This window comes from Bos taurus, chromosome X (assembly GCF_002263795.3).
Source record: "Bos taurus isolate L1 Dominette 01449 registration number 42190680 breed Hereford chromosome X, ARS-UCD2.0, whole genome shotgun sequence".
Lineage (NCBI taxonomy): Eukaryota > Metazoa > Chordata > Mammalia > Artiodactyla > Bovidae > Bos > Bos taurus.
In genome coordinates, this window is record NC_037357.1 from 9,690,484 (window position 1) to 9,834,662 (window position 144,179).

General features: G+C 39.3%; 1 protein-coding gene across 1 annotated transcript; it reads left to right on the top strand.

Annotated features, from left to right (window-relative positions):
* The first annotated feature begins 20,770 nt into the window (after positions 1 to 20,770).
* On the top strand, positions 20,771 to 25,080 carry TEX13D (TEX13 family member D). The gene is made up of 2 exons (XM_024988575.2): positions 20,771 to 23,241; positions 23,910 to 25,080. Exon 1 carries the CDS (start codon positions 20,970 to 20,972, stop codon positions 23,229 to 23,231), a length of 2,262 nt encoding a protein of 753 aa, XP_024844343.1. The 5' UTR covers positions 20,771 to 20,969; the 3' UTR covers positions 23,232 to 23,241; positions 23,910 to 25,080.
* Positions 25,081 to 144,179: the final 119,099 nt, after the last annotated feature.

The following is a 144,179-nucleotide window of genomic DNA, read 5'->3' on the forward strand; positions in this document are numbered from 1 at the left end:
TGGAAACCTGGAACCTTAAAGGATGAATAAGAAAGTGGTGGAAACAGCTTGGGAGGATATCATATATAGGGAGGACATCTTGAACAGTGGGAAAACACAAGAATAGAGTTTCTGGAGAATAGAACGTAAAAACAGGAAGTAACTAGAGTTTATGTGAAAGAATTTGATAGAAGTTGGATTCTCAGTGTCAATGGGGAGCTGGGCAAGGGTTTAAGGTAGGGAATTAACATGATTCTGTTTACATGTAGTTCAAATCATTGGCGGTGGTAGGGATTAAAAAGGGCAAGATTAGAGGCAGGGAGATAGAATGAAAGATACAGAAAATGGATTTATGGAGATTAGTGAAGTGAATTAGGCATACTTCTGGAGAATGGATGGCTAAGGGATGACTTGGTCACCAGTCTTCCCATATAAGATTTACAATGTGAAAGATTTTTGTCTAGTGTCTGATTACTATGAAGTGGAAAAAGAAAAAAAAAAAATGATAAGAGAGGGGAAGTTTCAGTTGGTTACCGAGCAAACTTTCTTGATCATCTGGCTGATGATTTATATATTTAAATTCTTTATCTCTAGAAATTTTCATGAAGAGGATGGCATTAGTGACTGACATGATAGGCAGATAGCAAATGTCAGAAATGTGTGGATGTGAGACTATTGAAGTTGCTTGTTTAAAAAATTTAGTGACAATTATTAGATGCAGATTAGACTCAACTTGAGGGCTGCCAGTTTGCGTGAGTTATGGTTTAGTCACTCACCCAGTTTTAGGAATTAGACCAGTTAGAGTCTTGCAGCATGTCCATTGGTGCCTTATAATATTCTGAGAAGGTGATCAATGAAATAGCATGCACTTAATGACAATTTACTAGGTTCTGGATTAAAAACAAGCATTTACCATGCAATTTCTGCTCTTAAGGAGCTGGTCATCTAGTTTGAGAAAATAGTACATATGTGTGGGAAAGTAATAATATGCAGGAAGTGCAAAGATAACTTACCAATAGCCCATAAACTTGGTGATGTACCATATATAAAAATCTATGTGTTACTGCTAGTTTCCCTAATTATATTGTTCCTGAGAAACTCAGGTCAACAGAAATGAATGCATTTTAGAATGTTTTTCCCTCTCACAGGTAAACCTGACATATCTAGTTCTGCTATGTAAAAGGGTAAAAAGTTTAGAAATGAATAACAACACTGCTAATTCTATTTGATAATTTAAGAATTAAATTAACATTTACTCTAAATATTATTCAGTTTGAGTACAAATGGTTTATAGATTCAGCACAATAAAGATGTGAGAAGGCAATGGCACCCCACTCCAGTACTCTTGTCTGGAAAATCCCATGGATGGAGGGGCCTGGTGGGCTGCAGTCCATGGGGTCACTAGGAGTCGGACACGACTGAGCGACTTCACTTTCACTTTTCACTTTCCTGCATCGGAGAAGGAAATGGCAACCCACTCCAGTGTTCTTGCCTGGAGAATCCCAGGGATGGGGGAGCCTGGTGGGCTGCGGTCTCTGGGGTAGCACAGAGTCAGACAAGACTGAATCGACTTAGCAGCAGCAGCAGAATAAATAATGGCTAGCAATTTATTTATTGTTCTGAAACAAGCATTTATAATTGTTTACATTAATGTATGCTGAGAGATAGTGTAGTGTGGTGGAAAGAGTATTGGACTGATAATTAACACATTTTATTCCAGCTTTACTTCTGCCCCGATTAGTTCTATGATTGTTTTGATTAAAATATTGTTATAGTAATACCAAGCTATTCTTTCTAAGGGATAACAAATTGGCTAAAATTATCATTACTCTAAGAAAAATATTGAGACTTGAAGGCCACTTAAATGGAAAACATAATAAATATACAATAACACTGTTGAATGGCCTAAACAAAACACTTAAATAGAATTCAGCTAACAGGAATGTTTGTCATGATAGGTAATATGGCACTTGGGTGAGTAAAGTATTAAGATGATATGGCAAAATTCTGGGAGAAGACCACAATAATATGCAAGTACTTGATTCTCCTTTCACATCAGAAGCAGAGCTCCAGAAATGAGATATACAAACATTCTTGAATATCACATTTTTGTAAAGGGGCCATAAAAATAGGAAGAAAGGGAAAGGGATAAAAACATTTATCAAGTACTTATATTTGTGAAAACTTTTTCTGTTTTCATGCAATCTTTATCCTATGAGGAAAGTAATATAGATCAGTGTTTCCCAGTCCTGTCAGATCATTATATTTATCTGGTACGATTGTTAAAAATACAGATTCCTTGCCCTCAACTTACCTCCTGAATGATAATCAGGAGGAGGGGCCTAATATAATGCAACCCAGGTGATTTTGCTGCTGCTGCTGCTGCTAAGTCGCTTCAGTCGTGTCCGACTCTGTGCGACCCCATAGACAGCAGCCCACCAGGCTCTGCCGTCCCTGGGATTCTCCATGCAAGAGCGCTGGAGTGGGTTGCCATTTCCTTCTCCAATGCGTGAAAGTGAAAAATGAAAGTGAAGCCGCTCAGTCAGGTCCGACTCCTAGCGACCCCATGGACTGCAGCCCACCAGGCTCCTCCGTCCATGGGATTTTCCAGGTGATTCTTATGATAAGGCAATTTTAGAAAATACTTCTGCAGACTCAGTGTTAACAAAGGACATATCAAGAGACTTTTGGAAATTCTCAATATTGCAAATACCACTATAATCATTGTAATTTCCCACATAAAAGTTCTACTTTGCTGGCTCAGATCCATCAGTCTTTTAGAGCTTCTCATTTTCTCTTTTTCTTCATTTCTATCACCAACACCAGCCATTGGCTATTTGGGGGTATTTTTCACAAAGAAACAAAAGTTTTATCACTTCAAAGGGAGTTACCGACAACATGAACAGAAGAGAGCTACAAAGACACACTGGTGCTAGGCGTATACTTCTCTAGATAGACAAGTGGAAACTGCGATGTCTCACAGGTATACATGCTATGATTCAATCTTATTTTTCGTGAATTTATAATATGCTGTTTCCAAATGTGTGTTAAATAAAACTCTGTGGAAGAGTGAGTCCATAGTACATCTGTCAAGTTGTCAGTTAACATCATAATCTTTTAGGTTAGTGAAATGCTAAGTTGGAGGTTGTAAAACAAGGAAAAGGCATTCTCTGTGAGATCATGCTAACTTTCTGTAATGTGAAAATTACAGAATTCAATCAGGGACTCTGAAAGACCACTTTTTAACATTTCTCTGACTGAAATGAATTAGATGTGTCATTCATGACTTTTAAAAGAGAGAGGGCAGGAAAGTGGTGTGTGAAAGTTCCGATGGTACACAGCACGAGGGTAATAATCCAAATTATGTCTAGTGCTGTGCTGTCATTTCAGACGTGTCTGACTCTTTGCAAGCCTATAGGCTGTAGCCCACCAGGCTCCTCTGTCCATGGGATTCTCCAGGCATGAAAACTTGAATGGATTGGCATGCCCTCCTCCAGGAGATCTTTTCCAACCCAGGGATCAAACCCGAGTCTCCTGTAGCTCCTGCATTGCAGGCAGACTACCATCTGAGCCATCAAGGAAGCCCAATCCAAATTATACTCATAGCTAATGGATTCCCAGTTTATCAGTTACTTCTATAGAATGGAGCTGAGAATCTGTCTAAGGTAGCCACTCACGCATCCAAGGACACTGTCACATTCACCTGTTTTATTTTCTTTATAGCACTTGCCATTCATATTTCATTTATTGCTTATTTGTTTGTTGTCTATGTCAATTTCTCCCAACCCCAAAACAAGATGCAAGTTCCATGAGAGTACAGACTTTGGTTTTAGTTATTATTGTCTGTTGTGCTGAATCATCAGCTCCTAGCCAAAAAAAAAAAAGACACATTAACTATTTGCTGAATGCATGAATGTCCTGAAGACACCAATTTAGCATGCTACTGTAGCCAAAAGGTCAAGAATATAAAAAGTATAACCGTGGTGGAAGTCAAACATAAAAAATACAACACTTTGTTTAAAAAATTAAAAATTTATCCCCATATCTAGAAGATGTGCTTGAACTGGGGAAATTCTAAATATAATTAATTGGGATGATTGAGGAACAAAGCTTCAAGAGTCGACTATGAGTATTAAATAATGTTGAAAAGTAGCTGCTTTAGTCTGATAAGACAGAAGCTGAAGGTTAGACACTGTAAGGGAAAAGATGAGTTTAGAACTGTTTATTGTATCTCCATATTTAACAACTAGGGCTTGCCCTTTGGAATTCCTTCATTCTATAGTTATGCATTGTGTAAAAAGTCATGTACTAGATGCTGGCGACATGAAAATGAATAAAATAGAATAATTCATAGGATTGGAGAAGGCAATGGCACCCCACTCCAGTACTCTTGCCTGGAAAATCCCATGGACGGAGGAGCCTGGTGGGCTGCAGTCCATGGGGTCGCTAAGAGTTGGACACGACTGAGTGACTTCACTTTGACTTTTCACTTGCATGCATTGGAGGAGGAAATGGCAACCCACTCCAGTGTTCTTGCCTGGAGGATCCCATGGACAGAGGAGCCTGGTGGGCTGCCGTCTATGGGGTCGCACAGAGTTGGACATGACTGAAGCAACTTAGCAGCAGCAGCAGCAGTACATAAAAGCCTGATGTGGGGATTTTAGGAAATGCTTTATGGACAAGGTGATACTTATTTTGAGTATTAAAATATGATTAGAAGTTAGCCAGGTGAAGAGTATTTGGAACTAGGCAGAGAAGACAGCAGAAACAAGGGAAATATAAGAGAAAGAGCCAGGGGGAATTCCCAGTGGTCCAGTGGTTAGGACTCTGCACTTTCACTGCAGGGGGCAGGAGTTTGATCCCTGGCCAGAAACCAGGTTTGCAAATGCCTTTTGGACTTGGTCCAAAAAATAAAAGTAAAAAGAGAAAGAAAGAGAGAGAGAGAAAAACAGGAAGGCCTGTGTAAAAGACTATAAGCAGTTCAACATTGCTTGAATGAAGCATTTGGTAGGGGAATGGATGAAAAATGAGACTGGCAAGGCCAATAGGGATAATCATGAAGAGCTTAAACAACATATAAGGAATTTGGGCATTATTGTATAGGAAATATGAGCATATAATTATGTTTAAACATGGTGTATATATGTATGTTACTCGCTCAGTTGTGTCCGACTCTTTGTAGCCCACCAGTCTCCTCTGTCCATGGAATTCTCCAAGCAAGAATACTGAAGTGAGTTGCCATTCCCTTCTCCAGGGGATCTTCCTGACCCAGAGATCAAACCCAGGTCTCCCACATTGCACGCAGATTCTTTACCTTCTGAGCCACAGGAAAGCCCCTTTTAAACATAGTTCAGTTCAGTTCAGTCACTCAGTCATGTCTGACTCTTTGCGATCCCATGAACCGCAGCATGCTAGGCCTCCCTGTCCATCACCAACTCCAGAGTTTACCCAAACTCATGTCCATTGAGTCGGTGATGCCATCCAACCATCTCATCCTCATTGGCCTGGAAAATTTTTAGAAGATAAATTTAAAGGGGAATGTGTAACAGGTTGGGAGAACAGTTAGGAAGATGTTGTACTAGTCTAGGCAAATGATGACAGTTGCTTTGGGTAATGTCTCAATGGTAAAGAATCTGCCTGCCAAACAAGAGAGGCAAGTTCGATCCCTTGGTCAGGAAGATGCCCTGGAGAAGGAAATGGCAACCCACTCCAGTATTCTTGTCTGGGAAATCTCATGGACAGAGAAGCCTGGTGGGCTATACTCCATGGGGTTGCAAAAGAGTCAGACGTGACTTAGTGACTAAACAACAAAAACAAATGGTAGTATGGATATTAAGGTGATGACAAACTCAAGGAATACTAAGGAGGATATAACCACCAATTGGATAAAGGAGGAAGGAAGGAGAGGGGGGAGTATAGATGGCTTTAAAATGTCTAGTTTTGGTGACTGAGTAGATAATGATAATACATACCAAATAAATACAGAGGGAGGAGAGGATGTGAAATGGGATTTAGAGATGATTTCAGTTGTGGTATTACAGTTTCTATAAAACATTTAGTATACAATTTAGTACAAGTCTTAAGCCTGAATGAACGGTATAGACTAGAAATATAGATGTAGGAGTTCTGTGTATGTAGGTAATATTTAAGAACTTGTGTTGAATTTGATCATCTGAAGAAATGTATAAAGTGAGAAGATGAGAAGAATTATAGGGACTCTGGGAAACATCAGTATTTACTGAGAAAATGCAAGAATAGGAAGCCACAAAAGAAAAAGAATGGTTAAAGATATACTAAATTAACTGAAGGTGTTTGGGGTCCTGGGGATCAAGAGTGAAGGATTTCAGGAAATAGAGAATGATTATTGTTACCAAAATATGGTAGAGAGGCCCAGAAAAGTAAGGGTTAAAAAATCTTTTGTGGAGCTTACAATTAAGAAGTTTTGCAACATCAGCTATGATAGTGAGTATAGAATCCAGAGCACAGGAAATCGAGGATTGAGTCGAAAACTTAGAGGGTAATACTTAGAGTTACCTTCATTTACCAGGTAACTGGATGTTACCTTCATTTCTTTTACATAGATCAGGTAGAAGAACACTGGAGTTTCTAACTTCCAAGGTATGATACAGATTGAAAAAAAACTCTTAATTTTTTCTAGATGATTTCGTGATTTGAAGATCCACGGTATTTATTAATAAAAGAAAGGTTGCTTGCAGTAGCATCGTTAAACTGTGACATGCATAAACATAAGTAATTTCTTATGTTTTTATCATAACACTTACCAAAGGACCATTTGTAGTGTTGTCTGAATTGATACCAAATGGATGATAACTCATGGGTTTATTTAGTCTATTGACACACTGTAAGAGCAGGGATAGGAACACATGACTGCATCCTAATTTTCCTGCCAACTTAGAATGCAGTCTCAGAAGGGTAATGTAATATTTTTAGCTCTCTAACAAAGACTATTGAGAGGAAAACAACAGAAGCAAGACCACAGGGGTAGAGTAGGAAATAACTCACCTGGAAAGTAAAACACACTAAGCTTGCCACTAGAAATATTAACATTGATATCCTAAATTGTTGGATCAAAAGCAATAGTATTCTATTACAGCCATTTAAAGTTAATTGCTAATTCTTATTAGTTATGGAGGGTCAGTACTCAAAGTAGAACATCAGAAAGGAGTATTGCTTTTGTGGAATACTGGTAGTTATTCTAGCATATAACCAAAGTTTGTTTTTAAACAAATGCTATGATTTGTAATTTTAACTATTTGTAGGCCTTTCAGACAATGAAACATTATAAATGGCACTATATATCTGATTCTCTCTAAAATTATAATGATTATCTTGATTAGTCTAAGTCAAGTAGGTGAACCTGTGGCTGCATGAATCATGACATAAAGTTGTTACCTGGGATGGATATATCTTGGTGTGGATACCGTATCCAGGGTATGCTTCTCACCTCTGTAGATCAGATGCTCAATTTGATCAGGTGCCCAAACATTTCCAATTGATCACAGACTAGCTTATATTAGCTTAATTCAAAAGGGATCAGTGTTTAAAATTGAGTGCTGATTTATTTGTTTACAGCTATAAGCATAACTCTCAAGCAAACTGCAACACTTAAGTTGATGATGAGGGTGTTCCTTCCATATCTTTAAGTTAAACTGAAGTCCAAATATTATTAGGAAACAATAGATGAACCTGTACTGAGAACAACTGGAATAGGTTGGAAGATTTTCATAGAATTTTGTCATGGAATTCTATAGCCTGATGCCTCTGTCTCCAGTATAGAGACAGATCTGAGCAGAGGACCAGAATATTACCATCCATTGGTTAGAACACTGTATGGGTTTTAATGGCAATTTCAATTTGCACCCTCTGACTCCTGCTTTCCTATGTTTCAAATTGTCATTCCTCTTCATTTGATTCATTTTTAAAATGTGTTTAGGCTACCTAATAGGTTATAGGCAAGATTTGTTTTTGCTTTTGGATTGAAAGATTTTCTTTTAGTATGAGTTTTGCACATGTATTATCACATCTATCATGTATTGACTTTATTAGTTTGGGTCTCAGCATTCTGGGGAAATGTGTCCTGGCAGGCAGTAAAGTGTAATTTTAGGAACATGGGTTTTGTACTCACACCAATCACCATATTAGTTCTAGCTTTACCATACACTAGCTATGGGTCCTTGTAAAAATTATTTAGCTTTCTTAAGCCCCAATTTCCTTATTTAAAAAATGAAGGTAATACTGTTACTTGATGCACATAGTTGTGATGATTTCATAAAATAAAGCTTACAAACTATGCACAGCACCTAGCACATGGTAAGTACTAAAAAGCTAACTATTATTTATTACTATATAAAAAGCCCAGCAGAGAAAATTTTTATTAGCATCATCATTATTGTTTATAATATAATATGCAAAATACTATTGAAAAGATTATCAGTGAACAACTTTAGTTTTAGTTTAAATGGAATCATTTCTATCTTCACATAATAGCAACAATGATTAGTGCCAATTTGGAAATTAGATCTGGTAATATTGATAATTGCTCATTATGCCTGAATGCTTTTTTATATAGCTAGCAAAACAATGCTCTTACTTATAATATCTATTCAATACTTGGCAATTTGAACAGGTCCAAGCATGAAAATGTTTTCATTTTCAGGGAAAACTGTTATCTGGTTATCTACATAGAAAAGTAGATACACACACTGAATGTAGCTTCTTAATATTTCAGGGTCATACCTGGGTTTTTCATTTTATTTTCATTTGTCTATTACTGACCTGAAAAGATATGATTATTATTGTATATAAAATCATTTACCCTCATAATTATATCCTCTTAATATGTGTTTTCACTTTTTCTTTATATTCCAATTTTCTTATTTCTACCCTCCAAGCACTTTATTTTCTACTTTCATATACAGAATATGTTTTGTTTCTGATCAGAGGCAGATGATGCCTCAGCACCCAGAAGGCTACATAGATCCTGGAAATACCACCAATGCCATTACACACATGGTACCTCCTTGGTGGTCAGGTGTGTAGCTATAGCAAAGAGCATCCATGGAAATAGCTGCAATGTTGAAGGCAGCTAGGTGGGAGACCAGATGTCAGCTTCTAAAAACATAGCGGAACAAAAATACAAGAGGCAGTTGTTGTATGCATTGAGCAAAGTAGTTCAACTGAATATGTGAGAACAGGATGACCCAGTGCAAATCTTGGCCAAGCAGCTGATTGGTAAATAACAAACACACATCTTTTGTCAGTTCCAGTTTCATTTTCTCCCTCACTATTCTCATCTAAAGTCTACCCATTTTTCAAATTCCAGATAAAGTCCTACCTTCTGCATGAAGACTTATTTAATAAGGATATGATGAAAGTGAAAATTAGCTTGTATATGTGTGTGTTCTTATTGCATCTTTGCAACAACTCTTTGAGGAAGTGGATCCTCAAAAATGGTAAGAAATTTGGCAAGCCATTTGTCCAACATAGTGTTGATGAATTGAGAACTTGTAGAAAATAAGGTGCCCATCAAGGATCTAAGAAAAGGTTTCTAGTTAGTTGATTAGATAAATCTCAAGTTTGGGAAACAGAGCAGAACTGGATATAAAGTTTTGGAGCCTTTAGCAATTAATGATGGCAGTTAAGAACAAGAGAATAGATATGATGACACAGAAAGACTGTTTAGAAGAAGGGTGCCTAAAATAAATAAGGGTCTAAGAACCAAACTTGGAGAGACATCAGTATTTAAGGGCTGAATGGAAGCATAGCAGACAGCAAAAGGAAACTAAGAAGGAGTAGCCAGAAAAACAGGAAACAAATCAGTAGAGTTTGATGTCACCAAAAAAAAAGGGAAGATTGAATATCAAAAGGAAGTGGTCAATAGACTTAAAGGCTACAGAAAAGTTATAAGCAACTTGATTAACAGAGGGGAGAGGGCCACATGTGTTCCCCTTAGAATATTTTCTGTAGTTTTATGGGTATAAATTAAAGTACAGGAAATGTATATAAGAACATTTTACAGGATAGAAGAAGCTTGGACATGCTTATACCATGATGGGGAAGAGCTAATAGAGAAGAAGAGGCTGAAATATAGGAGAGTGGAGAGATTATAAGTGGATTTAGCTTCCTGAGGAGATGGAAGAGGCCAAGATCCAAATCACAGGGGAAGGATGTAGGTATAAAACTGAGGACAGAGGCTTCCTTGATGGTCCAGTGGTTGAGAATCCACCTTGTAATGCAAGGGACATGGGTTCAATTCTTGATTCAGGAAGATCCCACATGCTGCGGAGCAACTAAGCCTGTGTGCCATAACTACTGTTCGTGTGCTCTAGAGGCCAGGAGCCACAACTACCAAGCCCACATGCCCACTGAGTCTGTGCTCCGCAACAAGAGAAGCTGCTGCAATGAGAAGCTCGTATACTGCAATGAAGTGTAGCCCTCACTCGCTACAATTAGAGAAAAAAGCCACACAGCAATGAAGACCCAGCACAGCCTTAAATAAATAAATAAATCTTTTAAAAAATAAGATTGAGGAGAGAAAATTCTTCTGTGAGAACAAGTAAGGTGGGAAATAATGCAGGAGACTTGAGGAGAGAATGGCAACTAAGAAGTGTAAGAGAAGGAGCTAAGCAAAGATAACTCCCTTCCACACAATCCAGAATGGAAAACCCCTCTACATAGCTTGTGGTGCCTCCAGAAGCCCTTAGAAATATTTTAGAGGCAACATATTCACTGCTGCTGCTAAGTCGCTTCAATCGTGTCCGACTCTGTGCGACCCCATAGAGAGCAGTCCACCAGGCTTCCCCGTCCCTGGGATTCTCCAGGCAACAGCACTGAAGTGGTTGCCATTTCTGTCTCCAATACATGAAAGTGAAGTCACTCAGTTGTATCTGACTCTTAGCGACCCCATGGACTGCAGCCTACCAGGCTCCTCCGTCCATGGGATTTTCCAGGCAAGAGTACTGGAGTGGGGTGCCATTGCCTTCTCCACATATTCACTATGATTCACTTTTACCGTACTTGCTCACAAACACTGTCTGATCATTCATTAGAGTGCTTAATGCTAAAATTTGAAATGTTCTTCCCTCTTCTTCATTGAATCAGGTTACTTATCTCAGTGTGGCTTCCTATTTCTTTTTAAAAAAAATTAATTTATTTCTCAGTTCAGTTCAGTCGCTCAGTCGTGTCTGACTCTTCCCAACCCCATGAATCTCAGCACGCCAGGCTTCCTTGTCCATCACCAACTCCCGGAGTTCACTCAGACTCACGTCCATCGAGTCAGTGATGCCATCCAGCCATCTCATCCTCTGTTGCCCCCTTCTCCTCCTGCCCCCAATCCCTCCCAGCATCAGAGTCTTTTCCAATGAGTCAACTCTTCGCATGAGGTGGCCAAAGTACTGGAGTTTCAGCTTCAGCATCATTCCCTCCAAAGAAATCCCAGGGCTGATCTCCTTCAGAATGGATTGGTTGGATCTCCTTGCAGTCCAAGGGACTCTCAAGAGTCTTCTCCAACACCACAGTTCAAAAGCATCAATTCTTTGGTGCTCAGCCTTCTTCACAGTCCAACTCTCACATCCATACATGACCACAGGAAAAACCATAGCCTTGACTAGACGGACCTTTGTTGGCAAAGTGATGTCTCCGATTTTCAATATGCTATCTAGGTTGGTCATAACTTTCCTTCCAAGGAGTAAGCGTTTTTTAATTTCATGGCTGCAGTCACCATCATCAGTGATTTTGGAGCCCAAAAAAATAAAGTCTGACACTTTCCACTGTTTCCCCATCTATTTCCCATGAAGTGATGGGACCGGATGCCATGATCTTCATTTTCTGAATGTTGAGCTTTAAGCCAACTTTTTCACTCTCCACTTTTACTTTCATCAAGAGGCTTTTTAGTTCCTCTTCACTTTCTGCCATAAGGGTGGTGTCAGCTGCATATCTGAGGTTATTGATATTTCTCCCAGCAATCTTATTTATTTCTAATTGGAGGATAATTGCTTTACAATATTGTGTTGGTTTCTGCTATACATCAACATGAATCAGCCACAGGCATACATATGTCCCTGCCCTCTTGAAACTTCCTCCCACCTCCATCCTATCCCTCCAGGTTGTCATAGAGGACTGGGCTGAGCTCCCTGCATCATACAGCAAATTCCCACTGGCTATCTATTTTACATATGTTAATGTATACATTTCACTGCTACTCTCTCTATTTATCCCACGCTCTCTGTCCCACACTCTGTCCACAAGTCTGTTCTCTATATCTGGGTCTATTTTCCCAGAGCATCTTGGTCTGGCTTCCCATTACTCTTTAATAATTCCAGTGCCCCTCATGATACTTTTGAACTGTGGTGTTGAAGGAGACTCTTGAGAGTCCTTTGGACTGTAAGGAGATCCAACCAGTCCATCCTAAAGGAAATCAGTCCTGAATATTCATTGGAAGGATTGATGCTGAAGCTGCAACTCCAATACTTTGGCCACCTGATGTGAAGAACTGACTAATTGGAAAAGACCCTGATGTTGGGAAAGATTGAAGGCAGGAGGAGAAGGGAACGACAGAGGATGAGACTGTTAGATAGCATCACGGACTTGGTGGACATGAGTTTGAGCAAGCTGCGGGAGTTGGTGATGAAGAGAGAAGCCTGACGTGCTGCAGTTCATGGTTTGCCATAGCTTGCATGTCCGGAATTACAATTCTGTTGCCACTCTTAAATAAACTTGATTTCACCAGTTAAACCACTTAACTTTTTGTTTTAAAGGTTAGTATTACTTGGTGTCAGAAAAATAGAAGGTGATGACCCTTGAAGAACTGGAACAGTATGCAGTACACCTGGAAAACTATGCTGAACCCACTTGAGCCCCTTGTGCTCTTAACTTCTATGAGTTGTCTTCTTCTTTCTGGTCTGGCAAGTCTCTTAGATTTGATCTCTTTCCTTTTGACTGAACTCTGTAACTTTTTTTGAGATCTGCTGGTGTGTGTGTGTGTGTGTGTGTGTGTGTGTGTGGTGCCATTGCCCTTTTGGTGAGTACTGACTTGTTTTCTTAATCTCTGGTTTTAAAGTATGTGATCCTAAGCCTATAAAAAATCTCTCAGGAGGGTCCTCCTTCTGGGAGTCTGTCTGGTTTTATGTTAAAAACTGTGGTCCTTCCTCATGCACATTTTAAACTAAATGGATCAACTTGAGCAAAGATAATTTAAAACTCCAATGGCCATTATGGGGAATTTTAGACCTCCCCAAACTTGTTTTTCTCAGAACTGTTAGAAGACTATGGCTCTAAAATTAAACAGACTGAATGCAATGTTATTTTAATAGGTACCTGGAAGATTTCAAACACATTCAAGACTCTAAAATTGCCTCTTTATAAAATACCATTTCTAAATAAACTGAGGAGAACAAACAATTGGAAGAAAACAATTAAATTTGCCCATTCCCATCCATTTTAGTTCACTGATTCCTAAAATGTTCACTCTTGCCCTTCCTTTTCCTCTTTGTCTCTGTTGCCATCTTCCTCTTACCCTTCTGTATCATTCTGCCACCTCTATACTCTCTGTTTCCTCATTACAATCCTCCCATTGAACTTCTTTTTTTCTCCCAACCTCTCTCTGATTCCTCTTCCCCTGAACCTCTTAACATCAGACCCTCTGGGGATCTAAATTCTAAACCCCTACTTTCTTATCTCCTCTGGATTAAAGCTGAACTATAAGCCATAGTCAAAGACTTCCCCCAAATAACAGAATCCTCACAGATTTGCTGTAGACTTATATCAGCTAGTTCATATGCTTGCTGATGAAGTTCAGACCCAACACTGGATAAAAACTAATCGGGATAACCCTTGGAAGTCTTTAGAGTTATATCCTGGGGACAAAGTAATCCCTGCTGTTGTGCTATACCATGAGGATTGGGGAATCACCAGCAACTACAGTTGGCAATTTCTAGGGTTTTTCCAAAACCAGTTGATGGGAATAAAATTCAAGCTTGTACCTAGAAGTCCAAAGAACCCATGTATGATTGCTGTAGAGTATTCCAAATTGTCTTTAAAGAAAACTCTTCTTTTGAACATTGAATACACTTGGGTAGGCATTGTGAGACTGATGTGCTGCCTACTGTGCTAAGGAGGCAACAGCACTTGGGTAGCCTTTAACTTTGTGTTCATTAATCAACTGAACTGGAATCTTTCTCTTCTGGTTAAAAAGACTAGAATGGAATGGGAACTATGTCCACCTCAGATTTAGTTAATTTAGCAAACTAGCTGACCTGCACCCTAGATGATCCAATGAAGAAGAAGACTACAAAAGTCTTCAATTTTCAACTCCAAGAAGTGGAAGCTCTTAAGCAAAATAAAAATCCTCCTTATCTCTGCTGTTATTACAAAAATCCAGGAAATTGGAACAAAGACTTATGAGCTTGAGCACTCCAGCTGCCTTTAGCCCTCTAACCAGCCTTTCCAATGCCCTTCTAATCTCTAATGATGGGACTCTGAGGAATTACAGGGTTTTCCCCCAGTCCTTCCCCTTAGCCAACTTTGCAAAACCACTCTCCAGATTGGGAATAAACGTCTCTCTGTACTTATTGACACTGGAGGTACGCTCTTGGTATTCAACCTCACTGTTATTAAATTGTCCTTGCCTTGGAATACTTGGATAAAATAATGTGGGCTACAAATTAAACTCAACAGGTTTCTATTTCTAAACCTATCTCCTTTTGTTTAAGACCTCTAAAAGATACCTGTCCTTTCCTCCTTAGTTCCTCCACCCCATTCATTTATTGGGCTGAGATTTCTTCATAAAATAACATGCTGGAATTTCTCTCTCCCAAAAGGGGGAAATAGTTCTAGAATTTGATAACAGCAACCAAAATAGCCAACTAAATAAATCAAATGACCCTTCAATGTATTTTATTTGTTCTGTCTCTGACAGCATTAGAGCTAAGTGTAAGGATACTAATCATTTGTTCCTATTGGATCAACTATCACTCTCCTTATGGATGAAATCTTCAACAGATATCACCAGAATCCATGGTACACCTCCTATCAAGATTGAAGTAGATCCCTTAAAGCCTCTCCAAGAATTGATCAATACCCTATAAGTAAAGAGGACCTCCAGGGCATTAAGCTGATAATAGAAAACCGTTTGGCCCAGGGCCTCCTTATCTCCTGCACTAGTCCCTGTAACACCCCTATTTTACCTGTAAAGAAACTCAGTGGCTGAGGATGGAGATTTGACCAAGACCTCTGAGCCACAAGTAATATTTTATCCCTCATTACTCTATTGTTCCCAATCCCCATATTTTATTAGCCTCCATCCCCACTTAATGCAAAATTTTAATTGCAATTGACTTATGTAGTGCTTTCTTTAGCATCCCAGTAGATAAAGCTAGTCAATTTCTCTTTGCCTTTATTTGGGAAGTACAATAATATACCTGGACAGTAAAACCCCATGGTTTTACCAAAAGTTCTTCCTATTTCTTAAAAAAATTAAAAGCTGATTTAGATGATATAAAATTTCCTGGAGGCTCTACTTTATTACAATATGTAGATGACTTGCTTCTCTGTTTCACTTCCCAGGTCTCCTCACGGGAAGATATTTAAGAGCATCCACCTGTTAAAGCTTTTATACTCAAAGGGACATAAAGTTTCTATGGAGAAACTGCAGCTTATTCAAACTAAAGTTTACTATTTGGGGCATCTGATCTCAGAACAAAGGGTGTACCTAGATCCAGATGGGTTTCATGGCATTCTGAATTTCCTCCAACCCCAAATCAAACACCAGCTACAAGGTTTTCTCGGGTTGGCTGGCAATAGTCAGAACTTGATTCCAAACTTTTATCTCATGGCCCAAGCTCTATATGCCTTACTGAGGAACATGAAACCTGATCTTGTTACTTGTGAAGATCAGAGTGACCTAGCTTTTAAAATGTTAAAGGAAAAACTGATAAATCCCCCTACTCTTGGATACATGATTATCATTTTTCCTTGTTCTTCTTCATATATGAGGAGGGAAACACTCTTGGAAATGGGGATCATCCTTGTCTTGCTGGGTACTAAAGTCAGCAGCTAGACCCTATGGCATAAGAATACCCTCCTTGCCTCAGAGCCATTCCTGTTCCTGTCTTTTTAGTTAAGGCCACCGAAGAAATAATCATCAAATCTTTTCAAACTATCTGTGTAGTCCATGCAGAAGTCTTCCTAAATTCTTATCACACTCAACACCTTTAGGCCAGTTGTCTCACTTCCTAGAAAATCCTCTTGCTAACTGCTCCTTATATAACTCTTTTTCACCTAATAACTTTAACTGTATTACCCTTCTTCCCTCATCTGTGGGTGATACTCCTCATGATTGTTCGACTCTAACAGATCATCTTTTGACCCTTTGCAAAGATTTATAGAAAAATCCCCTAACCAATGCTGAATTTTCATAGTTTACTGATGGTTCTTATTTAAAGGATGAAAAATGTAAATACTGGGCTAGGTACACAACTGCAACTCCTTTTGAAGTCATTGAGACAGCATCTTTGCCTTTGGTTACCTCAGTCCACCAGGCTGAATTATATGTTCTTACTCAGGTTGTACTCTAGCCAAGGGTAAATTTGCAGACTTTATACTGATAGTTGGCATGCACTTTAACTTGCCCAATGGACTATTCAAGGTTTGGCAAATGGATTATATTCAGCTTTCTCCATCTCATGGATATAAATATGTTTTAGTCATGGTTCGTACGTTTTCCCACTGGGTCAAAGTTTTTCGATGTAGATAAGCTACTGCCTCTTCAGTATCTACAATATTAATAGAAAAGATTATCCCTACCTGGGTAACTTCTTGAGCTCCATCATGACTGGGGAACCCATTTTACTGGCCAAATACTATATTTGTGCTGTTTGCCTAGATCTACAGCATTTTCATTATGCTTATCATGCTCAGTCTTTAGGACTAGTTGAATGAACTAACAGCACTATCAAAACACAATTGGCAGACTTCCCTGGTGGTCCAGTGGTTAAGAACCCACCTGCCAATGCAGGGGATACAGATTTGATCCTTGGTATGGGAAGATTCTACATAGCTTGGGGCAACTAAGTCCATGTGTTACAACTACTGAGACCATGCCTAGAGTCAGTGCTCTACAGTAAGAGAAGCCACTACAATGAGAAGCAGTCAGAAGCCTGTGCATAGCAACGAAGAGTAGCTTACCACAACTAGAGAAAGCCTGCATGCAGCATCAAAGACCCAGCACAGCCAAAAATAAATAATAAAAACTAAAAGAAAAAAACTCATTTGGCAAAATTTGTGGAGACCCTCCAAGTACCTTCGCCAAAAGCTTTGCTTGTTGGTCCTTCTAAATCTCAGATCCATCCCTTTGGAACTCATAATTGCTGGGCACCTCAGGCATGTAGCTCTACAATTAATAAAAGGAGATATACTTCAATATTGAAAAGTTCTGATTACATCCATTGAAAATAGTCATGCTTCAGTACAGCAATATTTTCACAGCATGATCCTGAGAGATGAAGACCTCAAACACCATACTTTGCAGCCTGGAGATTTTGTTTTTTGGAAAAGACATCTCTAGAATGACTCTCTTCAACCCCATGGGAAAGGTCCTAATAAGGTAATATTAACCAACTCTTGTGCTGCCAAACTCCAAATTATAGATAGACTCTTGGATTCATGTGTCGTATAAAGAAAGCACCAAACCCTGACTAGACCTATACACTAACTAGTGACTTGAAAACAAAGGTTTCCAGGAACTGAAGCAGACAACAGGTGAACGAGACAGTTTTCCTGAGATGACTAGACCAGATGGCTGTAATTTCTCACTTTATTTTCCATTTCCTTCTTAGAAAGACAATGCTCTTATCCACATTTCCCACTCTATTGAAAAAGGGGTAAACTTTTCTGATGGATATGTCACCAGAAACTCTATGTTGGATAACCATGTTGGAAACCATGTAGGAGACCTGTTGGTCTTGTCTGTAACCATTTTCTCTGTAATCCCAAATGCCAAGGCTGATTTTATCCACAAGCCTACAGATGTTACCTATCAGGTTAAGTTGTTATGACTGAATGTTCCCATACCTTATCTCAATCTTTCGCCAATCATAACCATACCACTGTAACTAAACACTCTACTTTTGCTGATCATATGTTCTTCACTTTCCATGTTATTTTCCTCATCCAAATATGGTCTCCTGCACTCAAGGGAAATACAAATGAGCTTACTCTTGTTTGCAAGGCTTTTAGAAACGTTATTTTTGGCATGAAATGGTATTTCAAAGAATGTCATCCCAATTAGTCTGATCCCTAGTTTGAAAAGGGATCAGATTTTAAATCAGAAACTTTAAGCTAATGGATTTATCCATTTCCAGACCTCAGCTGGAGTTGCTTGTGCTCCATCTGGCTTCATCTTTGTCTGTGGTGGATGACATTTCCCATGGACATATGAATATTTAGATAGCTGACAAATCGGAGGTTAATACTTATCATTATATTTAACTGTCCCTGTTAATATCAATAACAAGCCAGAAACCTCTCACTAGTACACCCCATTAAGCCTCCATATCTATATTAAATAGGAGCTTCCAGGATACATACATGACTTCAGGTTTGTCTCCATAGGGTGAGACTTTCTACCTTGCATCAGAGTAAGTGCCATTGATTGCATTATCAGAAATATCTCCCTAACATTAGGAAAGCTAGCCAATTCTGCAGCCAAAGTAGTAGCAGCCAAACAACAATCACTTGACTTAGTGGCTAAAGTAGTTCTAGACATTTACATAGCCCTTTATAACCTACTTGTTGAACAATGAGGCATTTGTGAGATGTTGCACATGGATAAGTCTCTCTGAAGAGGTCAAAACTTGATTACACAAAATCAGAGAATAAGCACACTGGTTGCAATAAATTTAATCTGACATGATCCTCTTATTTGTTCAGTTGGCTACCTTCAAGTCTAAGGTCGTGATTTAGAACCATCATACAAACTGAATTTTTCATATTACTTTCAATTCTACTTTGTATAATTATTTGTAAGTTTTGTAGCTATTGCTTGTTAAATTCTTTTAGAAATGATGTACAATAAAGTGATGCTAGATTAATGCTTCAAGATAATCTCTAACACTTATGACTTTGATAAAATAAAGAATTTAGGTGGAAAATGCTTAAGAGTTCTTCCTATCCTTCCTTCTTACTCAAATGTGACCTCAACAGTTTCTAATGTGTATACTTTCCCTCTGACATGGCACATGACAATGATCAGGAAAGGTCCTTCCTGGCTCTGAGGAACAAAATCACCAAATATAGAAAAACTGACTCTTGATCAGCAATACTTTCAAGGAAAGATTTTGATCAAAAGGGGGAAATGTAAAAATCAAAAAAGGAAACGTACCATTCTTACATCTTATTTTACATATTCCAGCAGGAAGAAGTTTACTTTACACACCCCAGCAATTATAAGGAAGATTTTCTCTTTGCACAGCAACACACAGCCAATGGGAAACTGCCATAACTCTGCCAATGAGAAGCTGCCACAACCCTAAACTCTTGCTCCCATTCAAAAACTTTAATTCAGAACAGTCCCTCCAAACTTCCTCCTTTCCTCTTTAAAGATCACTCCTCTTCTTTGTTCATTGGAGTTGCTTACAGTTTGCCACACTTTATATGTACTGAATTTAATTCTTCTGGTTTTCCAAAATAAACTCAATTTTGCTGACTGAATTATTTACCTGTTTGTTTTTGTTTTTGTTTTAGGTTGAAACTGGTAATCAGGATGCCTTACAGCATCTTGTATAGGGAGGGTACCTTTCATATGGGATATTTACTTCCTGATTTTAGGGGGATGAGGGTCAGGGTGTCCTTACACTGGCTGTTTCTTAAGTAAATTTAATTCAAACTAATAAATATGCCAAAGTGGCATATTTACCTGGTTTCCACTGCTTCCCCACCATGCAACCTCATCACTTTCCTCACATCAGTAGTGCAAGCACAACTTTCTCTCTCAAGTCTCTCCCAACACTGTCCAACTCCTTTTTGGGGTTTTGATAGACCCCAAGTTTGCACTCCTAAACTAGGGGTCTTGAAGCCCCAGTCTCCTTAACCTCAACTCCTTACCCCCCAAATCCACCCCCCCCACTCAAGTTCTCTGATCTCCATTGATTCATCCTTCCTTTTACAACAGGATTGAGAGAGTATATGTGTGTGCATGTGTGTATGTGTGTGGTTGCAGCCCCTAGGTGCATGCTGCTGCTGCTGCTGTTGCTGCTAAGTCACTTCAGTCGTGTCCAACTCTGTGCAACCCCATAGACAGCAGCCTACCAGGCTCCCCTGTCCCTAGGATTCTCCAGGCAAGAACACTGGAGTGGGTTGCCATTTCCTTCTCCAATGCATGAAAGTGAAAAGTGAAAGTGAAGTCCCTCAGTTGTGTCCGACTCTTCACGACCCCATGGACTGCAGCCCACCAGGCTCCTCTGTCCATGGGATTTTCCAGGCAAGAGTACTGGAGTGGGGTGCCATTGCCTTCTCTGCCCTAGGTGCATGATTGGCAACTATTAGCATCTGGAAGGGATCCGCAGAGCCCGCTGCCGCAGCGTGCTTGCATCCTGCTGCCTGCACCAGCTCCCCCCTCCCCTCTGCCACGTCTGGTCTCATTGCGGCACCCAGTGCAGCTTCTGGTCCGCTCATCCTGTAGAGGGGGCTCTAGCTGGGTGGCAGGTCTAGCAGCCTTGCGTGCGTGTGACTCAGCACGCCTGTGACGAATCACGTTCTCTGCACTTTGGCGGTTGGCATGGTGGTGAGTGGACGTGTTCTACTCTCGGTGAGGAAAGCGGGACCGTGTGAGGGACAAAAAAGGCGGGTGAGGAGGCCAGGACTGAGCTGGGAAGTGAAGGGCGGACTTGGTAGCAGCTGCAGCTTTTAGCTGCCGCGACTGTCGGAAGGCAGCGTCTTCCTCAGTGAGGTGGTTGGTTGACTAGGCCTCAGCAGCCATGGCTGTGGACTTTGGGGACAATGCCAGTGGCTTTCGCCACGTCGATGTAATCCGGTTCATCAACAACGAGGTCCTCGAGAACGGGGGTGGCCCCGATTTTTACATGGCCTTACGCTCGCGACCCTGGAACGAGGTAGAGGATCAGCTGCAAATCGTGGTTGCTGACCCACGGGTGCCGCACGCCATCAAGAGGGCCTGTGCCTGGAGCGCACTGGCATTGAGCGTGCGTGTGGGCGCAAGGCAGCGGGAGCAGCAGGCGCACCATATCAGGCAGCTCCAGCAGCAGGTCAGGGAGCATAAGGCAGCTTCCTGGGCCCTGGCCAATGAGCTGAAGCGCCTCCATGAGGAGCGTGAGCAGGCGGCAGCACATGGAAACGCATTGTTCGCCCTGAAGCAGGTGATGTACGAGCGAGATATGTTGCGTGGGCGACTGCTCCAGTTTGAGAGAGCGGCCCAGTTAGCACCTGTGGCACATGAAATGCTGCCTGGGCCTGGAGCTGAGCAGCTTGGGGCTACAGCATGGCCCCTGAATGTACCGGAGCACGGCAAGATGGTGGCTCTGGGAGCACAGGGTATGCCACATTCAGAGAGTCAGATGGCAGCCCCAGCAGCTGTGGTTTATGTCCCCGGACCTCAGAGCTCCTTTGCCCAGGCAGTGCAACCCCTTCCACCAATGCTGGTGCCACATCCATTCCCATGCCATGAGTCATTCCCATCGGGATACCCATATGTGACACCTTTACCGCCTGTAGCAGTTATGGAAGAGGGAGCAGTCATGGCAGCAGCAGTGCCAGTAGCAGTTGCACCCCAGGTGCCTCCTCTGGGGATATACCCACTTGGTCAGTGGGCTGCAGTGGGGGCCCAGGAAGAGATGGCCCCACCATATGACCCGAGTTTCTATGCCCAGGAGGAATATTCTGAGAACCTCCAGGGGGAATATGCACAGGAGGCCTGCAGAAGCCACAGCCGAGAGGAAGGTGCTGTGTGTCCCCAGGGGATGTCCTCCCTGCGGGACAGCAGAAGCCACAGCCAAGAGGAAGGTGCTGTGTGTCCCCAGGGGATGTCCTCCCTGCGGGACAGCAGAAGTCAGAGCCAAGAGGAAGGTGCTGTGTGTCCCCAGGAGATGTCCTCTGTGGGGGGCTGCAGAAGCCAGAGCCAAGAGGAAGGTGCTGTGTGTCCCCAGGAGATGTCCTCCCTGCGGGACAGCAGAAGTCAGAGCCAAGAGGAAGGTGCTGTGTGTCCCCAGGGGATGTCCTCTGTGGGGGGCCGCAGAAGCCACAGCCGAGAGGAAGGTGCTGTGTGTCCCCAGGAGATGTCCTCCCTGCAGGACAGCAGAAGCCAGAGCCTAGCGGAAGGTGCTGATTGTCCCCAGATGTCCTCTGTGGGGGGCAGCAGAAGCCAGAGCCAAGAGGAAGGTGCTGTGTGTCCCCAGGGGATGTCCTCTGTGGGGGGCCGCAGAAGCCACAGCCGAGAGGAAGGTGCTGTGTGTCCCCAGGAGATGTCCTCCCTGCAGGACAGCAGAAGCCAGAGCCTAGAGGAAGGTGCTGTGTGTCCCCAGGGGATGTCCTCTGTGGGGGGCAGCAGAAGCCACAGCCAAGAGGAAGGTGCTGTGTGTCCCCAGGGGATGTCCTCTGTGGGGGCCAGCAGAAGCCACAGCCAAGAAGAAGATGCTGTGTGTCCCCAGGGGATGTTCTCCCTGGGGGGCAGCAGAAGCCACAGCCGAGAGAAAGGTGCTGTGTGTCCCCAGGGGATGTCCTCCCTGTGCGACAGCAGAAGCCAGAGCCGAGAGGAAGGTGCTGTGTGTCCCCAGGGGACAGTGCCCCAGGGAGACAGTAGGAACCACAGCCAAGAAGGAGGCCCTGTTTGTTCCCAGGGGACAGCGCCCCATGGAGACAGCAGGAGCCACAGCCAGAAGGAATGTCCAGTGATGCCCCAGGAGAAGTACTCCATGAGCAGCAGCAAGTTCCCCAAACAAGAAGGTCCAGAGAGGCCCCAGGGGACATGTCCCTCATGGTACAGCAAATGTTATATTGTGAGAAAAAGCTCCAGGAAACAGGAGCAAAATGCCAAGCAACCAAAAGAGAAAAATTCCTCAGATACCCAGCATCAGCAGAAACCTACTATACATCCCAATCAAAATTGTTGGGAGTGCCTGCGCTGTAAAGCAGTGAATTTTCCATGGCGCAAGTCCTGCTATAAATGCAAGAATGTGTGCAGGGCATTTGAGAGTGGAGGCCTGGATCCAGGACAAGCTCACTGATTTCAGGAAGGTAAGTAAGAATGGAAACACTCCAAGGAAAAACCAATTTCCTAACAACCTCTCCTCTTTTGATCAAAAAGTAACTCATTTACTTCACAGAAAATTTGAAAATCAAAATTATGAAATTTAATTTCATAATTCAAAATTTAAATAAATTCAAATTTATTTGAATATTCATATATTAAAAATTCATAATATTTGAAATATTCATAATTCAAAAATTAAATAAAACAATCCATTATTTTATTACCCAAATTAAGCACTTTTTATCATCTGAGCACACATACAAATATATACACACATGCATGCACACACATAATTATATCCTTATTTGTACACTTATTTTAACAAAGACTACTTTGAGTATTACGTGTTTAAAATAGAGGACTTCTAATTCCTTTTAAGTTTGTAGGTGCTGGATTCTGGATGGCTGATGCTAATTGGCTGACACCCTGGAGGCACCGAAGTCATGAAGAATTTTTTTTTTTCACTAATTTCTGTTTTCTTATTAACCACCTTTTCCTGAAAATGCTACCTTTTCCTGTCTTTGCCTCAGAATAGCCATATGCTTTTAGAGTTATATGCTACATTGAATTTTAGGAGTACTGTTTTTCCTTGAAAATGCTATTGTTCTTTTGTAAACTACTGCAGTGTTCATGTTTGCTTCTTGTATTTAAGTTTTATAGGTAGGGGCTCATTTTTGTCTCTGAGCCCCATGGAATTTGCCTGTTGCTGAAGAATCTGAACCTATCCCATTTAGAAGATCTTCCAAGATCCTGAAGAAATCACACTTCATTTCTGACTGACCTGCACCTCAGTGAGACCCTCCCGGCTGGCTGAAGCTAAGAAGTCAGGGAAGAAGAGATACTTTGGGACTTATTAGAGGGAAAAGGGATACAAAATAATTTTGTTATGATTTAATTTCTCTGTTGATATGGAATTATTTCAGAAGTGCTAGGGGGTGGGTTTGCAGTGTTAAATTCTATAGATGATAGCAAATTTGATAGATTTCATTTAATTAAACAACTAGTTATTGATTGTCTAGTATATGATAGGAGGTAGAATTATATTGTATTATCTAGTGTACACAAATCTTTTTGGTGAGTTTGGTTAGATGACAGGGGACAGCATAATTTGAGATACATTATAGATTAGAGGTGACTTTATTTTGCATGTTGTGTGGCCTTTGGGTAAACCCAGTTGAAATAGCATCCAGATATTTTTGTAGTTCCAGGGGCAAGATCAAAGAGATTTTTGTGGATGGACTTGATTTCCCAACTGTTCATCTCGTTGGTCCCAGATGTCACAAATGAGTAGTGGCAAAGAGCAGGAAAGTTCAGGCAGGACTTTTCTGATACTCTCCTGATTTCCTCCCTCGAGAGGGACAGCTAGTTCCCTGGTTGCCTGAAAGACCACTGAGTGACTGCCTTAAAGAAGTGCTTCGGGGAGTGCTGGCAACACAGTTTCAGGCAGCCACCATCCCAAGCCCCTTTCCAGCCAGTGGATGAAGAACAAAATGTGTTCTAAGGACAGACATCGTGCTATGGATGGTGCTTCTCTTGGGAGGGCTAATTGGATTAAAAGTAGAACTGGACTGGGACAAGTACTCTTGAGAGTGCCCTTGGGCCCTTCTCTTCCACTTTGTGTGTTCTCTGCAGGCGCTCTGCTCCCCTGAAGCAGCTGCTGCAAGCCAGGGGGAGCCAGGGTGGAGCCCAGGGGCTGGAAGTCAGATCAGCCTCCAGTCTGAACAAGAGGTATCCTGGAGTTCTCCCAGGAGATTCCAGCTCACCAGGCTCAGGCTCTGTCAGAAGTTTTCTGTTTCTAACTAGTAATAAAGAGTGTTCACTTATTGCTGTGTCTTCTGTGTAGTGTGTACCTCGGGGACAGGTTTGCTCAGAAGTAGCAGTTGATTTAATTATTTTAAATTAATTTTTTTTTGGTTGAGCCATGAGGCTTGTAGGAACTTAGTTCTGCAACCAGGGAATGAACCCAGGCCCATGGCAGTGAAAGCACTGAGTCCTAACCACTGGACCTCCAGGTAGTCCCCAGAAGTTACCATTTAAATCTGAAGCTTCCCTCCATCCCACTGAGAAGACTGAAAGTTAAATGTCATTCACTATTGAAGGGCCCCTCTTCTTCCTGTGAGTTACCAAGAATGGGAGGGGGAGGGCCTTCTATGGGGGCCTTCAGTCCATTGTTACTGTCCCTGGTACTCTCACTGTCCAAGTCCACATGGTCTCTTGAGGGTGGGCATTTCTGCTTCTCTATAGCCAATGGGGGTTGAAGGTGTCTGCCAGTGCTGAAAGCCCTGATGCCCTAGTCTCTCTACATGTACCATAGTCTCTCTACAATCACCATTTCCTTCTGGGGCTCTGCTTTCTCCCTGGGGTCCTGGTATGGAGTAAGGAGTACGTAGGCATTATAAAGCAGTATTCTTTCTCTAGGCCATTCCTTTCATATCATAATTTGGTCCAAATGCAGTGGATTATAGAAAACCAGATACAGGCTGGCTGGGATAAGAGGTGCCAAGATCTGAATATCTTCTTGGAACGAGTATGGTGAGATGAGGGGTTAGAAGAGAAAAATGACCCTGTCATATGAGAACTCTCCTTTCTCAGAGATGACTAATGGTAAGAGCCTTGGCTAGGGATAGGAATGTAGGAAAAGAAGAGGGTTATGAGGGTGAATAAACAAAATTATTTAAGAGGGAGGGGAGAAGATAGTATGATATTTTGTGGGTCCTAATGTCCCCTGTACACTTGGAAAGGTGGGCATGTGCTGGTATTTTTCCTGCTGGATATAAATTCAGTGTTGGTGCAATAGAGGAAGAGTACAAATGGTGGTGGAGGAAAAGAAGAAAGAATCAGGCCTGGCAGCAGCCACTGCCATTATTGATGATAGGGGTGGGCCTGGTACTGCTCCCTTACAGGCACTTATGAAGGTGGTGATGCTGGAGGAGGGATATGGGTATTTCTCTGAGCAGGAGGGTATAGAGGAGATGGAAAGAGGCCTTTTAGATGCTGTGGAAGCTTCAGAGCAAGAGAAGATGCAATCTGTGTGGAGAAAGTGAAGGATCATAACAATATTCTTCACACCACCTCCTCACCATTCTATCATCTCATACCTGCTACTGGACCCTACACAGGAGCAGCATCTTCAAATGCCTATTTCTATTTCCACAGTTAGTATGCCATCTATCATTTAACCCCTTTCATTCCCACTAGTAAAAGCAGAATCAAAATAAGTGCCTCAAATAAGAGCACTTCCTGTGAGAGCATCTGCTACTAGCACAGCCTATCAGCAGGCGTGGGTTACAGAAAAAGTCCCTGTGGTAGATAAGAGGTGGCAGCAGCTTCAGTATCAGAATGGACAGGAGCAAAAGGCTCAGCATTTCTTAAGATCCCTTAGGAATGAGAGAATTCTACCTTGTAAAGACAAGGAACTGGAATGATGAAAGTGGTAAGAAATGATTCCTGGGATGCAACCATGCTTCAGATAAAGGAGATGTCTAATCCTGGACAGGCATTCTGTCTTCTTATGGGGCTAGTTGTCCTCTTTGATTTCAGAAATGTAAGAGAGAACCAAGGAGGTCTGAAACAAAAGAGATCAATTTCCTGAGTACATGTCTGATTATAAACACAGCAATATAAAAATAGCTATAAATGTAGCTTAATTTCACTTTAGGAAAATTAGAAAAAAAATTCAACCAGAGTTTCACCACTAGAGGTACCACGGTTTATATTTTTATGTGTTTAATTCCATATCTGTATATATACACACTTATATTGGCATGATAAATTTTTTTAAAACATTCTTTACATGCAACTGTACACCTTTTATCGGAGAAGGCAATGGCACCCCACTCCAGTACTCTTGCCTGGAAAATCCCATGGAAGGAGGAGCCTGGTGGGCTGCAGTCCATGGGGTCGCTACAAGTCGGACACGACTGAGCGACTTCACTTTGACTTTTCACTTTCATGCATTGGAGGAGGAAATGGCAACCCACTCCAGAATTCTTGCCTGGAGAATCCCAGGGACGGGGAGCCTGGTGGTCTGCCGTCTATGGGGTCGCACAGAGTCGGACACGACTGAAGCGACTTAGCAGCAGCAGTACATCTTTTATAGTCCTTTTTATTGTGGTTTTAAAAAACCAACATGAGGTCTAATTGTTAAGTATAAGCAGGTTTCTAGAATTTTTCTATCTTGCATAATTGAAATTTTATAGCCTTATTTTAAATTAACATATTAATTTTTTTTCTTTTACACCTGTGTGCCCCAGTGTTGGAGGCCCCTTGTTCCAGACTCCGAAGGAGTCTGGTTCATGCCACCTGTTAAGCAAACCCCAGTCCTCTCCAATGTCTTTCCTCCTATTCAGAGCCACAGTGCAGCTCCACCTTGGCTCAGGGCCTGTGGCCAGGTGTCTGAGAGAGACCTCTGGCTTAGAGGGATTCAGGGATGGGACTGCCTGAGGCCAGAACGGGGCAGTGAACGGCACATGCAAGGGGCGTTAAGTCTTCTCCTGGGGAAGTGATGTGGGGCCCCAAGGTCTGAGACCAAAACAACCCGAGCCCACCCATTCCACTGCACGTGGCTGTGGCCAGTTGTTCCTCCCAGAAGTAGCCAGATGTCTAGAATTCGTCCCAGAAGACCATCGCTGCCTGTACTTGGAGTCCCTCTGCCAAAGAACAGGGCCCTGCTCTCTCGGAATCAGCCCAACTGCGAGCATCCTGCGATGGGGAAGCTGGCCCCTTTACCCAAGCCCCTCCATCTAGAAACATTCTTTTTTCAACAGCATAGGGGACGCCTGCAGCCAGGGCCGAGGGCCAGACCCTGGTCCAAGCGCGTGGAGTGTGGGGTTTCCCAGGAAGGCAAAGACAGGGTGCAGTTGGAGCGTGCAGGATACACTTTGTGGCTTCGGGTGAGTGTGGAGGTGTAAATGTGAATACAGAGGGAGGGGTAGGGAGAGAGTGAGCTAGATGCACTGATCACGTGAAGTGGCCCAGAAGACCGCGGAAGTAATCTAATAGCGCAGCCACCGCTACCTCACGCCCCAGAGGAAACCAAGTCTCGAGGGATCTCACGGGATCTCGGGAGTTCTGGGACTGGCAGGGGAGCCCTAGGATGAGAAACACTGGTCAGTGGCGGGTGCCGGAAGCCTCCAGTTCTGAACTCGTCCACAAAGAGTTTGGCTTGCACCATTTATCAAGCAAACCCCATCCTCATATATGCCTCACCCTCCCTCCACTCCCCCAGTCAGAGTGACTGTGTGGCGCCTGTTCCCAGGAGCCCCGAAGGTTGAGCAGGGGAATCACCGCTGATGCCAGAATGGGTGAGTGAGCTGTGCATGTGATATATTCATATTAATATTTTAATATTAATCTGTGAACAACATCTGCAAAAAAAATTATGTGATAAGGTATTCCCATGAGCCCTATATAGAAGAGGCTGGGGGCAAGTTACAGCTACAAGACCTGAGCAATCTGTGAAGGAATGAGCATAGAGAAATAATGGCTCATTTCACAGACCAGAAAGTAGGAAGACCTTAAAATACTCTGTGAACCAAAATGCTCTACAGGTATTTACTAGAAAACACAGTGGACCAATTTGAGAAAAGCAAGTGGAACTAAAAATGGGTGCAAGTGATACTTGGTAAGGTTGATGGGGTTGAAGCATCTAGATGTCATGAATTCGCAGAACTCGCAGCCCAAGCTCCCTTCCAGGATAGACGCACATGGAGAAGAGAGATGTCATTCTGCTCTGTATTCTCTCTTTTAATAACTTTGTTTGGGATTTTACTTCCCTCATTTTCTGTTACTCATTTTAAAGTGAAATTAGTTTTTCTGAACTTGTAAAAGGAAGCATGGCTCAGTAGAATTTTTCTAATATTGCAAAGCTCATATCTGTTGTTTTGGCTGTTGCTGCTGCTGCTAAGTCACTTCAGTCGTGTCCGACTCTGTGTGACCCCATAGACGGCAGCCCACCAGGCTCCTCTGTCCCTGGGATTCTCCAGGCAAGAATACTGGAGTGGGTTGCCATTTCCTTCTCCCTGTTGTTTTGGTGTGGTCTTCAAAAAGCAACTTGGTTTTTTATAGTTCTGGAGGCTAGAAGTTCAAAATCAAGGTGTCAGCAGAGTTGGACTATGAGGGGTGAACAGGAGGCATCTGTTCCAGACCTCTCTCCTTAGCTTATGAATGGCCATTTTCTACCAGTTCCTCTTCAAATCGTCTTTCATCTACGTATATCTCTGTTTCTGTGTACATGTTTCTGCTTTTTATAAAGATACCAATCATATTGTATTAGGGCCCACCCTAATGACCTCATCTTTAATAACATATGCAGTGATCCTATTTCCAAGGTCAGTACCTATTTTGAGGTACTGGAGTCTAGTACTTCATCCTGTGAAATTTTAGGGGATACAATTCAACCCATAAGAATCCTAAATATAGTTTTTTCTACCTAGATATGTGAATTTAAGACCAATTAAAATTCTTAAAGCTCTTGGAACTCTTTTCTAGTGTGTAAACTAGATTTGAATCTCAGCCTTTCCACTTGTTAGCTGTGTGATATTAAGCAAGTTCCTTATCTGTGCCTCAGTTTTCCCATCTAGAAAATGGGAATAATAATACCTATTGAATAAGAATGTTATGAGGATTAAATGAAATAATATATGAAAATGCACTTAAAACAGTACTTCAGTTTATAAAATAATTTGTATGATTTTTTTCCTTACTCAGAAGTAACAATGAAACCTAACTGAATAGTATTAAAAAGGCAGTCTCTCTGAATAGTTACCAAATAAAATACAAGCAGATGGAAATGTGTAATTTTAAACTTTCTTATTAGTGAGAGAAATAATTAATTTCTCTCATTAATAATTAATGAGGCCCTGGGTGAGGGCCTTAATTCCTGTAGAAGAACTCAGAGATGTGTACCAGATTGCTATGTATATCCCTTGAAGAGAAACCAGGACTTTGCTACATCGCTGCACCATCATGTTTTGACTGCCTTTCTTTTATTTCTGCATTCCCTCACTCCTCTAATTAGTTAATCTGTCCTTTGGAACTCAAGAAAGCTCTTGGAGGCAGAAACCTTTTTCCTAAAAATAGGAAAGGCTTTTGTACTTGGGAGGGTCCCACAGGATTCTGCTTGATTTCAATTAGCCTCTAGAAACTGGAATAGGCAAGGGAATGGATTCTTCTCTAGAACCTCCAGAAGGGAATGCACTACTACTGATGCCTTGAGGTTAGCTCGGTGAGATTCAATTCAAACTTCTGATTTCCAGAACTGTAAGATGATAAATTCTTGTTATCTTAAATTGCTAAGTTGGTGATAATTTGTTATAGCAGCAGTAAGAAACTAATGCAGCAGAATTCAGTTATCTTCAAGTATTATTGGAGTGAGGGCCTCAGTTCCTTGCTGGTGGTTGGCTGGAGGCCATCCTCAGTTCTTTGTGATATGGACCTCTTCAGCTTGATTCATCAGAGCAACCTCTCGAAAAGAGCAAAAACAAGAGAGAGTGAGGGAAATTAAAAGATGGAAGTCACAGTGTTTTGTAACCTAGTTACAGAAGGGACATCTCATCACTTATGGTGTATTCCATTTGTTAGAAACCAGTCATAAGGTCCAGCCCACAGTGGAGGGGAGGGGATCACATAAGATTGTGGACTCTGAGAGACAGGGATCAAGGGACTATGTCAGAAGCTGCCTACCCCAAGTACTGATACAAACTCACAGTATTTTCGTGTTTAAAACCACTTGGACTTCCGGCAAGCTTACTGTTCTTACTTTATTTAGTTTCTTTCTCATCTGCTATATTTTCATTAAAATATGCATGTATGTGGTATACAGAAATAGGAAGAGAATATGAGTGAAATATTAAATGTTGTGATCTCTGGTGGAAGGATTTCAAGACCTTTGAAATGTTCTTTTTGAGTTTTACAATGAGCATGTTTTATATATAATCAAAATTAAAATTTTATGAAACTATTTGAAAAATTAAAAGATAAAACTCTCCACATTTATGAAGGCCTCATACTAATCTTGATATGTGCATTGGGTTCTTAAGCTTATTTTCATTGAAAGCAAGTTATATTCTGCATTCATGAACCATATATCCCAACACTGTCTTTTATTACAGAATAAATGGGTCATAGGTTTCATTGGAAAATAATTAAAAGACTTAGAATGAATTAAAAATTTATTGTTAAAATATAGAAATCTCTCTTAACCTCTTATGAGAGATACAGAACAACGGAACTTTGAAATAATAAGATTATTTTTTAAAACCATATGCATAAAAGTCTTACGTGTGTCTGAGACCTTCACCTATTTTTAATGGAGTTTGTCATGCCCCTGGATAGTTCCATATTTAGACATGTAGAAGTAAGTTTCAACTAAAGAAAAGCCATTTTTTCCCTGATTTGTTATAAGTAAGAAGATTTGTCATAACACTGAAAGTGAAGGATATGCTCTGAGGTTTCTCTGAAAAAAAAAAAAAAAAGACAACTTGGCAATGATTCAAATTGGACATACCTGTGCTTTTATAAGAAAAGCAAAGTGAACATATTGATTTGATTTCCTCGTAATAATGAGTTACATGACCAGCTAAAACACTAGCAAAGAATAATTCATATATAATTACATTCTGTCCCTAGGAAAAATTGAGTGCTTTATAAAACTATTTTGAAGCTAAGATAATATGAAAAGAAAAACATTGTTTTCTGGAAAACATATTCACAACATGATCTTTGTTATATTTCTCACTTTTAAAAGAAAGGTATAGTATCCGTTATTAGAGTGGAGGAACTCACCTTTTCTTCTGCCTGCAGTTTGATTTTACATGTTGAATATGTTTGATTAAAATACTTTATAATTGTGTGTGTGTGTGATCTCATATGAGAGAGTATTTTTTGTGAAGCTTAAAGTCATAACTTCTCCTGGCCAGAGAAAAGGTGACCAGATAAACAAATGACTGTTTGCTGTGGCATTTAACAAATGCACATAACATTCAGTTTTCTTTTGATCCCTATTGTTTGCACTTGTAATGTTCTGTGAGACATTAAAAAGGCAAGATAAAATTAATAGTGTCTAATAATAATATGAGAAAGGGACTGAAGGAATATTTGAAAATGTGTTTATCATCTACAGAATGAGAGACAACACATGATGTTGTAGGACTACTTTTGTTTTTACCTTTAAGAAAATAAGTGGAAACATGCATGAGATGTACCCAGTAAAGAGAACTATATATATTAGAGTATTTGTGTTCATTTATTGTTACCATTTTCTGTTGACTTTTGATATTTATAGCTGTGGCTTTGAACTGCACAACACACATCATTCCTGGAAATCATTTATGTATAAATATATACACTCGTGTGATTACAATTTATGTTTTGATCACCTAATATTTTAAGTACCCAAGTTTCATGATGATCACATATTATGACATGCTTAGGTATGCCAAACTATGCTATGATATATTACAGGATACCTTACTACCTAGTGGCCATATAGCTGCTTTCCCAGAAGCAGTGATAAACATGGTTAGGAATGGAACAGTGATTAATAGCATCAATGACGTGATTATTGGAACCAGTCATTTTCTTTTTTTTTTTCTTTTAATTCATTTATTTATTTTAATTGGAGGCTAATTACTTTACAGTATTGTGATGGTTTTTGCCATACATCGACTTGACGTGCTTTTTAAAACTGTTTTGAGAAGTGGCCTGCCAAAACAACTTAAAAGAAAGCTTGTTCAAGGGAATTTGTAAACAAATGATAGAAATTCAGCAATGCTCTGGTGATCCAGTTTTTTGGTGATTAACATATTGTTTGTTATTTTAATGATTGAGTAGCTTAAAGACTATTATCTTATTAGGAATGATCCTAAGGGGCTTTTTTTTTTTTTTCAATGAAAAAAACTGGTTTGTCAAAATGGTCAGTATTCAAAGTGATCGTGCTTTTTACCAGTTACCAAAGGAATAGAATGTCTGAATTTCTGTAGCAAACTCAAATTTGCTCCCAGCAAATGAGTCTGCAACTGGGGATTCAGGTTCCATTTATTCAATTCTAAAGTAAAAGTGAAAAGAAATCTGCTATACCCTTAGTTTTATTTTCATATGTGTTAGTACAACTACACAGATATTTTGAAAATATTCAGGTGAGATTTTCTTTCCTTTAATCTGTTAGTCAGCAGAGAGATATATGAATTTTCATCTAAATACTTGAAGTTGATCATGGAGTTTATTTTTCTTTTTCCTTTAAAATACACGTTTCTACTACAAGTTTCAAATTTGTTTTATGCCAAACCATTGTCAGCATATATATGCCATGTAAAAGATTTAATATGAGGATTTGCAAACTTACGGAGTTTTAATAGTCTTTTAAAATTACTGTTAAGGCTGACCCTAAGTCCATAAAAGGATGTATAGCATATATATTTATTTTTAAAAGTATTTACTTTGGAAGTTGGAAAGGACATTAAAGATCATTGGACATCAGAACTTTCCAGTCCTATTTGCAACTTTCCTCAAAGTGGTCATTTGGCTTCCAGGTGTCCAAGTGAATAGTTTACTCCCACATCCTACCCAGGAATTTATAACCTCTAGAGAAAGCAAGGTTTTTCCTTATACCAAGATGAAAGCTGACATGTGGCAACTTCCTCTCAACAGTTCCAATTTCTTTTTTGGGGGAGTTTACAGAAGTAAATCTAGTATCTTTCTGTTGACTTATCTTTTTCAGATTAAACATTATAATTCCTTTACCTGTTCATCATATAAAATGGCTTTGAATTCTTTCATCAGTTTGACTGCTTTCATATGAGCAGATTCTTAAATTGTGGCTCACAGAATTGAACATCATACTCAGGTGTGATCTGAAGAAGATTATTGACTTCCATCTTTAAAATAATGTGCTGTATTAATATAACCTAAATTATAACCCAATTTTTGAAGGCTAACTCATTTTGTGTTATTTTTTAACTAAAATGTCCAAAGCTTTACTATGTTTTATTAATATATATTGTTGCTGAGTCATGTCTTTCCATTTTGTATTTGTAGAGTTGTTTTTTTTTTTAAATCCAAATCCAGGACCTTATACTTATCTCTATAATTTTCATCTTGTTAGATTCCACCTGTCATTTTCCAAACCTGTGATAATCCAAAGTGATTCTGATTTTTACCAACAAAAGCATTTTCTCCTCCGTGCAGATTTGTGACATCTACCAATTTGCTAGATATGCATTCATATTTTCAGAGAATTCACTAATCAAATTATTAAAACAAGGATGAAATTTAACAAAACAACGTTGACCTAAAATGGAATACTGTTAACCTAAAAGGAGATCAACGATATGCCAAAGAAGTTCTCTGGTCTCTGGCCTGTTTAATAATTTGATTAGTGAATTCTCTGGGGTGTATCCTTGGTCTACCAATTATTTACCCTTCCAGAAGAGAAAATTAAAATTAAAGTGAAGTGGATTTTTTTTTTTTTTTGCAAAACAGAAGCTTTTTCTGTGGCTGCTCTAGGATGTGGTTCTGAAAGCATCAAGGTGGCACTTTACCTGTTAATTGTATTACCTTATGAAATCAAGTCAAACATCATTTATTGACTACTTACTCTATTCAGAGTACTCTGATAGACAAGTATGATACCAAGAAATAATTCTATGATCCTTTTTAATGAAACACATTGTATTTTTATGGTCACAGATTGCCGTATACCTCAATATTAGCTGATCACCTTACAATTCCTGTTGCCCTGATCACAAGGAAGACTTGCTGTGAGAGATTATGAATGGCACATTGTAAACACATCCTGTCAGAAACAGAAGCCAAATCCCAAACTCTAATGTAGTCCTTTTCAATTTTTTTAACCACAGAAGATAGACATTTTACATCAATATCTATTATATATATGTGTGTGTGAGTGTGGGTATATGAATATATGTTAAAATGTGTGCACATAAGTATATATACATATATATCATCATACTGCATATATGTGTATATAATGCCAAAGAAATATTTCACAATATAGTATTTACTCTTCTTTGCTGGGTTTTCTAAGCTTGTCTAATCTATTAAATTTTTAAAATTCAGCGACACTAAATTTCTCTTATGATGGTAGGTTTACTATATCATCCTTAGTCTTGAAGTAGGGAGATATATACTCAAATGTAGCAGAGATATATATTCCTAGTCTAAGCACAGTAAGAATGTATTGTCCTCCATATTGTCTAGGCCACCATCTCCTCTGTGTGATCTAGGATACGGTTCTTTATAGATTAGGTTATTCCAAGGAGAATATTTATCTGTTCAGCCTCGTTTGGAGAATGAGAGATGTGAACAGAATGTTGGAGGCAGGATGCAACTGGACATTTATTAAGAGACAATTATGTACCAGCCACTGTTGAAGATATTTTACAAATTTGCTTAATTTGGCCTTCAAAAAGAAGTGAGAATCAGAGACTATAGTAATCTACCTAAGGTCACTAAGTTCCTTTATCTAAGAAGCCTGAATTTAGGCCCCAAAGTCTTTCTGACTTCAGAGCCTGTATACACTCCACTATGCTGCATTCACTTCCACTTTAAAATCTGATTTGCTTTTATGTATTTGAACTGCCTTTTGCTTTCCACCCAATTCTTCAAAACTTCAGTTGCCTTTCAAGCAAGATTTCTTTGCAATACAAATTGTTGTCCTCCGAGTCCCTTCTGTATTCCTTATTTGAGACTCAGATTTGTATGGTGGTTAATAGCATAGACTAGAAACTTTGGAGCCAGATACCCTGGGTTTGAACCTTGACCCTTCCACTTGGTTAGCAGTATCAACTTGGATAAGTTATCTAGCTTCTCAGTGTCCAAATTTTCTCATCCGTAAAAATAAGATATTAGTAGCTACCTCACTAGGGTTCATGTGAGGATTAAAATGAGTGAGTAAAAGAAAGTAAAAAATAAATGAGGAAACAATGGAAATAGTAACAGACTTTATTTGGGGGGCTCCAAAATCACTGCAGATGGTGACTGCAACCATGAAATTAAAAGACGGCTGCTCCTTGGAAGAAAAGTTATGACCAACCTAGACAGCATATTAAAAAGCAGAGACATTACTTTGCTAACAAAGGTCCATCTAGTCATAGCTATAGTTTTTCCAATAGTCATGTATGGATGTGAGAGTTGGACCACAAAGGAAGCTGAGCGCTGAAGAATTGATGCTTTTGAACTGTGGTGTTGGAGAAGACTCCTCAGAGTCCCTTGGACTGCAAGGAGATCCAAGCAGCCCATCCTAAAGGAAATCAGTCCTGAATGTTCATTGGAAGGACTGATGCTAAAGCTGAAACTCCAAAACTTTGGCCACCTGATGTGAAGAGCTGACTCATTTATAAAGACCTTGATGCTAAGAAAGATTGAAGGCAGGAGGAGAAGGGGATGACAGAGGATGAGGTGGTTGGATAGCATCAATGAGTCTGAGTAAGCTCTGGGAGTTGGTGATGCACAGGGAAGCCTGGAGCACTTCAGTCCATGGAGTCGCAAAGAGTCAACACGACTGAGCGACTGAACTGAAAGTAAAGCACTTAGGTGGTATAGTGGCTTGCATGTAGTACTCTGTAAGTGTTAGTTATTATAAATGCCCTGCTGCTGCTGCTGCTAAGTCGCTTCAGTCGTGTCCGACTCTGTGCGATCCCAGAGACGGCAGCCCACCAGGCTCCTCTGTCCCTGGGATTCTCCAGGCAAGAATACTGGAGTGGGTTGCCATTTCCTTCTCCAGTGAATGTCCTGTGTGCTTACTTATTGGGTGCATTCCATTTCAGAATAGCTAGTGGCCTGCTATGCTGTGTGAGATGCTGAAAGGACCAACTGGAAGAAAATTGTCTTCTGTGATCCACTTTCATGGTATTCCTTCTTGTGCTGTTCACTCAGTCGTGTCCGACTCTTTTTGACCCCATGGAGTCTAACCGTCTAGGCTGCTCTGTCCATGGGATTCTCCAGGCAAGAGTACTGGAGTGGGTTGCCAGTTCCTTCTCCAGGGGTTCCTTCTTATGTGGTCTGAAATTCTGTTAGTTACTAATGGGAAATACAAAGAGAAGGAGGGACTCTATCTCCCGAAGGACTCAGCAACTAACTCAAGTTTCTAGGAAACTGTGTACTCTCTTGTTCTCTGACATTAAACCAGACTTAAATATATCTGATTAAACTGGGGACTGGTAAAGGTTGGAGAGGCCTAGCAAGAGGAGGTGTGGTGCACTGCTTCCAGCCCTGCTTCAACCACAGGGCTGTTTGCCTCTTCCACTCCTCAAGGCAAAATTAGCAGTCTCCCTCCCTCTTATGTGTGCATCCTAGATCCTGAACCCTAATCAAAGTTAATGCCTAAATAGTCAGTTTGAACCAAATAACTGAGAGTTGACTGTATTGTTCCCATCTTAAATGTGAGGAAGCTTAAAAAGGCTAAGTAATTTGCCTTATATCAGGGTGTGTGACATTATTATGTGTGGCATTATTGACATTTTGGCCCAGATAATTCTGTTTTCAAGGAGCTATCTTGTGCACTATAGGATGTTTAATATCATACATAGTCTTTACAAAGTAGATGCTAGTTACACTTATCAGCTGTGAAAACCAAAAAATGTCTCTACCCATTGCCAAACATTCTGGGCATTTGAGGACAGGTTATAAAATTATCTCCTGTTAAGAATCACTACCTTAGGTCATAAGCTTGTAATGTGGAAGCTGAGAGTCAAACTTGACTCTACTGTTTCAGAATCCCATGATTTTCACATTATGTGAAACTATTCCTATAAAATGTGACACAGATATGCCCTGAATGGCCAGGCCTAATAAAAGAGTGCATGTTATGAGAAGTCAGGTGTAGGGGGGGCCAAACTTAATCCAACTCACAATGACTGCAAAACTCATTATAAACAGCTTCTTATGTTAGGGCTTCCCACTGCTAAGGGAAATGTAATATGTGTGGGGCCTTGAAGCCCTTTCTGAAGTGAGTTAGAAGAGCTTCCAGAGCAGAGACACAAATGTGCAGGTGGTAGAAGAGAAGCTTCAGGAAATCAGGGTCTTTAGCACTTGCTTCCGCACCCCAGAGCACTGGAAGTAAGTATGCAGAGTTCTGGACACATGCAATCTATTTTATGTTCACTCACGAGAGTGAAGGTACTAGAGGAACTGGACAGACGTCTTTAAATTTCTTTGAAGATGGTATGGATCTGAAATTCTCTAGTAAATGCACTTCGTTCCCAGCGATAGTTATATTCTACATCCCCTTCCGGTCCTTGAAAAACACTAAGAACAAAACGAAAACAGAAAGAAGGCAAATTTTGGAGCCTGGAACCCTGCATCTAGGCATCTTCCACATGATTTACTGCTCGCAGTGCAGGATACAAATAATGGCCATGCCAGCATGTGAAAGCTTAAAATACATCCTAATAAAGATCACATTGTGAGCATTTCAGAGTAGAATAAAATGCAATCAGGATTTAAATGTGGCTAAAATAATAGCTCCTTGGATTCAAACACATTGATTAATGCCAGAGACACTTATGAAATGCTGTTGTCTGGCCATCAATGTTACTTTTCTTGTGGAACACTTTGTAGTAAAAGCAATAAAAGAGGACTAGTAAACTAAGAAAAGAATCCCTTTTTCTATAAAATTAACATGACTCAGGTGAGGTGCTTTAGTTGCAGATGATCTATGTTCCAAGATTGACAGGTTATCAGCATAACTTACTTTGAAATATGCATGCTCCCAGTATTTCTGAAATATTCACCTTTCACAGCATATTCTCTTGCTTTTCTCATGTCTGCATATAAATGTAAATTTTGTGCTTACTGTATACTCAGCTTTTTTTTTTTTTTTTTTGTAATTTGAGGAGCCAAAATTAGCTTTGAAGATGTCACTCATATCATTTGAAGAGGAAAATGTGCCTAAATTTAAAAAGAACACTGAAGCAATTTATAAGCATTGCTTACTTTAGTTTTGTAAGTTAAGATGGTAGCTCTGCAAACACATGTCCACAAAGGCTGGCAAAAGACTTGGTCATGAGTTAGTCATAAGAGTACATGGTAAATACTCTTTACTACTGTACTTTGTCTGAAACACAAAACAATAAGAAGCACAACAAAATAAAGCCCACTATGTGCATCCCTCTTATCTCCTGTATACCCTCTCTTTTTCGTGAAGCAAGAGTTATTAGCAAGCAGAAACTTGCTTGTACTCATAAAAACACGTACGCATTGCTAAGAATGAATTTAAGTTGATAAAGCTGTTCACTTGTTGCTCTTTTCAAATAGCACTTTGATGTAGCTGATGTAGTAAGAAAAAATGCTGGTCATGATAAAATTCAGCATACTAATGTAGCAGTAACTATACCATATCTTTACTAACTATAAACATATTCCCACTATTACCATTGTATAGCAGAAAGACGAGCTTGGGAAGTAATACCTAGATGCTAACCTTGGCTTTATGTCTGTTTACACTTTTACTCCACTTCTATTATTTGTAACATAAAGTGTAATAAAGACAAAATGAGGAATGCAGTGAAAATAAATAAAGGGAATATTGTAGGAACAAAACAATCAATAGCTTCTACTTATAAAATTATTAATACAAGAATAGGTTTGGTCTGTTGTAGTACAGTAGGAAGACTGCTAGACTAAAAACTAAGAAACCTGGATTCTACCTTTGGTTCTGTCACTAACTAGCATGTGATTATACATAATTTAATTAGTTTTTCTATGACTCAGTTTCTTTATCTTTAAAGTGAAGCATTGGATCAGATGATTTAGCTCCAAGTTTCCTTCCCCTCAAATATCTTACATTTCACTGACTTTGGCTTATATAGGAAGACTAGGTCTTGGCCACAGCCAGCTAAGTACAACTTTATTACCATTCATTATGAAATTACTACTAGAATTTAAAAGAGTTCTTTAAAAATTAGCTCAGTATATTTGAAATTTAAATTGTTTAGCATGGTGCTCATTGATAAAAGCTAAGCATGGCAGTTCAGGCAAGGTCATATATTAAGCTAGTGCACATGCCCTTTTAAAATTTGTTATATAAATGAAGATGACCTCTGTATATTGGCCCCTAGGTTTATTCCTACATAGCAGACTGAGATCCTAGCCCAAATGCCCTCTGGCACCAACTCAAATTTTTACACATCTGATTGTTTTAAACATATCTAAATAAGTAGATTTTTAGCCATTTAGAGTCTGTCTGCCCTATTTGCATACCCAGTGAAACTGCAAGACATCTGTTAGCCACAGATAAGATAAAAACTGTGGCTCTAAAGACTCCGAACCACTGTTGCCCTTCAGAGCTCTCTGATCTAGAGACTCCTTGCAGTGCTGCTGAGGTGTATCGCCTAGATACGTGGGCCTCATCTCTGATTCCCCTTCCTTCTGGAGCTCCCTTGCCCCCCAAAATAAAGTCTGACACTGTTTCCACTGTTTCCCCATCTATTTGCCCTTGCCCCCCAAAATAAAGTCTGACACTGTTTCCACTGTTTCCCCATCTATTTGCCATGAAGTGAAGGGACCGGATGCCATGATCTTCTTTTTCTGAATGTTGAGCTTTAAGCCAACTTTTTCACTCTCCACTTTCACTTTCATCAAGAGGCTTTTGAGTTCCTCTTCACTTTCTGCCATAAGGGTGGTGTCATCTGCATATCTGAGGTTATTGATATTTCTCCCGGCAATCTTGATTCCAGCTTGTGCTTCTTCCAGCCCAGCGTTTCTCATGATGTACTCTGCCTATAAGTTAAATAATCAGGGTGGCAATATACAACCTTGATGTACTCCTTTACGTATTTGGAACCAGTCTGTTGTTCTGTGTCCAGTTCTAACTGTTGCTTCCTGACCTGCATACAAATTTCTCAGGAGGCAGATCAGGTGGTCTGGTATTCCCATCTCCTTCAGAATTTTCCACAGTTTATTGTGATCGACACAAAGGCCTTGGCACAGTCAATACCACTTGTAAAAGAATGAAACTAGAACACTTTCTAATACCATACACAAAAATAAACTCAAAATGGATTAAAGATCTAAATGTAAGACCAGAAACTATAAAACTTCTAGAGGAAAACATAGGCAAAACACTCTCTGACATACATCACAGCAGGATGCTCTATGACCCGCCTCCCAGAATACTGGAAATAAAAGCAAAAATAAATAAATGGGACCTAATTAAAATTAAAAGCTTCTGCACAACAAAGGAAACTATAAGCAAGGTGAAAAGACAGAATGGGAGAATGGCATTGAAACATGTATAATATCATATATGGAATGAATCACCAGTCCAGGTTCGATGCAGGATACAGGATGCTTGGGGCTGGTGCACTGGGATGACCCAGAGGGATGGTACAGGGAGGGAGGTGGGAGGGGGGTTCAGAATGGGGAACACGTGTATACCTGTGGTGGATTAATGTTGATGTATGGCAAAATCAATACAATATTGTAAGTAATTAGCCTCCAATTAAATTAAATAAAAAAGAAAAACACTACCATGCCTGATGCCAAAGTAAGGCAACTTTTGTCAAGGGTCACGTGGGTTACTACATTCGGGAAAACACACACTCACTGTGGAAATCTGAGCTGTGAAGTGACACACTTCCTGAGCTGTCATAGAATTCTCAGGCAGTCTAATGCAAATCATGATGAAAACTCTAATAGATCTCTCATGAGATAACTAACATTAAGCCAAAATTGTGCATAGGCTATCAAGCCAAGAGAGGCAGAGGCCTGCTGAACTCAACCAGGGCCAACAGGAGGAGGAAACGTCTTGGTTAAAATCAGGAAAAGGTATCAGATTGCCATCTCTTACCATCTTTTTGAAAAAGAATTGGTCACCAAACCCTTTTTTAGTTAATTTCTTACCCACTCTCCAGAAACATGAAGCAAAAGGCATTATGCCTTAGGCACTGTAGGTGAGATGACCCGGTCCCATGATACATTTAGGAGCCTACAAAAATTATTTGGTTTCTCATCTCAAATGGGGTGGACAAAAACAGTTGTGTAAGATAACACAAGATAAGTACATTGTCAAGTATAGGGCCCATTGTTAGAAGTTATTTTCAGTATTTAGGATATTAACAAGTCTTGGGGCATCCATAAAACACTTCTTCAAGGAAAAATCATAGAGCCTGCAATCTGGCCTGGCTCTCTTTTATTTGACAATAAATAAAATTTATTTATTCCTCAGCAAGGTCTCAGGACGGTTTCTAGAAAACATGATGAGGCGAGATAAGGGGTCGGTGGGGGGGCGGGGAGGCAGCTGCAAGAAAGCAAGTAATTTAGCCATGTCCACAGGGGTCCACCACAGAGACATGTATACCTCCGTAGAGGATTTACAGCCAGAAGCAATAGGAACTGTTTGTAAAGATGTAGCTCAATACATAGTTGCAACAAAGGCAAAAACAAAAGAAAGGGGCTCTCTCTGTACCCCATAAGCATTCTTGAGTGTTCTAAACACTGTGCAGGTTTCTACACTTGCAATTTGATGTGGATTCGTTACTAAAATAGGCTAACGGCCTTTCTTAAGGGGGTGGGCTGGGTTTTGCTTTGTTTTCGTAGTGCATCTGAGCATCCCACCTGCTCAGAAAACCCAACCCTGTACTCCTGCTCCTGGAGACCACTGGAGTATGGCAGACTCGGACTTCAGCCTCACTGCAAAAACTCAGAGCAAGCGAAGGCCTAGCTGGTCCACTTATACACGGTTTTTTTTTTTTTTTTTTTTTTCCTGTAAACAAACAGACGGCCTTCCATATCTGTGGGTTTCACATCCGCAGATGCAGAGGGCCCACTATGGGACTTGAGCATGCGCAGATTTTGGTATCCCCTGCGTGTCCCGGAACCAGTCCCCGGTGACACCAAGGGGTGAACGTATTAGTTAGATTGCTTCTCCTTAGTAATGGCTGCTGGATATGGCGGGCTGAGCCAGGAGATAGCCCCCAAATGTTTCTCCAAGGTCTACGGAGCTAGGGTGAGGGCCTGCTCTTCCTGTCCACAAATCAGGCACAGGCCCTTGGTCTGGGAAGACGCCAGACCAAGTGCGCAGTCCTTGGTCAGCTAAGTTGCAACTTGGGGGTCTGAGTTCTGCTCTCTCTCACGCTCCCTACCAGCGCCCCACGTGGTGCGCACCTGGAGTCTCCCCCGCCCCCGCACCTCCTGCCCACCCCGCCCCGGCCCCCAGGACAGCCTAGCTCCTGCCGCATGCGCACTTCAGCTGACCCAACCCCCAGCAACCGATGATAAACCCCCAGGGAGCGTGTATCCGGACTCTAGTCCTGACCCGACGCCAGAGTAGGCCTAACGGTGCCACATCGCGGGCCGCCGCTTCTAGCCCTGAGTCCAGAGCCGGGGTCTCGGGAGATCCAGGACAGCCTCCGCTGAAGGCACAGCCTCCTGGACAGCGGTCGCAACATGAAGCCTCAGCCGCAGCGTGGCCACAATGCCGATGCCAACACCGACGCGGCCGTCGCGGGCTTCCTCAGGCTGGGGGTCAAGGAGAATCGGGAAGAAGCTCACGGTCAGTGGCAGGCTGGGCGCTCGGTTCACAGGGTTCCTGGAAACGAATTTCCCTAGGGAGGGGCGAGCGGGAGGATTCCTCCTCAGACGCGGCGGGTTCCTGCCTCTTCCTCAGCGGGCTCGCTCGACGGCCTGATCTTTGGCTTTGGGTTTCTTCTCTTGCAGAGGCCGAGCCCGCGAAGGTCTTGCTTCCTAGAAAAAGGGGAGAGGAGCCAAAGGCTCAGTCCGAACCTGAGCAGGGAGCAGCCGCGGAGGGGAAAGAGGCGGGATATGAAGAAGGAGAAGAAAAGGAAGGCGGCGATGTGGGCGCGGGAGATGCGGGCCCCCCGGATGGGGAAAGCCGCGAGGCCAAGGCTGAGGTAGAGGCTGAGGCGGGCGCGGGCGGCGGCGAAGACGGAGAGAAGGGCGGGGAGGAGCAGCGCCCGGGAGCCGCCGTCGAGGTTCGGAAGGCGGCAGACAGGCGCCACCGAGTCTCCCGGCACACCTTCACGCTGGAGCAGCTGCGGGAGCTGGAGGGAGTTTTCCACCGCACTCCGTATCTCGATGTGGCCATGCGGTAAGCGGGCAGCTCTGGGGGCGTCGGCTGAGGCGAGCGGGTCCCTGTCCTCAGCTCCGGAGTTGAAAACCCCAGGGCCTGGGGCGGGGGCGGGGGCTCCTCTGCCCGGTGGGAATCGAGGCAGTATTATGGTGGGGAGTTTGAATAAGTCACGTGGGGAAACTGTCGGCCCACAGTTAACAAATGAGTCGCCTGAGGCATGGTGGAGTACGTGCGCGGTTGGATTCTACTTTGATTTGAAATATTGGTCATCAGTTATTCATGGATTATATTTGCATTAATGTAAAGACTACATTGAACGTGAAAGTGAAAGTCGCTCAGTCGTGTCAGACTCTTTGGGACCGCATGGACTGTATAGTCCATGGAATTCTCTAGGCCAGAATACTGGAGTGGGTAGCAGTTCCCTTCTCAAGTGTCAAACTCAAGATGCCCCTTGATTTGGGTGTCTGCTGCTGCTGCTGCTAAGTCGTGTCCGACTCTGTGCGACCCCATAGACCGCAGCCCACTAGGCTCCTCTGTCCCTGGGATTCTCCAGGCAAGAACACTGGAGTGGGTTGCCATTTCCTTCTCCAGTGCATGAAAGTGAAAATTGAAAGTGAAGTTGCTCAGTCATGCCCGACTCTTAGCGACCCCATGGACTGGAGCCTACCAGGCTCCTCCGTCCATGGGATTTTCCAGGCAAGAGTACTGGAGTGGGGTGCCATTGCCTTCTCCAAAAGCACTTGAAACTAAACCTCAACAAATATAAGATAGGAGGTCAGTGGATAATGCTGCTGTGAACATTGAGGTGCAAATATCATTTTGAATTACTGTTTTCGTTTTCTTTGATATTTACCCAAGAGTGGAATTGCTGGATCCTACGATAGTTCTATTTTTAGTTTTTTGGAGAAACCTGCATACTGTTTTCCATAGTGGCTGCACCAGTTTACATTCCCACAGTATAGGATTCCCTTTTCTCCACATCCTTGCCAACATTTGTTATCGTTTTGATGATAGCCATTTGACAGGTATGAGGTGATCTCATTATGGTTTTGATTTGCGTTTCTCTGACGATTAAGAGTGTTGAGCTTTTTTTTTATATATATATGTCTGTTGGCCATCTGTGTTATCTTCTTTGGCAAAATGTCTATTTGGGTCTTCTGCCCATTTTTGCATTAGATTCTTTGTTTTTTGATACTGAGTTGTATGAAGTGGAGTGAAAGTCACTCAGTCGTGTCCGACTCTGTGATCCCATGGACTATACAGTCCATGGAATTCTCCAGGCCAGAATACTAGAGTGGGTAGCCTTTGCCTTCTACAGGGGATCTTCCCAATCCAGGGCTCGAACCCAGGTCTTCTGCATTACAGGCGGATTCTTTACCAGCTGAGCCACACAAGGGAAGCCTGAGAACACTGGGGTGGGTAGCCTATTCCTTCTCCAGTAGGTCTTCCCGACCCAGGAATAGAACAAGAGTTGCCTGCATTGCAGGCGGATTCTTTACCAACTGAGCTATGAGGGAAGCCCGACCTGTTTTTGTAAACATTGGATATTAACTCCTTGTCAGTAATATCCTTTACAAAAATTTTCTCCCATCCAGTAGGTTGTCCTTTTGTTTTGTATATGGTTTCCTTTGCTGTGCAAAAGCTTTTAAGTTTAATTAGGTCTCATTTGTTTTTGCTTTTGTTTTTTTTTGCCTTAGGAGACAGATTCCAAAAAGTATTGCTGTGATTCATGTCAAAGAGTGTTCTGCCTATGTTTTCCTCTAGGAGTTTTATAGTATCTAGTCTTAGATTTGGGCTTTCCTGGTGGCTCAGAGGTTAAAGCGTCTGCCTGAAATGTGGGAGACCTGGGTTCGATCCCTGGGTCGGGAAGATCCCCTGGAGAAGGAAATGGCAACCCACTCCAGTATTCTTGCCTGGAGAATCCCATGGATGGAGGAGCCTGGTAGGCTTACATTTAGGTCATTAATCCATTTTGAGCTTATTTTTTAATGTTCTATGAGAAAATGTTTTAATTTCTTTTACATGCAGCTGTGCCGTATTCCTAGCACCACTTATTAAAGAGACTGTTTTCCCTGTTGTATATTCTTACCTGCTTTGTCATAGATTAATTGATGACAAGTACTTGGATTTATTTCTGGACTTTCTAGTCTCTTCTCATGATCTACGTGTTTGTTTTTAATGCCAGTACCATACTGAGTTGTTGTTGTTGTTGTTGTTGTTGTTTTGCTACACCCCATGGCTTTCTGAATCTTCTCTGACCAGGGATCGAACCCAAGCGATCCCTGGTCAGAGAAGTGAAAGGGCGGTGTCAGGTGTCTTAACCATTGGACTGCCAGGGAAGTGCATTGATAACTATAGCTTTGTGGTATAGTCTGAAGCCAGGGAATGTGAAACCTCTAGGTTTGTTCTTTTTTCTCAAGATTACTTTGGCCATTTGGGGGTCTTTTGTGGTTTCACATAAATTTCAGGATTGTTTATTCTTTGGGTGAATTTATTGTTGGGTAAACAATGTCATATATTTCACTTTTTTGTAGGTTCTTTTTGTTTTGTTTTTTTAATTAATTTTTATTGGAGTATAGTTGCTTTACAATGTTGTACTAGTTTCTCCAGTAAAGCAAAATGAATGAGCTATACATATACACATAGCCCCTCTTTTTTTTTAATTTCCTTCCCTGTCATGTATTTTGATAGGGCTTGCATTAAATCTGTGGATTGCTTTGAGTTGTATGGATATTTTAGCGATATTAATTCTTCCAATCCAAGAACATAGATTATCTTTCCATTTCTTTGTATCATCTTTAAATTCCTTAAGCAGTGTTTTACAGTTTTCAGAGTATAGGTCTTTCACTTGGTGAAAGTTTATTTCACTTCCTTTGGTGAAACCAAACCTCCTTGGTTAAGATTATTCTTAGGTATTCTTTTTAATGCTATTTAAAATTTTATTCTTTATAATGCTATTTTAAATGGGATTGTTTTCTTGCTTTCTCTGATAGCTTATTATTAAGTGTATAGAAAAAAAGCAACACATTTCTATATATTAATCTTGAATCCTGAAACTGTACTGAATTCATTTATTAGTTCTAATAGACTTTTGGTGGAGACTTTAAAGTTATCTTTTTTAAAAAAATTGAGGAATAGTTGATATACAATATTATATGTTTTAGGTGTACAACATAGTGATTTGCAATTTTTAAAGGTTGTACTCCACTATAGTTCTTTTGAAATATTGGCTGTATTCCCTGTGCTGTACAAGGTATCCTTGTAGCTTATTTATTTTATGCATAGTAGTTTGTACTTATTAATCCACTACCCCTATCTTGTCCCTCTCTCCTGTCTCTTCTCACTGGTAACCACTAGTTTATTCTCTATATCTGTGAGGCTTATTTTTTTGTTATATTCAATAGTTTGTTTTCATTTTTAGATTCCACATATAAGTGGCATCATACACTATCTGCCTTTCTCTGTCCTACTTATTTCACTGAGCATAATACCCTCCAAGTCCATCCATGTTGTTGCAGATGGCAAAATTTCATTCTTTTTAATGTTGAGTAGTATTCTGGAGAAGGCAATGGCACCCCACTCTAGTACTCTTGCCTGGAGAATCCCATGGACGGAGGAGCCTGGTAGGCTGCAGTCCATGGGGTCACTGAGAGTTGGATACAACTGAGCAACTTCACTTTCACCTTTCACTTTCATGCATTGGAGGAGGAAATGGCAACCCACTCCAGTGTTCTTGCCTGGAGAATCCCAGGGACAGGGGAGCCTGGTGGGCTGCCGTCTATGGGATCACACAGAGTCGGACACGACTGAAGTGACTTAGCAGCAGTATTCTGTTGTATGTATATACCATATCTTCTTTATCCATGCCTATGTTAATGGACACTTACGTTTCTTCCATATCTTGGCTGTTGTGAATAATGATGGTATGAACATTGGGGTGCATGTATCTTTTGGGATTAGTTTTTCTTTTTTTTTAGATATATACCCGGGATTGAAATTTCTGGGTCATACGGTAGTTCTGTTTTTAATTTTTTGAGAAACCTCCATACTGTTTTCTACAGTGGCTGCACCAATTTGCATTCCCACCAACAGTGTGCAAGTGTTCTCTTTTCTCCACAAGCTTACCAGCGTTTGTTATTTGTGGTCTTTTTGATGATAGTCATTCTGACATGTGTGAGGTGATATCTCATTGTAGTTTTGGTTTGCATTTCTCTCATGATTAGTGATGTCTGTTTTATTGAGGTGTAGTTGATTTCAAATATTCTATTAGTTTCAGATGTGCAACATACTGACTGAAAATTTTTGTAGATTATTTTTCATTTAAAGTTATTATAAGATATTGGCTATATTCTTGCTGCTGTAAAATAAATACATCCTTTTAATTTTCCAATTCCGTTTCATTACTAGTAATTGATTTGTTCAAATTTCCTATTGCTTCTTGCTTCAGTCTTGGTAGACTATACATTTCTAGGAATTTGTTAATTTCTTCTAGGTTATCCATTTTATTGATGTCTAATTAATTGTTCATAGTAGTCTCTTATGATCCTTTGTATTTCTGTGGTGTTGATTGTAACTTCTTTTTCATTTCTGATTTTATCGATTTGGACCCTCTTTTTCTTGATGAGTCTGGCTAAAGATTTATTAATTTCATTTACTTTTTCAAAGAATCAACTCTTATTTGCATTGCTATTTTATATATTTTAAAATATATTTCATTTATTTCTTCTCTGATTTTTGTGATTTCTCCCTTGTACTAACTTTGGGTTTTGTTAGTTCTCCTTTTTCTAGTTCCTTTAGGTGTGCGGTTAGGTGGCTTATGTGAGATTTTTCTTATTTCCTGAGGAAAGCTTGAATTACTGCAAACTTCCCTCTGAAAACTTCTTTTAGTGCATCCCATAGATTTTGGATTATTGTGTTTTCATTTTCGTTTGTTGCCGGTTTTTTTTCCCTTTGATTTCTTCAATGACTCATTCATCATTCAGTAGCATTTTGTTTAGCCTCCATGTGTTTGTGTTTTTTGAAGCTTTTTTCCTTGTAGTTGATTTCTAGTCTCACAGCATTGTAGTTGGAAAAGATGCCTGATACCATTTCAGTTTTATTAAATGTATTGAGACTTGTTTTGTGGAGAATGTTCCATGTGCACATGAGAATGTGTTCAGTTCAGTTCAGTTCAGTTGCTCAGTCAGTCGTGTTTGACCCTTTGCAATCCCATGGACTGCAGTACGCCAGGCCTCCCTGTCCATCGCCAACTCCCAGAGTTTACTCAAACTTATGTCCGTTGAGTCGGTGATGCCATCCAACCATTTCATCCTCTTTCATCCCCGTCACCTCCTGCCTTTAGTCTTTCCCAGCATCAGGGTCTTTTCCAATGAGTCAGTTCTTCCCATCAGGTGGCCAACGTATTGGAGTTTCAGCTTCAGCATCAGTCCTTCCAATGAATATTCAGGACTGATTTCCTTTAGGATGGGCTGCTTGGATCTCCTTGCAGTCCAAGGGTCTCTCAAGAGTCTTCTCCAACATCACAGTTCAAAAGCATTGATTCATCTACACTCAGCTTTTATAGTCCAACTCTCACATTCATACATGCCTACTGGAAAAACAAGAGCTTTGACTAGACGAACCTTTGTTGGCAAAGTAATGTCTCTGCTTTGTAATACGCTGTTTAGGTTGGTCATAACTTTTCTTCCAAGGAACAAGCGTCTTTTAATTTCATGGCTGCAATCACCATCTGCAGTGATTTTGGAGACCCCAAAAATAAAGTCTGCCACTGTTTCCACTGTTTCCCCATCTATTTGCCATGAAGTGATGGGACCAGATGCCATGATCTTAATTTTCTGAATGTTGAGTTTTAAGCCAACTTTTTCACTCTCCTCTTTCACTTTCTTCAAGAGGCGCTTTATTTCTTCGTCACTTTCTGCCATAAAGGTGGTGTCATCTGCATATCTGAGGTTATTGATATTTCTCCTGGCAGTCTTGATTCCAGCTTGTGCTTCATCCAGCCCAGTGTTTCTCATGATGTACTTTGCATATAAGTTAAATAAGCAGGGTGAGAATATACAGCCTTGACAAACTCCTTTCCTGATTTGAAACCAGTCTGTTGTTCCTTGTCCAGTTCTAAATGTTGCTTCCTGACCAGCAAACAGATTTCTCAGGAAGCAGGTCAGGTGGTCTGGTATTCCCATCTCTTGAAGAATTTTCCACAGTTTTTTGTGATCCACACAGTCAAAGGCTTTGGCATAGTCATTAAAGCAGAAATAGATGTTTATCTGGAACTCTCTTGCTTTTTTGATGATCCAACGGATGTTGGCTCTTTGATCTCTTGTTGGAAGTTCATCATTCACGCACTGTTGAAGCCTAGCCTGGAGAATTTTGAGCATTAGTTTACTAGCGTGTGAGATGAGTGCAACTGTATGGTAGTTTGAGCATTCTTTGGCATTGCCTTTCTTTGGGATTGGAATGAAAACTGACCTTTCCCAGTCCTGTGGCCACTGCTGAGTTTTCCGAATTTGCTGGCATATTGAGTGCAGCACTTTCACAGCATCATATTTCAGGATTTGAAATAGCTCAACTGGAATTCCATCACTTACACTAGCTTTGTAGGAAGCGATGCTTCCTAAGTCCCACTTGACTTCACATTCCAGGATGTCTGGTTCCAGGTGAGTGATCACACCATCATGGTTATCTGGGTCATGAAGAATGTTTTTGTATAGTTCTTCTGTGTATTCTTGCCACTTCTTCTTAATGTCTTCTGCTTCTGTTAGGTCCCTACCATTTCTGTCCTTTATTGTGCCCATCTTTGCATGAGACGTTCCCTTGGTATCTCTAATTTTCTTTTGTTTTAATTCTGTTATTTTTGTTTGTAATGTTATTGATGTATAGTTGACATAGAATATTACACTGGTTTTAGGTGTACAACTCATGATTCGTCATTTGTATACATTGTGCAGTGACTACAACAATAAGTTTAGTTGTCCTGTGCCACCATACAAAGTAATACAATAACATTAACTACAATTCCCGTGCTGTATATTATATCTCCATGACAGGTCCTTTTTTTAAATTAATTTATTTATTTTACTTTACAATATTGTATTGGTTTTGCCATACACTGATTTGAATCTGCCATGAGTGTACATGAGTTCCCCATCCTGAATCCCCCTCCCACCGCCCTCCCCATGCCATCCCTCTGGGTCATCAGAGTGCACCAGCCCCAAGCACCCTGTATCATGCATCAAACCTGGGCTGGAGATTCGTTTCACATATATTTTACATGTTTCAATGCCATTCTCCCATATCATTCCACCCTCGCCCTCTCCCACAGAGTCCAAGAGATTGTTCTATACATCTGTGTCTCTTTTGCTGTCTCGCATACAAAGTTATCGTTACCTTCCTTCTAAATTCCATATATATGCATTAGTATACTGTATTGGTGGTTTTCTTTCTGGCTTACTTCACTCTGTATAATAGGCTCCAGTTTCATCCACCTCATTAGAACTGATTCAAATGTATTCTTTTTAATGGCTGAGTAATATTCCATTGTGTATATGTTCCACGGCTTTCTCATCCATTCATCTGCTGATGGACATCTAGGTTGCTTCCAGGTCCTGGCTATTATAAACAGTGCTGTAATGAACATTGGGGTACACGTGTCTCTTTGGATTCTGGTTTCCTCAGTGTGTATGCCCAGCAGTGGGATTGTTGGGTTATATGGCAGTTCTATTTCCAGTTTTTTAAGGAATCTCCACACTGTTCTCCATAGTGGTTGTACTAGTTTGCATTCTCACCAACAGTGAAAGAGGGTTCCCTTTTCTCCACACCCTCTCCAGCATTGATGCTTTTGAACTGAGGTGTTGGAGAAGACTCTTGAGAGTCCCTTGAACTCCAAGGAGATCCAACCAGTCCATTCTAAAAGAGATCAGTCCTGGGTGTTCTTTGGAAGGAATGATGCTAAAGCTGAAACTCCAGTACTTTGGTCACCTCATGTGAAGAGTTGACTCATTGGAAAAGACTCTGATGCTGAGAGGGATTGGGGGCAGGAGGAGAAGGGGACCACAGAGGATGAGATGGCTGGATGGCATCACTGACTCGATGGACGTGAGTTTGAGTGAACTGCAGGAGTTGGTGATGGACAGGGAGGCCTGCCTGGTGTGCTGCAATTCATGGGATCGCAAAGAATGGGCCACGACTGAGCAACTGAACTGAAATTAAAGCCTTTGATTTCTCCTTCATATTTAAATGAGATCCTTGCTGGGTATAGTAATCTGGGCTGTAGGTTATTTTCTTTCATCACTTTAAGTATGTCATGCCATTCCCTTCTGGCCTGAAGTGTTTCTATTGAACAATCAGCTGTTATTGTTATGGGAATCCCCTTGTGTTATTTGTTGTCTTTCCCTTGCTGCTTTTAATATGTCTTCTTTGTGTTTGATCTTTGTTAGTTTGATTAATATGTGTCTTGCGGTGTTTCGCCTTGGGTTTATCCTGTTTGGGACTCTCTGGTTTTCCTGGACTAGGATGATTATCCTTCCCCATTTTAGGGAAGTTTTCAACTATTATCTCCTCGAGTATTTTCTCATGGTCTTTCTTTTTGTCTTCTTCTTCTGGGACTCCTATGACTCGAATATTGGGTCATTTAACATTGTCCTAGAGGTCTCTGAGGTTGTCCACATTTCTTTTAATTCATTTTACTTTTTTCCTCTGTTTCATTTATTTCTGCCAGAAATGGCAACCCACTCCAGTATTCTTGCCTGGAAAATCCCGTGGATGGAGGAGCCCGATTGGCTACTGTCCATGGAGTCGCAAAGAGTCCGACATGACTGAGTGATTTCACTATCACTATTCACTATCTGTCTTCTACCTCACTTATCCTATCTTCTGCCTCCATTATTCTACTGTTGGTTCCCTCCAGAGTGTTTTTGATCTCATTTATTATATTATTCATTATATATTGACTCTTTTAGGTCCTTGTTAAACCTTTCTTGCATCTTCTCAATCCTTCTCTCCAGGCTTTTTATCTGTAACTCCAATTTGTTTTCAAGATTTTGGATCATTTTCACTATCATTATTCAGAATTCTTTATCAGGCAGTTTCCCTATCTCTTCCTCTTTTGTTTGGTTTGGTGGGCATTTATCCTGTTCCTTTACCTGCTGGGTATTTCTCTGCCTTTTCATCTTGTTTATATTGCTGTGTTTCGGATGGCCTTTCTGTATTCTGGCAGTTGGTGGTTCCTCTTTATTGTGGAGGTTCCTCATGTGGGTGGGGCTGGACGGGTGGCTTGGCAAGGTTCCCTGGTTAGGGAAGCTTGTGTCGGTGTTCTGGTGGATGGAGCTGGATTACTTCTCTCTGGAGTGCAATGAAATGACTAGTAATGAGTTTTGAGATGTCAGTGGGTTTGGTGTGACTTTGGGCAGCCTGTACATTGAGGCTCAGAGTTATGTTCCTGTGTTGCTGGAGAATTTGTGTGGTATGTCTTGCTCTGGAACTTGTTGGCCCTTGGGTGGTGCTTGGTTTCAGTGTACGTATGGAGGCGTTTGATGAGCTCCTATCGATTAATGTTCCCTGGATTCAGGAGTTCTCTGGTGTTCTCAGGATTTGGACTTAAGCCTCCTGCCTCTGGTTTTTAGTCTAATTCTTACAGTAGCCTCAAGACTTCTCCATCTGTACAGTACCGATGATAAAACATCTAGGTTACTGATGAAAAGTTTCTCCACAGTGAGGGACACCTAGAGTGGTACACAGAGTTAAAAGGAGAAGAGAAGAGGGAGGAGGGAGATAGAGGTGACCAGGAGGATAGAGGGGGAATCAAAAGGGGCAAGAGCAAGCTAGCCAGTAATCACTTCCTTATATACTCCCCACACTCTGGGTCCCTCAGAGATGTTCCAGGAGTTACACAGAGAAGAGACGAGGGAGGAAGGAGACAGAGGTGGCCAGAAGGATAAAAGGGGGAATAAAAAAGAGCAAGACAGATCCAGCCAGTAATCAGTTCCCTACAAAGGTCCGTCTAGTCAAGGCTGTGGTTTTTCCAGTGGTCATGTATGGATGTGAGAGTTGGACTGTGAAGAAAGCTGAGCACCGAAGAATTGATGCTTTTGAACTGTGGTGTTGGAGAAGACTCTTGAGAGTCCCTTGGACTGCAAGGAGATCCAACCAGTCCATTCTGAAGGAGATCAGCTCTGGGATTTCTTTGGAAGGAATGATGTTAAAGCTGAAACTCCAGTACTTTGGCCACCTCATGCGAAGAGTTGACTCATTGGAAAAGACTCTGATGCTGGGAGGGATTGGGGGCAGGAGGAGAAGGGAACCACAGAGGATGAGATGGATGGAGGGCATCACTGACCCAATGGACGTGAGTCTCAGTGAACTCCAGGAGTTGGAGATGGACAGGCAGGCCTGGTGTGCTGTGATTCATAGGGTTGCAAAGAGTCAGACACAACTGAGCCACTGAGCTGAACTGAACTGAAGTGTTCTCCACAGCCCGGAACACACAAAGAGATTGACCTTGTTGGGTAGAGAAGAAAAGGGGGAGGGGGGAGATAGAGGCAACCTGGTGAAGAAAAAGGAGAGTCAAAAGAAGGAGAGAGCAATCAGGCCAGTGATCTTCCTCCCAAGTAAAAATGGGTACTGAAGATTGGGTTCTTAAAGGTACAAAGTTGATAACAAATACCAAAAAGCAAAGATTAAAAATCTTGAGTAGAGGTTAGATCCTCAAAAATACAATATAAAAAAAAAAAAAGAAAGCAAAAAAACAAAAAACAAAAGAAAAAGTCACAGAAATTATTATATATATATATATATATATATATATATATATATATGAAGTTTGCTTTAAAAATAGGGTCTTTTTTTTGCAAGGTAATAGTAGATTATAAAAATGAAAATTAAAGGAGTAATGGGGACTTAAAAATAACAAAAAATAAATAAAATAAAACAAAAATTTTTTTAATTTAAAAAATGATGATAGTAAAAATATATCTAAGACTTTCCCTGGAGCTGTTGTGGACAGTGTGGAGTCAGTTCATTTTCAGATAGTTCCTTGGTCTGGCTTGTACTTCTCACTGTCTATAGGCCCCTTCCTATGTAGTTGGTGCTAACTACAGGGTTTCAATCTATTGCACCTGCCCCTTCCAAAGCGGTTCCCTCTGTTTATGTTAGCTTCTTCTGTTTGCTGGTCTCTTCATTGTCTAATTTCCGCCCTGACACAAGGGGCGCGGTGGTGGTCACTTCTTTTTTAGGCTCGCTTGTTCAGTTGTTCTTTGGGGAGGGAAGAACACTGCAAACAAATATCACTGCGTGTGTTCACAGTGATTCAGCCACACTGGGTTTGCTCCACTCATGGCGTGTGTGCTTTCCCAGTCTACACTGCTCAACTCTAGGTTGCTCTGCTGGGAACTGTCTGATGTGGGCCCTGGTTTGCATGCACTTCCCAGGTCTAAGCTGTTCAGGTTCAGGTTCTCAGGTACTCTGCAAAGGCACAGACTTGGTTGGGCCTGCATTTTGCGCCTGTCGCAGGTCCGAGCAGCTCAGGTGACCAGGTCCTTGGTGCGCGTAGTCGCCCCCTATTGAAAGCTGTGACTTATCCCCTCTCCCATCCCAGCCACTGGGTATTCTGGGTGTACAACGGGCGTGTCTTCTCTCTTCTGGGAAGCTGATCTCTGGCTGTGACCCTCCCAGCGGATATCAACCGTCCAGAATCCCAAGAAGTCTTGGTTAGCAACGAAGTCTCTTTGCAGTTTGGTAAAGGATGCCTCTAAGTGGCCGCGATTGCCCCCTTCTGGCTCTGGCTGCCCTTGCCTGCCTGTCTCCAGCAGGGGGATGGGACAGTCCGCAGCCCGCTAGCTCTGCTCAGTACTTTGTTCTGTGAGCGTGCCTGGTGGTGGTTAGGACTTTTTGGGGGATCGCGGGATAGCGATATCCCACAGTCTGGGTTGCTATCTCAAGCTAGTTGCCTCAGATTGCCCTCAGGACATTCATGCCCGGTCCTTATCCTAAGCAATGCTGCCCACTCCTCCCTGTCCCTCCCCTGCTTGCTAGTGGGGGATGTGAGTGTCTGGGCTATTGCACCGCTGGGAGTTGCTGTTGGGCACATAATCTGTGGGTTTTAATTATTTATTTTTCCTCCCGGTTATTTTGCCCTCTGAGATTCCAAGACTCGCCACAGACCTGCCGGAGAGAGTATTTCCTGGTGTTTGGAAACTTCTCTCTTGTTTTTAAGACTCCCTTCCCTTGATGGATCTCCGTCCCTACCTCTTTTGTCTCTCTTTTTATCTTTTATATTTTGTCCTACCTCCTTTTGAAGACAATGGGCTGTTTTTCTCTGGGTGCCTGATGTCTTCTGCCTGCATTCAGAAGTTGTTCTGTGGAATTTGCTCGGCTCTCAAATGTTCTTTCGATGAATTTGTGGGGGAGAAAGTGGTCTCCCTGTCCTATTCCTCTGCCATCTTAGGACCGCCCCGTCTAATTTTCTTGAAGAGAGCTCTAGTCTTTCCCATTTATTGTTTTCCTCTATTTCTTTGCATTGATTGCTGAGGAAGTCTTTCTTATCTCTCCTTGCTATTCTTTGGAACTCTGCATTCAAATGGGTATATCTTTTGTTTTCTCCTTTGCCCTTCCCTTCTCTTCTTTTCATAGCTGTTTCTAAGGCCTCCTCAGACAACCATTTTGCCTTTTTCATTTTTTTTCCTTGAGGCTGATCTTGATCCCTGCCTCCTGTACAATATCATGATCTGTCCATAGATCTTCAGGCACTCTGTCTATCAGATCTAATCCCTTGAATCTATTTGTCACTTCCACTGTATAATTGTAAGGGATTTAATTTAGGTCATATCTGAATGGGGTAGTGCTTTTCCCTACTTTTTTCAATTTAAGTCTGAATTTGCCAATAAGGAGTTTATGATCTGTGCCACAGTCAGCTCCCAGTCTCGTTTTTGCTGACTGTATAGAACTCCTCTGTCTTTGGCTGCAAAGAATATAATCCATCTGATTTCGGTATTGCCCATCTGGTGATGTCCATGTATAGAGTCTTCTTTTGTGTTGTTGGGAGAGGGTGTTTGCTATGACCAGTGCATTCTCTTGGAAGAACTCTGTTAGCCTTTGCCCTGTTTAATTCTGTACTCCAAGGCCAAATTTGCCTGTTACTCCAGGTATCTCTTGACTTTCTACTTTTGCATTTCAGTCCCCTATAATGAAAAGGACATCTCTTTTGGGTGTTAGTTCTAAAAGGTCTGTAGGTCTTCATAGAACCATTCGACTTCAGCTTCTTCAGCATTATTGGTTGGGGCATAGACTTGGATTACTGTGATATTGAATGGTTTGCCTTGGAAACGAACAGAGATCATTCTGTCACAACATTGCACAACATTAGGAGTTGCTAAAAACCGCTGAAGTGTATACCTTAAAATGGGTAAATTTTATGGTATGTGACTTATGTTTAATAAAAATGCAATTTTAAAAGTCCATGAATTTTCAACTAAATATCAGCAGATTTTAAGTGGAATGTGACAGATTCTAAGGTTTATTATTGTAATACTAAGAGCCAAGAATAGTAAAAATGTTGAAGAAGAATTTCAGAGTATTTGGTCTACTTGATATCAGTGTCCATTTTAAAGCTACAGTAATGAAGAGAGTGTAGTATTGGCACTGGATTGGATAAGTAGACAAATGAAACATAATAAAGTAAAAAAAAAGACCTTCACATGTATGGACAAGGGAGACTGCAGAGCTGTGTGGAAAAGAGTCTTTTTAATAACTGTTGCTGGGTCAATTGGATATTCCTATGGAAGAGAAAGTAAACTTGGCCCCTCACAGCATATATAAATGCATATTCCACATGTAAAAATCAAAGGAAAACAAGAAAATGTTTTCAGAACAACATAAGACTATCTACATAAACTTCAGTTAGGAAAAGATTAAAGAGGACTGAAAAGCACTGAGTATAAAGTAAAGGCTTTGTAAATATACACCTTTAATAGTCTATAAATAGAGCCAAAACACAGAGTGGAAAATACCATCTATAATACACATAACTGACAAAGGATTCATATCCAGAACATATAAAGAACTTGTACTAATCTATAAGAAAAATATAGACAACTTAATAAAAAATAGGTGGGAATTTAAACCAATATTCACATAAGAAGACATTCAAATAAACAATAAAAATGTGTAAACATGCTCTTCATTAGTAATTAGGAAAATGAAAATTAAAAGCACTACAAGATTTACTACCGGAATGACTGTAATGAAAATGATGAATACCGGATATTGGCAAGAACATGAACAACTAGTACTCTGCTATTTGGACTGTAACTTGGTACAAGCTCTTTGGAAAATAATTTGGCAGCATTCACTAAATTTGTACATATGCATGAGACCCAAGATTCTCACTTTTTGATAAATACCCTGGCTTAGATGATAAAGAATCTGCCTGTAACGCAGGAGACCCGAGTTCAGTCCTTGGGTCAGGAAAATCCCCTGGAGAAGAGAAAGGCAGCCCTCTCCAGTATTCTTGCCTGGAAAATTCCATGGACAGAGGAGCCTGGCAGGCTATAGTCCATGGAGTCACAATCAATCAGACAGACTGAACAACTAACATTAATACTAAAGAAATATGTGTACATTTGCCCCAAGAAAGATATTTAAGAATGTTCATAGCAGCATTATTTGGAATATTCCTAAATTCAAAAGAATCCAGACGTCCATCAGGATGAAGAAATTGTGTTATGGTCACACAATGAGTAGTATGTGATAATGAAAATGAATGAATCATAGCTACATGTAACCAATCAATCACATGGGTGGCTCTTACAAATGTATATGTGCATGAAACATGTCAGTGCAAAAGAATATATATTATTTTAATCAATTTATATGTAGTCTTCAATATGCAAATCTTACTATGATGGTTAGAAATTAAAGGACAGGGAAGCCTGGTGGGCTGCAGTCTGTGGGGTTACAAAGAGCTGGAGAGACTGAACAACAAAAATTCAGTGAAGAATGAAGTAGTAATAGGGATAGAGTAAGATTTGGAGAGCATTCTGGGATAATGACCTCAGCTGGCTAGGAGTTGAATAGATGTTCACTTTGTGAAAACTCATTTCAGTTATTCATTTCCATTTTGTACACCCTCCTGTAGGAGTTTTATACTTCATGATAAAAATAAATAAAAACAGAACAATCCAGCTTCTGTGTATATAGCCCAAAGAATTGAAAGCAGAATCTCAAAGAGTTTGTACACCAATGTTCATAGGATGCTCCACAATAGCCAAAAGATGGAAACAACTCAAATGTCCATCGGTGGATGAAGGAATAAACAAAATGTAGTGTATACATACAGTGGAATATTATTCAGTCCTAAAAAGAAAGGGAATTTTGCTATATGCTACTACTTGGATGAACCTTGAGATCACTATGCTAAGTAAAATTAGCTGATCACACACAAAAATAAAAAGGCTCTATGATTCCAAGTATGTAAGGTATCAAAATAGTCAAAGTCAATGGGAAAAAAAAAGGTGGTTGTTAAAGGCCTGGGGGAAGAGGGATATGGGGAACTGTTGTTTATAGGTATAGAGTTTCAGTTTTGCAATATGAAAAATTTCTGGAGATGAGTTGCACAATATGAATATATTAATACCTTAATACCTCTTAAGTATGTAATCAAAGTGGTTAAGATGGTAAATTTTATGTTGTGTATATCTTACCACAATCACAAATTTTAAAATTAAAAAAAATTTAAAATTGGCATCATTGGAAAAACTGGTGAAATCTAAAACATGTAGTTTAGCTAATAGTAGCATACCAAATTTAATTTCTCAGTTTTGATAACTTTACTATGGCTTTGTAAGATAAAACAAGCTGAGAAAAGGCATTAAATAGAACTATGTATTGTTTTTGCAAACTTTGTGTTGTCTAAAATTATTCAAAATAAAAAGTAAAAAAAAATTAAAATATATAGTTGATGAATTTCCATGCCAAATTGGAGGACAAGCTTGAATGTACAGAGCTAGACAGTTTGAATACTAAAATCTCTTTTCCATTTTGGCTTTTTCCCTTCTGTTCTCCTTAAACAATGACCAAAGGTTCCGAAATCCAAGTTCCCCAATAGCAGCAACCAGTCAAAGTATCCCATTCTCAAGAATGACCAAGAGGTCCTGGATATGAAGTGGTATTATTAAACAGACTACTTCGTTGTCACCAAAACCCACACTGTCTTTGGCTATTTCAAGTTTTTATCCAAAAAGCAGCATAGGGTTTGCTACTTCATTCTCATAATAGAATGGATAGAGAAAATTGTGTTATTATTTTAAAATGTTCCAAATTCTATAATGTGATGTTTTTTTTTTTTTTTTTCCCCTGCCAATGTTTTTAGTTTTTTTCAGTACAAAAGAACACTTTGTGCTTTTCCTTGTTACTGGTAAAACTTCATGACCAAATCTACTGATGAACAGCTAAAAAATTTTTATTTGAAGGAATAATTGAAGGCAGATATACTCATGTCTTCCACCAACTTAAATCCTGAATAGGGTCTTAATTTCCTGTCAAATCATGGGATTTATTTCCATTTATTAATTTTAAAGGAACTTATATAATATCTACTACAACTATATTAGATATTTCTCAGTAAGATCAAGAATAAAGAGTATGCAAGTCTTTATTTCCACATTATATAATATATATACATATATATGTGTGTGTATATAGACAAAGGCATACATACATACATACTTACATATACAGAGTGTTTCATTTCCTCCCTTTCTTCCTAAAGTAAGTAAAGTAATAACAGTGGCTATATAATGCTTTTGACAAATAATCGATTTATTTATAATAATGTTAAACGTAATTTAATAGTTATACCTCTTTCCCCCTGAAGGCTCTTTAGATTTAACTGTGTAAAATAATGTGATATTAATATTTATTCATTTTACCAATTTTGTTTCAGTTCATTTCAGATTTAACTTGCAATGGCACCCCACTCCAGTGCTCTTGCCTGCAAAATCCCATGGGCGGAGGAGCCTGGTAGGCTGCAGTCCATGGGGTCGCTAGGAGTCAGACACGACTGAGTGACTTCACTTTCACTTTCCACTTTCATGCATTGGAGAAGGAAATGGCAACCCACTCCAGTGTTCTTGCCTGGAGAATCCCAGGGACGGGGGAGCCTGGTGGGCTGCCATCTATGGGTTCGCACAGAGTCGGACACGACTGAAGTGACTTAGCAGTTAGCAATACCTAAGATACAGATTTCTTAAGAAATCTAGAAGTAGATTTAATTGCTAGCATTTTAACAATTACCTATATATTCAGATAAGCTAATAGATTAATCTCAAATAAATTCCTGCAATAGATTATCTTGGTGTTACTGAAATTATCTCAGTTTCAGTTTCTTCTAGTTTTGACCATCCAGATTGTCTGTTAACAAAGTAACTAGATAGTCTGTTATACTATCAGGTAAGTGTTCCTATACTTGATAATTGATCTTTGAATTATGACCCTGAAAAAATGTAAAATACAGGGTGCTTTTGAATTGGCAAAAACAAAGTAAACTATGCAGTTTAATTTTTAGCATCAAGTGTGCTTTATTGGTATTAAAATCTTTGAAGATTGGTGATTTATGTATGGCATATATGGTAACATTATATTAGTCAGAATTATTAATATGAATATCCTATTGTTCAGTCATTAAAAATAGCTAATATTTGTTATAATAACTTCCTTGTCTATTTCCTACCAAAAATGTAGAGCAGTATTATCTATCTTTGGATCCTTGGCTCTTAAGGATAGGTTATGACGTATAGTAATAATAGTAGTAGTAGTTAGTTATGGCAGCAGCAGTATTGATAACATTTATTGAGCACTTACTATGCCAATTGCTGCTACAAGTGTTCTATAGTATTTGCACATTTAATCTTACAGCAGACATATGGAGTCTGTATTATTAGTATTCTCGTTTTACAGATGAGGAAAGTAAGACCCAGAGAAATTAAATAACTTGTTTAAGGTTACACAGCTTGTAAATGAGAGTCAGAATTCAAACCCTGGCAGTCTGGCTCTAGAGCTTATGTTCTCTCTGTTTTGTGGTTTTCTTCAATGAAATTTCCTACAATTATTTAAAGTTCCATTCCTTCTAGTATTATCAGAATGCATTGTTTTACTTTAATCTTGTTATTTGCCTCTTAAAATCATATATTATTCATTCAGCAATTACTGAATGCCTACTGTGTCGTAGGCATTGTGCTAAATACAAGACAGACATAGTTACAGCTCTCATGAAATTTGAATTGTATTTAGGGGAACAGGTATTAAATATTTCTGTAATACATTATTTAATTATAATTAGATATGGCTTATTCTTAAAGCTACCTCAATCTTAAAATGTCTCTGGATTCCTCCTTCAGATGCCTGGTCTTCCTTCTCTGAACCCCTCTAGTACACTCAAACTGTAGTAGTCTGGTTTCCCTGATACTGTAACTATTTGGACATTTGCCTTTTATCATTTTCTAAAGTTCAACTTCATTGGCAATAGAGATTACTTTTCAGATAATCTATTACATATCTGTTATGTTACAGTAATTTCTATTACATAGTCTAGATTAAGATTAAGACATTACTTTTTAGATAACCTGTGAAATAGATTATCTATGACAAATAGAGCCCAATATAGTATCTTTAACATAGTATAGAGAGTAGATCCTTAATGTATATTGATTGCTTAAATTAAGACAAATTAAAGCTGTATGTGTTAAAAGAATGAAGATGATAAGTAAACCACCTTAAAAATTTTAAGACAAATTTTGACTTGCTCTTGTGTATCAATTGCTTAAGCAGGTTGCTTAAGCAGGTCCAATAAACTCAGATTGGAACGAACTCTTGTACTTGCTGTCTGAATTAGCTAAGCTTAATAAGAGCAGAATAGTCACTAAATTAATGGGTTGCCATTGATAGACTTTGTTTTCACCATGAGAGTCATTACCAAAGTACACAGAATCTCTTAACAAATAAATATTTCTTTTTAAAATAAAAGATTTCCATGGTCACTTGAATCTACTGTTACTTTTCTTGACAAACTAAAGAAATGTGAAGACTGGAAACATCTACCATTATTTATCAACAACCTCAGATATGCAGATGATACCATTCTAATGGCAGAAAGTGAAGAAAAACTAAAGAGCCTCTTGATGTGGGTGAAAGAGGAGAGCAAAAAAGCTGGCTTGAAACTCAGCATTTACAAAACTAAGATTATGGCATCCAGTCCCATCACTTCATGGCAAATAGAAAGGGAAGAAGTATAAGCAGTGGCAGATTTTATTTTCTCAAGCTCCAATATCACTGTGGATGGTGACTGCAGCCATGAAATTTCTTTCCTCCTTGGAAGGAAAGCTACAACAAACCTAGACAGCATATTAAATTATTAAAAAGCAAAGACATTACTTTGCCAACAAAGGTCTGTATAGTCATGGTTTTTCCAGTAGTCATGTATAGATGTCAGAGTTGGACCATAAAGAAGACTGAGCATTGAAGAATTGATGCTTTTGAATTGTGGTGCTAGAGAAGACTCTTGAGGATCCTTGGACAGCAAGGAGATCAAACCAATCAATCCTAGAGGAAATCAGTCCTCAATATTCATTGGAAGGACCCATGCTCAAGCTGAAGTTCCAATACTTTGGCCACCTGATACATAGAGCCGACTCATTGGAAAAGACCCAGATGCTGGGAAAGAGTGAAGGCAGAAGGAGAGGAGGCCAGCAGAGGATGAGATAGTTAGATAGAATCACTGACCCAGTGGACATGGATTTGAGCAAACTCTGGGAGTTGGTGAAGGACAGGAAAGCCTGGCATGCTACAGTACATGAGGCTGCAAAGAATCAGACACAATTTAGTGACTAAACACCACCACCACCATTATTTAAGCAAAAAGATGCAAGATATGTTTTAGTGTGATGTACACATTCTGGAAGTTTAAATTTCTAGAAAGAGAGCTACTTTATAGTAGATTGCAGCTAGAGGTGACTTGGTGAGCCAGTGAAATGACACCAAAGAGGATTTTGCTATTAAAAATATGAGTTTTAAAATTCACTATTAAGAGTGACATATTCTGTTTTGGAAATGGAACATACAGACAAACATTGTACGTTAGAAACTGAGATTGTTAATCACGACTGTACAGTTTTAAGTGGTGGGATACTTATCTTTTGTTTGTAATCTATGTTTTTTTTTCAATTATAGTGGCAAAATCATTATATGAGTTAGTTATTTATAGTAAAAACCTAAAGGAGAAGCTGATTAGCTTTGTCTAAAAAAGTTCAGATATTTATTTGTATTATTTTGTAATGATGTATAATTTTTGAGAAATACTGAATTTAGTCTTTTTCTGCATTTCTAACCAGAGGACTAGAAAAATGGGTAAAGAAACATGTCAAATGAGTTCTACTGCAGTTGCTGCCAAGTAGCATCTTGCTTTATTATTGAAATGTTATCTTCTATTTAAAATATACACATGACTGAATAAAGTGAACTTTATTCCTCATAGAGATATCTTTACTTAAAATGACTGCATTTTGGAAAATTTAAAAAGGAATATGATACAGCCACAGGATTATTTTGAAAAATTCTTAGGTAAAATAATAAAATATGCACATTAGAATTAGTGTTGTAGTTTACAGTTATACATTTAATATGTATAAACCACACTCTATGTGTAGAAAATATATTGTAAATAAAGGTAAAAGTGCAACTTGCTTTATAATAGGCTGTTATTAAAAAATACAGGTTTAAAAGAAATAAGAGTAGGAAATTAACAAATAATCACAATTATGTTTCAAATGAACATTAATATTCCACTAAAAGTGCAGGGTGATAATTAACAATCTCAGCTTCTGGTGTATGGTGTTTCTGTGTATATCCCATTTTCAAAACATAATATTTAGATAGTGGATTGTAAAAGACCTATTTCTTATTTTTAAGAGCAAAATGCTCTTTGATGTCACTTTACTGGTACACCAAGCTGTTCTATCTGGGTGTTACTATAAAAAATGCTTTTGAATTTAAGTCCAGTAGAACACATGCAGTGTACTATTTGTACTACCAAAGCATTCCTTCGTGGATGCCAGAACTTAGAGGTGAGGTTTCCATAACATGAATCAATTCACAAAATATAATTTGAGCAGAAACATAAATACCACTATTTTACATAAAGAAGAATGTTTACACAAGCCAATAATAAGAACTATAGCATAGAGTAGGCAAATTTTTTCTATAAAGGACCAGATACTAAATACTTTAGGCTTTGTAGGCCATTTGGTCTTAGTAACAGCTACTCAGCTCTGCCATTGTACAGTGAAAGTAGGCCTAAATAATATGAATAAGTGTAGTCATATTTGAATAACATTTTAATAAAAACAAGTGGTAAGTCAATTTGGAGCTAATAAAAACAAGTGGTAAGTCAATTTGGAGCTGGGCCATAACTTCTGTGGATTCTGTCTCCTAAGCCCCCTAACTAAAGTACAGGATGCTAATAAATAAATTAGAGAATGGATGAATGAAAGAATAATAAATAAATAAATTGAACTAGATGAAAATAAAAGGATACTTAGTTAAGACACTCTGTTGTGAAGTTGGCTGATTAAAATAGGCAAAGTTTAGGTGTTTGATTCTTATTAAAAAGAACATGACAACCATGCATTTTGATCCTAGCAAAGTCTAATTTAGCATAGTACTTTTGAAATCTCCTTTAATTCCATAGGAATTAAAATAATATTCCTACGCAATTTTATCTATATTCTATCAGTCAAGATGAAGCTTTCGTAGAAGTGACACCAGCAGGTTGGCAGAATAGTAAGCAACAGACGCTTCTTCTTTTCACAGAGATACCAATCAATAATACATGGACCAGTGTCCTTTTTGAGAAGGTTAAGTGGCTTCTTAACCCAGGTGAGTGTGAAACTGGCCACACTGAAGTCAATAGGAAAATTCATGTCACCTCCTCATGATACTCTCTTTCCCTGGCACAGTGCCATCTCATTGGGAAGAAAATTTCAGCTTCTGTCTTCTCCCGGGGAAGGAAAAGAGAAATAATATGTCCAACATTCTGACATTTCAGGGGACTGCCTAAAGTAATAGCTCCTGTCTCACCTTCTTAGAACACTAATGCAATCCATTATGCTTTAGATGCATGGAGGCCACTGAGACTTTTAAAAAAATCTGGGCAACATGTTGCTGCTCCAGAGAACCTGCAGTACAGAAGACAAAGGTCAATAAAGCTTAATAGCTTCTGCTTCAGTGGGAAAGAAGAATGGAACATTGTTTTTTTTAAAGGGGTGACCTGAAGGACAGGTATGTCTCACCTGTCTCAAAACATGAACAGGACCTGTAAGCCTGGGGCACTGAGAACAAAAAAGAGTTGGACTCTTGCTACTGCTCCAAAGGGCCTGTGGTAAATCAGACAGAGATTAACATAGGTTGTGACCTTTCCCTTAGCAGGGAAAGAGAAGAGTGGAACAAGAGGACAGTATTCTGGCTTTTTGGAGAGCTGAATGAGGAGCCAGATTTTTGTCTCACCCAACAGAATGTAGATAGGACTAAGCATACTCTACCACCTGGGAGCCATTGGGGGAAAAAAATGAGAGAGAAGTGTGTGGTGTGTTGCTGTTCCATGATCCAAAGTGACAGCAGAGAGACACCAGAAGGATCAAGAGATAACAAGCTCCTGAAAAAGAAAGTGGCAAATCCCTCTAATAAGGAATCTACACACAGAAGGTTAGAGAAGTCACACCCACAGGAAAAGTTTGAGAGACCCCCCCAAGTCTCAAGTCAGGATGATTGATGATTTTGCTCTATACAAAGTCACTCTATAAAACCTGGGAAAGGTTGCTGCTACAAGCCACCAGGATTTGTGGCCTCTGGAGGAGAGGAATTCAATCCAGGGCCAGGGACAAGGTTCAACTACTCAGAGCTTTTTGTGTAACAAAGTTTTATTAGAGTATAAAAGAGATAGAGAAAGCTTTTGACATAGACATCAGAAGGGGACAGAGTGTCCCATTGCTACTTTTTCAGTTCAGTTCAGTTCAGTCGCTCAGTCGTGTGCGACTCTTTGTGACCCCATGAATCGCAGCACGCCAGGCCTCCCTGTCCATCACCAACTCCCGGAGTTCACCCAAACTCATATGCATGGAGTCGGTGATGCCATCCAGCCATCTAATCTGTCGTCCCCTTCTCCTCCTGCCCCCAATCTCTCCCAGCATCAGGGTCTTTTCCAATGAGTCAACTCTTCTCATGAGGTGGCCAAAGTATTGGGAGTTTCAGCCTCAGCCTCAGTCCTTCGAATGAACACCCAGGACTGGTCTCCTTTAGGATGGACTGGTTGGATCTCCTTGCAGTCCAAGGGACTCTCAAGAGTCTTCTCCAGTACCACAGTTCAAAACCATCAGTTCTTCGGCGCTCAGCTTTCTTCACAGTCCAACTCTCACATCCATACATGACCACTCCAGACTTGGGGGGAGGGTCCTGCTGGGCCCCGACGGGCGTCCTGCAAGTGTGGGGACATGCGTGCACCGTGTGTGAGCCCAGGGGGAAGGGGTGGGGGGCGCGACGTCCGGTCGGCCCCAGCTTGCCTAGTCCCGCAGCCGCGGTGAGGAGGAGCCTGTCGTGCAGCCGGTGGCGGCGTGCGGGCACTGTCTGGGCCGCCTCGCTCGAGAGCGTGTCCCCAAGATGTTGAGCCTCGGGATGAGACTAGGTGGAAAGACGGATCTGTTGAGGATGGACGGAGGAAAGATGGGTGGATGGCACGCCAGCCGTGGCGGCGGGGCCGGGTCGTGGGGCCCGCTCTGGGGATGGCCTGGACCAGCCGGCGTCCCAGGCGTCGCGGAACCGCCCTCTTGTGTGAGTGGCGTTGGGATCCCGCGCTGGTTTTCCTGGCGGCCAGGCCGTGTCCCGGTGTTTTCTGGTCCCCGGACGGCCCCCGCTGTGCGTGCTTGTCGGCCCCTCCCCGCCGCTGCCGGCCTTCCTCCTCGTCCCGCGCGAGACCGCCAGCGTTCCCCTGTCTGGGACCGAGCCGGCCTCGCCTCACGTGGGTGGCGTCCCTGGGCCTCCGTCCGCCGGTGGCGTCCCCGGGCAGAGCAGTGCCCTCGGAGCCCTGAGAAAGGGAGCGGGGCGGGGAGCCTGGCACAGCAGGATTGCGCGTGTGAGGGCCATGGGGGACGCCGGTACGCGGCGGGAGAGCGTTCTCCCTGGCCGGCTGTGGCTCTGGGTGTGTAAGTGGCGGTGGGCGCGAGCCCCGTGAGGGGGGCGCCAGTCCGTCGTCCCGGGTGTGCCGCGGGACCGCCCCTGTGCTGGGAGGCCTCTGGCGGTGAGATCCCGCGGTGCACCCTGGCGGCCGACTCCCTTCCACCGGGTCGTTTTGAGCCATCCCCCTCGCGGTGGCGCGCGGCCACCCCACCTCCACCGCCGGTTGTGTGGCCTTGGCCTCACGTGGCCGCACCCCGTCTGTGCCCCTCTCCGTCTGTTCGTCCGCCTCAGTCCGCTCCCCGTCTGCTGCTCCCCTGGGCCGCGCCCTGGTGTGTCTCGCTTCCCGGGCTAGCCGCGGCCGCGATCCGTTGCCGGTTTCGCCGCCGCCTGTCCACCGACGTCGTCGCGTGCTTGACAAGGGGGAGCGCCCGTGACCCCCGCCGCCCCACCAGAGCCCCGCCGCGCCCCCGCTCCGGTGCGCTCGTCCGAGCGCGGGTTGGGTCCCCGGTCTGCCCCCAGCGGGCCGGTCGCTGTGTCCTCGCCGCCCCGCATCCTAGGGGCGGGGGAACGGACGGACGCCGAGGGCGCGTCGGCCGTCCCCGGTGTGGCCTGGCCGGGGGTCCCCGGCCCGGCTCCCGGGGCCGCCGGGGCGGGCGGGCTCGCGACGGGGGTGGGGTGGGGAGGAGGAGGGGGCCCGCTGCCCTCCTCCCCTCCTTCCTCCACGCGGTGGCGGCGGCGCGCTGCGACCTTCGTGGACTGAGGGTGTGCGCGCAATCAGGCATTCTCGCCGCGGGCGGGGCGGGACGGTCGGTAGGCCTGTCGGTCGGGTTTCTGGCCCAGGTGAGCGCCTTCCGGACCCCCTCTCCTCGGGTCTTCCCGCTCGCCCGCTGCAGCGCGTCGCGTCCCGGGCCACCCCCCGCTCGCGGCACGCCCGGCTTCTTGTCCTCGTGCTACTTTTTATCAAGAGTTATATACCTATTTGGAGAAGGCAGTGGCGACCCACTCCAGTACCCTTGCCTGGAAAATTTCCATGGACGGCGGAGCCTAATAGGCTGCAGTCCATGGGGTCGCTAAGAGTCTGACACGACTGAATGACTTAACTTTCACTTTTCACTTTCATGCATTGGAGAAGAAATGGCAACCCACTCCAGTGTTCTTGCCTGGAGAATCCCAGGACGGGGGAGCTTGGTGGGCTGCCCTCTATGGGGTCGCACAGAGTCGGACACAACTGACTTAACAACAGCAGCATACCTATTAGCAAGCTGCTAATTAGAGAAGGGAAACGCCTCAAAACTTAAGAGTTGCACCAGGCCCCTCACCCACAACATGAAAATTGAGGTAGTACTGACATAAGGTGAGTCATCCCTGGCCATAAAACAATTGACCTGAATCTTGAAGAAAGGCAGATTTCCAAACAAATAGGTCGTTCATTAACATAGCTTAGGAAAACATTTCCATAAGAAAAACGCAGTGGTTAGTTCAGTTCAGTTCAGTTCAGTTCAGTCACTCAGTCCTTCCAGTGGAACTGTAGCACACCAGTCTTCCCTGTCCATCACCAACTCCTGGAGCTTGCTCAAACTCATGTCCATCGAGTTGGTAATGCCATCCAACCATCTCTTCCTCTGTCGTCCCCTTCTCCTCCTACCTTCAATCTTTCCCAGCATCAGGGTCTTTTCCAGTGAGTCAGATTTTCACATCAAGTGGCCAAAGTATTGGAGCTTCAGCTTCAGCATCAGTCCTTCCAATGAATATTCAAGACTGATTTCCTTTAGGATTGACTGGTTTGATCTCCTTGGAGTCCAAGGGACTATAAGAGTCTTCTCCAACACCACAGTTCAAAAGCATCAATTTTTCTGTGCTCAGCTTTCTTTATAGTCCAACTCTCACATCAGTACAAGACTATTGGAAAAACCATAGCTTTGGCTAGATGGACTTTGTTGACAAAGTAATTTCTCTGCTTTTTAATATGCTGTCTAGGTTGGTCATAGCTTTTCTTCCAAGGAGCAAATGTCTTTAAATTTCATGGATGCAGTCACCATCTGCAGTAATTTTGGAACCCAAGAAAATAAAGTGTGTCACTGTTTCCATTGTTTCCACATCTATTTGCCATGAAATGATGGGACCGGATGCCATGACCTTTGTTTTATGAATGTTGAGTTTTCAGCCAGCTTTTAAACTCTCCCCTTTTACTTTCACCAAGAGGCTTTTTAGTTCTTCATTGCTTTCTGCCATAAGGTTGATGTCATCTGCATATCTGAGGTTATTGATATTTCTCCTGGCCATCTTGATTCTAGCTTGTGCTTCATCCAGCCTGGCATTTCACACTATGTACTTTGCATATAAGTTAAATAAGCAGGGTGACAATATATACAGCCTTGATGTACTCTTATCCCAATTTGGAACCAGTCTGTTGTTCCATGTCTGGTTCTAATTGTTGCTTCTTGACCTGCATACAAATTTCTCAGGTGGCAGGTAAGGTGGTCTGGTATTCCCATCTCTTGAAGAATTTTCCACAGTTTGTTCTGATCTACACAGTCAAAGGCTTTGGCATAATGAATAAAGAAGTAATAGATGTTTTTCTGGAATTCGCTTGCTTTTTCTAAGATCTATAGCTCAAGGTTTGAGATAAAGTTAAGTTCAGGCAGAAACCAGATATCGCCATGACAAAACAGGATCAGAAGAGAAAAGAAAAAAAAAAGTCTGCCACTTGCAGTTTATTTCCTCCTCCAGCTTGGGGACCTCTGGCCTCCCTAGTGAGGCTGTTAATGCTCTCACCTGTTTTTTTCAAATGTATGAATACTGACATAGAATTACAAGGAACACAAAGAAATAGGGAATAATTGTCCAAAGGAACAATATAAGTCTCCAGAAACTGATCCTAAAGAAATGAAGGTATTTAAATTATCTGACAAGGAATTAAAAGTAACCATCATGAGGAAGACAGTGAGCTCAGGAAAACACTGTGTGAACCAAATAAGAATTTCAGAAAATACACAAGAAGAATGAAACAGAAATTTTAGAGGTAAAAAATGCAGTTAACTGAAAAAAATCACAATAGGGATTCAGGAGCAGACTTGATCAAGCAGAAGAAAGAAAGAGTAAACTTGAAGACAAGTCATTTAAAATTATCCAGTCAGAAATGCAAAAAAAGAAAAAAAAGAATGAAAGAGTGAAGAAAGCCTAAGGGATTTATGAGACATCAAATTTTATGAGTTCCAGAAGGAGAAGAAAGAGAGAAAGGGGCAGAAAGCTTATTTCAAGAAACTGGTTGAAAACCTCTCAAAGCTAGGGAAGGAACTGGACATCCAGATTCAAGAACACCCCTGGACCCTAAAAATAGAACACCCTGAGACCAATATAATTAAACTGTTAAAATTCAAAGACAGAGAAAGACTTTTGAAAATAGCAAGAGAAGAGTGATTTAGCATATACAAGTGCATGCATGCTCAGTCACTTCAGTCATGTTTGACTCTTTGTGACTGTATGGACTGTAGCCTGCCAGGCTCCTCTGTCCGTGGGATTCTTACTAATACTGGAGTGGGTTGTCATGCCTTCCTCCAGAGAATCTTTCCAGCCCAGTGATCAAGGGAACTGCAAGACTAACAGAAAACAATTAACAACATGACAATGGTAAATAGTGATAGCAAATCCTTCCCTATTAATAATTACTTTAAATGTAAATAGATTAATCTCCCTAATCAAAAGCCATGGAGTGACTGAATGAATAGAAAACAGAATCTAGTTCTATGCTGTCTGCAAAGAGACACTTCACATTTAAGGATACCCATATTTTAAAGTGAGACACTTTATTTTCTTGGGCTCCAAAATCACTGGAGATGGTGACTGCAGTCATGAAATTAAAAGATGCTTGCTCCTTGGAAGAAAAGCTATGACAAATCTAGACAGCATATTAAAAAGCAGAGACATATCCACGCACCTATGGACACCTTATCTTTGACAAAGGAGGCAAAAATATATAATGGATCAAAGACAATTTCTTTAACAAGTGGTGCTGGGAAAACTTGTCAACCACTTGTAAAAGAATGAAACTAGAACACTTTCTAACACCATACACAAAAATAAACTCAAAATGGATTAAAGATCTAAACCTAAGACCAGAAACTATAAAACTCCTAGAGGAGAACATAGGCAAAACACTCTCTGACATAAATCACAGCAGGATCATCTATGACCCACCTCCCAGAAGATTGGAAATAAAAGCAAAAATAAACAAATGGGACCTAATTAAAATTAAAAGCTTCTGCACAACAAAGGAAACTATTAGCAAGGTGAAAAGACAGCCTTCAGAATGGGAGAAAATAATAGCAAATGAAGCAACTGACAAACAACTAATCTCAAAAATATACAAGCAACACCTGCAGCTCAATTCCAGAAAAATAAACGACCCAATTGAAAAATGGGCCAACGACCTAAACAGACATTTCTCCAAAGAAGACATACAGATGGCTAACAAACACATGAAAAGATGCTCAACATCACTCATTATCAGAGAAATGCAAATCAAAACCACAATGAGGTACCATTTCACACCAGTCAGAATGGCATCTATCAAAAAGTCTACAAGAATAAATGCTGGAGAGGGTGTGGAGAAAAGGGAACCCTCTTAAACTGTTGGTGGGAATGCAAACTAGTACAGCCACTATGGAGAACAGTGTGGAGATTCCTTAAAAAACTGGAAATAGAATTGCCATATGACCCCGCAATCCCACTGCTGGGCATACACACTGAGGAAACCAGAATTGAAAGAGACATGTGTACCCCAATGTTCACCACAGCACTGTTTATAATAGCCAGGACATGGAAGCAACCTAGATGTCCATCAGCAGATGAATGGATAAGAAAGCTGTGGTACATATACACAATGGAGTATTACTCAGCCATTAAAAAGAATACATTTGAATCAGTTCTAATGAGGTGGGTGAAACTGGAGCCTATCATACAGAGTGAAGTAAGCCAGAAAGAAAACCACCAATACAGTATACTAATGCATATATATGGAATTTAGAAAGATGGTAATGATAACCCTGTATGCGAGACAGCAAAAGAGATATAGATATATAGAACAGTCTTCTGGACTCTGTGGGAGAGGGAGAGGATGGGATGATTTGGGAGAATGGCATTGAAATATGTATAATATCATATAAGAAATGAATCGCCAGTCCAGGTTCGATGCAGATACTGGATGCTTGGGGCTGGTGCACTGGGATGACCCAGAGGGATGGTACGGGGAGGGACGAGGGAGGGGGGTTCAGGACGGGGAGCATGTGTATACCCGTGGCGGATTCATGTTGATGTATGGCAAAACCAATACAATATTGTAAAGTAATTAATCTCCAATTAAAATAAATAAATTTAAATTAAAAAAAAAAAAAAAGCAGAGACATTATTTTGCCAACAAAGGTTCATCTAGTCAAAGCTATATTTTTTCCAGTAGTCATGTTTGGATGTGAGAGTTGAACCATAAAGAAAGCTGAGTGCCAAAGAATTTATGTTTTTGAACTATGGTGTTGGAGAAGACTCTTGAGAGTCTCTTGGACTGCAAGGAGATCCAACCAGTCAATCCTAAAGGAAATCAGTCCTGAATATTCATTAGAAGGACTGATACTGAAGCTGAAGCTCCAATACTTTGGCCATCTGATACAAAGAAATGACTCATTAGTAAAGACCCTGATGCTGGGGAAGATTGAAGGCAGGAGAAGGGGATGACATAGAATGAGATGGTTGGATGGCATCACCAACTTGATTGACATGAGTTTGAGCAAGCTCTGGGAGTTGGTGATGGACAGGGAAGCCTGGCATGCTGTAGTCCATGGGGTTGCAAGGAGTCGACCACGATTGAGCAATTGAACTGAACTGATACATGAAAGTGAAAGAATGGAATATGATGCTCCTTGATTATGGCAACAGGAGAGAACAGAGGTGGCCACATTTATATCAAACAAAATAGACTCCAAGTCACTAACTCTCACAATAAGCAGAAAAGGACATTATATATAAAAGGGTCAATTCCCCAGGAAGATATAACAGTTACAAATTTAAATGCACTCAACATCAGAGTACCTAAATATTTGAAGCAATCATTAGAAGAACTGAAGGGAGAAATAAACAGCAACACAGTAGTAGTGCATTTCAGTATCCCACTTTCAATAACAGAATATTGAGACAGAAGTTCAATAAGGAAACACAGGTCTTGAATAATACTTAAGACCAAGTGTACCTGACAAACATGGAAAACAATCTACCCAACAGCAGAATACACACTCTCAAGCACAATATATCTCCAGGATAGATCACATAAGAAATCTTTCTTGAAATTTAAGAAGATTGAAATTACACCAAGTATCTTTTCTGACTATATTAGAATGAAAACTAGAAATCAATAGAAGCAAAACTAAAATACACCAACAAATTGGACAGTTTAGAAGAAATAAATAATTTCCTAGGAAGATATGATCTACCAAGACTGAATCATAAAGAAATAGAAAAATTGAACATTCCTATAAGTAGTAAATCAATTGAATCAGTATTCAAATATCTCCCAACAAAGAAAAATCCAGGACCAGAAGACTTCACTCATGACTTTTACCAAACATTTAAAGAATTCATGCCAGTTTTCCTCAAATTTATCCAAAAAATTGAAGGAGAAGGAATACTTCTAAAGTTGTTTTATGAAGTCATTGGTAAGTTGATACCAAAGCCAGAAATTTAAAAAAAAGCAACTAAAAGAAAAGAATTCCACAGGAAAATATCCCTTATGAATATAGATGCAAAAATTCTCTACAAAATGCTAGTAAACTCAATTTGATAGTACATTAAAAGCATCATGCACCTTGACCAACTGGAATTTATCCCTGTGATGGCAATGATGGTTTAAAATCATACAAAAATAAATTTTAGAGTAAATTTTTCATTATTTCCTTCTTTTTCAACATCCCCACAAACAGGCTGTTTGCACCCTGTTCAGATGACCAGGTGCACTAGTGTGATAAGGCTGACCCCTGCCACTACTTCCCCCCTTTTCCTCCCCTTACTGTGACATTCAAACACACCAATGAAATCACCTCATACCTTTTGCTTGCGTACTCCATTCATGACATGCTCCCCACAACATCCCCTCCAATAAAGGCACTTGTCCATCAGTTCTTGCTCTTTCTCTCCATTCCTACCTTCTTGGTGGAGCCTGCTCCCTTGGTGCTCACCCTGTGTAGTTCCTTCATGGGATGCAGTGACTCTGTCTCTCTAGGACTTTTGAGATAATACATTTTATTTTCCTGTACCCCTCTTGTGTCCCACTCTTGTGGCTGAACTGGACTGACCATCTCATGAAAGAATACAAAGCATCCATCAAGGTGATATACCACATTAACAGAACAAAGCATAAAAATCACGTGGTCATCTCCATAGATGCAGAAAGAGCATTGACAGATTTCAAAACCCTATCATGATAAAAACACTCAACAAACTAAGAATGGAAGATGATTTCCTTAAGATAGCAAAGCCTATATATGAAAAGTCCATAGCTAACATCATACTCAATGGTTAAAAATGGTGAAAAACTTCCTCTAAGATCAGAATCAAGGTAAGGATGCCTGCTGTTGTGATTTCAACATAGTATTCAAAGGTCTTGACAGAGAAGTTAGGAAAGAAATATTTCCAATTTTCCAAATTATAAAAGTAGTATATTTGTGTCTGTTCATAGGTTATATGATCATATATGTATAGAAATCCCTGAAGTTTCTGCAAATATGTTGTAACTAATAAACGAATATGATAAAGTTGCATCCTAGAAAGTCAGCATAAGAATCCATTGTGTACACTGATACTCTTAACAATGAACAATACACTAACGATGAACAATTGTGTACACTGACTGATATACTAAAAATGATCAGAAAAGAAAGTTAAGAAAATAATCTCATTTATAGTAGTATCAAAAAGAATAAAATACTTAGGAATAAGCTTAACTAAGGTGGAAAAAGACTTGTACACTGAAAACTACAAAACATTGATAAAAGAAATTAGACAAAAATAAGTGGAAAGATAATCCACACTTGTGAGACGGAAGATTTAATATTGTCAAAATGTCTATACTACCCAATTAATGTACAGCATCAGTTCAATCCCTATCAAATCTCAAAGATGTTTTTATAGGAATACAAAAAATAATCCTAGAATATGTAAGAAACAACAAAAGACCCTGAATAGCCAAGTCAGTCTTGAGAAAGAAAGACAAAGCAGGAGGCCTCACACTTCTTGATTTCAAAAAATATTGCAAAGCTACAGTATTCAAATAGTTTGGCACTGGCAGAGAGATATATAGGCCAATGGAACATCATATAAGGCCCCAAAATAAAACCACGTACCTAGGATCAAATTATCTTTGACAAGCATGCTAATAATCCACAGTGGGGAAAGGACAGTTTCTTTACAAATGGTGCTGGGAAAACTAGTATCTACATGGAAAAGAATGGAATTGGACCTTCACAAAAATCAACTTGATATAAATTAAAGACTTAAATGTAAGACCTGAAACTGTAAAACTCCTAGAAGAAAGCAAAGGGGAAAAGCTTTCTGACATCGGTCTTGGTAATGATTTCTTGGATACAACACCAAAAGCACAAATAAACAAGTGGGACTATATCAAGCTAAAAAAACTTCTGAACATCAAAATAAACAATCAACAGAGTGAAAAACAAACCTATGGAATGGGAGAAAACATTTACAAACCATTTAGTTGAAAAGGGATTAATAGTCATATGTATAGGGAACTCCTATGACTTAGCATAAAAAACATATAATCTGATTAAAGAATGGGCAAACAACTTCAGTAGACATTTATCCAAAGTAGGGACACAGATGGCCCACAGACACATGAAAAGATGCTCCACATCACTAATCATCAGGAAAATGCAAATCAAAAGCTCAATGAGCTATCATCTCACACCTGTTAGAATGGCCATTATCAAAACCCCTGAAATAATGAATGTTGGTAAAAATGTGAAGAATTGGAATGCTTATTCACTATTGGTGGGGCTTTAAAATGTTGCAGCTGCTATGGAAAACAGTATGGAATTTCCTGAAAAAGTTAAAACCAGAACTGCCACGTTATCTGGCAATCCCACTTTTGGGTATTCAAAAACATTGAAATCTGGATCTGCAAGAGATATTTTCACTCTCATGTTCATTGCAGCAGCATTCACAATAGCCAAGAGGTAGAAACAATCTAAATGTCCATTGATAGATGAACAAAATGTAGTATATAAATACAGTGGAACATTATTCATACTTAAAAAGGAAGGAAATTCTTTCATATGCTGCAGTATCAATGAACCTTGAGGACATTATTCTAAGTGAAATAAACCAGCACAGAAGGACAAATACTGCTTTATTCCAGTTATAAGAGGTATCTAAAGTAGTAAACCAGTCCATTCTAAAGGAGATCAGCCCTGGGTGTTCTTTGGAAGCAATGATGCTAAAGCTGAAACTCCAGTACTTTGGCCACCTCATGCGAAGAGTTGACTCATTGGAAAAGAATCTGATGCTAGGAGGGATTGGGGGCAGGAGGAGAAGGGGATGACAGAGGATGAGATGGCTGGATGGCATCACTGACTTGATGGACGTGAGTCTGAGTGAACTCCGGGAGTTGGTGATGGACAGGGAGGCCTGGCGTGCTGCGATTCATGGGGTCACAAAGAGTCGCACACGACTGAGCGACTGAACTGAACTGAACTGAAAGTAGGAAACAGAGAAGGCAATGGCACCCCACTCCAGTACTCTTGCCTTGAAAATCCCATGGATGGAAGAGCCTGGTAGGCTGCAGTCCATGGGGTCTCGAAGAGTCGGACACGACTGAGTGACTTCACTTTCACTTTTCACTTTCATGGGAGAAGGAAATGGCAACCCACTCCAGTGTTCTTGCCTGGAGAATCCCAGGGACGGGGAAGCCTGGTGGGCTGCCGTCTATGGGGTCACACAGAGTCAGCCACAACTGAAGCGACTTAGCAGCAGGAGCAGCAGCAAAGTAGTAAAACTCAACAGAAGCAGAAAGTAGAATGGTGATTGTTGGTAACTGGGGGGAGGAGGAAATGGGGGAGGTTCTTTCATTGCATGTAAATTTTCAGTCACATAAAATGAAAAATTCAGAGATATGCTTATGCTGCAAAATATTGTGCTTGCAGTTAAAAATACTGTATTATACTCTTAAAAATTTAAGAAGGTAAATCTTGTGTGTTTATTTAATAATAATAATTTTAAAAAGTGCATGGATCAAGTCCTGCAGTAGAGAATATTTCTTCTTCCTGACTCTTCCAATAGAAAAATAATGTTTTTGTCATATAAATGTTCTTGGAATACCGAAAAGAAAAAAAAAAAAAAGAAAAGTTTAAAAAGAACATATTTCCTTAAAAAGGGAGAGCTGAATCAACCTCTTTCTCTCTTTCCCTCTCTCTTTTTCTCTCTCCTCCTCTTCCTTCTCCTCCTCTTTCTTTTTTTTGCTCTTAAAAACCTTTAATTCTACAACTGCAGAGAGTAGAACAAACATTGGAATTCTCTCTTTTGAAGATAAACAGTAATGTTTGTAGTGCATACTGTTTTCAATATGCTATTTAAAATTTCCATATATATTTTTTCAATTTCAAAAATCAAACTCACTTGATTACAGTAACGTCACACATCATCATTCAGCATTACACACATGACCAAGCTTGACATTTTAAAATAAAATTGTTTTGAATCATTTAGCAGTTGGAAAAGCATATAAATAATTTTGTAGTGACTAGAATATGTATTTTAGGCCAGACTCACTACAAAACGGTGACACATTCGCTAAAACTTTCTAAAATAAAATGAATAGTTAAGCTAAGAACAACCATGGAAATGTTTACCTTCACAAATCCTGTGTGAGAAATAAAAGCCTTAAAGTTGTGTGCTTATAATCTAGTTGAGTTTTTAGCTTTAATTGTAGCATATGTGGTGACACTTTATTTTCTGGCATGACACATATTTAAATGTGCTTTTACATTAATTCCTTTTTAAAACCAGACTTTTGAATTATTTAAGAACCAACAGTGGTAACAACTGTCCTGAAACTAAGGATTGACAATGCAATTTAACGGAAACGAGTGGCAAACCAGTACTTGCACTGTTAGGTACTAATTTTCACTTACACTACTTTTATGCTGCTATGTCCATTGTTTATATTGCTCAGATATGATACCTGTAGTAGCAGTGTGTGCATGTTTTATGTTACTAGGAGAAATATTCTCATTTGAATGTTTTTTTATTCATTCAGTAATATTTCACTATGGGCCAAATGTGTACCAGTCACAGAATTAGAGACACAAATACAAAATATAAAGTCAAAATCGTCAGGGCACTTTGTCTAGAGGCATTACAGTTCATGCATAGGCTAATTGTTTCCAGTCACAGTTGATAGTGAAATATATAACAAGCCTGTGATGCAAATATCTGAATAAAACCATAGGTAAAATAGGAGAAACAATTATATAATTGCCATCTAGAACTGGCAGGATTTCATTCAGCAAACATTTTTGATGTTCGAAGTGCTGGAAAGAATGAATGAGTATATGAGACATAGTCTCTGCCTTCAGAGAGTGTATAATGTAGTGGGGGAGGGGGGGGACAAACTAAGTATAATGCAAGATGGAGCAAAATAAGTTGAAATAGTGTTGTGTTAGTTGATCAGTCGTGTCCAAGTCTTTGTGACCTTATGGACTGTAGCCCGCCGGGCTCCTCTGTCCATAGGGTTTCCCAGGCAAGAGTACTGGAGTGGGTGGCCATTTCCTTCTCCAGGGGATCGTCCTGATCCAGGGATCGAACCCTGGTCTCCTGCATTGCAGGCAGTTTCTTTACCATCCGAGCCACCAGGGAAGCCCAAAGATGAAAAAAAATAAAATAAGATTTATAATAATATTACCAAAAAAAACCTGATAAAGAATGCAGAAGAAGGAATAATTAATACCAAGTGGATGGGAAACCTTTGTAGAGGGGGAAAAGGTTCATTTCAGCCATGACTATTGCCTTTTTGATTAAAAGAGTAGGGAGAAATGAGTATTCTGTATCAGAATCATGACAGAAGTGATGGGACCTGAAAAGACATGGCTTACTATGGCTAATGCATAATATATGTGATAGGATACAGTCACTGATGAAGCTAGGAGGTACATTTAAGGCCGGATGATGACAGACCCTAAATACCATTGATAAGAATTTTGAATTTCATTCTGTAGGCAATGTGAGATGGAAAGAAAGAATGGTGAAGGTTTTTGAGCAGTTTCCAAAAATGTTTCTAAGTCCTTTTTGTTCATTTAAAGGAATAGTGCTATATGGACCAAGTTTCTTAAATTTTCTACAACAATTTTATACAACAAATGCTTCTCTGATCTCTTCTCTACACTTTATATCAATATTCCATATATATAATTATGTGTGTAATATTATATAGTATTCATTTTATTCATTAATTCATTATTAGTTTACCTTGTATTATACTTTGTTATTTTTTAGTACATGTATTGATATCTCCTCCATGCTAGATGAAAATTTCCCTGAAGGCAGAGAGCACATTTATATATTTATTTGTCATTATAATATATATTTAATAACAGTACCCACTTTTTTTGCATATTATAAAGATTAAACAGAAGAAACACATGACAGACTAAGGATATGCTGGTTAAAAGTTTAAACTCAAGGACTCAGCTGTCTGAGTTTGCATCCCAGTTCTGCTACTTACCAGCTGTGAAATCTTGAATAGGTTACTTAATCTTTGATTTTAAAAAAAGTTTTATTGAAATACAATTCATAACATATAATTTGTCCCTTTAAATTTTACAGTTCAGTTGTTTTTAGTACATTCAGAGATGTGCAACCATAACCACAGTCAGTTTGATTTTTTGTTCTTTTAATTTTGCTTATTTTTATTATTGGCTGCATTGAGTCTTTGTTGCTACATATGGGCTTTCTCTAGTTGCAGCATGCAGCCTCTCTATGCTCCAGGGCATGTGGGATCATAGTTCCCTGACCAGGGATTGAACCTGCATCTCCTGCACTGGAAGGCAGATTCTTAACCACTAGACCACCAAGGATGTACTCATAGTCAATTTTAGAACATTATTATTGCCACAAAAAGAAATTCCCACACCCTTTAGCTCTCATCCCAGCATCTCCCATTTCCTTCTCCCCCAGCCTTAAACAACCACTAATCTACTTTCTGTCTCTGTAGATTTCCCTGATCTGGACATTTCATATGAATTGTGAATTTTGTGAATTCAGTCACAGGCCACATATTATCTGATTTAACATTCAGCATAATGTTTCTCAGACCCATATGCTTGAGTCAAACTCCATTCCTTTTTATGGCAGAATAATACTCCTCTGTACGGAAAATCAGGTTTTGTTTATCCATTTGTTAGTTGATGAACATTTTGATTGTTTCCATCTTCTGACTATTATGAATAATATTGCTAGAAGCATTGGTATATAAGTTTCTGTGTGGGCCTATGTTTCCATTTCTATAGGTATATGTTTAAGAATGGAATTGCTGGGTCCCATAATATCTCTATATTTATCATTTGAAACACTGCCAATAAGTTTTCATAAGTGCCAATCTGTTCTGGTGCACCAAACAGCTGAAAGGGTTTTAATTTCTGTGCATCCTTGGGAACACTTCTTATTTTCTGACTTTTTGATTCTTCCCATACTAGTTTGTGTGTAGTGGTATTTTACTGTGGTATAGTTTTGAATTTCCATGGTGACTAATGATGTTATTTGTGTATCTTCCTTGAAGAAATGTCTATTTAAGACCTTTCCCCATTTTTTAGTTGAGTTATTTGTCTTTTAAATTGTAAGTATTCTTATGTATTTGAGATACAAGTTGCTTGGATATGTGATTTACAAATGGTTTCTCCCATATTGTGAGTTACCTTTTCACTTTCTTGATGGTGTCCTTTGAAGAACAAAAGTTTTAAGTTTTGATGAGGTCAAGCTTAACTGTTGTTGTTGCTCACGCTTTGGTATTGTAAGTTACATCTTGATGCATTTGTGTCTTCATTTATAAAACTGTAATAATTATGCCATCTTGAAAGGTTGTTAGAATTGAATGTAAGTACTTAGAATAATACTTCACATAGTAAGCACTCATTAAGTGTTATCTGTCACTATGGATGTTGTTTTTAGTATTATTATATAAAACAAAACAGTGCCTGGAATATTATAGGGACTCAGTAATATTAGCTCTTATTATGTAACAAGAATTTCCTATATCTGATTAAATAAAATATGCATTAAGTGGAAAATAAATGTAAATATTTGGGAAGGAAATATTTTTAGGGGAAAAAGATCCATTTTATTAAAAAAACAAGATTAAAAGGGTATGGTCCTAATGTTTACTCTAGAAGTTTTTATATTAAAAAAAATCTGGGACAATGATGAATAGTTTTAAAATTTCCTTTAATATGGTGCCTTTTATTCTGTCTTTACTTGTGACTTGGGTGATCATCAGGGATAATTTGGATTTTATGATAATAGAGGAAATAGCAAGTCAGTTGTGAAATATTATGGCAATAATGACTTTGTATTAAAGATAAATCCTTTATCTTCTCAAAAGTAATATGATGTGTCAATAAATGTAAAGTGAAAAGGCGTATATATTTGTTTAGCCAACAACCTTTAGGGAAGCTTGCCATGTATAATAAGAAAAGAATTTTAATAATTTTCATTTAGACAAAAGTTTGGGAAAATACATCAAATTTCTTTAATCAAATCATCAAATCAAAATAAAATTGTGTCAATCAGAGAAAAAAGTATTCCAAACCAGGAGAAATGTACATCTAAATTACATACACAGGAGAGAAAGTTGGAAATGGAAGATCTATAGCTAATGAAGAAATTGGGACTCATTAAACAGAGATGGCAGCCATGAAATTAAAAGACACTTACTCCTTGGAAGAAAAATTATGACCAACCTAGATAGCATATTGAAAAGCAGAGATGTTACTTTGCCAACAAAGGTCCGTCTAGTCAAGGCTATGGTTTTTACAGTGGTCATGTATGGATATGAGAGTTGGACTGTGAAGAAAGCTGAGCACCGAAGAATTGATGCTTTTGAACTGTGGTGTTGGAGAAGACTCTTGAGAGTCCTTTGGACTGCAAGGAGATCCAACCAGTCTATTCTAAAGGAGATCAGCCCTGGGTGTTCTTTGGAAGGAATGATGCTAAAGCTGAAACTCCAGTATTTTGGCCACCTCATGTGAAGAGTTGACTCATTGGAAAAGACTCTGATGCTGGGAGGGATTGGGGGCAGGAGGAGAAGGGGACGACAGAGGATGAGATGGCTGGATGGCATCACCAACCTGATGAACGTGAGTCTGAGTGAACTCCGGGAGTTGGTGATGGACAGGGAGGCCTGGCGTGCTGCGATTCATGGGGTCACAAAGAGTCGCACACGACTGAGCGACTGAACTGAACTGAACTGAACTGAAACAGAGATCCGTTATTAACTCATTGATTGTGTTTATTTTTCTTTTGTCCACCACAGTTGTTACTTGCCCATCACAGATCTCCTTATTATAACATTAACTGTTATCACTGACAGTGTTTCAGAATATTACAACTATATGAAAATTACATACTTGCTTTCTCAACCTGGGCCCTTCTCATGATCATAGTAAACAGAATGGTCTTGAGACTTCCTGAGCTAAGGAGTGATTGTTTTTGTCTCTTTAGTAATAATTTAATACTAAGGCTTTGGTATCAGGTAAAGCTGAATCTTTGTGAAGTGAAACTGGAATCTGTTTAAAAGTTTTGATATCACTGACTAGACAGAGAAATGATTGAGGCTATCCCTACTCCTGTGGGAATCTGGTCTGAAAGCATCCAATCAAGGCTCTTTTGGGAAAACGGCTCTCTGCTGTTGGCTATCTCACTAGGGAACTTTTAAGAGGTTATTCATTCTCTGATTCTCTTCTTCAAACCAGAGGATCAGAGTGGGAGACAAGATTTTTCACCTCAGTTGATAGGACATTTGGTCTTTGAATACATCTTAGCATCCCTTCTTATCATTGTGGAATTAATGTTATCATTTGAGAATTAATATTGCCACTCATTTTATCATTATTGTTATATGTTCTAAAGTTTATTCATTAATTTATAGAAATATTTCCAACTCTTTAATTTTCATGCTTTTTTGAATATAGAAAAGGAGCTATCAGCACAAGGGGTACAGCTCCAAATGAGGGCCCTTTCCCTTTGTCTCCATCTGCAGGGGCACTTTTATAATATTAAGATGTATCTCTTTTCCCACTTTGAGGTGAACCTCGAGAAAGTTTATAGCTCTATGTCTAAAGTCACATCCCTTGGCAATTTTGTGAAGCTACAGGCTAAAATATCGCCCAAAGTTGGACTTCAAAATAACTCAGAAGAACTGCTAGTGGATTATTAATTTTTTGCCTTTCATAAAAATTTATTGAAATCTTTATTCACTTATTAGAGGTTCATCGAAAAGTATGTCATCTTCCCCACCATCTAGGGGCTTTTGCTTCAATCGGTGAGATACACATGTAAATAAATGCAATGGGTGATGTAAGCTGTTGTTCAGTCACTCAGTCATGTCTGACCCCATGGACTGCAGCAGTCTAGGCTTCCCTGTCCTTCACCATCTCCCAGAGATGCTCAAACTCTTGTCCATTGAGTCAGTGATGCCATCCAACCATCTCTTTGTCTGTTGTCCCCTTTTTCTCCTGCCTTCAATCTTTCCCAGCATCAGGGTCTTTTCTAATGAGTCAGCTCTTCACATCAGGTAGCCAAAGTATTGGAGCTTCAGCTTCAGCATCAGTCTTTCTAATGAATATTCAGGATTGATTTCCTTTAAGATTGACTGGTTTGATCTCCTTGCAGTCCAAGACTCTCAAGAGTCTTCTCCAACACCATAGCTCAAAAGCATCAATTCTTTGGCATTCAGCCTTCTTTATAGTCCAACTCTTACATCCATACATGACTACTAGAAAAACCATAGCTTTGACTAGATGGACCTTTGTCAGCAAAATAATGTCTCTGCTTTTTAATACACCGTCTAGGTTTGTCATAGCTTGTCTTCCAAGTAGCAAGTGTCTTTTAATTTCCTGGCTGCAGTCACCATCTGCGGTGATTTCAGTGCAGCTTACTCACTGATAATTGGTGACAATGGGTGATATAAGTGCTATGATACAAATATGTTTAGGTATGCGTGTGTGCTATGATGCTTCAGTCATGTGCGAGTCTGTGCAACCCCATGGACTGTAGCTCACCAGTCTCCTCCATCCATGGGATTTTCCAGGCAAAAATACTGGAATGGGTTGCCATGCCCTCTTCTAGGGGATCTTCCCGACCCAGGGATAGAACCTGTGGCTCTTACGTCTCCTGCATTGGTCGGCAATTTCTTTACCACTAGTGCCACCTGGGAAGCCCCATGTATAGGCATAGTAAGGTACAAAGATGGTAGTGGAGAGTATTATCTATGTGGGGGATAAAAGAGACAAGAAATACTTTCCAAGTAATATGCTTTCCTCCTCTTTATGGAATGCCATCTTATTATTATCTACACGACAGTTTTCCACCACTGCTCTTAGAGTCAGCAGAGTTTTTCTCTGTTCTACGAAAATTTCCCTGTCTCCTCCCTGCTCCCTCTTCTGTGTTCATGGCTGTCTTGTTTATTCCTCCATTAAAGTAATTATAATATTCTAAGTTTATGTTTACCTTTCCTTTCATCAGTCTAAACAGTAAGCTCACTGAGGGCAAGAATCATGTTTTCAAACCATGTATCACTGAGTTCTATCCCCTTATAGTACATAATCAGTGTTCAATAGTTCAAACACTTAAATACCAAAATTGTTTCAGTTAAAAAACACTTATGCTAAGTTTGGTAGATTAAAAATAGCGGCAAAGTATTTGACATTCCTCTCTTTAAATGTGGGCTGGTTTATGGTTGTTTTGACTAACAGAATATCATGACCTAGTCCTTAAAAGAGCTTCCACAATGGTCTCTCAGACCCTGAACTGTCATGTAAGGAATCTAACTACATGGCTGGAAAGACACAGAAAGGGAGAAGGGCCTATCTATACCAATCCTGCCAAGGTACCAGGGTGGTGAAACCATTCTGTGCCCTCCAGATCAGTCCAGTTGCTTGCTGAATATTACAGAGTGATTCCAATCAACTAGTGAAGCAGAATTGTCAAGTCAAGCCCTGTCTGTATTCCTGACTCCCAAAATCATACAGTAAAGCAAAATGATTGTAATTTTTAATTACCAAGTTTGGGTTACTTGTTAATTATTAATAGGTAACTAAAAGGCCAAGTCTCTTCTACCATACCATTTTTTACATTTTATATGGAAAATTTAAAACATACAGAAAGTAGACAGAATTATACAGTAAACACCCATATTTGTTGTTGTTATCGTTTAGTCTCTAAGGCATGTCCAGCTCTTTGCAACCCCATGGACTGTAGCCCGCCAGTCTCCTCTGTCCATGGGATTTCCCAGGAAAGAATACTGGAGTGGGCTGCCATTTCCTTCTCCATGGAATCTTTGCAACCTAGGAATCAAACCTGCATCTCCTGTGTTGGCAGGCAGACTTTACCACTGAACCACTAGGGAAGCCTGACCACCCACATACCACCATCTAAATTTTCCAATAAAATCTTAGCATATTTGCTTTATCATATGTTTATCTATCTTGCATTATATTGATATATCAAAATAAATTGTCATCAATGTACTTCATCCCTAAATATTTTAGTTTGGGTATTGTTAATTAGAGTTTAATATATGATTATATAGCTTTTTCTTTGGAGAGAAAATTGATATACAATGAAACACAGAGATCTTAAGTGAAATTTGCTGGGTTTCAACAAGTTTTACACTTGTGTAACCCAAACCTTCATGAAGATAGAGGGTGTTAACATTACTGAAGAAAATTCCTTTATGTTCCTTCTAAGTCAGTCTCTAGCTAGCACCTCAAGAAGACATTTGGTTAATTTTTTTCTTCTGTAAATTTACTATGTTCTGGAATTTAATATAAAAGTTACTATAGATGTTTTTGCTCTTTATTTAAGGCTTGTTTCATCCAGATTAATGATTTTGAGATTCATCCATGTTGTATTTATTTATTTCTACTCTACTATTAAGTAGAATTCCATTGTATGAATGCATCCCACTTTGTCTATTCATTTTTTTGAGTCACATATCCAAATAGATTCTAGATTTTAGTTATTATGTATAAAACAGTTTTGAACATTCCCTTAAAGGACTTTTTGTGAACATAAACTTTCATTTCTCTTTGGTAAATACTAAGAAGTAGAATTTCTGGGTGATGGTGTAAGTGTATATCTAATTTCATAAGAGACTGCCTGATGCTTTTTTTCAAAGTATTTATATCACACACACTCCTAATAACAGTGTATGAGAGTTCTGCCAGCATTTAATGTTGTCAGTCTTTAATTGTAACTAAAGAATGTGTAATGGTATTTGTTATTCAGTCACTAAGTTGTGTCCGACTCTGTGACACCATGAACTGCAGCATGCCAAGCTTCCCTGTCTGTTGGGGTCCTTTAATGGACCGGGACCTGGCGGTCCGGAGGCAACGATAAGAAAATGAAAGAGAGAAAGAGGCTGATACTCCCTGGTTTACGCAGAAAACCAATAAAGTCCTTGACACAGGACCTGCGTCTCTCACGAAGGCACCGGGTGCCCTCTCAAGGAGGGGTGAAGGCATAGGGCGTCTTCTAGAGAGAGTCTTAGAAGCCCAGGCAGGAGAGTGAGCAAGACGGGTCTCTGCACTCCAAGGAATCAGCCAAAGAGAGAGAGAGAAAGAAAGACACAGGGACCCAAGCTCTGATGGAGCAAAGGTGCTTTAATGATTTTTTTGTGAGTATATATAGGCTGTAGTACAAGAAGTTTAGTTTTTCAATGATAAAGATCAGAAAACCAAACGTACAGTAACCGTTACCAAGGGAACAAGGGATGATGATGGTCCCAAGCTCAGGAGACAATCCATATCTCAAGAAAGGGGATTGAGACTAAACAGTTTTGTCATAAAGAGAATGTTTACTAAAGGAGATCCAAGCCTGTCTCACACAATGACCCCAGTTCCTGGGAGCAGCGTGCTGTTCCGCTTAAAAAGAAACAAAGGGCTTGTGAGAAACAGCACACAGGAATCCTGTTAAACATTCCCTGACACCTGTCCTTCGCTGTCTCTCCAAGTTTGCTCAAACTCACATCCATTAGTTAGTGATGCCATCCAACCATCTCATTCTCTGTCACTTCCTTCTTCTCTTGCCCTCAATCTTCTCTAGCATCAAGGTCTTTTCAAATGAGTTGGCTCTTCACTTCAGGTGTACAAAGTATTGAAGCCTCAACTTCAGCATCAGTCCTTCCAATGAATATTAAGGGTTGATTTCCTTTAGGGTTGGCTGATTTGATCTCCTTGCTGTCCAAGGGACTCTCAAGAGTCTTCTCCAACACCACAGTTTGAAAGCATCAGCCTTTTCTTTATGGTCTAACTCTCACGTTCATACAGGACTACTGGAAAAAACCATAGCTTTGACTATATGGACCTTTTTTGGCAAAGTGATGTCTCTGCTTTTTTATACACTGTCTAGGTTTATCGTAGCTTTTCTTCCAAGGAGCAAGGGTCTTTTAATTTCATGGCTGCAGTCACTCTCTGCAGTGACTTTGGAGTCCAAGAAAATAGTCTGTCACTGTTTCTATTTTTCCCCATCTATTTGCCATGAAGTGATGGGACTGGATGCCATGATCTTAGTTTTTTGAACGTTGAGTTTTAAACCAACTTTTTCACTCTCCTCTTTCACTTTCATCAAGAGGCTCTTTAGTTCTTCTTTGCTTTCTGCCATAAGGGTGGTGTCATCTGCATATCTGAGGTTATTGATATTTCTCCCGGCAGTCTCGTTTCCAGCTTATACTTCATCCAGCCCAGCATTTTACATGATATACTCTGCATATAAGTTAAATAAGCAAGATGACAATATGCAGCCTTGACATACTCCCTTCCCAATTTGGAAACAGTCCAAATTGGGCTATGTCCAGTTTTAACTGTTGCTTTTTAATTTGCATACAGGTTTCTCAGGAGGCAGGTAGGTGGTCTGGTATTCCCATCTCTTTCAGAATTTTTCACAGTTTGTTTTGTTCCACACAATCAAAGGCTTTGGAATAGTCAGTAAAGCAGAAATAGATGTTTTTTTGGAATTCTCTTGCTTTTTCTATGATCCAATGGATGTTGGCAATTTGATCTGTTTTTTAATTATTGGATAAAATTTTACTAAACAAAAAGAGTTTAGATACATAAATAATTATAATTTCAAGTGCAAAAATAAATATTACCAAAGATGATATGTTCACTATACATGACAAATTTAAATAAAAAATTAATAGAACTCACCTGTCTTAAGAAAGTGAGCTAGGAAATCTAAATTGTTTGACTTTTTTGGCGTTTTAAGTGTCAGATCAGTTTTAAAAGCTCAAAGATGATATAGTTTGCGTGACATTTTGCTACAGTTCATATTTCAATTCTAAATTTGTGAAATTGAGAGTATGATTCTTAAAATAACCTCAAATGCACTATAAATTATACATTTCTAGTACACTGTAAACAGGATGTGTTGTTTACAGCTGTTTAGATCCACTAAATATCTGTAGATTTGCTTCCTCAGCTAGCACAGGAACTTACTGGCTATAACTCCCTGCCTTGTTCAATAACTTCCAGTAATTATCAGGAAGAAAATGCAATAAATTCATGCAATAGACTGCCCCTTTGCTATAATATACAATCAGAGGCGATCAATGCTTCTTACAATAAGGCGAAGAATTACAACTGTGTTTTATTTTATAGCTTTGGTACAGCTTTAGAAACCACCAGAGGGAGTAGAGTTAAACTTCAATGGTCAAATTCCATTGCGGTAAAACATAGCCTCAGGTTGACATTTTACAAAGGAGCAACACAACAAGGGGTTGTATAGTCCTTAGCTGACTATTTTGTTTGTTCACCCATATAGCTACTGGAAGACCTCGGAGTATTGTTGCTCTTTTAGTCCATATGCCTGGAATAATGAGAATCTTTCTGAGTATAACAAATAATAATCAAGTTTAACCTTTGGCCACATCATTACAAGAAAGGAAAGATAGACAGAGTTGATAATGAAACCTCAAGTGTTGTAGCAACCTACAATGACTCGTTCATTACAAAATTATGTTTCTTATGGTTTTAAAAATATCCTTTTAGTGGGGGAGGGGTTTGAACTAAATAAGATTTTAAAGTCTTAAAAAAAATATCCTTTTATTGTGGTTTAAATCAAATGGCGTTATTGAGCCCTGCCTAGTTACGCTTAAAGTATAATTACACGCTACATATCTTGGTAAGTAAATGAAAGACTTTTCTTGGTTATTTGTTATAAATTTTACTTTGCCTGTAGCTAAGTGAAGGCCAGGCCTCTAAAGTGTTTCACGTATAATGCACAGTGAATATAAAACAGTCCATTAATTGGGATAATAGGTCCCAGCATGTAATTGCATTTCTTAGGTACTATGGATAGCAACTGAGTGAAGTGGTATTTATTTAGGATTGTTAGTTACCCATGGATAACTTTGTCCATTGATGCTTAAATAAATGCATCATCTATCTGTAAGAATATTTATGAAGAAATTTATAACAAAAATCATTATTGCATCTCAAATTATGAAAGGAAACAGTATATAAAAGTTATTGAAGAATGCCACAATAAAAGTATTACCAGTGCCTCAGGTTACTTGCTTTTATGTTGGTGGAGAGTAAAATATTGTAGAAACTCAAGAATAAATGTGAACCAAAAATGATTACTGTACTTTGCTTTATATTGTACTATCCAACAACATATCTGTAAGACATGCAGTAAATTCCATCACCTGTTTCAGCCCCATGAACTTGCACAGTTTCTCAAGGAAAAAAAAAAAAGAATTCACCAACAATTTGTCAGTGTGCCACAAACCTTTGCAGTCTCTCCAATAGTGTGTGTGTGAGACTTTATTTACAATTGTAAAAATGTTTCCTTTGGTTTGCATTTAATAGATTGTTGGCTATTTCTGAGGTGTTAAAAACACACACACGTACACATGCTATTTTATCTTGTGGATTATCTCATTCAAGAAGAGTCAAGAAGAAGTCCCAGAGTTCCATTAGCCTAGGACAAGATTACCATCTTTCCCAGAAATCATTCACAAGATTGAAGGGGAGGGCCTAGAACTTTGATTGGTTCACCACCCTTCTGGACCTCTCATTTTCCCAACTTCACCTCTGTTATGTGTTCTGAGACTATCTGAATGAATCCCTTGATGTCCTCTCTTGTCTCAGTCCTTGAAAGAAGTCCAGAATTCCTAGAATCCAGATCATCCCATTCCTGACTGTATTTCCACTGAGGCTCTGTGGCCTATGAGGCAACCCCTCTACTTTCTCCACAATATCACTTCCTATTTCTTTGCTTTATTATTCTCTATACCATTGACTCAACAGTAAAGAATCCATCTGCAATGTAAGAGACACAGGAGACATGGGTTCAGTCCCTGGTTTGGGAAGATCCCCTGGAGGAGGAAATGGCAACCCACTTCAGTATTCCTGCCTGGAAAATAACATGAACAGAGGAGCCTAGCAAGCTGCAGCCCATAGGATCCCACAGAGTTGGACATGACTGAGTGTGCATGCATATATGTTTACTGATAACATCCGTAATACTCCTAAATGTGAGAATTGTTTTGTTTATTGACTTCGGAAGTCTTTGCTGCTTCTGATGTTTCTGTTAGACTACAATAATTAGCATTGTTTATATTTTCCTCAGTGTGAGTTCATATATAATCCTTCATGTAGGTTTAAATATGTATAATGTACTACAGGTAAAAACTACTTTGCCCAGAACTTTTAAAATTTGAATTGATAAACTATAGTGGCTTATTGATTCAGATTAAATTTTAAGTTGTTCCCTTTTTCTCAATTGTAATAAGCTTTTAGAGAATTGCTGTGAGATGATAAAGATATTTGGTGAAGAACTGAGGATTGAGAAAAAAAAATCTGTTAAGAGTTGTATCAATTTCGTTGGCAAGTCTATTCTTACATACACATGAGCCAATATTCTAAGTCTTGGCATTTTCATTTCAGCTACAAAGAAATATGAGACCAAATTAATTGCTTTGTGCTTTAAAACCTTCTAGATGCATTTTGTTTTGGAAAGGAGGCATTTACTCATTCTTCAGAATTTTATAGGAGTAAACATTTTTTGAATAACAAAGAATACAAAAGTGTTCTATTATAACACTGGATAGCAGGACAAATAGAATATTTAAAACAGAAGACAGAAATTACTAATTTTGAAATCTGAGCTCATTGATAACATATCATAATATCATTATTAACTAACATTGATGAGTCTTTAATATGTTTAATATTTCTATTCCTTTTCCCTAATAGGTCAGGAAGGAGAGGCATTATGTTTATGATATGTTATCTTTCTAACTCCTTAATCAGCAATGTCATATTTCTGGATTATATATATGTGTATAAATATATACATATAGGATATATGCTGTCTTTTAGAATCTTATTTGGAATGGTCATTAAAATTAGAATAACTAGTTTTTCAGGGATTAAATCTGGATTATGTGCCCTTATTGCCATTTTTTGATGAATAGAGGACCACATTGATATATAGGTTTATTATTGGAAGGATAATGAATAAAAACAATAAGAGTAAGATGTGCTACAGACTTCTAAAGTGGTGTACCTAAAGAGATTTTCAATGAGAAGACTATATTCTGTCCCCAGATCATCCTTGGGGAAAAAAACAGGCAACCAAATATTGTCGTTCAATAATATATTGATATCTCCTATCTTCGCACAGTTCCTTCTCTGCACCATCAAATGTCTTTATTTTCCTTTGAAAAATAAATTGGCTTAAAATCTACTTTCTTAAGAACCACTAATAAAGGGCTTTGTAATGACATTACCTTTTATAACATGTATCTCTACTGATATCTAGCCATCAATTTAAACTTTGTATTATATACCTCTCTTCAAAATGCTATGAAGATAGAATACCACCAGTTATATTAATGTGTACCTAATTTAGACTAGAATTTCTACTTATTGTTGACTCAGTGATGTATCATTCAGACCCTGCAAGGAAGGATAAGTTGCCTCCGGTATCAGCAACTCTAGGTAGTGACTCAACTGCAAAAAATTGTCCTGTTTGAGATCACATCCTTCCAGGGGCAGCCCATAGGCAATGATTGCTTGAGATGAGGTATAAAGGCCAAATCATTTTGACCCACTGTGGTATAAGTCTGAGGGACATATACACTACAGAAATCTTGGTGAAATTGACCAAAAATATATAAGTCTACATCACAGTTTGATTTCACCCTGTGCCTTACTTTACTTTTTCCCTTTTCCTTCGAAATGTTAGAACTTGGTTCCAGATACCTCCTACCTGAATTATGACTTTTTATACCTCTGAATTTTCTTCTGAATTTGACTAGACCTCTGATTTCCTCTATGTGTAGAATCTGTGGCAAAAGAGATTTTACACAGTTTCTTCTTATCCCTATATTACCAATACATTTGACACTTGAGCAACATGGGTTTGAACTTTGTGGGTCCACTTATATGTGGACTTTTTCACTAAATACATGCTGTGCTGCTGCTGCTGCTAAGTCGCTTCAGTCATGTCCGACTCTGTGCAACCCCATAGATGGAAGCCCACCAGGCTCCCCCATCCTTGGGATTCTCCAGGCAAGAACACTGGAGTGGATTGCCATTTCCTTCTCCAAAATACATGCTGTAGTACCACATAATCTGTAGTTGTCCAAATCTGTGGATATGAAACCACAGATACAGAGGATTTCTGTATAATCTGTGCATTATACACAGATTTTCAACTATGTGGAAGGCTGGTGTCCTTACCTCTGTGTTATTCTAAGGGTCTCTTATATTACAAAAGATGACTTGATTTCAACATTATTTATTTATTTTTTAAAATTTTATTTATTTATTTTTTACTTTACAATATTTTACTGGTTTTGCCATACATTACATGAATCCACCATGGGTGTACATGTGTTCCACATCTTGAACCCCCTTCCCACCTTCCTCCCCATCCCATCCCTCTGGGTCATCTCAGTGCACAAGCCACAAGCACCCTGTATCATGCATCAAACCTGGAGTGGTGATTCATTTCACATATGATAATTTGCATGTTTCAATGCCATTCTCCCAAATCATCCCACCCTCTCCCTCTCCCACAGAGTCCAAAAGACTGTTCTATACATCTGTGTCTCTTTTGTTGTCTCGCATACAGGGTTATCATTAACATCTTTCTAAATTCCATATATATGCGTTAGTATACTGTATTGGTCGTTTTCTTTCTGGCTTACTTCATTCTGTATAATAGGCTCCAGTTTCATCCACCTCATTAGAACTGATTCAAATGTATTCTTTTTAATGGCTGAGTAATACTCCATTGTGTATATGTACCACAGCTTTCTTATCCATTCATCTGCTGATGGACATCTAGGTTGTTTCCATGTCCTGGCTATTATAAACAGTGCTGCGATGAACATTGGGGTACATGTGTCTCTTTCAATTCTGGTTTCCTCGGTATGTACGCCCAGCAGTGGGATTGCTGGGTCATAAGGCAGTTCTATTTCCAGTTTTTTAAGGAATCTCCACACTGTTCTCCATAGTGGCTGTACTAGTTTGCATTCCCACCAACAGTGTAAGAGGGCTCCCTTTTGTCCACACCTTCTCCAGCATTTATTCTTGTAGACTTTTTGATAGATGCCATTCTGACTGGTGTGAAATGGTACCTCATTGTGATTTTGATTTGCATTTCTCTGATAATGAGTGATGTTGAGCATCATTTCATGTGTTTGTTACCCATCTCTATGTCTTCTTTGGAGAAATGTCTGTTTGGTTCTTTGGACCACATTTTGATTGGGTCATTTATTTTTCTGGAATTGAGCTGCAGGAGTTGCTTGTATATTTTTGAGATTAGTTGTTTGTCAGTTGCTTAATTTGCTATAATTTTTTCCCATTCTGAAGGCTGCCTTTTCACCTTGCTTATAGTTTTCTTTGTTGTGCAGAAGCTTTTAATTTTAATTAGGTCCCATTTGTTTATTTTAGCTTTTATTTCCAATATTCTGGGAGGTGGGTCATATGGGATCCTGCTGTGATTTATGTCAGAGAGTGTTTTGCCTGTGTTCTCCTCTAAGAGTTTTATAGTTTCTGGTCTTATGTTTAGATCTTTAATTCATTTTGAGTTTATTTTTGTGTATGGTGTTAGAAAGTGATCTAGTTTCATTCTTTTACAAGTGGTTGACAGGTTTTCCCAGCACCACTTTTTAAAGAGATTGTCTTTTCTCCATTGTATACTCTTGCCTCCTTTGTCAAAGATAAAGCTTCCCTTGTGGCTCAGACAGGAAAGCGTCTGTCTACAATCTGGGAGACCCAGGTTCGATCCCTGCATTTGGAAGATCCCCTGGAGAAGGAAATGTCAATCCATGCCAGTACTATTGCATGGAAAATCCCATGGACAGAGGATCCTGGTAGGCTGCAGTCCATGGGGTCACAAAGAGTTGGACATGACTGAGCGACTTCACTTTGTCAAAGATAAGGTGTCCATAGGTGCGTGGATTTATCTATGGGCTTTGTATTTTGTTCCACTGATTGACATTTCTGTCTTTGTGCCAGTACCATACTGTCTTGATGACTGTGGCTTTGTAGTAGAGCCTGAAGTCAGGCAGGTTGATTCCTCCAGTTCCATTCTTCTTTCTCAAGATTGCTTTAGCTATTCGAGGTTTTTTGTTTTTCCATACAAATTGTGAAATTATTTGTTCTAGTTCTCTAAAAAATACCATGAGTAGCTTGATAGGGATTGCATTGAATCTATAGATTGCTTTGGGTAGTATACTCATTTTCACTATATTGATTCTTCTGATCCATGAACATGGTATATTTCTCCATCTCTTTGTGTCCTCTTTGATTTCTTTCACCAGTGTTTTATAGTTTTCTATGTATAGGTCTTTTGTTTCTTTAGGTAGATATATTCCTAAGTATTTTATTCTTTTCATTGCAACGGTGAATGGGCTTGTTTCCTTAATTTCTCTTTCTGTTTTCTCATTGTTAGTGTATAGGAATGCAAGGGATTTCTGTGTGTTGATTTTATATCCTGCAACTTTACCATATTCATTGATTAGCTCTAGTAATTTTCTGGTGGAGTCTTTAGGGTTTTCTACGTAGAGGATCATTTCATCTGCAAACAGTGAGAGTTTTCCTTCTTCTTTTCCATCTGGATTCATTTTATTTCTTTTTCTGCTCTGATTGCTGTGGCCAAAACTTCCAAAACAATGTTGAATACTAGTGGTGAGAGTGGGCACCCTTGTCTTGTTCCTGACTTTAGGGGAAATGCTTTCAATGTTTCACCATTGAGGATAATGTTTGCTATGGGTTTATCATATATAGATTTTATTATGTGGAGTTATTTTTCTTCTATGCCTGCTTTTTGGAGGGTTTTTTTTTTTATCATAAATGGATGTTGAATTTTATCAAAGGCTTTCTCTGCATCTAATGAGATAATCATGTGGTTTTTATGTTTCAATTTGTTCATGTGGTGTATTATGTTGATTGATCTGTGGATATTGAAGAATACTTGCATCCCCAGCAAAAAGCCCACTTGGTGATGATGTATGATCTTTTTAATGTGTTGTTGGATTCTGTTTGCTAGAATTTTGTCAAGGATTTTTGCATCTCTGTTCATCAGTGACATTGGCCTGTAGTTTTCTTTTTTTGTGGCATCTTTGTCTGGTTTTGGTATTAGGGTGATGGTGGCCTCATAGAATGAGTTTGGAAGTTTACCTTCCTCTACAATTTTCTGGAAAAGTTTGAGTAGGATAGGTGTTAGCTCTTCTCTAAATTTTTGGTAGAATTCAGCTGTGAACCCATATGGTCCTGGGCTTTTGTTTGCTGGAAGATTTCTGATTACAGTTTCAATATCCATGTTTGTGATGGGTCTGTTAAGATATTCTATTTCTTCCTGGTTCAGTTTGGAAAGTTGTACTTTTCCAAGAATTTGTCCATTTCTTCCAAGTTGTCCATTTTATTTGCATATAGTTGCTGATAATAGTCTCTTATAATCCTTTGTATATCTGTGTTGTCTGTTGTGATCTCTCCATTTTCATTTCTAATTTGTTGATTTATCTCCCTTTTTTCTTGATGAGTCTGGCTAATGATTTGCCAATTTTATTTATCTTTTGGCTTTGTTGATTTTCACTATGGTCTCTTTTGTTTCTTTTGCATTTATTTCTTCCATAATTTTTAAGATTTCTTTCCTTCTACTAACCCTGGGGTTCTTCATTTCTTCCTTTTCTAGTTGGTTTAGGTGTAGAGTTAGGTTTACTTGTTTGACTTTTTTCTTGTTTCTTGAGGTAAGCCTGTATTGCTATTAAGCTTCCCCTTAGCACTGCTATCACGATGGTGTGATCACTCACCCAGAGCCAGACATCCTGGAATATGAAGTCAAGTGGGCCTTAGAAGACATCACTATGAACAAAGCTAGTGAAGGTGATGAATTCCAGTTGAGCTATTTCAAATCCTGAAAGATGATGCTGTGAAAGTGCTGCACTCAATATGCCAGCAAATTTGGAAAACTCACCAGTGGCCAAGGACTGGAAAAGGTTAGTTTTCATTCCAGTCCCAAAGAAAGACAATGCCAAAGAATGCTGAAACTACCACACAATTGCACTCATCTCACACGCTAGTAAAGTAATGCTCAAAATTCTCCAAGCCAGGCTTCAGCAATACGTGAACCATGAACTTCCAGATGTTCAAGCTGGTTTTAGAAAAGGCAGAGGAACCAGAGATCAAATTGCCAACATCCGCTGGATCATGGAAAAAGCAAGAGAGTTCCAGAAAAACATCTGTTTCTGCTTTATTGACTATGCCAAAGCCTTTGACTGTGTGGATCACAACAAACTGTGGAAAATTCTGAAAGAGATGGGAATACCGACCACCTGACCTGCCTCTTGAGAAATTTGCATGCAGGTCAGGTAGCAACACTTACAACTGGACGTGGAACAACAGAATGGTTCCAAATAGGAAAAGGAGTATGTCAAGGCTGTATATTGTCATCCTGCTTATTTAACTTATATGCAGAGTACATCATGAGAAATGCTGGGCTGGAAGAAGCACAAGCCGAAATTAAGATTGCCAGGAGAAATATCAGTAACCTCAGATATGCAGATGACACCACCCTTATGGCAGAAAGGGAAGAGGAACTAAAAAACCTCTTGATGAAGGTAAAAGAGGAGAGTGAAAAAGTTGGCTTAAAGCTCAACATTCAGAAAACAAAGAGCATGGCATCTGGTCCCATCACTTCATCAGAAATAGATGGAGAAACAGTGGAAACAGTGTCAGACTTTATTTTGAGGGGCTCCAAAGTCACTGCAGATGGTGACTGCAGGCATGAAATTAAAAGACGCTTACTCCTTGGAAGGAAAGTTATGACCAACCTAGATAGCATATTCAAAAGCAGAGACATTACTTTGCCAACAAAGGACCATCTAGTCAAGGCTATGGTTTTTCCAGTGGTCATGTTTGGATGTGAGAGTTGGACTGTGAAGAAAGCTGAGCACCGAAGAATTGATGCTTTTGAACTGTGGTGTTGGAGAAGACTCTTGAGAGTCCCTTGGACTGCAAGGAGATCCAACTAGTCCACTATGAAGGAGATCAACCCTGGGATTTCTTTGGAAGGACTGATGCTGAAGCTGAATGTCCAGTACTTTGGCCACCTCATGCGAAGAGTTGACTCATTGGAAAAGACTCTGATGTTGGGAGGGATTAGGGGCAGGAGGAGAAGGGGACAACAGAGGATGAGATGGCTGGATGGCATCACCAACTCGATGGACGTGAGTTTGAGTGAACTCCGGGAGTTGGTGATGGACAGGGAGGCCTGGCATGCTGCGATTCATGTGGTTGCAAAGAGTCAGACATGACTGAGCGAATGAACTGAACTGAACTGATAGACTTTGACTTGTTGCATTTTCATTTTCAGTCGTTTCTATGCATATTTTTATTTATTTTTTTATTTCTTCTGTGATTTGTTGATTATTCAGCAGCGTGTTGTTCAGCCTCCATATGTTGGAATTTTTAATACTTTTTCTCCTATAGTTGACATCTAATCTTACTGCATGTGATCAGAAAAGATGTTTGGAATGATTTCAATTTTTTTAAATTTACCAAGGCTAGATTTATAGCCCAGGATGTGATCTATCCTGGAGAAGGTTCCGGGTGTGCTTGAGAAAAAGGTGAAATTCATTGTTTTAGGGTGAAATGTCCTATAGATATCAATTAGGTCTTACTGGTCCATTGTATCATTTAAAGTTTTTTTTTCCTTGTTAATTTTCTGTTTAGTTGATCTATCCATAGGTGTGAGTGGGATATTAACGTCTACCACTCTTACTGTGTTATTGTTCATTTCCCCTTTCATACATGTTAGCATTTGTCTTACATATTGCAGTACTCCTATTTTTGGGTGCATATATATTTATAATTGTTATATCTTCTTCTTGGATTGATCCTTTGATCATTATGTAGTGTCTTTGTCTCTTTTCACTGCCTTTATTTTAAAGTCTATTTTATCTGATATGAGTATTGGTACTCCTGCTTTCTTTTGGTCTCTATTTGTGTGGAATATCTTTTCCCAGCCCTTCACTTTCAGTCTGTATGTATCCCTTGTTTTGAGGTGGGTCTCTTGTCGACAACATATACAGGGGTCTTGTTTTTGTACCCATTCAGCCAGTCTTTGTCTTTTGGTTGCGGCATTCAACCCATTTACATAAGGTAATTACTGATAAGTATGATCCCGTTTCTTTTACTTTATTGCTTTGGGTTTGAGTTTATACACCCTTTCTGTGTTTCCTGTCTAGAGAAGATCCTTTAGCATTTGTTGGAGAGCTGGTTTGGTGGTGCTGAATTCTCTTAGCTTTTGCTTGTCTGTAAAGCTTTTGATTTCTCATTCATATTTGAATGAGATCCTTGCTGGATACAGTAATCTGGGCTGTAGGTTATTTTCTTTCATCACTTTAAGTATGTCCTGCCATTCCCTTCTGGCCTGAAGACTTTCTATTGAAAGATCAGCTGTTACCCTTATGGGAATCTCCTTGTGTGTTATTTGTTGTTTTTCCCTTGCTGCTTTTAATATTTGTTCTTTGTGTTTGATCTTTGTTAATTTGATCAATATGTGTCTTGGGGTGTTTCGCTTTGGTTTTATCCTGTTTTGGACTCTCTGGGTTTCGTGGACTTGGGTGGCTATTTCCTTCCCCATTTTAGGGAAGTTTTCAACTATTATCCCCTCAAGTATTTTCTCATGGTCTTTCTTTTTGTCTTCTTCTTCTGGGACTCCTATGATTTAAATGTTAGGGCGTTTCACATTGTCCCAGAGGTCTCTGAGATTGTCCTCATTTCTTTTAATTTTTAAAAAATTTTTTCCTCTCTGTTTCATTTATTTCTACCATTCTATCTTCTTCCTCACTTTTCATATCCTCTGCCTCATTATTCTACTGTTGGTTCCCTCCAGAGTGTTTTTGATCTCATTTATTGCATTATTCATTATATATTGACTTTTTTATTTCTTGTAGGTCACTTAAAAATAAAAAAAAAAAAAACATTTAAAAATTTAAAAAATGATAATAGTAAAAATATATCTAGGACTTTCTCTGGAGCTGTTGTGGACAGTGTGGAATCAGTTCATTTTCAGATAGTTCCTTGATCCAGCTTATACTTCTCAAGGTCTGTATGTCCCTTCCTATGTAGATGGTGCTAACTACAGGGTTTCAGTCTATTGTACCTGTCACTTCCAAAGTGATTTCCTCTGTTTATTTTAGCTTCTTCTGTTTGTTGGTCTCTTCAGTGTCTAATTTCTGCCCTGAACCAAGGTGGGCAGTGGTGGTCACTTTTTTTAGGCTCACTTGTTCAGTAGTGCTGTGGGGAGGGAGGAACACTGCAAACAAATATCACTGGCATGTGTGGGGAGTGCTCGCAGTGTTTCAGCTGCACTGGGTTTGCCCCTGCTCACAGTGTGTGTGCTCTCCCAGTCTACACTGCTTAAGCTCTAGGTTGCTCTGCCGGGAACTGTCTGATGTGGGCCCTGTGTTTTGTGTATTCCCCAGGTCTAAGCCGCTCAGGTTCTCAGGTACTCCACAAAGGCGCAGACTTGGCTGGGCCTGCGTTTTGTGCCCGTCCCAGGTCTGAGCAGCTCAGGTGACCAGGTGCTTGGCGAGTGCAGTCGCCCCTAGTTGTAGGCTGCGTTTTATCACCTCCCCTGTTCCAGCTGCTCGGTTTTCTGGGTGTACAATGGGCACACCTTCTCAGGTGTGCTGTGTGTCTCTTCTGGGGAGCTGATCTCTGGCTGAGACCCTCCCAGCAGATGTCGACTGTCCAAGATCCCAAGAAGTCTTGGTTAGCAACGAAGTCTGCTGCAGTTTGGTATAGGATGAGTCTCCGGGGCCGCGATTGCCTCCTTCCAGCTCTGGCTGCCTTCGCCTGCCTGTGTCTGGCAGGGGATGGACCAGAATGCAGCCAGCTAGCTCTGCTCAGTCCTTTGTTCTGTGAGCGGGCCTGGCAGTGTCTTAGGTTAGGGCTTGTCTCGGGATCACTATCCCACAGTCTGCGTTGCTGTGTCAAGCTGGTTCTCTCACATTGCCCTTGGGGCATTCAGCAATGCAGCCTGTGCCTCCCTGTCCAGCCCCCGCTTGCTAGTGGTGGATGCGAGCATCTGGACTGCTGCTCCCCTGAGACTTGCTGTTATGCAGGTAATCTGTGGGTTTTGATTATTTATTTATTTTTCCCCCTGGTTATTTTTCCCTGTGAGATTCCAAGGCTTGCCACAGACCTGCTGGAGAGAGTGTTTCCTGGTGTTTTGAAACTTCTCTCTTTTTTAAGACTCCCTTCCCAGGATGGATCTCCATCCCTACTTCTTTTGTGTCTCTTTTTATCTTTTATAGTTTGTCCTACTTCCTTTCCAAGACAATGGGCTGCCTCTCTGGGTGCCTGATGTTCTCTGCCAGCATTCAGAAGTGGTTTTGTGGAATTTTCTCAGGGTTCAAATGTTCTTTCGATGAATTTGTGGGGGAGAAAGTGGTCTCCCCATCCTATTCCTCCGCCATCTTTGCTTTCAAAATCATGAACTGTGAGAGTCACATCTTTTGAAACTTTTTATTTATTTTCACTGTGGTGGGAATGCTCCATAATTGGTAAAAATAGTATACAAACAAAATTAAATCATATCACCTTTAATTATTCCTTGTATCTTCCTTCCTGACTATATTCTATCACCCATTTGCACTTTCATAAAATCATCAGAGTGAAAATGGAGGAGAAAGGAGTTCCATGGGCTGGTGTGTGTGTGTGTCCACTCAGTCTCTCAGTTGTATCTGACTCTTTGTGACCACATGGACTGTAGCCCTCTAGCCTCCTCTGCCCATGGGATTTTTCCAGCAAGAATACTGAAGTGGGTTGCCATTTCCTCCTCCAGGGGATCTTCCTGACACAGGGTTCGAAGCCATGCCTCCTGTATCTCCTGCATTGGCAGGCAGCTTCTTTACCACTGAGCCACCTAGGAAGCCCTCCAAGGGCTGATATAACCAAACAAACACTGAAAATTGAGTGAAAATGTTCACAATCAACTTTTTTGGAACTCTGGAAACTCAGCAAATGTTTGTAGCACTCAAAAAATAGCACAATTGAGAAAAAGGTGACTTAAATGTGGAAGTCAAGTTTTGTGGTTGTTTTAAGTAGCCTTACCTCATTCCCGTTGCCAGAGTGGCAGTAATTTTAGAGATAGCACTTACATTCTTGATGTGAGTACCTGTTTTGAGAGGGAGCAGAGCAGAACTTATTTCTGAGAACTTGTGTATCTGCTTTGACTTATCTGAGGATTCTTCAAAGGCCTGACAAGGTGTTTTTTTTCTTTTTAACCTGACTCAGAACCCTCTCAGGGTGGAAAGGACTGAACAGAGGGTGTTTGTCAAAGAAATTGTAAGGCAAATGAACAAACTAATGCTTAGTGTTAGTTTCTCAGTCATGACTGACTCTATGTGACCCCATGACCTATAGCCCGTTAGGCTCCTCTGCCCACTGAATTCTCAAGGCAAGGGTACTGGAGTGGGTAGCCTTTCCCTTCTCCAGGAGATCTTCCTAATCCAGTGATCAAATCCGGGTCTCCTGCATGACAGGCAGATTCTTTGCCATCTGAGCCACTGCTGCTTACGAGGGGTAAAATATTACAGTTGGAAAAAAATAAGACATGCTGAAGGTTCAAATGGAAAATCTGGGGGAAACAGTTATTTTGGTGAATAAGAGTGTTGAAAAATTCCCACAGATAACAGGGAATCTGGAAAGTCATGTGCATTGTCACAAATGACAAGGAACTTGGAAAATCATGGGCACGTGTTCAGAGATGACCTGTAGCCATTAACTTTCACCTGTGGCTGATCTTTAGGCTCAGCTCAACTAGGAGGTGAAAGCTAAGATAGAGTTGTTGAAAAGGTGGGTAAGTGTTGAGGGAATATCCAGTGCAGATACAGTTTGAAAAGACCAGGAGAATATTTTCTTTACCTTTTTTCTTTTTTGTTCTAGGCATTTAAGGAAATCTCTTTCAAACCACTAGTTGACCACAAGATAAAGAAATAGAGACTTCAGAAACCACATGCAACAAAAAAATAGTCTTTGTACTTTGGAAAAGTCACTAAATAAGTATCCATAATCCACAGTAAATAACAACAAAAAACCCCGAGGAGAAGGAAGATCTGATTTTCAGAGTTAGCACATTATAATATTCAAAACATCCACTTTAGTAAACACAAATTATGAGCATGCAGAGAAACAAGAAAGTTGGTCCATAGCCAGAAAAAAAAAAAAAAAAAAAGAGAAATCGTCTCCAAGGAAGCACAGAAATTGGACCCATTCAAGAAAAGCTTTAAATCAACTTCCTTGAATATGCTCAAAGATTTAAAAGAAAACCATAGATGAAGAGCTGAAGGAAACAAGGAGAACAATGTCATATCAAATAGAGAATATTTTTTAAAAGATAAAAAGTGTCAAAAGAAATCAAAGAGAAATTTTGAAGCTGAAAAGTATAAAAATTGAAATGAAAATTTCACTAGAGGAGCTCACAGCAGAGTAAGCAAGGCAGAAGGAAAAACCAGTAGACTGACGTAGCTTAATTTAGAGTATCTACTCTTGAGAAGCAGAAATTAAAAAAGAATGTAGACAAATGAACACAGCCTAAGAAACCTCTGGGATACCATTAAGCATTGCAGGTGAATTCTTTATCATTGAGCCACCAGGGAAGCCCATTTGAAGAGATAATGGCTGTTAACTTCCCAAATTTGATAAAATACATGAATCTACATATCTAAGAAGCTCAAAAAATTCTAAGTAGAATAAACACAAAGGGGTCCACATCAGGACATGTTATAATAAAATTGTCAAAAAACAAAGATAAATAGAGAATCTTGAAAGTAGCAAGAGAGTAGCAAAATGGATCAAAGACTTAGATATAAGTGCTTAAACTATAAAAGTATTAGAGTAAAATATAGGAGTAGATTTTCTTCATCTTGGATTTGGCAAAGAACTTAGATATGACTCAGAAAACACAAGCTGCAAAAGAAAAAAAAAACATATAAATTGGATTTCATCAAATTTCAAAACTTTTGTTTTAAAATGACATCATCAAACAAAGTAAAAATATGTCCCACAAAACAGGAGAAAATATTTTCAGATTATATATCTGAAAAGAGTCTAGTATCTAGAATATATAAAGAACTCATGCAACTCAACAACAAAAAGACAACCCCAATTTAAAAATGGCCAAAAGACTTGTATAGACGTTTCTCCAAGGAAGACATACAAATGGCCTACAAGTACATGTCAAGATACTCATCATCATTAATCATTCAGTTCAGTTCAGTTGCTCAGTAATGTCTGACTCTTTGTTACCCCATGAATCACAGCACTCCAGGCCTCCCTGTCCATCACCAACTCCCAGAGTTCACTCAGACTCATGTCCATCAAGTCAGTGATGCCATCCAGCCATCTCATCCTCTGTCGTCCCCTTCTCCTCCTGCCCCCAATCCCTCCCAGCATCAGAGTCTTTTCCAGTGAGTCAACTCTTCGCATGAGGTGGCCAAAGTACTGGAGTTTCAGCTTCAGTATCATTCCTTCCAAAGAAATCCCAGGGCTGATCTCCTTCAGAATGTACTGGTTGGATCTCCTTGCAGTCCAAGGGACTCTCAAGAGTCTTCTCCAACACCACAGTTCAAAAGCATCAATTCTTTGGTGCTCAGCTTTCTTCACAGTCCAACTCTCACATCCATACATGACTACTGGAAAAACCATAGCCTTGACTAGATGGACCTTTGTTGGCAAAGTAACGTCTCTGCTTTTGAATATGCTATCTAGGTTGGTCATAACTTTCCTCCCAAGGAGTAAGCGTCTTTTAATTTCATGCCTGCAGTCACCATCTGCAGTGATTTTGGAGCCCCCAAAAAAGAAAGTCTGAAATTGAAATCACATGATACCACTCCACACCCACTAGGATGGCAATAATAAAAGGAAAATAACAAGTGTTGGTGAGGATATGGCGAAACTGGAACGCATTGCTGGTGAGAATGTAAAATGGTGAAGTCACTGTGAAAAGTAGTGCCAAACATTGAGTTTCCATGACCCAGCAATCCCCTTATAGGTATACAGCCAAGAAAATGGAAAACTTACCCCATACAAAAGCTTATACAAGAATGTTCAGTATAATATTATTTATAATAGTCAAAAAAGCAGAATGTCCATCAACTAATGAATGGATAAACAAATAGTGTGGTTTATCTACATAATATAATATTATTTGGCCATAAGAATGGATGAAATACTGACACATGCTGCAATGCAGATGAGTCTCAAAAACATTATACTGAACAAAAGAAGTCAGACACAAAAGGCCACATGTTAATTACATTTACATGATATTTACAGAATCAGTTCAGTTCAGTCACTCAGTGATGTCTGACTCTTTGCGACCCCATGGACTACAGCATACCAGGCTTCTGTTGGTCCATCACCAACTCCCAGAGCTTGCTCAAACTTATATCCATCAAGTTGGTGATGCCATCCAACCATCTCATTCTCTGTTGTCCCCTTCACTTCCTGCCTGTTGTCCCCAGCATCAGGGTCTTTTCTAATGAGTCAGTTTTTCACATCAGGTGGCCAAAGTATTGGGGAAATAGGAATGGGTACTTAAAGATTATGGGGGTCTCCTTTCAAGTGATGAAAATATTCTGGATGTTGATAATGGTGATGATCATTCATCATTATGAATGTACTAAATATCACAGAATTATACATTTTAAAAGATAAAATGGTAAATTTTATGTTAAGTAAATTCTTTTGGCAATAAAAACGCCAAAAATGTTTTAAGAGATATCATAGCATTCCCTAGCATAAAGCTTTCCACATAGTAGGTTCAGGAAAATTTGTATAATATAGTGAGTTTCACAGTTCACAGTAAGGTTATATCTAACTCACTTATATCTCTTCTCTTGAATTCCCTAAAGAAAATAAAGAGGCTTGATGATTGAATACTGCTATGAATAATGGTATTATTGTATGACATTTTATAATGTACAGGCCAGGGGAAAATCATTACCATTGTTTAAATAGTGTTATTATTTATAGATACTAATATTATGATACTGTACTGTGTAATATTTACCCTTTTCAAAGAAAAATCAGGTTCACAAAAATCACATATGTTACCCAAGATTAAACAAATTATACGTGCTACCATTGGGACTCAAACTGTAGTGTTCTGTCTCCAAATTCTTGACTCTTAAAACAAGGCTAAGACAAAGATGTCAGATGGAAAAAAGTACAGGAAGTTCTGTTTCTTGAAAATACTACTGAGCATGTACTACCTCATAGGAACTGCATTCCTTATATTAATAGTTTCTTTATCTGTATTACACGAGGAAGGCCTCAGATCTGCTGAAGAAAGTAGAAATTTTAAAAGAATCCTATCTTGTTACTTTGCATTTTTACACAAAGCTAAAAAGAAAGAAACCCTCGTGTAATAGTTACTGATCTATCTTAACATAGCCCCTTGATATATTTTGTTATTTTTCACAGTATACTCCCTAAGTGATTCCCACATAAATAATGTAGGGCATTTTGACTACATATTAGTCCAAGTATTTGCTGAGATATCAGCCCAGTTTAATCAACAGACAAGTAGACCTTTTAAAGCTGTGGAGAAGACAGATACAACATCCAAATGCAGATACTTAGGGCAGTGCACTATGTGGATAAAAGCTAAAAGTAAGTGAGTGTTGCAGTGATAAATAAACCATGAAAATATCAGAAATCTCTCTCATTGCATACAACACACAGATAAGCTGTGGAAGTTCAAGATATATATATATATATTCTTCCATAAAAGTCTTTTTAAATTAAAAAAATGATCTTATAATAGGGGTTAATCAAATATTCTTGGTGATTGAATAGATTACAAATTATATAAGAACAAATATCATTTAAGAGTTCAGCCATTTTTCCAAATACCTGAAGGTCCACCACGTGGAATATTTTTGTAAATTTACTAAGCCCAAATTCGAATTGTATTAGCCTTTAATTTTTTGCATAAGAAAATAAATCACTTAACTAATGAGTGGTCTTTGTCATACATACACACAAATATTGGAATGAGATATTATTTTCAACTTGCTTTTGGCTTTTCATAAATCTTCTTGGCATGATGTTCTTCCCCTCCCTGCCACCTCTGCCACAGGCTTCAAGATAGAACTTTAAAGATCATCATAAGTTATGGAAAAGAACAGTGTTTACATAGGAAGCATCATATAAACAAATAATTAACAAAGAATTCCATTTTTTTTACATATACAAGTATCTATTATTTAAAAAAATTTTTTCCCATTTAGGTTACTATAATATTGAGTAGAGTTTCCTGTGTTATATAGTTCTGCTTTATTGACTATGCCAAAGCCTTTGACTGTGTGAATCACAATAAACTGTGGAAAATTCTGAAAAAGATGGGAATACCAGACCACCTGACCTATTTCTTGAGAAATCTGTATGCAAGTCAGGAAGCAACAGTTAGAACTGAACATGGGAAAACAGACTGGTTCCAAGTAGGAAAAGGAGTACGTCAAGGGTGTATATTGTCACCCTGCTTATTTAACTTATATGCAGAGTACATCATGAGAAATGCTGGGATGGAGGAGGCACAAGCTGGAATCAAGATTGCTGGGAGAAGTATCAATAACCTCAGATATGCAGATGACACCACCCATATGGCAGAAAGTGAAGAACAAAAGAGCCTCTTGATGAAAGTGAAAGAGGAGAGTGAAAAAGTTGGTTTAAAGCTCAACATTCAGAAAACAAAGATCATGGCATCCAGTCCCATCACTTTATGGCAAATAGATGGCGAAACAGTGGAAACAGTGGCACACTTTATTTTTGGGGGCTCCAAAATCACTGCAGATGGTGACTGCTGCATGAAATTAAAAGACGTTTACTCCTTGGAAGGAAAGTTCTGACCAACCTAGATAGCATATTAAAAAGCAGAGACATTACTTTGCTAACAAAGGTCCATCTAGTCATAGCTATAGTTTTTCCAATAGTCATGTATGGATGTGAGAGTTGGACCACAAAGGAAGCTGAGTGCTGAAGAATTGATGCTTTTGAACTGTGGTGTTGGAGAAGACTCTTGAGAGTCCCTTGGACTGCAAGGAGATCCAACCAGTCAATCCTAAAGGAAATCAACCCTGAGTGTTCATTGGAAGGACTGATGCTGAAGCTGAAACCCCAATACTTTGGCCACCTGAGCAAAGAGCTGACTCATTTGCAAAGGCCCTGATGAAGATTGAAGATTGAAGGCAGGAGGATAAGGGGTCCAAACAGGATGAGATGGTTGGATGGCATCACCGACTCAGTCAATGGACATGAGTTTGAGTTATCTCTGGTAGTTGGTGATGGACAGGGAGGCTTGGCATGCTGCAGTTCATGGGGTCACAAAAAGTCAGACACAACTGAGCAACTGAACTGAACTGAGTGGATCCTTGGTGGTTATCCATTTTAAATATAGCAGTGTGTACATGTCAATCCAAAACTCCCTAACTGTCCCTTCCCCACCTTTCTTCCCATAACCATATCTATTCTATTCTATTTTAAGCAAATGATTGTAATTTGCTTCTAGAATCATATACCAGTTACAATAAATAACTTTGTAATTGCCCAGGAGTCTATGATCTACAGGTTTGGAACCAAATTTATAGGCTGTACCTTGTATCAGCAGGACTTCCCAAATAGCTCAGTTGGTAAAGAATCTACCTGCAATGCAGGAGACCCTGGTTCGGTTCCTGGGTCAGGAAGATCCGCTGGAGAAGGAATAGGCTACCCACTCCAGTATTCTTGGGCTTCCCTTCTGGCTCAGCTGGTAAAGAATCTGCCTGCAATGTGGGAGACCTGGGTTCAATCCCTGGGTTGGGAAGACCCCATGGAGAAGGGAAAGGCTACCCACTCCAGTATTCTGGCCTGGAGAATTCCATGGACTGTATAGTCCATGGGATAGTAAAGAATCAGATGGACACACAACTCAGCAATTTTCACTTTCACTGTATCAGCAAGCAGAACTGTCCATCCAACCTAGAAGAAAAAGCACATAAATATATACATGTTACTAAGGAAAGAATACAAGGATGAATTATCAAGGTGTCTTTTCTCCAGCGTTGTGTTTAGGTTTGAGTATTTTCTGATTAGATGTGGATCATGCTTGAAAAAAAACACTCTATGAATGCTGGAGCAATTTGAGCAATTTGTACAGTCATGTTTTTGCACATTTAGTAGAAAAAAAATCAGTAAGTATTTATTGTATACTTACTGTGTGTTTAGAAGTCTGCTAGGTGCTGTATGAAGAGTAACAATAACCAAACCAAAGAAAATGTCCTTTTTTTTTTTTTTTAACTTCCTAACTCTGAATTCCTAAATAAATGAAAGTAGCACCTCTCATTTGGTGATAAGTTATATTAGTGCCTTGGGTACATTTGCTTTTTTTGCAAACTGCAATGACTGGACTACTCCTAGGGTAGAGTGAAAAGCAAAGTAGATCTATCTGAGGTACAGACAACTGAGGGAGCAGCAGGGCAGGAAGGGGTTTCCTTGTAAATCAAAAGATTACCCAGCTGCTATATAATGGGCACTAAGAAACTGTTGTAGTTAAATCAGAAATGCTTCCAGGGAGGGGACCATAATAATTCTCATATTTGCTCCTTGTTCCATTGCTGGTTTCTTAAGAAGGATGGACTCTTTTGTCTTCCAGACTTAGAGGTATTTACCTTCTCTGGAAGTATGATGTTGCCATCTGAAGTTGCAGCTAATGCTTGCTGCAACTTCCTGGAAATAGATGTAGAGACTGATCAGTTGTCCTTAACGTTGCTCCAATTTTAGGCTATCAGGTTTCAAACTGAAAGTGGAAGATCAGTCCTGAATTTTATTTTTAAAAGAGGTGGGTCCTTTACCACTAGCCCCACCTGGGAAGATGCTGGAGACAAGGGTTCTATCCCTGGGTCAGGAAGATCCCCTGGATGAGGGCATGGCAACCCACTCCAGTACTCTTGCCTGGAGAATCCCATGGACAGATAAGCCTGGTGGGTTTCTCCGTAGGATTTCAACCCTACAGTCCATAGGGTTGCAGAGAGTAGGACACACTGAAACAACTTCACAAGCACACAATGGAATCCTAGCTTTCCAATAGCTAGCCCATACAAATATTTATTAAAAGATTAAGCAGAGATCTTTTCTTATTCAGAGTGGTTAATTATCTCAGGTAAAACAATACAGTGTAGACAAAAATTATAAAACAATCTTGAATTTATAAATTGAGGAAAAGGATTAGTAACCTAGATGATTCTTTATATTATTTAGCTCTGACATTCATTACATGGACCCATTGCTTATTAGGGTCTGTGAATATATGTAACAATAAGGGAACTTATCTGTAACAGGCTTTTTTTTTTTTCATTTGCTCTCACTCTTACAAATGCACATTTTTCTCTGTTTAAATAGAAACTGTATATTTAAACATGTGTTTGTGCATTTTCCACCTGCTATCTTGCTCTTTTAAGTCATTTACCTCCTGTCTCACAGGTTCCTTACGAACATTTTAGGAAGTGGTATTTAAACACTCCCCCAACTACTTTGCTATCCTTTTACTTCATTACCTGTAATTCTCACGAATCACCATTTTAGTCTGGGATGAGGAAGATCATGTAGCCTACATTACTCAAATCTGACTAATTTGTAAATCACTTTATCAGTGATACATATTTACCCTGACACAGCTTGCACTTCTTCCAAATAAAATTTATTTCCTGCCCTCTCCTGTATTCCATGCCTGGCAGAGGACAGGTTTTCCTGAAAGCACAACTGCTTGGTGTTTATCTGTGCTTATTGGTGGCCCAAAGAAAGGGTGAGTTTTAATCACTTACTTTCTCTGTTAATGAGGGAGGAATTCCTGCTCTAGGATTATGAAAATGCTAAACACATGACACCAAGTACCGGGCAGAGAGACTCACAGTAGTTATTAGGCACATAGACTCATGGTCCAGGGAAGGACACAGTATACCATGCATGGTGACCTGGGGGTTGCACTGGAGAACAGAGTAAATAAGCACAGGCTGTGGGGGGCAGTTTTTATAGCAATAAGAATGTGATGTCCCCCTTGCTTCCCACAGAAGGATGTGTTTGGCTTGTTTGCATAGTTCTGTGAGCTGGCAGGGAACTGCAGTTCTATTACTCAGGGATAAACAGAAACTATGCCTGGTTTACTTGATGAGGAGGGTTATTTGATTAGGGGTCCTTACCTGGGGGAACATACTAGGGAGGGGAACTTGCAGTTACACCATTTTGGGTCCTCCCAATTTTGTCATATATCAAGGCAGCATATAATATTGGATCTTTATTTTAAGGCTTACAAACAACTGACACCTTGATAACTTGACATCAGTTTAAATCTAGGTGATGACTAGAACTTCAAACAAGTAGGTGAAGTACCTTCTTAGGAAATAAAGTAAGCTCTTGACCAAAAGGGAGAGGGCCACATGGTGAGGTGGTAGTAAAAAGCATGAAATTTAGAGGTATTCCCCTTTATGGCCAATAAATTCAATTGAGAGACCTGTGTGGCATTCGAGTAGGGAGTACACATTCCCTAGGGACGTGAATTTAGACTAATCAATGCCTGTGGCAATAGTGACGACCACAAAGGTGTCCATTTAACTCTTTCAAACTTTAGTAGAAATTCTTTGAGGAGCCCTTTATTCCTCAATTACTGCTGCTGCCTAGGGCTTACGGGGGAGTTGGAAGTTTCACTGAATGTCTTCTTCAAGAGCCTAACATTGTTCTAAAATGAGTCGCCAGTCCAGGTTTGATGCACGATACTGGATGCTTGGGGCTGGTGCACTGGGATGACCCAGAGGGAGGGTATGGGGAGGGAGGAGGGAGGAGGGTTCAGGATGGGGAACACAGATACACCTGTGGTGGATTCATTTCGATATTTGGCAAAACTAATACAATATTGTAAAGTTTAAAATTAAATTTAAAAAAAAAAAGTGAATTGAACAACTTGCAGATGTTCAAACTGGATTTAGAAAAGGCAGAGGAACTAAAGATCAACTTCCCAACATCTGCTGGGTCATACAAAAATCAAGAGAATTCAAGAAAAACATCTACTTCTGCTTTATTGACTAAACTAAAGCTTTTGACTCTGTGGATCACAACAAACTGTGGAAAATTCTTAAAGAGATGGAAATACCATACTGCCTTACCTGCCTCCTGAGAAATCTGTATGCAGGTCAAGAAGCAACAGAACTGACATGGAACAACAGACTGGTTCAGAATTGGGAAAGGAGTACATCAAGGCTGTATATTGTCACCCTGATTATTTAACTCATATGCAGAGTACATCATGCGAAATGCCAGGCTGGATGAGGCACAAGCTGGAATCAAGATTGCTGGAAAAAATATCAATAGCCTCAGATATGCGAAGGCAATGGCACCCCACTCCAGTACTCTTGCTGGAAAATCCCATGGACGGAGGAGCCTGGAGGGCTGCAGTCCATGGGGTCACTAAGAGTCGGACACGACTGAGCGACTTCACTTTCGCTTTTCACTTTCATGCATTGGAGAAGGAAATGGCAACCCACTCCAGTGTTCTTGCCTGGAGAATCCCAGGGACGGGGGAGCCTGGTGGGCTGCCATCTATGGGGTCGCACAGAGTCGGACATGACTGAAGCGACTTAGCAGTAGCAGCATGCAGATGACACCACCGTTATGGGAGAAAGTGAAGAGGAACTAGAGAGCCTCTTGATGAAGGTGAAAGAGGAGAGTGAAAAAGCTGGTTTAAAACTCAACATTTGGAAAACTAAGACTATGGCATCTGGTCCCATCAACGTCATGGCAAATAGATATGGAAATATTGGAAACAGTGACAGACTTTATTTTCTTGGGCTCCAAAATCACTGTGGATGGTGACTGCAGCCATGAAATTATAAGACACTTGCTCCTTGGAAGAAAAGCTATGACAGCATATTAAAAAGCAGAGACATTACTTTGCCGACAAAGGTCTGTCTAGTCAAAGCTATGGTTTTTCCAATAGTCGTGTATGGATGTGAGAATTGGACCATCAAGAAGGTTGAGTGCCAAAGAATTGATGCTTTTGAACTGTGGTGTTGGAGAAGACTCTTGAGAGGCCCTTGGACAGCAAGGGGATCAAACTAGTCAATCCTAAGGGAAACCAGTCCTGAATATTCATTGAAAGGACTGTTGCTGAAGCTGAAGCTCCAATACTTTGGCCACCGAATGCAGAGAGCCAATTCATTAGAAAAGACCCTGATGCTGGGACAGATGGAAGGCAGGAGGAGAAGGGGTCCACAAAGGATGAGATGGTTGGATGGCATCACTGACTCAATGGACATGAGTTTGAACAGGCTCCGGTAGATGATAAAGGACAGGGAGGCGTGGCCTGCTGCAGTCCATGGGGTTGCAAAGAGTTGGACATACTGACTGAACAATAGCAACAACAACAAAATGTGAATTGAGTGTCTTGGTCACTATTAGCGATGTCTGGAGCTCTGAAGTTGATAAGATGTCCTGGTAAGACCTTGTACTATGGTCTTAATATCGTAAACACTCTGTTGGGTGCATGCTAAGTCACTTCAGTCATGTCCGACTCTGTGACCCTGTGGACTGTACCCCTCAGGCTCCTCAGTCCATAGGATTCTCCAGGCAAGAATATTGGAGTAGGTTGCGATGCCCTCCTCCAGAGGATCTTTCCAACCCAGGGACTGAACCCTTGTCTCTTCCATCTTCTGCATTGGCAGGCAGGTTCTTTACCACTAGTGCTACCTGGCAAGCCCAAAAGACATGTTACCTTGTTTTGTATTTGAGTTCTTTGAGGCAAGAGATTACCAGAGGGGACATCTCTTAGGCAGTGGTCCAAGGGTCCAAGGGTTTGAAAGAATGTCTAGGTAGGGCCATTTTCTGGCTCGAGCATCCTGTGTTTAGGTGATTGTATGAAGTGTGGCTAATTGTGCTAACATATAGGTTTTGTCCCTTATCATTTGCCCTAGTTAAGGTATGAAAAGGCAGTAACTACCTAATGAGCTACATCACCTATGTGGTGGTGATGCTATTCATAAAATGTAAAATTTCTATTACTACTCACTCAGTTGATCCCAAAGGGCCAACAGGTCTGGAAGAGGCGTGACTCCTCTAGTACCATGGAATCTGGCAAGGGACTGAGAGCAAAAGTGTCCACCCTTTCCTGTAGGTGGGATATGCTAGAAGGTCCAGGTTTGGCTCCATCTTGTAGCCTGGAGGCCTTAGTAGCCATGCTAAGCTTTTATGCTGCTGCTTTTATATCTCAAGGCATAGTGGTCAGCTAAGTACAGAGGCTTGTGGTCCCAGGGCCTAAACTTCCAAAAGACCCAAATAGGTGGCCAGCTATTGCTGCTCTAATGCTGGAAAGCACGTGGCCAAGGAGGGCACTTTCTTGCATCAGAATTCTGTGGGCAACTTTTATTTACCATGGGTGGTCCAGAGACTCTAAGAGACATGAGAGGAAGTTGCTTAAAGCCTCTAAAATTAAGTCTCAGGGCCACTAATGGGAGTCTGTGTTTCATGGCAGGTTCTAGAGCCTTTTATGAGGGGCTGCCATTCATGGCAGGCTTATTTGCAAGTAACAGTATAAGTGAGGTTAAATAAAATTTTTCAATGAAGATCAACAGAGCCAAAAAAGGCCTAAAAGAAGTTGAACTTGTTTTAAACATTGAGGATATAAAGAGGATCAATAATTATCTTTTGACAGTGTCACATCTGAAGCGACTCTTAGGTTATGAAATAATTTTTAGAAATTTAACCAAAATGATGTATATATAGGACAATGGCCCATGCCACTTTTATGAGCCCTTTTATAAATGTGTCTGTGCTGAATAAATATGGCAAATGAAATTTTGCCTCAGAGGATGTCTGTTAACCATGTAGTGTCATAACTGTATTCATGGTGGAAAGTTGATACAGCTAAAATATAGCCTATTGAAGGTTGTGTATGATTGTAAAGCTGCTGAGGTATTCTTTTGGTCGCCAAGTATCATTTCCCTATGGATGTGAAAGCAAAATATGACTGAAAGGATGTTGAAATAGGCACTCAGCATAACATATTGGCCAAATCTATAATAGCAAAATGTATACCAATTGCTGATTGGATGGACTTTGTAATTTAGGTAATATTGGGTATTGAATTTGAAGGCCTTAGTGGATGGGTTACTGTTTTACAGTCACTAAATTGTGTCTGACTCTTTGTGACCCCCATGGACTGCAGCACATTTGGCTTCCCTGTCCTTCACAATGTCCTGGAGTTTGCTCACACTTATGTCCATTGAGTTGGTGATGTCATCCAACCATCTCATCCTCTGTCATCCCCTTCTCCTCCTTCCCTCAATCTTTCACTACATCAGGATATGTTCCATTGAGTCAGCTCTTTGCATCTGGTGGGCAAAGTGTTGGAGCTTCAGCTTCAGCCCATCAGCCCTTTTAATGAATATTCAGGGATGATTTCCTTTAGCATTGAATGATTTGATCTCCTTCTTGTCCAAGGGACTCTTCAGAATCTCCTCCAGCACAGGAAAGCATGAATTTTTGGATACTCAGCCTTCTTTTGGGTCTATCTCTCACATCCATACATGACTACTGGAAAAACCATAGACCTTTGTTGGCCAAGTGCCTTTTAATACACTGTCTATGTTTGTCATAGCTTTCCTTTCAAGGCGCAAGTGTCTTTTAGTTTCATGGCTGTAGTCACCATCCACAGTGATTTTAGAGCCCAAGAAAATAAAATCTGTCACTGTTTCCACTTTTCCCCATCTATCTGCCATGAAGTTGTGGAACTGTATGCCATGATCTAGTTTTTTGAATGTTGAATTTTAAGCCAGTTTTTTCACTCTCCTCTTTCACCCACATCAAATGGCTTTTCTTGTCCTCTTCACTTTCTGCCATAAGGGTGGTATCATCTGCATATCTGTTTTTGGTATTTCTCCTCACAGTCTTAATTCCAGCTTTTGATTCATCTAGCCCAGCATTTTGTGTGATGTACTCTGCATGTAAGATAAGTAAGCAAGGTGACAATATGCAGCCTTGACGTACTCCTTTCCCAATTTGGAACCATTCTGTTGTTTCATGTCTGGTTCTAACTGTTGCTTCTTGAACTGCATACAGGTTTCTCAGGAGACAGGTAAGGTGGTCTAGTATTCCAATCTCTTTAAGAATTTTGCAGTTTGTTGTGATCCACGCAGTCAAAAGTTTTAGTGTAGTCAATAAAGCAGAAGTAGATGTTTTTCTGGAATCCTCTTGCTTTCTCTGTGATGTAATGAACGTTGGCAATTTAATCTCTGGTTCCTCTGCTTTTTCTAAATCAAGCGTGTACATCTGTAAGTTCTTGGTTCACATACTGCTGAAGTCTAGATTGAAGAATTCTAGCATGTGAAATGAGTGCAATTGTACAGTAGTTTGAAATCTTTGGCATTGCCTTTCTTTGGGATTGGAATGAAAACTTACCTTTTCCTGTTCTGTGCCTGATTAGACCAACCTAGATAGCATATTCAAAAGCAGAGACATTACTTTGCCAACAAAGGTCCATCTAGTCAAGGCTATGGTTTTTCCTGTGGTCATGTATGGATGTGAGAGTTGGACTGCAAAGAAGGCTGAGCGCCGAAAAATTGATGTTTCTGAACTGTGGTGTTGGAGAAGACTCTTGAGAGTCCCTTGGACTGCAAGGAGATCCAACCAGTACATTCTGAAGGAGATCAACCCTGGGATTTCTTTGGAGGGAATGATGCTAAAGCTGAAACTCCAGTACTTTGGCCACCTCATGTGAAGAGTTGACTCATTGGAAAAGACTCTGATGCTGGGAGGGATTGGGGGCAGGAGGAGAAGGGGACGACAGAGGATGAGATGGCTGGATGGCATCACTGACTCAATGGACATGAGTCTGAGTGAACTCCGGGTGTTGGTGATGGACAGGGAGGCCTGGGGTGCTGTGATTCATGGGGTTGCAAAGAATCAGACATGACTGAGCAACTGAACTGAACTGAACTGAATGATTAGAAATTTAAGTTTTCCTTAAATGCATAGAAACAGTATGTTTCTCAGTCTTCACCAAAGGGCTGTCTGTATGTTTGTTGAGGTGTGCTTTCAACACTCAAACAAACAGTTAAAAATTCTGCCTTAGATCCACGATTGCAGGTGGTGGGATGCAAGGCAGAACTGCTGCACCAGGCCTTCCCCAACTTGGTGCCTACTCCTTGCTGCAAGCATGTACTCAGCAGGCGTGGGTGCCAGCAGGGCTAGGATCTGGCTGTGTGTGGAAAAAGGTAGTAACCTAGAAACAGGCTACCATCAACAACTATAACTGTAGAGATAGTATCTGTTAACTCCCAGCCTTAAAAGATGAAGACAACAGCATCTATACACAGCGAGCTAGAAAAGTCAGTTTGTGAGTCATTGACATGACTGTGGTCTCGGAAGACAGGACATGGGGAGATCACAGGAGAGAAAATACAGGGAAGAAGGGAAGTCCTAGGACTAAGCACTGAAGTGCCCCAACATCTAAAGAGGGATCAAGCCCTGAGCCTTTGGAGTAGGGGCACTGACTCCAAGACCCTAGACTACCAGAGAACTAACCTTAGAGAGTATCAAATAGTGAGAACTCACACAAAGGAAACCACTTGAATCACCCGACATCACCCAACCACCAGTAGCACACTGTGCAAGATGCCTCATCTAAACAAAAAACAAAACAAAAATACAAACCCAATCACCAGCAGACAGGATTAGCACCTCACTCAGCCTTGCCCATCAGAGGAAAAACAAACAAAACAGTACAAATCTCACCCTATAAGAAGCTTACAAAAACCACTGTACCAACCTTAGGAGGGCAGAAACTTAAAAGGAAGAAAGAATTCAACCTTGAAGCCTGGGAAAAGGATACCTCAAACACAATAAGTTAAAAAAAAATGAAAAGGCAGAAAAATACTACACAAATGAAGGAACAAACTGGAAACACAGAAATCCAATTAAATGAAGAGAAAATAGGCAAACTAGGCGAACTACCTGAAAAAGATTCAGAATAATGATAGTAAAGATGATCAAAAACCTTGAAAACAAAATGGAAGAAATGCAATAATCAATTAACAAAGACCTAGAAGAATTAAAGAATAAACATACAAAGACAAACAACACAGTTACTGAAAGTTAAAATACTCTAGAAGGAATCAATAGCAGAATATCTAAAGCAGAAGAATGAATCATAAAGATAAAGAAGATAAAATGGAAGATAAAATGGTGGAAATAATTTCTGAAGAGCAGAATAAAGTAAAAAGAATGGAAAGAACTGAGGATAGTCTCAGAGACCTCTGGGACAGTATCAAACTCACCAACATTCCAATTATAGTGGTCCCAGAAGAAGAAGAGAAAAAGAAAGGGTTTGAGAAAATTTTTGAAGAGATTATAGTTGAAAATTTCCCCTGCATAGAAAAGAAAATAGTCAAGCAAGTCCACGAGGCACAACAAGTCCCATACAGGATAAACCCAAGGGGAAGCACATCAAGACACATACTAATCAAACTAACAAAGACTAAATACAAAGAAAGAATATTAAAACAGCAAGAGAAAAGCAACAAGTACGATACAAGGGAAACCCCATATGCATAACAGCTGATCTTTCAGCAGAAACTCTGCAGGGCTGAAGGGAATGGCAGGATATATTTAAAGTACTGAAAGGGAAAAATCTACAACCAAGCTTACTGTATCTGGCAAGGATCTCATTCAAAATTGATGGAGAAATAAAAAGCTTTTCAGAAAAGAAAAGGTTAAGCGAATTCAGTGCCACCAAACCAACTTTATAACAAGTGTTAAAGGGAATTATATAGTCAAGAAATATAAGAGAAGAAAAAAGATCTACAAAAGCAAAGCCAAACAATTAAGAAAGTGGCAATAGGAACATATATATCAATAAGTACTTTAAATGTAAATAGACTAAATGCTCCAACCAAAAGACACAAACTGGCTGAATGGATACACAAACAAGACCCATATGTATGTTGTCTACAAGAAACCCACTTCAGACCTCAAGACACATATAGACTGAAAGTGAAAAGATGGAAAAATATATTCCATGCAAATGGGAAGCAAAAGAAAGCTGGAGTAGCAATCCTCATATCAGACAAAATAGACCGAAAATAAAGAGGATTACAAGAGATAAGGAAAGACACTACATAATGATCAGGGGATCAATCCAAGAGGAAGACACAACAACTGTAAATATCTATGCACCTCATAGGAGCACCTCAATACATAAGACAAACACTAACAAACATAAAAGGCAAAATTGACAGTGATGCAATAATAGTAGGAGACTTTAACACCCCACTCACACCAATGGACAGATCATCAAAACAGATAATTAATAAGGACACACAAGTCTTATATGACACATTAGATGAGATGGATCTCATTGATATCTTCAGGGCATTCCATTCAAATGCAGAAGAACACACCTTCTTCTCAAGTGCACATGGAACATTCTCCAGGATAGACCACATCTTGGGTCACAAATAAAACCTCAGTAAATTTAAGAAAATTGAAATCGTATCAAGCATCTTCTCTGACCACAATGCTATGAGACTAGATATCAGTTACAAGAAAAAAAATGTAAGAGACACAAACACATGGAGATTAGGCAACACATTTCTAAATAACCAATAGGTTACTGAAGAGATCAAAAGGGAAATAAAAAAATTTCTAGAAACAACAATGAAAACAAGACAACTCAATACCTATGTTATGCAGCAAAAGCAGTTCTAAGAGGGAAGTTTATAGCAATATCAGCCTGCCTCAGGAAACAAGAAAAACATCCAGTAGACAACCTAACTTTACACCTAAAAGAATAAAAAATCCCCAAAGTTAGTAGAAGGAAATAAATCATAAATATCCAGTAAAAATAAATGAAAAATAAATGAAAGAAACAATAGCAAAGATTAATAAAACTAAAAGATTGTTCTTTCAGAAGATAAACAAAATTGTCAAACCTTTAGCCAGACTCATCAAGAAAAAAAGAGAAAAGAATCAAATCAACAAAATTAGTAATGAAAAAGTAAAGGTTACAACAGACAATGCAAAAATACAAAGGATTATAAGAGCCTATAATAAAAAAACTATATGGCCATAAAATGGATAACCTGGAAGATGGATGGGTTCTTTGAAAATTTCAACCTTCTGAGACTGAACCAGGAAGAAACACAAATTATGAACAACATAATTACGAGCACTGAAGTTGAAGCTGTGATCAAAAATCTCTCAAAAAACAAAATCCCAGGACCAGATGGCTTCACAGGAGAATTCTATCAAACATTTAGAGAAGAGCTAATGCCTATCTTTCTAAAACTCTTTCAAAAAATTGCAGAGTAAGGAAGACTTCCAAACTCATTCTACGATGCCTTCATCACCTTGATACCAAAATCAGACAAAGACAACACAAAAAAAGACTACAAGCAGATATCACTGATGAACATAGATGCAGAAGTCCTCAACAAAATGTTAGCAAACAGAATTCAGCAACACATCAAAAAGCTCGTACACCACGATCAAGTTGGATTTATTTCAAGAATGCAAGGGTTCTTCAATATATGCAAATGAAACAATGTGATACATCATATTAACAAAATGAAAGGTAAAATCTATATGATAATCTCAATAGATGCAGAAAAAGCCTTTGAGAAAATTCAGCACCCATTTATGATTATAACTCTTCCACAAAATGGATGTAGAAGGAATCTACCTCAACATAGTAAAGGCCATATATGATAAGCCTACAGTAAACATTTTTGTCAATGGTGAAAAACTGAAAGAATTCCCCCTAATATCAGGAACAAGACAAGGGTTTTCACTTACACCACTATTATTCAACATTGTTCTGGAAGTCCTAGCTACAGCAGACAGAGAAGAAAAAGAAATAAAAGGAATCCAGATCAGAAAAGAATAAGTAAATCTCTCACTATTTGCAGATGATATGATACTCTACATAGAAAACCCTAAAGATAGTATCAGAAAATTACTAGAACAAATCAGTGAATTTAGTAAAGTTGCAGGATACAAAATCAATACACAGAAATCACTTGCATTTCTATGTACTAACAATGAAAAATCAGAAAGAGAAATTAAGGAATCACTCCCATTCACCATTGCAACAAAAAGAAATATTTAGGAATAAGCTTACCTAATGAGACAAAAGAACTGTACAGAGAAAATTATAAGACACTACTGAAAGAAATCAAAGGTGACATAAACAGATGGAGAGATATTTCATGTTCCTGAATAGGAAGAATCAATATTGTGGAAATGACTATACTACGAAATGCAATCTGCAGATTCATTGTGATCCCTATCAAAATACCAATGGGATTATTCACCAAACTAGAACAAAAAGTTTCACCATTCATATGGAACCACAAAAGACCCAAAATAGCCAAATCAGTCTTTTTTTTTTTAATTTCATTTTATTTTTAGACTTTACAATATTAGTTTTGCCAAATATCGAAATGAATCTGCCACAGGTATACCTGCGTTCCCCATCCTGAACCCTCCTCCTTCCTCCCTCCCCTACCCTCCCTCTGGGTCGTCCCAGTGCACCAGCCCCAAGCATCCAGTACCGTGCATCGAACCTGGACTGGCGACTCGTTTCATACATGATATCATACATGTTTCAATGCTATTCTTCCAAATCTCCCCACCCTCTCCCTCTCCCACAGAGTCCATAAGACTGATCTATACATCGGTGTCTCTTTTGCTGTCTCGTACACAGGGTTATTGTTACCATCTTTCTAAATTCCATATATATGTGTTAGTATACTGTATTGGTGTTTTTCTTTCTGGCTTACTTCACTCTGTATAATAGGTTCCAGTTTTATCCATCTCATTAGAACTGATTCAAATGTATTCTTTTTAATGGCTGAGTAATACTCCATTGTGTAAATGTACCATAGCTTTCTTATCCATTCATCTGCTGATGGACATCTAGGTTGCTTCCATGTCCTGGCTATTATAAACAGTGAGAAAGAAGAATGGAGCTGGAGGAATCAACCTTCCTGAATTCAGATTTTACTACAAAGCTGCAGTCATCAAGACAGTATGGTATTGGCACAAAAACAGAAACATAGACCAATGAAACAAGATAGAAAGCCCAGAAATAAACCCATGCACCTATGGGTAACTAATTTTTGACAAAGGAGGAAAGAATATACAATGGGGCAAAGACAGCCTCTTCAATAAATGATACTGGGAAAACTGGACAGCTAAGCATAAAAGAATCAAATTAGAATACTTCCTAACACTATACACAAAGATAAACTCACAATGGGTTAAAGACCTAAATTCAAGACAGAAACTATTAAACTCTTAGAGGAAAACATAGGCAGAACACTCAATGACGTAAATCAAAGCAAGATCCTCTATGACCCACCTCCTAGAGTAAAGGAAATAAAAATAATAGTAAACAAGAGGGACCTGATTAAACTTAAAAGCTTTTGCACAGCAAAGGAATCTATAAGCAAGGTGAGAAGACAACCCTCATAATGGGAGAAAATAATAGCAAATGAAACAACTGACAAAGGACTAATTTCCAAAATATACAAGCAGCTCATAAAACTCAATGACAGAAAAACAACCTAATCAAAAAGTGGGAAAAAGACGTAAACAGACATTTCTCCAAAGAATACATACAGATGGCTAACAGACACATGAAAAGATGCTCAACGTCACTCATTATTAGAGAAATTCTAATAAAAACTACAATGAGATATCACCTCAAAGCAGTCAAAATGGCCATCATCAAAATGTCTACAAAGAATAAACGGTGGAGAGGGTGTGGAGAAAAGGGAGGGCTCTTGCACTGTTGGTGGGAGTGTAAATTGATACAGCCACTGTGGAAGATGGTATGGAGATTCCTTAACAAATGAGGCATAAAACGACCATAGGACCCAGAAATTCCACTCCTAAGCATATACCCTGAGGAAACCAAAATTGAAAAAGATGCATATATCCTATTTTTCATTGCAGCACTATTTACAATAGCTAGAATATGGAAGCAACCTAGCTGTCCATCAACAGATGAATGGATAAAGAAGTGTGGCACATATGCACAATGGAATATTCAGTTCAGTTCAGTTCAGTCGCTCAGTTGTGTCCGACTCTTTGCGACCCCATGAGTCACAGCACATCAGGCCTCCCTGTCCATCACTAACTCCCGGAGTTCACTCAAACTCATGTCCATCGAGTCGGTGATGCCATCCAGGCATCTCATCCTCTGTCATCCCCTTCTCCTCCTGCCCCCAATCCCTCCCAACATCAGGATGTTGACTCTTTTCCAATGAGTGAACTCTTTGCATGAGGTGGCCAAAGTATTGGAGTTTCAGCTTCAGCATCATTTCTTCCAAAGAAATCCCAGGGCTGATCTCCTTCAGAATGGACTGGTTGGATCTCCTTGCAATCCAAGGGACTCTCAAGAGTCTTCTCCAATACCACAGTTCAAAAGCATCAATTCTTCAGCACTCAGCCTTCTTCACAGTCTAACTCTCACATCCATACATGATCACAGGAAAAACCATAGCCTTGACTAGATGGATCTTGGTTGGCAAAGTAATGTCGCTGCTTTTCAATATGCTATCTAGGTTGGTCATAAATCCTTCCAAGGAGTAACCTTTTTTTAATTTCATGGCTGCAATCACCATCTGCAGTGATTTTGGAGCTCAGAAAAATAAAGTCTGACACTGTTTCCACTGTTTCCCCATCTATTTCCCATAAAGTGATGGGACCAGATGCCATGATCTTCGTTTTCTGAATGTTGAGATTTAATCCAACTTTTTCACTCTCCTCTTTCTCAGTCATAAAAAGGAACACATTTGAGTTAGTCCTAAAGATGTGGATGAACCTAGAACCTATTATAAAGAGAAGTGAGTCAGAAAGAGAAAGATAAATATCATATTCTAAACTTGGATGCATTCTCAAAAACGACAGAATGATCTCTGTTCGTTTCCAAGGCAAACCATTCAATATCACGGTAATCCAAGTCTATGCCCCAATCAGTAACACTGAAGAAGCTGAAGTTGAACGGTTCTATGAAGACCTATAAGACCTTTTAGAACTAACACCCCAAAAAGATGTCCTTTTCATTATAGGGGACTGGAATGCAAAAGTAGGAAGTCAAGAAACACCTGGAGTAACAGGCAAATTTGGCCTTGGAATACGGAATGAAGCAGGGCAGACTAATAGAGTTTTGCCAAGAGAACACACTGGTCATAGCAAACACCCTCTTCCAACAACATAAGAGAAGACTCTACACATGGATATCACCAGATGGTCAACACCAAAATCATATTGATTATGTTCTTTGCAGCCAAAGATGGAGAAGCTCTATACAGTAAACAAAAACAAGACCGGGAGCTGACTGTGGCTCAGATCATGAAATCCTTATTACCAAATTCAGACTTAAATTGAAGAAAGTAGGGAAAACCACTAGACCATTCAGGTATGACCTAAATCAAATCCCTTATGATTATACAGTGGAAGTGAGAAATATATTTAAGGGCCTAGATCTGATAGACAGAGTGCCTGATGAACTATGGAATGAGGTTCGAGACATTGTACAGGAGACAGGGGTCAAGACCATCCCCATGGAAAAGAAATGCAAAAAAGCAAAATGGCTGTCTGGGGAGGCCTTACAAATAGCTGTGAAAAGAAGAGAAGTGAAAAGCAAAGGAGAAAAGGAAAGATATAAACATCTGAATGCAGAGTTCCAAAGAATAGCAAGGAGAGATAAGAAAGCCTTCCTCAGTGATCAGTGCAAAGAAATAAAGGAAAACAACAGAATAGGAAAGACCAGAGATCTCTTCAAGAAAATTAGAGATACAAAGGGAACATTTCATGCAAAGATGGGCTCGATAAAGCACAGAAATGGTATGGAGCTAACAGAAGCAGAAGATATTAAGAAGAGGTGGCAAGAATACACAGAAGAACTGTACAAAAAAGATCTTCACGACCCAGATAATCACGATGGTGTGATCACTGACCTAGAGCCAGACATCTGGGAATGTGAAGTCAAGTGGGCCTTAGAAAGCATCACTACGAACAAAGCTAGTGGAGGTGATGGAATTCCAGTTGAGCTAGTCCAAATCCTGAAAGATGATGCTGTGAAAGTGCTGCACTCAATATGCCAGCAAATTTGGAAAATTCTGCATTGGCCACAGGACTGGAAAAGGTCAGTTTTCATTCCAATCCCAAAGAAAGGCAGTGCCAAAGAATGCTCAAACTACTGCACAACTGCACTCATCTCACACGCTAGTAAAGTAATGCTCAAAATTCTCCAAGCCAGGCTTCAGCAATACGTGAACCATGAACTTCCAGATGTTCAAGCTGGTTTTAGAAAAGGTAGAGGAACCAGAGATCAAATTGGCAACATCCTCTGGATCGTGGAAAAAGCAAGAGAGTTCCAGAAAAATATCTATTGCTGCTTTATTGACTATGCCAAAGCCTTTGACTGTGTGGATCACAATAAACTGGAAAATTCTGAAAGAGATGTGAATACCAGACCACCTGACCTGCCTCTTTCAGGAGGCAACAGTTAGAAATGGACATGAAACAACAGACTGATTCCAAATACAGAAAGGAGTACATCAAGTCTGTATATTAAAAAAAAAAAAAAAAAGTCTGTATATTGTCACCCTGTTTATTTAACTTACATGCAGAGTACATCATGAGAAACACTGGACTGGAAGAAGCACAAGCTGGAATCAAGATTGCGGGGAGAAATATCAATAACCTCAGATACACAGATGACACCACCCTTATGGCAGAATGTGAAGAGGAACTAAAAAGCCTCTTGATGAAAGTGAAAGTGGAGAGTGAAACAATTGGCTTAAAGCTCAACATTCAGAAAACGAAGATCATGGCATCTGGTCCCATCACCTCATAGGAAATAGATGGGGAAACAGTGGAAACAGTGTCAGACTTTATTTTTGGGGGCTCCAAAATCACTGCAGATGGTGACCGCAGCCATGAAATTAAAAGGTGCTTACTCCTTGGAAGGAAAGTTATGCCCAACCTAGATAGCATATTCAAAAGCAGAGACATTACTTTGGCAACAAAGGTTCGTCTAGTCAAGGCTATGGTTTTTCCTGTGGTCATGTATGGATGTGAGAGTTGGACTGTGAAGAAAGCTGAGCGCCGAAGAATTGATGCTTTTGAACTGTGGTGTTGGAGAAGACTCTTGAGAGTCCCTTGGACTGCAAGGAGATCCAACCAGTCCATTCTAAAGGAGATCAACCCTGGGATTTCTTTGGAAGGAATGATGCTAAAGCTGAAACTCCAGTACTTTGGCCACTTCATGCGAAGAGTTGACTCATTGGAAAAGACTCTGATGCTGGGAGGGATTGGGGGCAGGAGGAGAAGGGGACGACAGAGGATGAGATGGCTGGATGGCATCACTGACTTGATGGACGTAAGTCTGAGTGAACTCCGGGAGTTAGTGGTGGACAGGGAGGCCTGGTGTGCTGCAATTCATGGGGTGGCAAAGAGTCGGACACAACTGAGTGACCTAACTGAACTGAATGCATATATATGGAACCTAGAAAAGTGGTACTGAAGAATTTATTTACTAGGCAGCAAAGGAGAAACATAGAAAACAGACTTATGGACATGTGGAGAGGGGAGGAAAGGGTGAGATGCATGGAAAGAATAACATGGAAACTTACATTACCATATGTAAAATTGATAGCCAATGGGAATTTGCTGTATGGCTCAGGAAACTCAAACTGGGACTCCGCATCAACCTAGGGGTGGGATTGGGAGGGAGAAGGGAGTGAGCTTCAAAAGGGAGGGGATATATGTATACCTATGGCTGGTTCATGTTGAGGTTTGACAGAATACAACAAAATTCTGTAAAGCAATTATCCTTCAATGAAAAAAAGAAATTACTTAAAAAAAGATGTTTAAGGAAAAAAAAAAAAAAAAACTCTTCCTTTGTTTCTATTTCCTGCTTCTGCAGAGAGCTTCAAGGTCAGCCAGTTTTGAGAAATAAGCGCTTTCTCAGATCTTTCCTGATTATGTACACAGCCCCCCACACACGGATTTCTAAATTCCCAGAAATATGCCATAGCTTCTCAACGCTCCTTAGTTGAAAGTTTTTACTTTTAAACTTTTTGGTTAATCTGTTGTTTGCCTCAATTGGTATACACTGACGGAGCAGACATAATCACCCCGCAGCTGTCTTTGACCAAGGCTCCTGGGCAAAAGGCTTTCACACTTGATAAGCTCCTAAAATAATGACATTTTTGTAAGTGAGATCTTTCCGTGGATAGCCAACAGTTCTAATAATGATAATTCTCTGAGCATGAAGCTTAGTAGGATCTCAGACTCCTTATAGCCTCCTCTGGTTCTTGCAAGACTTTTGGTTTTCACCATGATTCTGTGCTGTTGATTTTCAAGTGTATTGCTTATCTGGTAGAGGGGCAGATGAGAATAGGGGAATTTTAAAACACAAAGCTTGCTGTTATTAGGAGATTCAGCTTTTTTTAAAATAAATACTTCCTAGATTTCTACAAGACTTAATTTAATTTGGTTAATTTCCATGTTTATGGAAAAACTAATTTGACAACTTCTGGCCACTGTTCTCATTGCTTTTATGGTGGAGCAGTTTTTTAGAAGTTCCTACTGTCATTTTTGCTAATGCCCCGTTACCACATGATCTTGACCTATTACAGCTGTTAATATATCCAAATGAGCTAACCAGCAATACACTGTGTGAAAATGTTTTATGATGTTTTAAATTTGCCTAGTACTCTTATGAAATGGATATTAAATATAGAATTGTAATTGGGCTGTTTCTTCACTGTAGAATAAATAATCTATTTATTTGAGCTTTGTAAGTAAGAATCAACCTCTGAGGATCTTTTATAAATTAAAATTAAAGTAACACAATTTTCATTATCATAACATCTTAACTGGGTTTCCAAAGCTAGATGTCCATATGTACAGAATTTACATTTTTAAGGTTTATAATGAAGTCCCAAGAACTAATTGGCAGACATTCTGCTCATCATCATACCTCAAGATGATTTATTAAGAGTTAGTAGTATCCATATATAGTATATATAAATGATATCCACATATATTATCTAGATACCATATATAGTATCTTTATATAGTACTTATTAATTTATTAATATAGTATCCACATATAGTATCTATGAGAACTGACTTGATAAAATATGTTCTACATACAATCTAAAAAAGAGGGAGAAGTAATTTCTTTGACATTACAATATAAGTTCTCCTTGCCATCTCTTCCAGACCTGTAATTTTCCTTTATACCTTCAACAATTTTGCAAACCATGAGAAGAAAGTTAAATAAAATTTTATATTGGGGTGGTATTGTTGGAAGAAAGTAGGGAAAACCACTAGACCATTCAGGTATGACCTAAATCAAATTCCTTATGATTATATAGTGGAAGTGAGAAATAGATTTAAGGGCATAGATCTGATAGAGAGAGTGCCTAATGAACTATGGAATGAGGTTTGTGACATTGTACAGGAGACAGGGATCAAGACCATCCCCATGGAAAAGAAATGCAAAAAAGCAAAATGGCTGTCTGGGGAGGCCTTACAAATAGCTGTGAAAAGAAGAGAAGTGAAAAGCAAAGGAGAAAAGGAAAGATATAAACATCTGAATGCAGAGTTCCAAAGAATAGCAAGGAGAGATAAGAAAGCCTTCTTCAGTGATCAATGCAAAGAAATAGAGGAAAACAACAGAATGGGAAAGACTTGGGATCTCTTCAAGAAAATCAGAGATACCAAAGGAACATTTCATGCAAAGATGGGCTTGATAAAGGACAGAAATGGTATGGAGCTAACAGAAGCAGAAGATATAAAGAAGAGGTGGCAAGAATACACAGAAGAACTGTACAAAAAAGATCTTCACGACCCAGATAATCACGATGGTGTGATCACTGACCTAGAGCCAGACATCTGGGAATGTGAAGTCAAGTGGGCCTTAGAAAGCATCACTACGAACAAAGCTAGTGGAGGTGATGGAATTCCAGTTTAGCTATGTCAAATCCTGAAAGATGATGCTGTGAAAGTGCTGCACTCAATATGCCAGCAAATTTGGAAAACACAGCAGTGGCCATAGGACTGGAAAAGGTCAGTTTTCATTCCAATCCCAAAAGAAAGGCAATGGCAAAGAATGCTCAAACCACTGCGCAATTGCACTCATTTCACACGCTAGTAAAGTAATGCTCAAAATTCTCCAAGCCAGGCTTCAGCAATATGTGAACCGTGAACTTCCTGATGTTCAAGCTGGTTTTAGAAAAGGTAGAGGAACCAGAGATCAAATTGCCAACATCCGCTGGATCATGGAAAAAGCAAGAGAGTTCCAGAAAAGCATCTATTTCTGCTTTATTGACTATGCCAAAGCCTTTGACTGTGTGGATCACAATAAACTGTGGAAAATTCTGACAGAGATGGGAATGCCAGACCACCTGATCTGCCTCTTGAGAAATTTGTATGCAGGTCAGGAAGCAACAGTTAGAACTGGACATGGAACAACAGACTGGTTCCAAGTAGGAAAAGGAGTTCGTCAAGGCTGTATATTGTCACCCTGCTTATTTAACTTATATGCAGAGTACATCATGAGAAATGCTGGACTGGAAGAAGCACAAGCTGGAATCAAGATTGCCGGGAGAAATATCAATAACCTCAGATATGCAGATGACACCACCCTGATGGCAGAAAGTGAAGAGGAACTAAAAAGCCTCCTGATGAAAGTGAAAGTGGAGAGTGAAAAAGTTGGCTTAAAGCTCAACATTCAGAAAACGAAGATCATGGCATCTGGTCCCATCACTTCATGGGAAATAGATGGGGAAACAGTGGAAACAGTGTCAGACTTTATTTTTCTGGGCTCCAAAATCACTACAGATGGTTACTGCAGCCATTAAATTAAAAGACGTTTACTCCTTGGAAGAAAAGTTATGCCCAACCTAGATAGCATATTGAAAAGCAGAGACATTACTTTGCCAACAAAGGTTCGTCTAGTCAAGGCTATGGTTTTTCCTGTGGTCATGTATGGATGTGAGAGTTGGACTGTGAAGAAGGCTGAGCGCCGAAGAATTGATGCTTTTGAACTGTGGTGTTGGAGAAGACTCTTGAGAGTCCCTTGGACTGCAAGGAGATCCAACCAGTCCATTCTGAAGGAGATCAGCCCTGGGATTTCTTTGGAAGGAATGATGCTAAAGCTGAAACTCCAGTACTTTGGCCACCTCATGTGAAGAGTTGACTCATTGGAAAAGACTCTGATGCTGGGAGGGATTGGGGGCAAGAGGAGAAGGGACGGCAGAGGATGAGATGGCAGGATGGCATCACTGACTCGATGGACGTGGGTCTCAGTGAACTCCGGGAGTTGGTGATGGACAGGGAGGCCTGGCGTGCTGCGATTCATGGGGTCACAAAGAGTCGGACACGACTGAGCAACTGATCTGATCTGATCTGATCTTATTGTTGTAACTGAAGTTGAATGTAATAGAAATACTCTTTACACTAATAACTTAATTAGTCATGAAGCTAATGATTCTCTCCCATTCACAGTAAAAAAATTAAAGTCAGAAATCTAAAATTTATTTAGAAAATCAGATTACACTTCATCTTACTTGATGAGCACAGTAAAGCAAAAACATGCATCTTCAATAAAACTGGTATTTAAGCTATACATAAGGCTAGATCATTACTGTTTACCAAAAGTAATATCATTAAAAATGAATACAACCTTAATAGAAAAGTGGCCATATTTCTTACCTTGCTGAAGACTTAAAGAAAGAAAAAGCTTACCATCAATATTTTTTTCCTGTTGTAACACCACACATTGCAGTGTTACAAATAGGAGTAATGTGTCCTGTATTGATTGCTTTTTTAAAAAATTTTGTAAGACGGATGTTCAGTGAATGATATACAGTTTCCCATTCTTTCCATTGTGCTCCTGGAATCAAATTAAGTGAGTGTGTGAGCTATGAAAGTAAAACTTGGTACATAAAAAGGGCAAATGTATGATAGCTGTTAACATTATTTGTACCTTAAAATAAGGATTTTATTGACAGTATAAAGGGAAAAAATTGTCATCATTCATGAACTTTGTAGAGATACAGTCACATTTAACTTTCAACAATTAGTACCAGGCAATATTGTGAAGTCATAGATTTTCTTCTGTGGGCCAGTTTTCTCCTTGATCCTTTCTTCTCACTTTTAGCACCCTCCCTACTGTATGACTGACACTTGACCACTCCTCCAGGGTATTCAAATTGATTCTTTATTCTTGTTGATAGAGAAAAATAAATTAATATTGTTAACACTAAGGTGTGAAGAAATTATTGGTTTTCTCTTCCAAGGGCATTTGCATGTTAAGCAGATGGACTTGCATGTTAAGCAAATGGGGTTTCTGATAATCAATAGCCAACAAGCAGAGAAAATAGATTCTGTCAGGTAGTTCCTTTCAAGACCTCTTTGAATTTCAGTGTATAGTTTAGCATCTACTACCCTAATTCATAAGAATCTACAGATTCCAAAGGAAATGTTTATTTTCATCAAAGATAAATGCATATGGGCCCAAAGAAATCACAGTATGCATTTTCAACTGGACTAAACAAGTCTGAGGTTAAAGCGTCTGCCTCCAATGCGGGAGACCGGGGTTTGATCCCTGGGTCGGGAAAATCCCCTGAAAAAGGAAATGGTAACCCACTCCAGTATTCTTGGCTGGCGAATCCCAGGGACGAAGCCTGGTAGGCTACAGTCCACGGGGTTGCAAAGAGTCAGACACGACTGAGCGACTTCACTTACTTATTTACTTATTGTATAACTGAATATTTATTTTAGCAGAATGAGCTGAGATATTTTTGCCTAAAATTTTTGAGGGTAAATTTCAAAAACAAATGACTACTTGTGACACTTATAATTTCCCAAAACTGTAAAGTGAAAGAATAATATTAAAAATAACCCCTTGCGTTCAGTACTAGTGTTAAATATTTTGTACTTTTCACTTTTAGGAAAAGGGAAAAAAAGATAATTTTTAAATTTTTTCATGATAAACATGATGAACACAAAACAAAAATAATAAAGTTGTGGCTGCTATTCCTGTTTGAGCATTAATATAACCTTCTACATAGAAATTTATTTTCTAATCTATGGTCTATATACTTGAATATTTCACAAAAAGCAGATTTTCAAAGTTCTATTAAAGATCTAAACGAAAGTCTCTAAATTTATAAAATTTGATACTTTGATGTCTCATTAAAGACAGATTTACTAAGGTATTATTTATTTACAGAAACATTCTTCCTATTTAGATGTACAGTGTAATGGGTTTCAGTAACATGTAACCATGTATGTTGTTTATGTAACCATGATGGTCATATAACCACTGTTGAAATTAAGTTTTAGAATATTTTCATTTTTCTAAAAGGTTCCCCTTTTCCCCTTTGTAATCAATCACCTCATCTACCCTATTCCCTGAACTGATTTTTGTCCCTACAGTTTAACTTTTTCTGGAATATCATGTAAATGAAATGTGGCTTCATTCACTTAATATAATGCTTTTGAGATTCATCATTGCTGTTGCATGAATCAGTAGTTTGATTTTATTAAGGAGTTTAAAATCAAACTACTGATTCATGAGATGTACCACAAGTTGTGCATCCATTTAGCAACTGACCAACATTGGATTATTTCTGTTTTTTAAGGAGCTACATAAACATTCAAGCATAGGTCTTTGTGTGTACATGTGGACAAATACTTAGGGAAGGAGATTGGTGAGTAGTATGGTAAGTATGTGTGTGTTTTACAAGTATCTGCCAAACTGTTTTCCCAAATGACTTTACCATTATGCATTTCTGCTAACATTATTTGAGAATTTCAGTTGTTCCACACTCTCTCCAACACTTGGTGTATTATTAGTTTTATTTAAAAAATGATTTAACTATTCTAAGAGTTGTGCAGTAATATTTTGTTGTGGTTTCAATTTGCATTTTTCCAGTGACCAATGATGTTGACCATGCTTTCATGTGCATTTTGATCATCTATATATTTTCTTGGGTGAAGTGTCTGTTGAAATCTTTTGTCCATTTTATTGCTGAGTTTTCTGTTTTCTTATTATTAAGTGGTTTGAATTCTTTGTATATTTCAAATATAAGAGCTTTATCAGAAATATATGTCTAAATGTTTTCTCCTAATATGTGGCTTGTCCTTTTATTTTTAAACATCATCTTTTGAGAAGCTTAAAATTCAACAAATATTTCTTTTATATTTTTGCTTTTTGTGATTTTACAAAAAGACCTTGCCTAGCCCAAGGTCACAAAGGTTCACTCGTATGTTTTCTCTAGAACTTTTGTAGTTTTAAGTCTCATATATAAATGTATGACACATTTTGTGTTAAATTTAGTAGATGGTGCAAGGTAAGGGTTGAGTGTTTCTTCCCTCTATATGGACATTCAGTTCTTCTAGTAAACTTTATTGATAAGCTTTTCCATTCTTCATTGAGTATTTGTCAACTTTGTTGAAAAGCAGTTTCATATATATATGAGTTTATTTTTGGATTCTCTATTGTGTTCCATTGGTTTATGTCTATCCTTATGCCAACACTATATTATTTTGATTAGTCTACCATTTTAATAAGTTTTACAATCTGGTACTGTAAGTCCTTCAACTTTGTTATCATTTTTTTAGGGGAGGGGAGTCTAATCTTTGTTTTTCCAAATAAAATTTAGAATTAGCTTTTCCATTTCTACTAAAAAAAATGCCTAATGGAATTTTGTTTGGGATTACTCTGGATATATAGATAATTTGGGAAAGAATTGATATCCCAAACATTGAATTTTAAGAATTATTAACATGATAGATTTCTTCATTTATGTCTTTAATTCTTTTACCTATGTTTCATAGTTTTCAACATAAATATTTTGTTAGATATATCTCTAAATATTTTATGTTTTTATGTATTGTAATTTATACTTTTATTTAATAAACTTATATTATCTTTATTTCATTATTTGTAGTTGGGCTGCAATAAGTTTTTGAATATTGACCCTGTGTTGACCCAGTCCATTTGGACTTCTATAACAAAAATACTATAAACTGGGTGGTTTATAAACAACAAGAATTTATTTCTCACACTTCTGGGGCGTGAAAGTCCAAGATGAGGGTGCCAGCATGGTTGGGGTTCTGATGAAAGCACTCTTTGTTGTTATACACTGTGGACTTCTCGCTGTGTTCATACAGAGTGGAAGGGGCTAGTATGCTCTGAAGAATCTCATTTATAAAAGCAGTAGTTTCACTTCATGAGGGCTCCACACTTATGACTTAATACACACCTTCTATTGGCCCCACCTCCTAATACTATCATAGAGAGCATTAGGTTTCAGAATATGCATTTGAGGGGGATGCAAACATTCACATATCTTGTGGCCTTATTAATCTCATTAATTTTAGTTGCTATTATGTAGATTATTTGGGACATTTTTTAATCTATGTAACCTTAAATAAAGAAATAAAGGGAGTCTGTCCACAAATAAAGAGAATCTTATTCTTTTTTCCAGTCTGTATAATTTTTCAGCTATTTTTTCTTGCTTGTTGCATTCACTAGAGCCTGTAGTTCATTGTTAAATAAAAGTGAAGAGAATACATCCTTGCCTTGTTCCCAAACTTAGAGGGAAAACATTCAGTCTTTTCCCACCATGGATGATTTCAACTCTAAACAATATCTTTATCTAATCTAAATCTGTATCTATACCTATATATTTCTCCCAGGAAAATTCTATTTTAGTGTAGGTTATAGTGAAGAAAATTAACAATGATAAGCAAGCTATCTACCAAAGAAGTAGGAAATATCCATTCTGAATTCTACTAGCTCCAATTGGAAAACCAACATTTTGTTGTTCAATATAAAATGTTTTCTATTAAAAGTAGCACAAATTAGCTCTAAAATCTTTTAATAATTTTAAAGTTTATTAAGTATAAAATAAAAATGCTTTTCCCAACCTCACACTCCAAAAAAATTGTACCTCACTGAATAGGAGTTGGCAGGCTAAATAAAGCCTGTGGGACAGATCTAACCTGCCTTCTATTTTTTATGGCTTACAAACTGAAATGTTTTCACATTTTTAAATTATTTTAAACAATCAAAAAAAGAATATTTTATGCAACATGAAAATTACAGGAAACTCAATTTTTGGGGTCCATAAATATTGTTTGAACACAACCATGACCATTTATTTACATATTGTCTGTGTTGCTTTCATGCCACAATGATAGAGCCATTTACTTGGGCCAGATGCCATGTAGCTTGCAAATTCTAAAGCACTTTTTAATCTGACTCTTCTCAGAAAAAGTTTTCCAACCCCTTGTTGAATGTATAGTGTTTTTCCTTCTGAGCTTTTCTCTCTGCATATATAAAGCTTACATATTTATCCACATTTTTGTTTTCCACAAAAATAAGGTTACACTAAACATATTCTTCTGTAACTAGTTCTTTTCACTTAATGATGTGTATGTAAAACTTCACATGTCAGTTGTAGTCTCATCTTCTAAAATTGATTAATAATATTATAATATGTTATAGTATAACCAATATTGTGGGCATTTCGGTTTTTTCAGATATTTTATTTTTATAAACAGTGCTGCAACTATTATCCTTGTACATATATTTGTATACCTATCTGCTTATTTTCTTAGAATACATTTCCAGAAATGGAATATCTGGGGTTAAGTTTATGTATACTTTACATTTATAATTTTGATACATATTTTGCCCAGCTGAATTTCACTAATGTCTTTCTAATATGCATTTTCATCAATAATGTGTGGAAGCACTGTCTTCTCTGCACTGTCACCATCAATCTGTATATCACTAACTTGCTATATATGTTAAACATATATTTATGTATAAAATAATGTTATTTTACATTGAATTATGTATATATCAGCATCTTAAAAGGTTTTGCAATATATACTTTTCTTTTGCAAATTGCCTACATATATCATTCACCGTATGAAATGATCTTACTTGTTTAAGTGGCAATATTACTGTTATTACTATATAATTGTAATGTATAGAGAGGTTAACTATTACATCTATTTATCTAGTTCACTAAGATGCTGTGACGTAATAGTTGACATTTAAAGTACCTTTGGATTCATCATAAAGTGTTTCCTAAGGATATCATGTTCACATAGTTCTGTAATCAGAAAGATTAGCCAGTGCTTGGCACCATTCAAAAGGATATAGGTCCTATACACATGTAGCCATGTAACTAAAATTAAAAATATTTACAAACCAAGCATTGGCAAGGATGTAGGGCAATCATAATTCTCATTCATTGTTGGTCAGAGTCTAAAAATGGCAGAAAACTTTGGAAAAGGGTCTGGCAGTTTCTTAAAAAGCCAAACATATAATCCAGCAATTTCACTGCTATATATTTACATAAGATAAATTGTAAAAAGTCCACATAAAGATTTTTACATGAATTTTATGTAAACTTTATTTTTAATACCTCTAACTAAACTATAAATCACTATCTTAAAGTAATATCTCTACCCCATGTTTATCGAAGCATTATTTTTCAATAGCCAAGACACGGAAACAACCTAAGTGTCCATCAGTGGATGAATGAATAAATAAAATATAATGGTATATATATAGTATATTCAACCTCAAAAAAATAGGGCAATCTTCGCATTTGCAGCAACCTGGATGGAAGTTAAGGGCATTACACTAAGTGAAATGTCAGACAGAGAAAGACAAATGCTATATGGTCTCACATATGTGGAATCTATTGAAAAAGAGAGCCTCATAGAAACAAAGAACAGATTGGTGGTTGCAAGAAGCAGGAGTGGGTGTGAATTGGTGAAATGTGTGAAGGGAGTCAGAAGGTAGAGACTTCCAATTATTAAGATAAATAAGTTCTGGGGGTGTAGTGTAAAGCTACACTTATATAATTATAATGCTGTGCTATATTTCTGGGCTTTCTATTCTGTTCCATTGATATATATGTCTATTTTTGTATAAGTCTATTTTGTATAATTCAAACCTTACTGTTTTGATTACTGTAGCTTTGTAGTATAGTCTGAAGTCAAGGCTCATGATTCCTCCAACTGCATTCTTCTTTCTTAAGATTATTTTGGCTATTTGGGTTCTTTTGTGTTTCCATACATATTAAAAAATTTTTGTCCCAGTTCTGTGGAAAATGTCATTGGTAATTTGATAAGGATTACATTGAATCTGTACATTGCCTTGGGTAGTATGGTCATTTTAACAATATTGGGTCTTCCAATCCAAGAACACAGTATATCTTTCCATCTGTTTGTGTCATTTCAGTTTCTTTTATCAATATCTTACAGTTTTTGAAGTTTAGGTCTTATGCTTATTTAGGTAGGGTTATTCCTAGGTATTTTATTCTTTTTGATGTGATGGTAAATGGGATTCTTTCCTTAATTTCTTTCTGGTTTGTTGTTAGTGCATAGAAATGAGACAGATTTCTGTATATTAATTTTGTATCCTGTAACTTTACTAAATTCATGATAATCTCTAGTTTTCTGATGATGTCTTTAGATCTTCTATGTATAGAGTCATGTCATCTTCTTTCAAATATGAGAACACTATTGTTTATGATAGTTGCCATTCTGTACATTACATCCCTATGACTTATTTATTTTATAATGGGAGTTTGTATGTTTTGACCCTCTTCACCCATTTCATGCCTCCCTACTCCCTAGCTTCTGGCACCCGCTAGTCTGTTCTCTGTAATTATGAGCTTGGGTTTATTAATTTATTTGTTTTTTCCACATGTAAATGAGACTATGCAGTATTTGTCTTTCTCTGTCTGACTTATTTTGATTAGCATAATGCCCTCAAAGTCCATCCATGTTTTTGCAAGTGAAAAGACTTCCTTCTTTTTCATGGCTGAATAATATTCCATTATGGTGGTGGTGGTGGTTTAGTTGCTCAGTTGTGTTCGACTCTTGTGACCCCACGGACTGTAGCCCATCAGGCTCCTCTGTCCATGGGATTTTCTAGGCAAAAATACTGGAGTGGGTTGCCATTTCCATCTCCTATATGTATGTGTAAATATATATATATATTCAATCTATGAAGCACAAATGTCCAAAAAAAATCCCACACACATATGGTAAATTGATTTTCAACAAAATTATCAAGAAATTCAGTGGGGGAAAGGATTGTCTTTCCAATAACTTAATAGTGCTAAATTAACTGAATATTCATATGAAAAAAAGTGAGCCTTAACCTTTACTTCATAACATACACAATTCTAAATTTGAAATGGATCATAGGTCTAACTGAAAGAAGTAAGAGTATAAATCATTTAAATGAAACTATAGGAGAAAACCTTTGTGACTTTGGGATAGGCAAAAAAAAAAAAAAAAAGCTTAGAGATGATACAAAAGCATTAATCATAAAATTTATAAAAAGATAAATTGGATTTCATCAAAATGAAAGCTCCTGCTCTTTGAAATGTAACATGAAGGAAATGACAAGTCAAATTCCAGACTTGGAGAGAATATTCTTTATGTATATAATTATCTATAGTATGTTTTATAAATAGCACTTTTACAACTAAATACTAAGAAGAAAAACAACTTAATGTAATTTGAGAGAAATATTTGAACACAGTTCACCAAAGGAGAGAAATTAATGGCAACTAAGCACATGAAAATATTCTCAGCTTCATTAACATTGAATTGATTATTGAAGTTTCTCAGTCATATCCGACTCCTTGCAACCCCATGGACTGTAGCCTCCCAGGCTCCTCCATCCATGGAATTTTCCAGGCACGAGTACTGGATGCCATTATGGAACTACAAATGATAATCACATGTGTTACCACTTCACACTGATCTAGGCTAAAATTAAGAGTGACAGTTGTTAATAAGGATTTGGAGCATTCAGGAATTTCATATGTCATTGATGGGAGTATATAATAAAGGTATAACCACTTTGGAAATCAGTCTTCTTCTTTCTCATAAAGTTAAACTTACGCCTACCACATGACCCAGCCATTCTACTCACAGGTATTTATCTAACAGAAGTAAAAACATTATATCTACAAAATGACTTATGCTCAAATGTTAACAGCTGTTTTATTCTTAATAGCCCACAACATGAAATGACTAAAGTTCTATCACAGGTAAATGGATAGATTGTAGTATATATGTACAATGAAATATTACTTATAATAAAAAGGAAGAAAAACCTGGTACACAGAAAAAAATGGATAAATCTCAAAAACATGTTGAATAAAAGAACTGACAGAAAATAATACTCTAATGATTTCATTTACATGAAGTTGTCGAACAGCCAAGCTAATCTTTAATGAGGGAAATCTGATCAGTAGTTGCTTAGGGTTAATGATATGGATGGCTTTATGTGGAGGAGGTATGGTTGACTGCAAAAGGGGAAGAAGAGGTTTGCAGGGGGTTAGAGGTTTGGAGGAGGTATTGGAGAGGGGATAGTGATATAAATGTTCTTATTGTAAAAGTGATAGTTAAGTGGGTATATATACATTTGTCAAAAGTCTTTAAATGTCACAGTTAAATTGACCGCTTTTAATTTTTCATAAGCTATGTTAAAATGAACTTGTTTTATTTTTTTTAATTTTTACTTTTAATATAAATATTTATTTTAATTGGAGGCTAATTACTTTACAATATTGTAGTGGTTTTGAAATACACTGACATGAATCCACCACGGGTGTACATGTATTCACCATCCTGAAGCCGCCTCCCACCTCCCTCCCCATCCCATCCCTCTGGGTCATCTCAGTGCACAAGCCCTGAGCACACTGTCTCATGCATTGAAACTGGACTGGCAATTCGTTTCACATATAATAATATACATGTTTAAATGCCATTCTCCCAAATCATCCCACCCTCGCTCTCTCCCACAGAGTCCAAAATACTGTTCTATACATCTGTGTCTCTTTTGCTGTCTTGTACACCGGGTTATTGTTACCATCTTTCTAAATTCCATATATATGCCTTAGTATACTGTATTGGTGTTTTTCTTTCTGGCTTACTTCATTCTGTATAATAGGCTCCAGTTTCATCCACCTCATTAGAACTGATTCAAATGTATTCTTTTTAATGGCTGAGTAATACTCCATTGTGTATATGTACCACCGCTTTCTTATCCATTCATCTGCTGATGGACATCTAGGTTGCTTCCATGTCCTGGCTATTATAAACAGTGCTGCGATGAACATTGGGGTACATGTATCTCTTTCAATTCTGTTTTCCTCAGTGTGTATGCCCAGCAGTGGGATTGCTGGGTCATATGGCAGTTCTATTTCCAGTTTTTTAAGGAATCTCCACACTGTTCTCCATAGTGGCTGTACTAGTTTGCATTCCCACCAACAGTGTAAGAGGGTTCCCTTTGGTCCACACCCTCTCCAGCATTTATTGCTTATAGATTTTTGGATAGCAGCCATTCTGACTGGCGTGAAATGGTACCTCATTGTGGTTTTGATTTGCATTTCTCTGATAATGAGTGATGTTGAGCATCTTTTCATGTGTTTGTAGGCCATCTGTATGTCTTTGGAGAAATGTCTGTTTAGTTCTTTGGCCCATTTTTTGCTTAGGTCATATAGTTTTCTGGAATTGAGCTGCAGGTGTTGCTTGTATATTTTTGAGATTAATTCTTTGTCCTTTGCTTCATTTGCTATTATTTTCTCCCATTCTGAAGGCTGTCTTTTCACCTTGCTTATAGTTTCCTTTGTTGTGCAGAAGCTTTTAAGTATAATTAGGTCCCATTTGTTTATTTTTGCTTTTATTTCCAATACTCTTGGAGATGGGTCATAGAGAATCCTTCTTTGATTTATGTCAGAGAGTGTTTTGCTTATGTTTTCCCCTAGAAATTTTATAGTTTCTGGTCTTAGGTTTAGATCTTTGATCCATTTTGAGTTTATTTTTGTGTATGGTGTTAGAAAGTGTTCTAGATTCATTCTTTTGCAAGTGGCTGACCAGTTTTCCCAGCACCACTTGTTAAGGGGATTGTCTTTTCTGCATTGTATATTCTTGCCTCCTTTGTCGAAGATAAGGTGTCCATAGGTGCATGGATTTATCTCTGAGCTTTCTATTTTATTCCGTTGATCTATATTTCTGTCTTTGTGCCAGTACCATAGTGTATTGATGAATATAGCTTGTAGTATAGCCTGAAGTCAGGCAGGTTGATTCCTCCAGTTCCATTCTTCTTTCTCAAGCTTGCTTTGGCTTTTCGAGATGTTTTGTATTTCTATAGAAATTGTGAAATTATTTGTTCTAGCTCCGTGAAAAATACCATTGGTAGCTTGATAGGGATTGCATTGAATCTATACATTGCTTTGAGTAGTATACTCTTTTCACTATATTGAGTCTTTCAATCCACAAACATGGTATATTCTCCATCAATTTGTGTCCTCTTTGATTTCTTTCATCAGTATTTTATAGTTTTCTATATATAGGTCTTTTGTTTCTTTGCTGCTGCTACTGCTGCTAAGTCGCTTCAGTCGTGTCTGACTCTGTGCAACCCCATAGACGGCAGCCCACCAGGCTCCCCCGTCCCTGGGATTCTCCAGGCAAGAACACTGGAGTGGGTTGCCATTTCCTTCTCCAATGCATGAAAGTGAAAAGTGAAAGTGAAGTCGCTCAGTCGTGTCCGACTCTCAGCGACCCCATGGACTGCAGCCCATCAGGCTCCTCCGTCCATGGGATTTTCCCGGCAAGAGTACTGGAGTGGGGTGTTTCTTTAGGTAGATATATTTCTAAGTATTTTATTCTTTTCATTGCAATGGTGAATGGGCTTGTTTCCTTAATTTCTCTTTCTGTTTCCTCATTGTTAGTGTATAGGAATACAAGGGATTTCTGTGTGTTGATTTTATACCCTACAACTTTACTATATTCATTGATTAGCTCTAGCAATTTTCTGGTGGAGTCTTTAGGGTTTTCTATGTAGAGGATCATGTCATCTGCAAACAGTGAGAGTTTTCCTTCTTCTTTACAATCTGGATTCCTTTTATTTCTTTTTTCTGCTTTGATTGCTGTGGCCAAAACTTCCAAAACTATGTTGAATAGTAGTGGTGAGAGTGGGCACCCTTGTCTTGTTCCTGACTTTAGGGGAAATGCTTTCAATGTTTCACCACTGAGGATAATGTTTGCTGTGGGTTTGCCGTATATAGCTTTTATTATGTGGAGGTATGTTCCTTCTATTCCTGCTTTCTGGAGAGTTTTTTTTTTTTATCATAAATGGATATTGAATTTTGTCAAAGGCTTTCTCTACATGTATTGAGATAATCATATGGTTTTTATCTTTCAATTTATTGATGTGGTGTATTACATTGATTGATTTGTGGATGTTGAAGAATCCTTGGATCCCTGGGATAAAGCCCACTTGGTTATGATATATGATCTTTTTAATGTGTTGTTGGATTCTGTTTGCTAAAATTTTGTTAAGGACTTTTGCATCTATGTTCATCAGTGATATTGGCCTGTAGTTTTCTTTTTATTGTGGCATCTTTGTCAGGTTTTGGTATTAGGGTGATGGTGGCCTCATAGAATGAATTTGGAAGTTTACCTTCCGCTGCAATTTTCTGGAAGAGTTTGAGTAGGATAGGTGTTAGCTCTTCTCTAAATTTTTGGTAGAATTAAGCTGTGAAGCCGTCTGGACCTGGGCTTTTGTTCGCTGGAAGATTTCTGATTACAGTTTCAATTTCCGGGGTTGTGATGGGTCTGTTAAGATTTTCTATTTCTTCCTGGTTCAGTTTTGGAAAGTTGTACTTTTCTAAGAATTTGTCCGTTTCTTCCAAGTTGTCCATTTTAT

Excerpts from the sequence above, each read along its gene's own strand:
- TEX13D (XM_024988575.2), top strand. The coding sequence starts at position 20,970 with ATGGCTGTGGACTTTGGGGACAATGCCAGTGGCTTTCGCCACGTCGAT.